The 144179-nt window shown below is 41.5% G+C and overlaps 3 protein-coding genes, 5 long non-coding RNA genes, 1 other non-coding gene and 1 pseudogene across 12 annotated transcripts; 4 read left to right on the forward strand and 6 right to left on the reverse strand.

Moving 5' to 3' along the window:
* The first annotated feature begins 16152 nt into the window (after positions 1-16152).
* LOC111560610 lies at positions 16153-20901 on the forward strand. Its single transcript, XR_006597611.1, has 3 exons — positions 16153-16982; positions 17337-17447; positions 19001-20901. It is a non-coding gene; the product is annotated as an uncharacterized LOC111560610 (long non-coding RNA).
* A 4599-nt stretch (positions 20902-25500) lies between these two features.
* On the reverse strand, positions 25501-28618 carry LOC109499597. Its single transcript, XR_002156940.3, has 3 exons — positions 28290-28618; positions 27385-27470; positions 25501-26815 (listed from the first exon to the last, which is right to left on the reverse strand). It is a non-coding gene; the product is annotated as an uncharacterized LOC109499597 (long non-coding RNA).
* Positions 28619-28681: 63 nt separating this feature from the next.
* TUBB2A (tubulin beta 2A class IIa) lies at positions 28682-32642 on the forward strand. Its single transcript, XM_023253720.2, has 4 exons — positions 28682-28839; positions 30125-30233; positions 30589-30699; positions 31386-32642. Exons 1-4 carry the CDS (start codon positions 28783-28785, stop codon positions 32444-32446), a joined length of 1338 nt encoding a protein of 445 aa, XP_023109488.1. The 5' UTR covers positions 28682-28782; the 3' UTR covers positions 32447-32642.
* Positions 32643-33304: 662 nt separating this feature from the next.
* On the reverse strand, positions 33305-71577 carry BPHL (biphenyl hydrolase like). 2 transcript variants are annotated; one of them, XM_003985848.5, is made up of 7 exons: positions 71420-71577; positions 63648-63751; positions 60457-60623; positions 58995-59148; positions 48194-48325; positions 44570-44693; positions 33305-33851 (listed from the first exon to the last, which is right to left on the reverse strand). In XM_003985848.5, the coding sequence occupies exons 1-7, from the start codon at positions 71524-71526 to the stop codon at positions 33764-33766; spliced, it is 876 nt and encodes a 291-aa protein (XP_003985897.2). In that variant the 5' UTR covers positions 71527-71577; the 3' UTR covers positions 33305-33763. The 2 variants fall into 2 exon arrangements, with proteins under 2 accessions (XP_003985897.2, XP_006931548.2); XM_006931486.4 differs by lacking the exon at positions 71420-71577 and adding an exon at positions 71090-71333.
* On the forward strand, positions 33844-38607 carry LOC109499599. The gene is made up of 2 exons (XR_002156942.2): positions 33844-34259; positions 38452-38607. It is a non-coding gene; the product is annotated as an uncharacterized LOC109499599 (long non-coding RNA).
* LOC109499598 lies at positions 51236-54647 on the reverse strand. Its single transcript, XR_002156941.2, has 2 exons — positions 53745-54647; positions 51236-51366 (listed from the first exon to the last, which is right to left on the reverse strand). It is a non-coding gene; the product is annotated as an uncharacterized LOC109499598 (long non-coding RNA).
* RIPK1 (receptor interacting serine/threonine kinase 1) lies at positions 63649-102559 on the reverse strand. Of its 3 annotated transcripts, none has more exons than XM_045057187.1 (11): positions 102409-102559; positions 101208-101364; positions 97738-97875; positions 96168-96399; positions 93987-94136; positions 83046-83122; positions 81590-81680; positions 80159-80725; positions 78593-78745; positions 76672-76985; positions 63649-63751 (listed from the first exon to the last, which is right to left on the reverse strand). In XM_045057187.1, exons 1-10 carry the CDS (start codon positions 102537-102539, stop codon positions 76699-76701), a joined length of 1983 nt encoding a protein of 660 aa, XP_044913122.1. In that variant the 5' UTR covers positions 102540-102559; the 3' UTR covers positions 63649-63751; positions 76672-76698. The 3 variants fall into 3 exon arrangements, with proteins under 3 accessions (XP_044913122.1, XP_023109490.2, XP_023109491.2); XM_023253722.2 differs by lacking the exon at positions 63649-63751 and adding an exon at positions 74937-76293; XM_023253723.2 differs by lacking the exons at positions 63649-63751; positions 97738-97875; positions 101208-101364; positions 102409-102559 and adding an exon at positions 96851-97136 and having other exon boundaries at positions 74937-76985.
* On the reverse strand, positions 67449-67555 carry LOC111560632. The gene has a single exon (XR_002742635.1). It is a non-coding gene; the product is annotated as a U6 spliceosomal RNA (small nuclear RNA).
* LOC123385317 lies at positions 94131-97439 on the forward strand. Its single transcript, XR_006597612.1, has 2 exons — positions 94131-94440; positions 97125-97439. It is a non-coding gene; the product is annotated as an uncharacterized LOC123385317 (long non-coding RNA).
* Positions 102560-111534: 8975 nt separating the features above from the next.
* Positions 111535-113559, reverse strand: LOC101085374 (annotated as a pseudogene).
* Between the last annotated feature and the right edge of the window lie 30620 nt (positions 113560-144179).

Consider the following 144179-nt stretch of genomic DNA (forward strand, 5'->3'; position numbering starts at 1 on the left):
TAGGAGGACAGTGAACAGGACACCCCTGTCTGATAAGGTCCCTGTGCCAGCATCACATCTGCCTCCTACTGCTTAGAACCAACCTCAGGGAGCAGAGGGAGAGGGTGAAAACTCTGAGTTGACTGAGGGTCTCTTAAATTGACAAGTATTAATCTACATTGACTACATTGGCATTGTCATTTCTGCCAAACAGAATAGGGGCTCTTGAGATAGAAATTAAGATCAATTTTAGGAGGACTTAAAAATTTTTGTATGCCTTTGTTTAAGCACTAAAAATTCATATTTCCAAACAATGGACATCATCAGACTCAAAGATTTTGCCAACCTGATGAAGAGAAATATCCCACTATCATTTTACTTCTTCTTTTTTTTTTTTTAGTTTATTTATTTATTTTGAGAGAGAGTGTGTGTGCAGGAGGGGCAGAGAGAGAGAGAGAGAGAGAGAGAGAGAGAGAATCCCAAGCAGGGTCTGCGCTGTCAGGGCAGAACCTGATGCGGAGCTCGAACTCACAAACCATGAGATCATGACATGAGCCAAAGTCAAGAGTCAGATGCTTAACTGGCTCAGCCACCCAGACACCCCCATTTCTATTTCTTAATTATCAGTGAGGAAAAGCACCATTCAGATGTTATTGGGGCACTATTTTTGAATCCCCCACAGTGCTTTTGAATTCAGGGCAGTTAATGTTATAGTTTAGAATCTGCAGACAAACCTATGTGCACAGAAATGGGTGCTGCTACTTTTACCTTTTTTTTTTTTTTTTTTTTTTTTTTGAGAGAAAGGGAGAGAGAGAGAATGAGGATGGGTCAGAGGGCGAGGAAGACTGAGAGAGAATTCCAAGCGGGCTCCATGCCCAGCACACAACCCAACTCGGGGCTTGATCCCATGACCCTGAGATCATGACCTGAGCCGAAATAAAAAGTTAGATGCTCAAATGACTGAGCCACCCAGGTGCCCCTACTTTTATCTTCAAAGTGAGTAGACTTAACAGTTTGTCAAGGACTAAATAGACCACTTACAAGACATATTGCTCCATTTCAAGTTGACTTTCTGCCCTTTTTGTATGTTGATGCTGTTTACCATGGAAATTCCATTTGTTTTCATATATACACTTCCCTGCTATGCCTTCCACTCAACTCTGTTGACTGGCTTCTGGAAACAAGGCCAGGGCACTAGGCTCTGCGTGATTCAGGATTTTGTTACTTCCCAAATCTCTCTTCTCTTTTGCAATATTCTAATAAAAATAATCATATACTTCTTTGAATCTACATTCCTCATGACAGGCAAGTAATTTTCCGTGTTGTGCAATTTTCTTATGTATATTAAACAGCTTTGGTTTCCTTGCCTGCAAGGGTGATATCCATCTATAAATTACTTTGATTAAAAACAAACTGGGGGGCGCCTGGGCGGCTCAGTAGGTTAAGCATCCAACTCTTGACATTGGCTCAGGTCATCATCTCAGTTTCGTGAGTTTGAGCCTCACGTCTGACCCTGCGCTGACAGTGCAGATCCTGCTTGATATTCTCCCTCTCTCTCTCTGCCCCTCCCCTGCTTGCACACTCTCTTTCTCAAAAATAAATAGTATATAAAACAACTTTTTAAAAAAATGGTACACAGGATAAAGAAGATTCCCTGAAATCCCACTTCTCTAACATAGCAGTTATTTGCTTTTTTAATATTAGCTTTAATCATTGTTTAACTACACAGATATTTTACATATTTATCATGCTGTGTCATTAAGCATTGGTTATCAGTCTGCTATATTTAGCCTACAAACATGATAAAACATAAGAACAATTGTATTATGGATTTTCACAGTCCTTGGCTGTTGTGAAATTCAAATATCATCACCTCTCTTTATTCTACATTTTAAATTAATTTATTTATTTACTCATTTATTCAAGAAATATAGGGGTTCCTAGGTGGCTTATTTGGTTAAGTGTCCAACTTCTGCTCAGGTCATGATCTCACGGTTCACAGGTGTAAGTCCCACATCAGAGCTTGGGGACTTCTTTGGATTCTGTGTCTTCCTCTCTCTCTGCTCTTCTCCTGCTCATTCTCTCTCTCTCTCTCTCTCTCTCTCTCTCTCTCTCTCTCAAAATAATGATAAATGAACATTTAAAAAAAATATTTATGGTGCTAGGCAATGCAGGTACAAATATAAATAAGAGAGACATTGTTCCTGCTCTTAAGGATATTACAGTCTAGGAAGGGAGATAGATATCATCATGTGATTTTCATGCATTTACCCATTTGAGCCTTGCATTCATGTTATATTTGCACAAGCATCAAAATAGGAATGCCCATTTTTTTTAAATGATCTCACTAATTATGAACAAGTGGACTGATATGTGGCAGCTCTGTGTGTTTTGGTTGATCGAGTTATTTCCTCAGGACTATAAAAGCAGAACCATGGCAGGGATCTGGAAGACTTTCTGTCCACTTTTGTGGTTTAATCTCCAGACAGCACTCCCTTCTACTTCCTGCCACAGGATGGGTAGTCAGATAAAATGTTCTTCTGAATGAGAAAAACAATTAAGCATTGAAAATGTGAGAACAAGAAAACACCAGATAAAAATAGAACTCACCAGTCTGCTTTATGAAACACATTTTTAACTGGTGGATTTAAAGGTAACAGTTTTAGCTTATTCTATCCTTTGTGGACTACACCGCATCTATAAAGAGGAAGTCAGCAAAACATTAAGTAACGGTACCACCTGGTATTAAAAAAAATGGTTTTATGTTTCAGGCCTAGAACTAATCATTAACCCTTAAAAAAAAAACTTTTAAAAAATTTGTTTAAGAAATATCACTTAAAACTACCAAGTTGAAAGAATGGCACAGTCAACTCTTGTATACCCTTCTTCTAATTTCAACAGTTTTTCATGTTTTGCCCATTTTCTGGCATTTGCTTGTGTATAGATATACATTTATATATATATATATATATTTTCTGAATTATTTGAAAGTAGATTATAGACATCATAACAATTCACCCTTATAAGTTTCAGTGTACCCCTCCTAAGGACAAAGATGTTCTCTCTTTTTTTTTAAATAATTTTTTTAAAAGTTTATTTTTTGAGAGAGAGAGAGAGAGCAGGGGAGGGGCAGAGAGAGAGAGGGAGACACAGAATCTGAAGCAGGCAGCACAGAGCCCAATGCGGGGTTTGAACTCATGAACTGTGAGGTCATGACCTGGGCCTAAGTCGGACGCTCAATCAACTGAGCCACTCAGGCACCCCAAAAACATTCTCTTATATAACTACAAAGCCATTACTACCACCAAGAAACTTATCATTAATTCATTAGTGTCACCTAATATCCAAATGCCAGCCACAACATCCCAGGATCGTGAGTTGGCTCAGCCCATCTTCCTGCAGGCCTTGCTGCCTGGGCACTGAGCCTTGTCCCAGCCCTGTCCCCTGCCTGTCCAAACCTAGAAGTCTGACTTGGAGCAGAGACTATGTTGGACTGCCCAGAGCCTATGTCAGTCACCTCCATCCACCAGCACAGACCTCTGGATGCTGATGCTTTCCCACACCCCTATAATTGAGCTCACTGTTCCCTATCCCTGTGGGCTAGACCTGCAGCCAGGCTGATGCCTCTTGACCTTGACCTGTGGCCATTCAGTAGCTGTCCATTGAATTTCAAATGGCAAGTGAAGATGTTAATCATATGTAATAGGACTGGCCATAGACATTTCCAACTTGTTCTTGAGCACAACGCTACTAAAACAAAACGGCTTTTAGCAGCAACACCCATGACTTAAATTTCATTAATATTTATGTCAAAAGAGAGTTGCTCATAAAAGCAAGGTGCGTTTCATCTTCTTAGTGAAAGGAATGCCTTGGACCGATGAAGACCAAATTGTTGACGGCGGTGAAGTGAACTGCTTCAACTCTCATTCCCCTTGCTTATTTAATCTCTCAGCCTAAGTCTGTCTCTTGTAGCAGGGCAGGGAGAAAAAAACTCTTCAAGTCCCAGTGGCCATCTGCAATGACCGTGACAGGACTGAACACAATTAGCAAAGATTCCGTGTGAGGATGAATGGGTCAGGTGACACATACATTTGCCAGCCCTGGCTCTTGTCCTGGTCACTTGCAGGTCCAGAGAACAGGGAGGACTCTGCAGAGCTCTTTGCCCATGGCAGAGAGATGCAGGCATTTCTCAAGGGCATGGGCTTATTTGAATAAGGAGTACTCCCTACTCCTGCCCACTAGGAAGGGGAACTTGCTGGAGGGACAAAAAGCCCAAGAGAAAAGGAAAAAGCCTAGGAGTGAATAAAAATAGAAACAGGCTCAATGCTCTGGCAGGCAAGATTCTCAGTGAATCTGGTCCTTCAGTGAGTAGAAATATCTCATTGAAGTGTAATCCCATGGGCAGGCTTTTGGGCTTTCTGTTTTCGCCACATTAACACCCTGACAAAGGGCTGCAGCATTGTTGATGCAGGAAGTGAAGGGAAGAGTAGATGGCTCCCTCCCCCCCTTTTTCCCTTTCATGCAGACAGTCCTGGAGGCTGTGTAGTGGTTACCTAGGCAACTGTGGATGTGAAACTCCAGAAAATGTGCTGTCAGGCGGCAGGAGATGCAACTGCTGAATTTTCTACTGGCATGACACGATGCCAGGCCATTTTCTTAACCCCTCTGAACAGTTTCATCCTGCACCAGGAGGAGATCATCTCTACCTCATGTGTGCATGTGCGTGTGTGTGTGTGTGTGTGTGTGTAAGTGCCTGAACTGACACTAGAACACAGAAGGAGCTCAGCGTGGATCTCCCTTCTTTCCCACTCACCTCACAAACATGTTGCACTGAATAGGCACCACTGAATAAATGGGATAGAGATCTGATATAGAAACAGTTTTGGTAACGAAGGAGACATTAATTCAGTTTCTGTAACTGGAATGATACTTAACACTTGATAAGAAAGTTTAGTTTTGGTGTTAGGTGGTAAATCTTTTGTAAATTGAAAGATCATTTGAAATGCAAATACTTCTAGTTTATTGCCTTTATTAATTTGAAAGTTTGAAAACGTAATGTTTTAGATGCTCCTTAAGCCAATACAGCTGCAATTAGTAGGGGTTTGATGAGCCTCATAAATAGCACTCCCTTTTTTTTGCTCTGCATGAATTCAGACCAAATGAGAGACGGCTGGAGGAGTTGGACATAATATCAATGGCGAAATGGCAGCATTATTACCGATAAAACCCATAGTACTGACCAAGCAACAACAATGGGCCTTTTGATGCTGCTCCTTAGAATTGGAAAGACTTCACATTCCCACCCCAGGCCGTGGCCCCTCCCCGTGTTAGCACCCCTGCCAGGGATGGGCCTCCTCGCCTCCTGGTACAGGCCGCCCACAGCACCCTCTCCTGGCAGGCAGACCACCATCCAAGCAACGCAGTGTAGAGGTTGCCGACCATGTGGGCCTTAAGGACTTCAAAGGAGTTAAAACTAGACGTTTCCAATTGAATTAAGGAAACGAATTCCCCCTTCAGGACTCCGAGGCTCCTGGAAGTTGATCACCAGTGGAAACTTAGCTGAGCCCCTGTCTTCAAGTGCCTTCAGCTAGAAAGCTGCCTCACCCACACGCATGGTCCCTTCCTCAGGGACATGTTGCATGTTGAAGAGGGCATGAAGGTTTAGCCCCCTTGCCTCAATTTGGGACATCCCTGAAGGATCATCTCCAGGGCATCCCCTGGGACTCCAATATGCTTCTTGGACAAATCTCTCCAAGTCTGTTTCCCGAGGGACCATTGGGAGACAAGTAATTTTCAAGTAACTGGATCATGTATCCAGATTGTAAGGAGGTGATAGACTCTACCATACAGAATTATATCTGGAAACTCACATTCTTCTGTCATTTTCTTCATATATTTATACGATCATATTTCTCCCCAGTTTTTTTTTTTTCTTCAGTTGCTTCTCTGTGGAGTTGCTATTCATCTGATGTTGGGCCTCTGGCTAGCCCTCTAATTTTTTTCAGCAAATTTTTTCCTATTTTCCATACCCCTACCCCTTTTAGATTTGCTTGACTTATATCTTCCAGGGTCTCAACTGAGTTTTCAATTATGTTCTTATATTTTCTAATTTTTAAGAATTTTTCTCAATTCTTTAATTTTACCTTATATGTGTTCTATTCTTATTTCATGGATACACTATATCATCCCTTCTCTAAGGAGATTCATGAAACTTTTAAAAGATGTTTTCTTTTCCCTTCGTAATTTTCTCCATGTTTCTTTCTTTCTTTTTAATCCATGTTTACTTGTTTGAGCCTCTGTCTTTCATGATAGAAGCTTTTTATAAGTATCTGGTAATCTTTCGTTGTATGCTCATTTTTTAAAAGTTTATTTAATTTTTTTTTTCATAGACAGAGAGCACAAGCAGGGGAGGGGCAGAGAGAGAGAGAGAGAGAGAGAGAGAGAGAGAGAGAATCGCAAGCAGGCTCCTCACTGTCAACACAGAGCCCAACATGAGGCTTAAGCTCATGAACAGCGAGATCATGACCTGAGCTGAAATCAAGAATTGTATGCTTAACTGACTGAGCCACCCAGGCCCCCTGTGTGCTCATTTTTAAGACAGAGTCACTAAGAAGCTAATTGGGACCTCCGAGCCCATGCGTAGAGCGTTTTGAGCATAAGATTCATTAGGTGAATTATGGGTGATCTGTCCTGTTGTTTGCTTGGAGAACTGTCAGTGGCAGTGTACAAATTGGACAATAGCTGAATATTTGCTCTTTGATGGTGAAATTTTGTGTGTCAACTTAGCTGAACTATGGAACCCAGCTGTTCAGGCAAACAATAGTCGAGATGTTGCTGTGAAGGTATTTTGTAGACATGATTCACATTTCAACCAATTTACAGTTTTATTAACAGATTACGCTTTATAATATGGATGAGCCTCATCCAATGGTTGAAGTCCTTAAGAACAAAAACTGAGGTTTCCCAGAGATGAATCCCTTCCAGACTGTCACATAGAAACCCTGCCTGAGTTTCCAGCATGTGGGCCAGCCCTGCAGATTTCAGGCTTTCTTGGTTCTGTTTCTAGAGAAACTGACTGATACACACTCCTTTACCATATGATTTTGCTACTCCACCAATCAAGAAGTGGAGTCTATTTCTCCACTTCTTGAATCTGGATTTGGCCACATGATTTGCTTTTGCCAACGGGACATTAACAAGTGTGATACAAGGAAGGGTAGGAAAAGGACTTGTGGATTGGGGCTTGCCCTCTCCTGCCACTGGGGACCATTTTGCCACCACATAAACAAGCAGGATCAACCTGATGGATGATGAAAGACACATGGTTTTTCCAGCTGACATCAAGCCAACTGCCAAACATGACAGTGAGTCCCTCACTAGACCAACAAGCCTGCCAGCCAATAGACATGTGAGTGAAGCTACCCTAGAACATCAAGCCCTAAATGAACTGGCCCATAACAAAACCACTCAGCCAACCCTCAAGCCTATAATTAGTAGTAAATATTTTGTCTTAACCCACGAAATTTGGTGGTGGATCTTTATGCAGCAAAAGATAGCATATATAATCATTATTATTACATCTTTCTTCTTAAAATGATCATATGGCTCAGATTATCCCCACCAATACCCTGCTTCTTCTGCCTGGCTTCCAGCATTCCAACTGATGAGTAGAAGGCTGGAGTTTTGAGCATTCATAATGTAAATATTCATTTAGTCCCCTGAATAAAGTATGGCCAACTATGAAGTTTTAGAGGACATAAGGTGTTCACACAGGAGACTAACTCACTTCTAACAACAAGTGCAAGTTCAAGGGGCCCCCAGAAACACACTCAGTTTTAGTAATTTGCCAGAAGGATTCACAGAACTCACTGAAAGCTGTTATGTTCATGGTTATGGTTTGTTATGGAGAAAGCATATAGGTTAAAATCAGCCTAGACAGTTTAAGTGTTTGCCTTTGGCTCAGGTCATGATCTCACGGTTCATGGTTTCAAGCCCTGCATCAAGCTATCAGGCTCTGTGCTGACAGCTCAGAGCCTGGAGCCTGCTTCAGATTCTGTGTCTCCTTCTGTCTCTGTCCCTCCCCCATTCATGCTCTGTCCGTCTCTCTCTCAAAAATAAATAAACATTAAAAAATATATTTTTTTAAATCAGCCAAGACAGGAGACACTTGGGGAAGAGTCCTAAAGGGTCCAAATGTAGAGATTCCAGTCATCTTGTCCCCATGGAATCAAGGACAATGTTAATCCCTAGGATATGTGTATGAAACACACACAACCAAGGAAGTTCACCTGAACCTGTGGGGTCCAGAGTTTTTATTGGGGCTTTTATCTCCTGCCATCAGGGACACATACTCCTCACATGGCCAACATTTAGTCTCCAGCCCCTTCTGATACCTTCAGTCTCTAGTTCCTGGGAGATCTAAACTAGTACCAAAGCCCTTATCATAAAGCACATTGACAGACTGTCTGGTGGCTAAAGCCCTCAAGCAAATAAAAACGCTCCTATTAGACATTCCAGGGCCTTAGAAATCACTTCCCAGGAGCCAAGAGCAAAGGCCAGACCTCCCTTTGGATAAGAATAAGTTTTCACTATACAGGTCACCCCCAAGCTTTTGGCCAAGACTCTGTTACAGCAAAACAATTACCTTTGTCTGGGCATCTATAATTAATATAGCATTTACTACACAAAGCAATAGTAACTCACCCTATAAAGCCATGACGTACATGTTCATATTATTGTACTGGGTTGATTACTCTTTTCCCTTCTCAATGTATGCTATTTGTACTTTATGATAATCTTGTACAGAACTGTTTAGCATAAAAATTAGGTGATGGTTAGTTAAATCCAGTTGTTCCTCAAGCCAGTCATTTTATTAATCCTGATGAGGACTTAATTCAATTTCTCAATATATTTGATTATCAATATCAGTATTACCATAAGACCTGTTTACTTAAGGTGGTTAACTCTGATCCACAAGGCCAGTGTTACACCATATCACCATATCAGGTTGCACAGCAACCTGAAAAATAAGAGTCAAAAGATCTGCCATATTACCAGAGCCCCACTGAGTCATTATCAATTAGTCCAGTCCATCATCGAATCTTGTGATTTCTCTCTGAGTCATGTCACTCAGTTTGTAGGCTTCCATTTGACTGTGTCAAGGTTTCAAAGGCAAGAGTAGTCCACCAAAGTGTATGGCTCCACCCTTTCAGGCATCTGGTGTAATTGGGCTAAGAGACAATACCATCTCTTGTCCGAGTCTCTCTCAAGGCCCCAATATAATAGTGCATTTCCTTCATTGTGTAAACCATTTATTCATTCCTTCTATCCTCACCTTTTATCCTCACCATTCCTCCTTCTCCACATTTACCATTTTAATTTTACCAAGCATTTCCACCTTCTTTTTTGGAAAGGATGTTATGTTTGGCTACTGTATTGGTCTAGATTGCCAGCAGCAATACTAGTCTAGCAAGTACCTCTCCCTCAATCCTCTCTCATTCATGTAAGATAGGGTTACATGTGTACAGAAATAGTGGACTTTCTTGACCTCTAGATAGTGTAGCTGCATTCACTGTTAACCTCAGTATTGCAAGATGAGATAAAGGCACCACCCACTCCATCAGACCCTTAGTAATTCTGACATAAGATTCAAAATTATGGTGACAGTTTCTTGCTTAGGGATCATCCCTCCTACTGGCACCTGTGGTTGTTGCTCTGTTCCCAGTACCACTGTATTAGGTAGGAAAAAAGAAAGTTGAGGTTATATGGGGAAGAATTGTAGAGTAATAGCATCCCCTCCTATCTCATTCCCCAGATCTCATAGAAAAATGGAGAAATCTACCTGATGGGTACACTTCATTGGCCCTCTTTATGTTGAGTGTGAGCACATACTCATGAAGGCATGTAAGCCAGCCCTTCATGGCTTAATCATTGACTGTTCTAGTTATCTATCAAACTATCAGGATCAAAGTATGTTTCTTGAGCTGAAGACATGTGACTTGATGGCACAACTTGGTACAATATCTTCTAGTTCAGTCCTTTCATAGTATTTTGAACATTCACCTCTATCACTAGGTATGCAAAACTCAATCCAGAGCAAGTGTCTACTATGGCAGGAACCTAGTTGTAATCTCTAGGAGCATCAGCTCGATTTGACAGCTATGTGCATGGCCTTCCCCTTGGAGACTGCCCCAGAGCCATCTGCAGCCTCTCTCTTTCTTGTGGGCAGACTGTACAGTTGGTATTTTGTGCTTCATAGGGTGCAGAAGGAATATGTCTAAATTTAGCCCATCTCTGAATTGCTATAGGACAACACAGGAGGCCACCTCAAGTGAGTGCACAAGGATTGCCACTGGCCAATTCCAGCTACTTCCTGATACCAGGAGGAGGTTCTTCTCATAGGCATTGACATGTCCTACTTTAATGTACCTCTTGTTGTGCCTGGGTGTCTCAGTTGGTTAAGTGTCTGACTCTTGATCTCAGCTCAGGTCTTGATTTCAGGGTCATGAGCTCAAGCCCTGCACTAGGCTCCACACTAGGCATGAAGGCTACTTAAACAACAAAATTAATAATAATAATTATTATTACTATAATAATTACAATAATTATAATAAAATCATAATAAATAATAAATAAATAATAATAAAGTTTTAAAATAATAAAAATTCCCATAATGATTTTCATAAGGCTGTACCCCATATGGATTTCCCTTTTTTTTTTTATATGAAATTTATTGACAAATTGGTTTCCATACAACACCCAGTGCTCATCCCAAAAGGTGCCCTCCTCAATACCCATCACCCACCCTCTCCTCCCTCCCACCCCCCATCAACCCTCAGTTTGTTCTCAGTTTTTAAGAGTCTCTTATGCTTTGGCTCTCTCCCACTCTAACCTGTTTTTTTTTTCCTTCCCCTCCCCCATGGGTTCCTGTTAATTTCTCAGGGTCCACATAAGAGTGAAACCATATGGTATCTGTCTTTCTCTGTATGACTTATTTCACTTAGCATCACACTCTCCAGTTCCATCCACGTTGCTACAAAAGGCCATATTTCATTTTTTCTCATTGCCACGTAGTACTCCATTGTGTATATAAACCACAATTTCTTTATCCATTCATCAGTTGATGGACATTTAGGCTCTTTCCATAATTTGGTTATTGTTGAGAGTGCTGCTATGAACATTGGGGTACAAGTGGCCCTATGCATCAGTACTCCTGTATCCCTTGGATAAATTCCTAGCAGTGCTATTGCTGGGTCATAGGGTAGGTCTATTTTTAATTTTCTGAGGAACCTCCACACTGCTTTCCAGAGCGGCTGCACCAATTTGCATTCCCACCAACAGTGCAAGAGGGTTCCCGTTTCTCCACATCCTCTCCAGCATCTAGAGTCTCCTGATTTGTTCATTTTGGCCACTCTGACTGGCGTGAGGTGATACCTGAGTGTGGTTTTGATTTGTATTTCCCTGATAAGGAGCGACGCTGAACATCTTTTCATGTGCCTGTTGGCCATCCGGATGTCTTCTTTAGAGAAGTGTCTATTCATGTTTTCTGCCCATTTCTTCACTGGGTTATTTGTTTTTCGGGTGTGGAGTCTGGTGAGCTCTTTATAGATTTTGGATACTAGCCCTTTGTCCGATATGTCATTTGCGAATATCTTTTCCCATTCCATTGGTTGCCTTTTAGTTTTGTTGGTTGTTTCCTTTGCTGTGCAGAAGCTTTTTATCTTCATAAGGTCCCAGTAATTCACTTTTGCTTTTAATTCCCTTGCTTTTGGGGATGTGTCGAGTAAGAGATTGCTACGGCTGAGGTCAGAGAGGTCTTTTCCTGCTTTCTCCTCTAAGGTTTTGATGGTTTCCTGTCTCACATTTAGGTCCTTTATCCATTTTGAGTTTATTTTTGTGAATGGTGTGAGAAAGTGGTCTAGTTTCAACCTTCTGCATGTTGCTGTCCAGTTCTCCCAGCACCATTTGTTAAAGAGGCTGTCTTTTTTCCATTGGATGTTCTTTCCTGCTTTGTCAAAGATGAGTTGGCCATACGTTTGTGGGTCTAGTTCTGGGGTTTCTATTCTATTCCATTGGTCTATGTGTCTGTTTTTGTGCCATGGATATCCCTTTCATAGGCCAGCTTTCCATTGTCTATCTGCCTGACCCCACAGCCCGGCCATTGGCCACCACCATGAGTCAGTAAAAACCCAAACACAGAGGCAAATAGCAGGCATTCCAGCCCACTGTGCTGAATTGTTTTTATTTTCTTCAATAAGAATGGCTTGGAACGGTTCACTTTGGAATTCTTACCCATAAACCAAGAGGCTTTTTGTTGGTCAATAGAGAGTTGGTCAATAGAGAGTGGTCAATGTCTACTCAAGTAGACATAGGGGCTAGCAGCGCCTCAGGTGGTTTCAAAGTCAGGCCCAGAGAAAAAGGAGCTCCCTGCTCAGGAATATATCTCCTTGTTTTCCCTTAGCACCATTTCCTATACAAATAATTTCTTTTTTATTATGGAACTCTTCTGAGCACTCCCCTCCCCATTATAATATTTTTAGGACATTATCCAAGACATTATAGGTATTTCAATATTATTCTATGTCTTTCAGTCATAGGAACAATTTCAACTCATGTCAAATAGCAAGCTAGTAATTGTCTTTCAAATGGGAATGTTCTGGAATTTTCAAATGGAAATGCCAGTGGTCATTGCTGGGTGGCACTCGCAGGCTTTTGCCATTAGCTCCAGTCTGCACCCAACATAGGGTTATTGTACAGATAATTTGTCTGTACCAGCACCCCAGTCGAATTAACAATCTGTGTGGGCTCAGGCAATGTTTTTGACTCCCATTTAGCTGTCTAATTAATAATGGCTGAAAGGAGGCTTTACATGACTTCTGTATGATGATACTAGGTAGGGGAAGCATGCCTCAATTAGACACAATATTCACCCCCATAATATATTCAGGTAACAGAGACACAACCACTTCTCATAGTCTGTTCAAACATTTCATCCAACTTTTCACCTGAATCCCACTATTTCATTCTCATCCACCCAATCTAACTGTAGCCACTGTCAGAACTTTACTTTCAAGCATTGGCATCATGGCGCACAGGGCTCCCATGTCAAGGAGTCCCAGAAACATCATTCTTAGACTCCTCAGCTATTTTACCCACTCATGTGCACAAACCCTTGGGCCCTTTGGCCAATCATTAACTTGATTAGGTTGTGGAACCATCAAGCAATTCTAGGGAGGTTTTCCCATTTTCATCTTTGCCATCCAACTTTTGAAATTATTTCAAACTAGGGTGAATAAAGCAGATTTGTGTAAGGCCTTTCAGTGTGGGGTCCTGCAGTGGCTCTCATCAGTCTGTCCAGTTTCTGGGATTGCTGCAGTAAGACCTTTATTTTGGTCCCTTCTATGTCTGCTTTATTTATCCAGTAACTGTTTAAAGGTTTCTATCTTCCTGGGATGGGTCTCTAGACTCTCCCTTTTGTCTTTTCCCCCCATTATCTTGCAAATCTTAACTATCTGTGGCTTCAGTTTATTTCCTTTGGTGACAGACAGAACAGACTGATTCCAAAGTTTGGCTCAGCCTCAAGATCCATCCCAACACTCTACCTTTCATTTTGGTTATTACAGATAACAACAACCAAGGGAGTGATATTTGCTTGTTTCTTGTTACTTTGCACTTCCTTATGCATCCAGTGAGACAACTCCTCCAGGAGCTGGAGCCAAATTTCTAAATTCTTTTGGTAACTTTTACCTCCAGTAACAAATTGTGGCACAGCTCCAGTTCTGTATCCTAGGTGACCCCGTGGCCACCCAGGAATCAAAACCTCACCACCCCCCACCCATTCATTCTTCTTTCTTGAACAATGTTTCCATGAGTCAGGGTCAGGCTAGTGAATCCCACTTCTGACACAAACAGGGAAGCATTTGGGCCAACTGTGAAGTCAGAGGGAACAGTCTCCAAAAACATCCTTCCTTCTGACATGAGCTGCAAGGTCAACAGTCTCCAAGATTACCCTTAGGTTTGATTATTCACTAGGAGGACTCACAGAATTCGCTGAAAGCTGTTATATGCACAGTTAGAGATTTGTTTTTAAAGGGAAAGTCTATAAAAGATACAGATTAAAATTAAGCAAGAGAAGAGCACAAAGGGAAGAGTCCAGAGGAGAACTATACACAGAGTTACTGTTGTCCTTCTATGGAATGAGGACATGTCATTCTCACTGCATTGATGTGCAACAATATGCAAGGGGTACTTCCCACTAGAGAAGTTCACCTGAGCCTCAGTGTTCAGAGTTTTTATTGTGCCTCATGTGCATGTGGATGTCCCAGCCCACACATCCAAACCCCATCATCCCCTTTTTACATGAAGTCTCCCCTTGGTCCTAGGGGTGCACACTGAAGGCATGGCCTGCCCTCAGGGAGACAAAGGGAGAGAGACTTATACATGTACTACAAGTGGGCTCAGAGCAATTTGGGCAGGAATTTCAGACATTCTGGGATTTGGGACATGATCCAAAAGAGGGGTACAAGCTTTGGGTGGATATGACCTCTTGGTTCTACAAGTGTCTCCTATGGGGAGGTGCATGGCAGAAAGGAAGAAAGGAAGAATTAAAGAGAGAAAGAAAGAAAGAAAGAAAGAAAGAAAGAAAGAAAGAAGAAATAAAGAAGAAAGAAAGAAAGAAAGAAAGAAAGAAAGAAAGAAAGAAAGAAAGAAAGAAAAAGGAAGAAAGGGAAAGGAAGAAAGAAGGGAGGGAGGAAGGAAGAAAAGAATGCCCATAATTGGAATAGATCCTGTTATTGAGCTAATCTTATTAACCCATATCAAATCTTTAGCTAGACTGTCTGCTTTCATCACCATAAAATTTTGATTTCAGTTCTTGAGGCACTAATTGATCAAAAAGGTTTACAAAAGCATGTTATATCTACGAGCCTAGATGTGGAATCCCAGTCCCAGACAAACAGGCTTTACCTTCCTTCCTTGCCAGGTTATGAAGAAGCCTTAGAACAAGAGTCTAGGGGATTGAAGGACTCTCAGAAGGCTTGACTGTCACAGCAGATCACACAGGGAAGATTTTTGCACCTGGAGCTGCAGCTGTGTGGGCCAATGACAAGTGTGCCAGAATTCCTACATGTTCCATGTTCTGCTTCAGGATATGACCAGAACTATGGACAACCTTACCAAAGACACCAACATCATCACCAGAGAACCAGGGGAAACTCCAGTGAATAGTCCTTAACAATTGTCTGGCATTGGACAGGATTCTGGCTTGCCAAAAGGGTGCCTGGGCAGTGGTCAGAAGTACTACTGGGCATGTATTCCCATAACGTCTATGCCACCACCAGAAATATTCACTGCACACCCAGAAATCCACCAAATTGCCACTGTCATCTTCCTTCTGCCATTAAGTATGCTTCAAGTCCAACATCTCAGAGCCTTCTCAGCTAACTCCCTTCAAATTTCAAATTGTGGTTGTACTCCCTAACTTAATCCTTAATAATTATTCTTTTAGTGTATTCCAAAGTATACCTCTGTGACACCCCTGATCTCAAAGACCCTCTGACACCTGTCAGTCTTAGGACATGCCCAGCAGATGGTAACAACTAGTCTTTCTGAGCCAACAAGAACATGGAAGCCAGCCCACCTCTGACAACCAACTGAACCAACACCAACCTCACAATGACTGTTATTCCATCCCCCACAGCAGATTGTATGCATGAATAAAAGGAGTAAATGACCAAGTGTTCACAATTTTCCACTTCTTACCCTCTACTTTGCTTCACCCAAACTTATGCAGGCTTTCCCCTACCTACAACCCATAAATTTGGCTTGCCCCAAGTTTAAACAAGCACACCGGTGAACACCGACCTCCTGAACAGTTCAGTGTGAGAATCTGCTGACTTTGGAGAAAAATATTCCCCACTGCACAACCTGATATTACACCTGCAGCCCCACCATCTTCCCTCCTCACCTACATAGTCCCTGTTGATCCTGCCCACCTCCCCCCTATAAAAGACAAGTCTGTTCTGACGGACATTGGATGCTTGCAACTTTCTGAGATCAGAATGTTAGATAATTTCCCTAATGTGAGCACCATCTGGACGTGATGATACATAATGTCAGAGTCTGACTTCCTGTCTGGGAGGTGGCAGGTGACCGTCCTGGGGCTGGGACTTCCCACCGCAGTGGGCGAGGCAGGAGCCAGCGTGGTGCAAGGGTGTGGGCGGGCGCCTGGACAAGGACGTGGTCTCTTTCAGAACCGCCATATTGCCCACCCCAACCTCCCCGCCCCCTTTCCTGCTGCAAATTCACAATGGAGCCTGTGCCCTCAGCGTGCCCTGCTCTGGCCACTGTCCCCAATCGGGCTCCCAGATTCCTCCTGCCTGCCCTTCCCCAACCATCCCCTGCTGGGGGCAGGGGCGACAGGCCACAGGATGTCAGTGGTAGAAAACTGTGCTGCCTGGAGGGCTGGGTGGGGTTTGCGCCAGGAGACATTGATCCCTGGAGGCAGTCTCTCAGGGCGGGGTCCAAGTGGTCCTTGGTCCTGGCTGGCAGGCAGGACCCGTCCATCAGCTGGGATGCTGTGACTTTCAGCCCTGCCTGGGGGTGATGGCCTCCCCAGCATCCATAGCTTTCCCTAGAAGGGGATCTGCTGGGCTCACCCTCCTGGTTCAGTGCCCTTCCCGGCTTTGCAGTCTGTCGCCATAATATGGCCGATGCTCTGCAGATTTCCAAGCCCCTCTGCAGCAGCTGCTGGAGGAACAGGGGCTTGTGCCTATAGGACTCCTCCACTGTCTGACCACAATGGCCACTGTTCCAAGGACATGACAGGGAGAAAAGGGCCATCCTTCTTGATATTTAGGATGCTAGGCCATCATGTGGTTTGTTTTTTTCTCCCCAGTTTTGGGAGGTCATCAGTGATGAGCATGGGATCGACCCCACTGGCAGTTACCATGGAGACAGTGACTTGCAGCTGGAGAGAATCAATGTGTACTACAATGAAGCTGCTGGTGATTATTTCAGTGTTTTTTGTTTGGTTTTGTTTTTTGCCCAGTCAACCTTGCTTTGCATACCGTGGCAGACGGAATGTGCTAGGAACATACAAATGCCAAAGACATGCTTCTTGCATTCATTTTAAATGTCAACTGGCAAAAATACACTTTATAGTTCCTTACGACTCCTGCATGTTTGCCATGACTAAGCATGCCATCATCTCTTTTAAAGCAGAAAAGCACCTCTGCTCACTTTTGCCTCAGATGCTAGAATTTTCTCTAATGATTCTGCCGTGAAAGGCACATAGAGCACAGTCTTGCCTGTGATTCCCTTGCCCACTGCAGGTCTAAGTCTGGCTCTGTTCCCCACAGGTAACAAATACGTACCTCGGGCCATCCTGGTGGATCTGGAGCCAGGCACCATGGACTCGGTCAGGTCTGGACCATTTGGCCAGATCTTCAGGCCAGGCAACTTCGTGTTCGGTATGTAGTCCTGATCCATGGCAAATGGCTCAGTGAGTCTCCTTTCTCAACACTGTGGAAATCATCGTTCTTGGTGCTGAATGCTAAGGTGGAGATTGTGTGTCCACGGACAGCCTTGGGTCCTGGCCACTTCTCTGGCCCCTCTCTGGGCAGCTCAAAGAGCTGTCAGCCGGCAGAGGGCTTCTATGGTGCTCCTACTACAGAGCAGCCCGTGGCAGTAAAGAATACTGAGCAGTGATGAACCTTCCAACAGGAAGGTTAACAGGCTGCCGGTAATGTCAGAGGGCCCGAGACAGCAGGTAACCACTTTAGGAAGCCAAAGGCCAAAGGCACAGGTTGTGACCAGAAGTGGAGACAGCAGCTTGGAGCCCATCTTCTTTTTGGATCATATTGTACCCTTGCCCTTGCTTGTTTATTGATTGTACCTACATTAAGTACATTAAATACTGAATGCAGACCTGTACAAACTGGTCATGAACATGGTGCCTTTATCAGCCCCTAATGGTGCCCAAGATCATCCACAGATGAAATGTCCTTCCCTACAATCCAAATACTAACAGCAGAGGAACAGGAAGAGTGAGATCTTAGCAACTCCGCAAAGAACCAGGACAGCTTCATATGAGTCACCAGTATGATGAGGCTGCCCAGAAGCTGATGTGGTCCGAGCTGCATTCATAGCTCATAGTCAAGAACAATCGAACTAGTTCTGAACTCAAAATCCTGTTTCATGGGGCTGCGGGGAGGGAGTCCAGGAAGAAACTTGAAATGTTTAGCCAGTGAGGCAATACCTTAGGAGTATGAAAACTGCGGGTATCTGAAAAGTGTGGAGAAGATACACATCTTTAGCTGACGAACCAAACCTGAACCAATGGCTAAATGGTATGTATCAATAGATAGGAAGGAAGTTTCTAAGGAACTTTGTAGCAGACACTGTTGGTACCAGGCCATGTTCCTGCGACCCTCATTCTTCCCAGAACCCCTACTGCATGTCCTGCCCACAATGCCCCTTTGGAAAGAGGACTGTTAAAGGACAGACTAGAGGCAAAATAGGCCAGCTTTCCTGGCTCTTGGTGTGACAATTCTGGTCCCTTACAGATCCCCCAGTATGGAGCCCTGTGCCCACCCCAGTAACCTGCTTGCAAATGCAGCTTGGGGACTTCCCTTTCCTGGTTCGGTTCCTCACTACCCTCTTGCTGCTTCCTGGAACCACCTCCCTAGTAAACTTCACTCCCTAGTAAACCTTGTCTCAGGTTGGCTTGTGGGGGACTGACCTAAGACACTCACCAAAGAGGAGATCCTGTCGTTTTTTATTGCTGTGGGATAGATTACCACACAGTGGCTTAAAGCATCATAATCATCTTATAGTTTCTGGGGGCAAGAGTCATGGGTCTCTGCTCATGTCCTCAACTGACCATCCTGGGCAGCTCCATCTAGAGCCCATGGCCCTCTTCCATGGCCTTGGGTGATTGGCAAAAGTCAGTTCCTCGCACTCATAGGTCTGAGGTTCCTGTTTGCTTGCTGGCTGTTGATCAGAGGCCATTCTCTGATCCTAGAAGCTGCCTGATGTTGCCTGCCACCTGGACATCTCCACAACGTGGTAGCAGCTCCTTCAAGCCCAGCAGGAGAGTGTCTCTACTGCTTCAAAATTCTGATGTCTTCTTCTACTACCAGCTGGAAAAAATTCTTTGCTTCAAAGGAGTTCATGTGATTAGAGGAGGCCCACCCACATAATCTCCCTATTTTAAGGTCAGCTGACTGGAATCTTAATTATATGTGCAAAATCCCTTCACAGTAGTACCTAGATTAGTGTTTGAATAACTGGGGAAAGGTTGTGTACACCCCAGGGCCAGGTGGCTCTCAGGGCTGTGTTAGAATTCTGCCCTCTCCAAATGGACAGTTTGGGGAATGGAAAGCACATTGTCTTTGAAACGTCTGGTTCTGACATTTGAATCTATGTTCACAGAGTAAATGATGTTTCTACTTACTAGTTGTATGGCCTTAGGCAAGTATTCATTCTCTCTGAGCCTTAGCTTCTTTTTCCAGAAAGTGATCATAACAGTATGTACTTCGGAGGGTTATTGTAAGGATTAAATGAAATGACATATGTATAGTACTTGTCACACAATAGTGCAACAGTTGGTGCTGCAGTGAGCATCCTACTAAGGCAGGTAGGTGTTCAAGGACAGGCTATATGACTTCTTGCTAGGAATTCGGCAAAGAGGGGGCAGAGACCAAGATAGATTTATTTTGGAATTTCTTTTAATTTTAGAAAATATGATTTTCAGATCCCCTTTGGCCACAGAAGTCTATGGATCAATGTGAATGTTCTTGGAAAAGCTAATATACTTATCAAAATAAGACCTTAATTGACTCATATTAAATGTTTTTTTGGTACAGATTTTCATAAAGGGATAGAGCTTGTGTGCTCAAATTTCAGGAAGAGTAGCAAGAGGTGATAAAAAGAATTAAAAGGGAAATTTAACCACCCTTACAATTTTACTTAGGACTGGTCCCAATTCAGTAAGTTAAATTTGCAACTACAGGTGGCTATAGTGGAAATTGCTAGCTTAGGCTGGGCTCTGAGTAGCAACATAAGATTTTTTGAGGCAGCCCTGCAGGGTTGAGGGCCCATTCTAACTTTCCTTCTACATGTACTTCCTGTTTTCCTTGTCTTGCTTTTCCATCACTTCCTTTCAATTCCAAATTAAGATTGGACAGCAGGTTCTGGTCCCAGCATCTCATCAGACTTGACAGTTCATTTATTGACTCAGCTCCTAATCTTGCTGGGCCCTTTCCCTCTCTTACTATTCCTGTACTCAGTGTATAGTGGGCTTTCCCCACTATGGAAAGCCTCAGCCTGTGCACTATGTTCAGCTTCATTTCTCCAATATCAGTATTGGCATCTCAACAGGATCCAAATGCCTCATTCATTGCAAAACTATCCAATCTTAAAAGTCATCTGTGAATCAACACAGTATTCCCTGAGTTAACAGAAATTTGACTCTGAAACACCCAGTACATAGTTGTGTCTGGTTGCACATTGCTCCTCTATCCTAAAACTCACCCAAAGGCCTAACCCTCCCCTAGTCCCCCAACACACACAGAGCAACAAAGCTGTGCTTGGCCAGTGCACCCCCTGCTGGCCAGTGAGGGGAAATGACTGGTCCAAGACCTCTCCTCCCCTTTCATTTTCACCAAGGTAGTTGTGCACACAATGTGCCCCTCCCTTTCCTCTTTCAACATTCTCAGCTCTTGTTAAATCTCTCTCAGAGGATGCCTTTCCCAACATATTTGTCCCCATACCTCCTTCTTTCTTCTGGTTATCAAAAGAATCTAATTATTTCATGTTTACACTAATTGTAATATTTTTATGTTATGATATAAAAGTTAAGTTACATGTGACTAATTGACTGCTATGTTTGGTAGGTATGCAATTAAACATTTATGAATATTACTATTGTAGTATTCTTTTTATATTTTGGAGTTTTCCTCCCCACCCCATCTCAAACATGTTCTTAGGTCTTGAAAACTAGTAAGTGCTATACTTATTGTGGTAAACTTGTAAAATGGGCAAAATTGGCTTTACTGGTAATATTAAAAGAGTGTAAATAACAAATATTCCTCATAATTAAGAAAAACAAAAGACTATTGGTAGCATGTTACCATGTTACATCAGACTATGAGTGTTCAACAAAATTTGGTATAGTTAAATAATAAATTTAACAACTTTCATCTACCACATATTTGAAATGCTGCCTATTACTATTTTTGTACTACATGACAATTAGGCATAAAGAATAACTGATTACAGGACTATACAGTGGTGAAGACAGTATAGTCCTGTAGCATGACAATAAATGGTATTGGGAAAATTGGTCAGCTACATGCAAAAGAATGAAACTGGACCATTTTCTTTCATACACAAAAATAAATTCAAAATGGATTAAAGACCTAAATGTGAGACCTGAAACCATAGAATTCCTAGAAGAGAGCACAGGCAGTAATTTCTCTGACATCAGCTGTAGCAACGTTTTTCTAGAACTGTCTCCTAAAGCAAGGGAAACAAAAGCAAAAAAAAATTATTGGGACTTCATCAAAATGAAAAGCTTCTACACAGTGAAGGAAATCATCAACTAAAAGACAACCTACTCAATGGCAGAAGATATTTGCAAATTATATATCTGATAAGGGGTTAATATCCACAATGTATAAAGAACTTACACAACTCAACACCAAAAAAAAAAACCCCACAAACAATCCAATTAAAATATGGACAGAGGACTTGAATAGACATTTTCCTAAAGAAGACATACAAATGGACAACAGGTACATGAAAAGATGAGCATCACTCATCATCAGGGAAATGCGAATCAAAACCACAATGAGATATCACCTTATACCTGTCAGAATGGCTAAAATCAACAAGATAAGATATAATGAATGTTTGCAAATATGTGGAGAAAAAGGAACCCTTGTGCATTGTTGGTGGGAATGTAAATTGGTGCAGCCACTGTGGAAAACAGTATGAAGGATGCTCAAAAAATTAAAAATAGAAATACTGTATGATTCAATAATTCCACTACCAGGTATTTACTCAAAGAAAATGAAAATACTGATTCTAAAAGATATATGCACCCCTATGTTTATTGCAGTATTATCTACTATAGCCAAGATATGGAAGTAACGCCGTGTCCATCCATAGGTGAATGAATAAGGAAGGTGTGGTACACACACACACATACATACACACACACACACACACACACACACACACACACATGAATATTATGCAGCCATAAAAAGGATGAATTCATGTAATTTGTGACAATATGGATGGACCTAGACGGTATTGTGCTAAGTGAAATAAGTCAGACTAAAAAGACAAATGCCACATGATTTCACTCATACGGAGAATCTAAAAGACAAATAAATGAAAAACGGAATCAGACCTATAAATACAGAGAACAAACTGATGGTTGTCAGAGGGTAGATGGAGAGTGGGACATACAGGCTTCCAGTAAAAATAAAACAAAACAAAACTGATTACAAAAAGGTAGTAGTATTTCTACTCAGTCATAGCAAGTATTTCTGGGAATTAGTTGGGAAATCATGATGAGAGACAGTTTAGAGTTTTCTCTGAAGACTCCTGGCTGTACAATGGAGGAGGCCCCGCGCAACTATACTATTCTGTAACTTAAATGAGCTAGGTCCAATAAAGCTTTTAAAAAATGTACCTCAATATTGTAATTAAAAACAAAAGGCACTTTGTATTTTGAGTGCATTCTCCCCCTAGGTGTTTTCTGAATGGTGGCGGTTGCTTGCAAAGACCATTCTTTACAAGTGTTTTATTTTATATATAAATGTTTTATTTATTTATCTTTTTGAGAGAGAGTGGGGGAGGGGCAGAGAAAGGGAGAGAGAGAATCCCAAGCAGGCTCCATGCCCAAGCACAGAGCCCTGTGTGGGATTTGATCTTATGACCCTGGGATCATACCCTGAGCCAAAATCAAGAGTCAGACGCTCAACCGACTGAACCACCCAAGCACCCCCAAAGACCATTCTTGAGACAGCTGTACAGCCCATGTTGGTGGTGGGCAGAGAGGGGGTGATTCCTACATTATGGGCTAAAACACTGGCAGTTTGTGTTGAGGCACTGAGAAGGCCTGGAACACCTTCCAGGACGGCAAAGCCCGGCCAGAGCTGCAGCCACTGGGCCAAGGACGCCAGGGCAACAGCTCCTGGCACTCCCCGCCTATGAGCTCTGGAAGCCTCTCCCTAGCACGCTTTCAGCAGAAGGCAGAATTATTAGGCTCTGCACAACTTAATGGCTTTCTCACCACAGGGAGGAAAATGCTGATGTCAACCTTTCCGTAATCACCATTTGCTTTGATGGTGAAACAGAACACAACTTGAGCCCTGGAGCTTCCAAGAAAATGACCAGCACCTTTTGTGCACCCGGCTTGGCCCCATGGGAGTCAGCATGGCTGGCCTCGCCCAGATTCTTTGCAACTCAGATTTTGGTGTGAAAAAAAGTCTGTATACAGAAAACAGGTGGCGAGGGAGCCAGAAAGTTGGAAATGATGAGAATAGGTTCTCTTGTGTTCCACGCCTCCTCTAGGAGCTGGTAGTGTCCTGTGGGAGTGCTCAGGCTCAGAGCTTCCTGCACGGTGTGGTAACACCCGTTGACCTGTAGGCCCTTGGGGTTTGGGAGGGGAAACAGCATTCGAATGGTGCCTCAGCTCACTGCTTGCCCAGTTCTTCTGTGTGTTTATTTCTGCAATAGTACTTTTCCTTGCTGTAATTCATCTCAGGGACTAATGGTCAAGATGATAACATGAAGGTGTGTACACAATATTATGAGGTACAAAAGAAGGAGCATCACAGAAAAAGTGACATTGGAGGTGAGCCCTGATTTATGGACAGGAGCTCCCTGGAAGGAAGGAAAGAGGGAAGGAAGGAAATAATACCAATTATAATAGCTAATATTTATATAACACTTACTATGGGGCAGGTGGTATTCTAATTGCTTTCACATATTAATTCACTTGGTCCTTATACCAACTCTAAGAAGTAGGTGCTATTATGATTACCACTTTACTGATGAAGCAATTGAAGCACAGAGAGGTTAAGTAACTTTCTCTCAGTCACACAGCTAATGAGTATTAGAGTAAGGATTTGCACCCACTCCATCCAGGGCCTGTGCTCTTAATTCCATCCAGGCAATGTGGGAGTGGGCTGAATGGGAGGAAATTCATTCCAGTCATGTAAACAGCCCTGGGTGTGTGAAGCAGAGTTTGTTTGCAGAATCTGGTATGTTCCAGATGCTCTAGATTATGGGGAAAATGGTAACAGTTGGGAGAAGGTTACATATGTTTGAAAATTTGTAAGACTGTGATTTAGGTCGTGGCATCAGAAAATATAGTATTTCTTCATTTCTAATGTCCAAGGTGAACGTAACTGAAATGATGTTAAAAAAGAACAAACAGAAACACCCGAATGACCAGGAAAAGGAAGAAGAAAAGCACATACAGAGAAGGGTAGAAAGACACTCAATGTTCTTTAGTATTTTCTAAAATTTCTAATTTTGTAGTCAGAAAATATGAATATGTAAAATAAGTTTTCCTACCATAATAAAATATATATGTGTATATAATGTATGTGTATATTATACACACACACACACACACACACACACACACACACACATATTTGTTGTTTTCTATTTTGAAAGGTCCAGATTGACAATTCTAGTAAAAGTAACACATACTGGGAATGAAACATTCTAGAAGGGGCTAAAAAACATTGCCATATATTTACTCCAAATTATTATTATCTGGTGCAAACATTTATAAACTATAACGTGGTGGAAATGACATTTTCAAAGTAAGTTAAATTGGGGCTCAGACTATTTATACTTTAAGCAGTCTTTTAATTTTTTATTTTTATTTATTTTATTTATTTTTATTTTACTAATTTTAAAAAATTTATTTATTTTGAGAGAGAGAGTGACCAGGGGAGGGACGAGAGAGAGGGAGAGAGAGAGAATCCCAAGCAGGCTCCATGCTATCAGAGCGGTGCCTGACACGGGGCTCGAACTCACAAACCGTGAGATCATAACCTGAGAGGAAACCAAGAGTCAGACGCTTAACAGACTGAGACACCCAGGTGCCCCTATTTATTTTTATTTTAGAGAGAGAGAGCACGAGCAGGGGAGAGGGGCAGGGGGAGAGAGAGAATCTTAAGTGGGCTCCACACTAGGTGCGGAGCTGGACCCCACAACCCTGGGATCATGTCCTGAGCTAAAATCAAGAGTAGGATGATCAACTGACACCTAGGTGGTCTTTATAAAGAGGAAGCACTTTAGGTGCTTTAAGTAAATTTCCTCCATCTTCATAAAGAAATGCTTTTATTCAAAAGCGTGAAGATGTGTGCTCACAGCACACATATAGCAGGCAAGGCTATTTTAGACGAGTTTCACAGGAAAGAGAAGTGGAAGTGCTTTGTCCCCTGGACCTCCTCTGAGGACACAAACAAATACACTGTGAGACTGTTCCCGAATAATTCATACAACTTTACTGCTGGAATGGCTCTTGGGTTTTCATTATTCTACTGATGCTCAAAATTTCAGAATCCCAATTAAATCTCTCTCAACCAGATCACATGCGTCGCGTTAGAGATGGCATCCACTGAGAGCAATGTTCATCATCATCCCACATCTCCAGGGTGCTTTCACAAGATTCCTCTCATGGAAGGCAGGAAATAAGAACATCCCAGCAGAGCGAAACGTGAGATCCTGAGTCCCTCTGTAAAATGCAGGCCCGGCCCAGCCTTCTACTGGGAATTCACTCCTTTCCTTTCCAGTCTGAATTTTGTCATCATCACCCCAAAGTGCCTTCAGGGCAGGGATGGCTCAAACACTCGACAGTGACATCAAGTCCAAAGCAGGAAATGACAGGTGGCAGGAGGATGTTGGCTCTCCTCCCCCACCACCCTGCCCAACAGCCAGAAGATCTGCTCCTTTTTACACGGGAGCGTAGGGGAGAAAACCACCTTTCCCCAAAGCTTGCCAAAAGCCTATTCCAGGGAAGGGGAGGATCAGTGGGCCTCGTTTCCCCTGTTATCATCTGCATGGGTGCTGTGCAGCATAGCTTTGCTGTGTGACAATGTGGTGGTGCTGGCGACGCCCACATGGAGGAGAGTTGGAGCTCACAGCCATCGGATGAGTCACCTGAGGCTGGGCAGGCATTATTTAAAAATCTGCCTGTGTGCTTCTTTGATTATATTCCAACAGACAACAGGGGCGGGGACTGGGGGAGGAGTGAGCAGAGGAGAAAGCAGGCTGGGTGCAGACTGGGTGGCGGGAGGAGGGAGCCTCGGCCAAGGACATTTGTTGCCAGTAATCCACGGGCAGTCCTCATGTGCCTGGGCCTGCTGTAATCAATGTTGTCATTTATTTATTGACTGCATGTTCACTAAACGTCCAGCTCACATTGTGTCTCACATACACAACATAACAAAAACAGATTTCCATGTTTCGGATATGGTAACAGAGGCTCAGAGAAGGTAGGTGATGTGCTTAAGGACCCAACCAAAACAAAGCAGAGGGGGCACCATCCGTGAGGGTGATCTAGCCCTCCACAGGTAGGGAAAAGCACCCCTGTCAGGGTCCCATGTCCCCAGTAAGGTCCCTATCAGGTCACATCTTCTGCTATTTGGCCCCAAGTCCCCATCTTGAAGGCAACAACAAGGCCAGAGGCAATTATCTCCAGAAAATCTTTGTGGCACTGTGCTATTGGTGAAGTTACCTGGGGCAGGGCCATTCTCTGGAGGGGACCAAGCTTGGCTGGTCATGAAGAGTCCAAGATGTCCTAGTTGGAGGCAGACATGGGGAGAAGGTAGGAGGCCAGGCCTTAGGAACCTGGGAACAGCATCAGTGGGATGGATTGTGTACTGGGGGCCCATCTGCAAGGGGAGGGAGGGGAGGAGAGAGCCTAGGAAACCCATCCCCTTCTGAGACAGGGCATCAGGCACCTGACTGGTTCTGAGAGGACCCCAAAGGACTGGCTTCTTAAAGCAGGCGTGATGAAGCCATGGCACTGCCCGCCTCTGATATATGCCCACCATTAACATGGCAAGCAGGCTTCCTACTTATAACGACAGCATCAGCTTGGTTTTATGGGGGGCAGTTTTGCTCCATAAACTTGACCTGCTTTCATATAGAGCTTCTCATTTCCTACTCACAAAGCTGGCTACAGGGCACCTATAATTATCATCATTTTATAGTTGGAGAAACTGGCCCCAGAGAGGAAAAGGAGTATGTGCAGGGAAACAAAAACAGTCCCCAGGTCCCTGCTCACCTAGCCCAATGTTCAGGATCATCTTTGAGAATAATTAAGATTGGGTGTTACGTCAACCTGACCAAGCCTTTAAAACTCACCTGGGCTTTGTCTTTGTAGAAGGAATCTAGATGTCCTCACTTACTAGCTTTGTAGCTAGTCAGCTCTTTGAGTCTCCTTTTCCGAGCTGCGAAATTGGGAGAGTCATTACATTTACTCTAGAACAGGGCTGTTCAATAGAAATACCACATGAGTCACAAAGGTAACAAATTTTTCCAGTAGTCACTACTAGTGCAGCAGTCATTTAAAAAGGTAAAGAAAAATGAGTGAAATTAATTTTAAAAATAGATTCACAATATTATTTTGATATGTAATCAATATACAAAAGTAGTAATGGAATATTTTACAGCCTTTTAACATGCCCAGTCCACGAAATCCAGTGAATACTTACACTTAAAGCGCATCTCAATTTAAACTACCTACATTTCAAGTGTTTAGTAGTCACACGTGGCTGGTGGCCTTTGAACCAGACTGGGCAGCTCTATAAGGCTGCGGTGAGCTCCAGGTGACATACTGAATGCAAGGCACACATGCCTGGGGTGATGTGTGGCTAGAATATCCTCTCTGACACACACTCTCGCACGCAGAATTTTCCACATTTAAGTGGTTTTTATGAAGAAGACCCAAAGCAGACTGACACAAATCCAGCACCCTCCCAAACCAACCACCTTCCTCACAAGTAGAAGGAAAATGCCACCCTTGCATCCTTGGTTTCCTTGAACACAGTTCCCATCTGCTCTCACCGAGAAACCCCTCACTCTTCCCCACCCTGCGCCCCCTCCCCTCGTTTAGACTAGCTGCGAATTCCCACCCTAAATAGAAAGAGAACGCGGCCGGGACTCGGGGACCCTGCCTAGAGAGGCAGGCAGGAAAGCTTAGCGAACAGACCGAGAGCCCACTATCACTTCTAGTCTCCCTACTCCAAAGGGTACTCGCTGCCTCTCACCCTTCCGAGGAGGCGAGGACCCCTTTTGGAGGCAGCCCCTCCCCCTGGTTCCGCGACCCAGGTTTCCAGCCCCTCTCGGGTATCCAGAGTGGAAAGGTGGGTGTGGATGCAGTTTACTGAAGGACCCAGTTCAAGGGTGGGGTAGCGTCCGTGGATCGAGCCGACCGCGGCTGGCTGGGCCCGATGCCGCGACACCGCCCTTGGCCGCCGGACGAAGGTGCCGGGCGCCCTCCCTGCAGTCAGCAGTCAGGCCGGAGCGCCCCCGCACCTCGCACCGCGCCCCAGCTCCCCCTCGCGGTGCCGCAGTCCCCGCGGCGCCGCCCCCATCCCCGCCCTCCATTACGTCATCGCAGGCCAGACCGGGGAGGGGACCAGTTCCCCCGTATAAAAGGCTGGGCTGGGGGGCGGCGACTGGTCTCTGCTGCGGAGTCCGCCGGTCGCGCCGTGCACAGCTCCGAGGGCCAGCGCCTCCACCCTCTCCGCAGCCGGCACCATGCGCGAGATCGTGCACATCCAGGCGGGCCAGTGCGGCAACCAGATCGGCGCCAAGGTGGGCGCACCGCCCGGCAGGGGCTGGGCAGGGGGCGGCAGGCCCCGAGGGTGCGGACCCGGGTCAGGGGCGGCGGGACCCCAGGGTGCAGGGCAGGGGCCGGGGGGAGGCGGCGGTAGCCCTCCGGCCCGGTGGCGCATTCTCGGCGCGGCCGCCGGGTGGGGCCCAGGAAGCCACACAACCTGCCACGATGCGCGCGGCGACGCAGTTGTGTGTGCCTTTAATCAAGGCCTTTTGAAATTTCCTCGGACACGGCCCTTCTGCCAGACGTAGTCGACATTACCCTGGATGTATTACTCTCTGAAATTTGGGTAGGGGCAGAGGTCTTATTAATCCAGTGGCCTCATGTGGAATTCAATTTTATTTTCCTCTATAGTTTGAATGAAAAAAATGCAATGTCATTGGGGTGACAAGCTAGAGAGACTTCTTGTCGGGTTACAAAGACGAGGATGTTAGATAATTTCCCTAATATGAGCACCATCTGGACGTGATGATACATAATGTCAGAGTCTGACTTCCTGTCTGGGAGGCGGCAGGTGACCGTCCTGGGGCTGGGACTTCCCACCGCAGTGGGCGAGGCAGGAGCCAGCGTGGTGCAAGGGTGTGGGCGGGCGCCTGGACAAGGACGTGGTCTCTTTCAGAACCGCCATATTGCCCACCCCAACCTCCCCGCCCCCTTTCCTGCTGCAAATTCACAATGGAGCCTGTGCCCTCAGCGTGCCCTGCTCTGGCCACTGTCCCCAATCGGGCTCCCAGATTCCTCCTGCCTGCCCTTCCCCAACCATCCCCTGCTGGGGGCAGGGGCGACAGGCCACAGGATGTCAGTGGTAGAAAACTGTGCTGCCTGGAGGGCTGGGTGGGGTTTGCGCCAGGAGACATTGATCCCTGGAGGCAGTCTCTCAGGGCGGGGTCCAAGTGGTCCTTGGTCCTGGCTGGCAGGCAGGACCCGTCCATCAGCTGGGATGCTGTGACTTTCAGCCCTGCCTGGGGGTGATGGCCTCCCCAGCATCCATAGCTTTCCCTAGAAGGGGATCTGCTGGGCTCACCCTCCTGGTTCAGTGCCCTTCCCGGCTTTGCAGTCTGTCGCCATAATATGGCCGATGCTCTGCAGATTTCCAAACCCCTCTGCAGCAGCTGCTGGAGGAACAGGGGCTTGTGCCTATAGGACTCCTCCACTGTCTGACCACAATGGCCACTGTTCCAAGGACATGACAGGGAGAAAAGGGCCATCCTTCTTGATATTTAGGATGCTAGGCCATCATGTGGTTTGTTTTTTTCTCCCCAGTTTTGGGAGGTCATCAGTGATGAGCATGGGATCGACCCCACTGGCAGTTACCATGGAGACAGTGACTTGCAGCTGGAGAGAATCAATGTGTACTACAACGAAGCTGCTGGTGATTATTTCAGTGTTTTTTGTTTGGTTTTGTTTTTTTGCCCAGTCAACCTTGCTTTGCATACCGTGGCAGACGGCATGTGCTAGGAACATACAAATGCCAAAGACATGCTTCTTGCATTCATTTTAAATGTCAACTGGCAAAAATACACTTTATAGTTCCTTACGACTCCTGCATGTTTGCCATGACTAAGCATGCCATCATCTCTTTTAAAGCAGAAAAGCACCTCTGCTCACTTTTGCCTCAGATGCTAGAATTTTCTCTAATGATTCTGCCGTGAAAGGCACATAGAGCACAGTCTTGCCTGTGATTCCCTTGCCCACTGCAGGTCTAAGTCTGGCTCTGTTCCCCACAGGTAACAAATACGTACCTCGGGCCATCCTGGTGGATCTGGAGCCAGGCACCATGGACTCGGTCAGGTCTGGACCATTTGGCCAGATCTTCAGGCCAGACAACTTCGTGTTCGGTATGTAGTCCTGATCCGTGGCAAATGGCTCAGTGAGTCTCCTTTCTCAACACTGTGGAAATCACCGTTCTTGGTGCTGAATGCTAAGGTGGAGATTGTGTGTCCACGGACAGCCTTGGGTCCTGGCCACTTCTCTGGCCCCTCTCTGGGCAGCTCAAAGAGCTGTCAGCCTGCAGAGGGCTTCTATGGTGCTCCTACTACAGAGCAGCCCGTGGCAGTAAAGAATACTGAGTAGTGATGAACCTTCCAACAGGAAGGTTAACAGGCTGCCGGTAATGTCAGAGGGCCCGAGGCAGCAGGTAACCATTTCAGGAAGCCAAAGGCCAAAGGCACAGGTTGTGACCAGAAGTGGAGACAGCAGCTTGGAGCCCATCTTCCTTTTGGATCATATTGTACCCTTGCCCTTGCCTGTTTACTAAACCTATTCACAGAAGCTTCCTGTTCCTAATTTTAAAACCAGTTGGGTTTTGTTAAACCGTCTTCTTGATCAGTTAATAACTCCATATGAATAAACTTGCTTATGATCTCCAGTGTTTTTGAAGATCATGGATGTATAGAAAATTTTCTGTAAGAAAGCATATCTAAAAGAGAAGAATCTGCAATTCCAAGATTAGTCTATAGTCAAAATGAAAGAATTCAGATTTCCTTATGTTTTAGTGTCTAATATTCTCCTTTCCCTCTGGCAGGCCAGAGCGGTGCTGGAAACAACTGGGCAAAGGGCCACTACACAGAGGGAGCCGAGCTGGTCGACTCGGTCCTGGACGTGGTGAGGAAGGAATCAGAAAGCTGTGACTGTCTGCAGGGCTTCCAGCTGACCCACTCGCTGGGGGGCGGCACAGGGTCAGGGATGGGCACCCTGCTCATCAGCAAGATCCGGGAGGAGTACCCCGACCGCATCATGAACACCTTCAGCGTCATGCCCTCGCCCAAGGTGTCAGACACGGTGGTCGAGCCCTACAACGCCACCCTGTCGGTGCACCAGCTAGTGGAGAACACAGATGAAACCTACTCCATTGACAACGAGGCTCTGTACGACATCTGCTTCCGTACCCTGAAACTGACCACCCCCACGTACGGCGACCTCAACCACCTGGTGTCGGCCACCATGAGCGGGGTGACCACCTGCCTGCGCTTCCCGGGCCAGCTGAACGCCGACCTGCGCAAGCTGGCCGTGAACATGGTGCCCTTCCCGCGCCTGCACTTCTTCATGCCCGGCTTCGCGCCGCTCACCAGCCGGGGCAGCCAGCAGTACCGCGCGCTGACGGTGCCCGAGCTGACCCAGCAGATGTTCGACTCCAAGAACATGATGGCCGCGTGCGACCCGCGCCACGGCCGCTACCTGACCGTGGCTGCCATCTTCCGCGGCCGCATGTCCATGAAGGAGGTGGACGAGCAGATGCTCAACGTGCAGAACAAGAACAGCAGCTACTTCGTCGAGTGGATCCCCAACAACGTGAAGACGGCCGTGTGCGACATCCCGCCGCGCGGCCTCAAGATGTCGGCCACCTTCATCGGCAACAGCACGGCCATCCAGGAGCTGTTCAAGCGCATCTCGGAGCAGTTCACGGCCATGTTCCGGCGCAAGGCCTTCCTGCACTGGTACACGGGCGAGGGCATGGATGAGATGGAGTTCACCGAGGCCGAGAGCAACATGAACGACCTGGTGTCCGAGTACCAGCAGTACCAGGACGCCACGGCCGACGAGCAGGGCGAGTTCGAGGAGGAGGAGGGCGAGGACGAGGCTTAAGGACTTCTCAAATACATCGTGCATCTTTAGTGAACTTCTGTTGTCCTCAATCAAGCATGGTCTTTCTATTTGTATACTATGGTGCTCAGTTTTGCCTCTGTCAGAAATTCACACTGTTGATGTAATAATGTGGAACTCCTAAAAATTACAGTATTGTCTAAGATATCTATACTAATAAAAAAGCATGTGTCTAAAACTTTGTGGCCTTTTTTCCTTTCAGGTAATTTTTATTCCACTAAATGCTTTTTTTGGTTTTTAACTCACTACATCTTATCTTTTTTTTTTTTTTAAATATTTATTTGAGAGAGAGTGTGCGCACAAGTGGTGGAGGGGCAGAGGGAGAGGGAGAGAGGATTCCAAGCAGGCTCTGCACTGTTAGTGCAGAACTGGATACCAGGCTCAACATCTAGAACAGTGAGCTCATGACTGAGCCACCAGGTGCCCTTCCAGTAAATGCTTCTGGGTTTAGTCATCTTAACAAAATTGGATTTTTGTTAAGTGTTTTTAAGTTAATGGCTTCTCTGCTCTTTTAATAAAGACAGATATAAAGACATATTTTTCATTTTCACTGACCCCAAGTATTAAAGTAAATGAATCCAGTAAACATGTCCAGGAGTGAATCGAGATTTAAGGACAAAGCAAACCTTCCTCCCTTACTTGCTGTAGTTCCAGCAACCCTTGTGAAAATGTAGTACGGAGGGTCGTGTTTCTCTACTTTGAACAATGTGATAAACACAAGTAAAAAGACCAGCGAAAACTTCTACCTCTCAGATAAAAAGTACAGCATAAATTCAAGATTCAAGGTATCCTGAAATAACAGTGATAAATACTCCAAATGCTTCATCTAAGATACAAAAGTAAATCACAACCAGAATTTATTTTAACTAATGGTAGAATTCACAACTTAATGTTTAAAAAATCAGATCTAATTTTTGTAGCCTTTACAGCTACAAGACTTTAAGTTTGTTTGTGTTTATTCATTTATTTAGAAGGAGTATGAGGGGAGGAGGGGCAGAGAGAAAGTATCCCAAGCAGGCTCTGAGCTGTCAGCCCAGAGCAGGATGCAGGGCTCGAACTCATGAACCACAAGATTGTGACCTGAGCTGAAATCCAGAATCACACTTAATCGACTGAGCCACCCAGACACCCCTAGAAGACGTCTTAATAGGTCATTATTTACACATGTCTGAGAGTACTTTGCAGGGAGTAGAAAGCACGGGGAGGCAGGTGAGGTGAGGTGTGATGGGTGTGTTTCACAGGTGGCAACAGGCTGAAGCCCCACACTAAGGAATGCCCAGCTCCCAGCAGTGGGCATTTTTATCGTAAGAAGTCTTCTGCTAACTTATTGAATTCATTTGCAAAACGCAGATGCAGGTTGTGTTTGCCTTCTGGCATCAAATGCAACCTAAAAAAAAAAAAAAAAAAAGCACTTATGATTAATGGCACACAATTTAATCAAACTCTTACCCTTTCTAACATTTCATGAAAATCTGAAGTGGAAAACCGCCCCTTCTTTTCGTGACTACTATTGGGGAGAAAACATAAGATACGTAATACAAACTTTCCCCGAATATAGACTTAAGGGTGAAAGCTTCTTGGGTGTTGACTTAACAGAACACACACATGGCAACTGGAATTTGGAACTGTATCCTGTAACAAAGAGTTTGACTTTAAATCTGATGAGAGTGGGGGATGTGATTTGGTCGTTACCTAGGGAGAAAAAAAAATCCATTTTAATAAGGTTGACTTTAAGAGAGAAGGTTGAGGAGATGATAAAAATACGAAATGTCCAGACTCCACTGGATTGGAACAGGTGAGCTTCTTGGGGTTTCCTACAGTGAGAGCCCAAATCAGAAATCACAGCCCCCACCAGCCTGTTGTTTAAGGCTCAAAATCACCCAGTCATTTTTGGAGGATTGACTAAGTCTGGATACAAGCCACCAGACAAAGGGCAAGTTAAGTGTTCCTTAGGATTGTGAGGGCAGCTGGAGGCGGCATCAGCAACGCTTTGTTCTGCAGCTGTCACAACATGTCTTGTGGCAAACCTCACTGTGCTCATGAGACTTCTTTCAATAAGCTTTTGGTCAAATGTGGCTGGTTGCAATTTCTTTAATAAAAGCAGTCTTCTCTGAGTTCTGCACTTATTGGCTATAAAAGCGCAGAAATAATAAAAGTTTTAAACAAAGCTTTTAGGATATAAGCAAAAGTTCAAGCTATTTTATATACAGTAACAATAGGGACATTAAAAGGGTCATACTGGGGCAAAATGCCAGTTACTACATTGCCTAATTCTCTGACCTTTCAGCAACTGGGGTTTGAGAGCTCTAAGAACTTCAGTGGGCACTAAGGAGGATTTGCAGGGAAAAAGAGCTGGGGAATAGAGCTGTCCTTGGACAATGTTGGGCCCCCTGCAACTCCACCACACTGGGCGTGAGGTAGGTGTATGTAGATACACGTGATAATCTACTTGAAAAAGGATATATTGTTGGCATCTTTCTGAGGCCCTGGGGAAAGCTAATAATGCCATTAATAGCCAGAACACTCCAAATTCAATTTTAATGTGGTTCAGGAAATAAAGGATAAGCTGCACCAACCCCAAAGACAGGACCCCAGTTGTGCTACACAAGGAACAAGGGCTTGCAGGGATGCTCAGGGTCTCCATTTTTAGAAGGCAGAAAATAACAAACTGCAAGGATATTGAAAGGTCATAGAAGGACATGTCTAGGCTAAACTGAATGTATACTAACTGAACTCTGAAACAGAGGGACCCTGACCTGCCAAAGCTGGACGTTTTCCTTCGTGGGTAGTCAAGCTGGTTATCACATGCTCTACCCTGTTGCTACAATTTTCTCAGGATTCCCAAGGAAGGAGAGACACCTACTGTGAATCTCTTCTTTTTTTAGCCTCAGTGCTCCTGCACTATTCATTGGTAATCTCTATAGGTCTCAGGTAAAGAAAAATTAGGTTCCCTTCATTAAAAATAGTGGAGGCCTGTTTTGAGGCATCTACATTCAGAACTGCACTGGACTGTGGATAGGTGGGTGGAGGGATAGGGTTATGAAGAAAATTGCTCTTCTCCTTGATACATTTGGGAGGTCATTTCAAGGTCCTTAGTATATCCTTGGCCTTTAGGTCTGACACAGGATTCACTACACTTAACACTTACCAAGTGTACCTCTTTGGGAACAGTCACCTGGACAGGCATAAATATGTAGATGTCAAGGCAATGTAGCAGTGTACTGCTGAGGGAGCTTCTCACCCAAATAACAAAAGGAACTAATCCCATGCTCTGTGTTTTCAAACAACCACATTTTCCAGGAAAACCAGTAGCAAGTCCCCCACAATCAAACACATGGCTCAGCTGGAAATGAAGGGGCCTCCTGCTTGCTGGGGCCGGCTCCTGCCTGCATTTGGCTCCTTTAGAAAAAGAGATGTGACTCTAGATCTTCTCAGCAACAGAAATGTGTCTAATCCCACAGTGTAAATTCAGTGGTGGTTTTACCTCTGCTTGAGAACACTCCTTCCAGGATGCTCTTCACAGATGAAGTGACAAAGGAGAAACACGCTGGCCCCACTATATTACCTCTCCTTCCTCAGTCTAACCTTCTACAGCTTTCAAGTTAAGCTCGGAGAGCTACAGACAGGAACAGGCAATAAGCAATGCGCTATAGTTTTTTCCTTCACTTTGGATATGATAAACCTCTACATCATATATGAACCCATAAAGTTGTTAGTTAAGTCTGAGCATTTCTGTTTTAACCAAAAACCAAAGTAGTCGTTCTTTGTACCTGGAGCTCTTCCCCTATGAAAACTGGACAGCAATGTGATTCACCGGGAGGCCTTCTCTCTTTCAGGCATTCCTCCCCAGGCCATCCAAACCTGGCTGCCAACAACATCCCCTTTCAATTCTTTATTCTCTGCTTGCTATCTATCGATCTATCTATCCATCTATTTATTATGTTCTTTATTTTGAGAGAGACAGCGTGAGCACGGGGGGGACACAGGGAGAGAAGAACAAAGGATCCGAAGCAGGCTCTGTGCTGACAGCAGTGAACCTGATGCAGGTCTCCAACTCACAAACTATGAGATCATGACCTGAGCCGAAGTCGGAGGCTCAACCGACTGAGCCACCCAGGCGCCCTCTCTGTTCCTTTTAAAGAGCCCATCTACGAAAAGGGTGATAATGGATGGGCCATAATTCCCTTCAAGCTGGTAAAGCAGGGGTGTAGAGCATGGCCTACCAGCCTGCATCTTCCCCAGCAGGCTCTCTCCTCTCAGCCAGAGGGCGGCCAGGCCCAAGTAGATGTTTGGGAAAGGCGGAAGTAGAGATCTTGCTGCAAAGTTTCTTCTCTCAAATGCAACCTTGTCTCAAGCATTAGAAAGAAACAAAACTTCCTCAGAGGCTGTTTTTCTAGTAATGCCACAGCTAGGAACAGACCCCTCTGGGCTATCGGGGTCTACCAGATGGATGCTTGTAACTCGTGTGTGGAGACACAAGCCTTGCCAAACCTGGGGGATTACAAGGGCCAAGTAGGGGCCTTCTGACTGGACTGAGAGCTTTCTTTGGGTCATAGCTGCATGTTATTGGAGGTGATACCACAGGGTTAAAAGCATGGGCAGTATGGGGTCAGGACATGTCCAGTCTAATCAACATGGGATCTATACTAGCAAGTTACTTCATCTCCTGAAACCACAATTCCTCATCTGGAAAAGGGGGATGAGTAACAGCATCTACCCCATAGGATTATTCTGATGACAAAATGCATATGAGGCTCATAGTACGGGATCTCTGGGCACACAGTGACCAATAAATGTTTGCTATTATTTTCTTATTCTTATTGAATTGTACTTTACAAGGTGCAAAAGTCCTTACAAAGGTTCTAATTATGTATGACATATTAATGAAATGCTCTGACTTGGGAGCATAATCTATTTACATTTGGCTAACACAATCCACTCCAGTTGGAGAGATTTTACAACATGTCACGGTAAGTCTTGTCTAGAAAGGATGAGACCCCACTCTCGCTACAATGCAAAGCATTCAGCTTTGTAAGAATGAGCCTAATCCTGTTTGGAGTTAATCTTGTAACCTGACCCTAAGTGGGATCTTGAGCTGATTGCTTTCCCTTCAACCACAGCAGCAAACAGTTAGAGATGAGGCACTAGAGGGAGCACCTGCAGGAGGAAGGGATGGGGAGAGCTAGAGAGAAAGTCATCCGGAGCAGTTAGAGGGGAGGGCACATCTCCCCTCCCCTGTCACAAATTTGGGGTTGGCCTAGAAGTGGAAGCCAAGGCAGCCATCCCTGCTTACTGTCCACCTACTCCCAGTAACCTGGCTCACTTTACCACAGAGCTAAAAACAAACCTTTGTCCTCAGCATGAATCTCTGTCACCTAGGTCAATTCATCTCACCCCCGCTCATGTGCATCTCCTCCTGGCCTGCACTGGAGGTCTGGGGCCATCTGACCTCTGATGGCCAGACTTGAAGAGCCCAGGAAGCTACAGAGAGAAGTCCCTTCCTCTCTTCTTCCCTTCCATGAGTCAGAGGACAGAACCTGGCCACTGCCTAGACAACCTAATCACATGTACCCTCACTGCCAGCCTGCTGTCACATCCTCCAGTGAACCTACCACAGGCCAAGACCTCTGTGGAGAATGCCTGTACCTTTGCCCTCCCCACTGTGATGGTTGGTTTTATGTGTAAACTTGACTGAGCCATGGATGCCCAGATATTTGATCAAACATTGTTCCGGGTGTTTCTGTGAGGGTGTTTTTGGATGAGATTAACATTTAAATCATTAGAATTCAGTGAAGTAGATTGTCCTCCCTGATATAGGTGGGCCACATCCAATCAGTTGAAGGTCTGAATAGAAGAAAAAGGCTGGTCCCCCCCCCCCCCCCCCAGATAAGAGGAAATGCTTCCTGCCTGACTGCCTTCAAACTGAGACATCAACTTTTTCTTGCTTTTGGACTCAAACTGAAACACTGACTCTTTCTGGTTCTCAGGCCTTCGGTCACACTGGAACCACACCATTGGCTCTCTCAGGTCTCCAGTTTGCTAGATGTTCCAGCTTGCCCACTGAAGATCTTGGACTTCTCAGCTTCCATAATTTCACGAGCCAATTCCTATTCCGTATAGTAAATCAACCTGTGTGTGTGTTATTTTCTTTTAAAAATTTTTTAAATGTTTTTATTTATTTTTGAGAGAGAGAGAGACAGAGCATGAGCAGGGGAGGGGCAGAGAGAGAGGGGGAGACACAGAACCCGAAGCAGGCTCCTGGCTCTGAGCTGTCAGCACAGAGCCCGACACGGGGCCCGAACTCATGGACTGTGAGATCATGAGCTGAGCTGAAGTCAGACGCCCAACCAGCTGAGCCACCCAGGAGCCCCTGTGTGTGTGTGTTATGTGTATCCTTTTGGTTCTGTTTCTCTGGAGAACGCTAATACACCCACACACCTGTACTGACAATGGTGCTGAAAATCGGGTCGAGGGCAGCTTGCCACTGACCTACTCACAAGCCACACCCCAGCTGTCTCCTCGGGCCCCTGATCACCAGAACCCACAGCAGCATTCCACCCACAGAAATGGCAGCTACTGCATACTGAGCTCCTATTAAATCTTAAATGTACAAACAAATGACAGGTATCATCACCATCTTACACACAGGGAAACAGAGGTATAGAAACACATGCACACTGCTGAAGGGCACACACTTAGTGACAGAGCCAGCACTCAGACCTGGGTCCATCTCCTTCCCTGCCAGGGCATGTAACCACTGCTATGAAGGGTTCCAGGACTCCAACACACCAGTTCTGCTTTCCAGGAAAGACTCCATTTTCCACCTCTCCCCTTTCGTTGACATTGAACCCCAGCTCTTTGCACACTTTACCCATCATTCTTTCCCACCTGACCTGGCTCTCTGGCCCTGGTCTCAGAACATGCAGTTGGGACTCTGCACCACACTTTTTGGGACTGAGTCACCAGTCAATGGCCCTTGTGTGCCTCTCATGTTCTCTTTCTTTCAAAGTGTACTAAGCACTTTAAAATGCACTAGACCACATCCTGGGACTGGTGCTGACATGCTCAGCAGGAGGAATATTAAATTTACATGCTAACAGCGGTTAAAAAGGACCAGGTGATCCCAAAAAGATAAGTAATTGGAGGAGGATACATCTGAGTTGCTACCTGAGGGATGAGCACACTTGGCCAGGCCACAGAAGGGGCTGAGGGCTGGAAGGGGATTCCAGGCAAGGTGGTGGTCATCTGCAGCTGGGTCTGAAACCCAGACGCTCGTCTCCACTGGTCCTCTCATTCCCAAGATCGGAGCACCTCCACAGAAACACAGGATTATGCCCTGAACTGCATCCTCTACGAATCCATATGCTGAAGTCCTAACCCCCACGACCTCAAAGTGTGACTTATTTGGATAGAAGATCTTTAAAGAGGCAATTAATGAGATCATATGAGTGGGCCCCAATCCAATGTGACTGGTATCCTTATAAGAGGAGATGAAGGCACATACACAGAGGGAAGACCATGTAAGGATAAAGGGAGAAGAACTATCTATAAGCCAAGGAAAGAAGCATAAGAAGAAATCAACCCTGCTGATACCCTGATCTCAGATTTCCAGCCTCCAGAACTCTGACGGAATAGATTTCTACTGTTTACGCCGCCCAGTGTGATACTTGTTACAGCGGCCCCAGCTGACCAGTATACACTGTAAGCACACGTGTAGCTTACTCAGCTGTGTAGTCACATCCTCTTCTGAGCTGGCTCAGCCCCACTGCCTCCTGGGGCCCATCCACTGCAACCCCAAAGGGTTCTGATGGACGCCAACCTCTGCTCAACACAAATCCTCCGAAAGTGAGCCAGGGCTGACCTTCAGGGTGATGCCCAAGAAGAAGCTAGCTAGCCAGGGAGGTGGTGAGCGACATCAGGGCTTTTCAGTCTAGGAGGGAGGGCTGGATGAGCAGGGAATGCACAGGGGCTGAGGCAGAACAAGAAGAATCAAAGGGGCAGGTCTGCTCCCCATCGCTGCTATTATCAGAATAGCTCTTATTTATGTTTTGTATCTTGGACTCCTGCACCAGAGTTTATTAGGAGGAACGGTTCAGCTAAAAACAAATTTTAAAACCACTGAACCCGAATGATCTTTAAGGCCTTTTCGCTTCCAAGAGAGTCTACCATTGTTCCTCACATACACATACACAAAAAGAGAGACAAATTGACATAGGAAGCAGGCCTGCTGAACAACCCTGCCCTTCCTTTGGCCTCCTTTTTTTTTTTTAATGTTTATTTATGTTTGAGAGAGAGAGAGAAAGAGAGCAGGGTTGGGGGGGAAGCAGAGAGAGAGGGGGGGGACAAAGGATCTGAAGCAGGCTCTTTGCTGACAGCAGAGAGCCCAATGCGGAGCTTGAACTCACAAACTGTGAGATCATTACCTGAGCTGAAGTCAGACCCTTAACCTACTGAGCCACCCAGCGCCCTCCATTTGGCCTCCTTCTGAGAGAAAGGCATTTGTTTCATATGTAATACCTGTTGATATAATCTCTGAAGGGATAGACTGTATCCTTAAATTTAATTATAAATGTACCTAGCAAGATAATGAAATATTAAGTTCACTGGGAACCTGCCACTCTAACCTGCTTCCCTGTTGTCAAATGGCTGAATCTCAAAGGACTCTGGTGCTCAAAGAACCCATTTTCCTTTTGTGGGGTCCAAAATAAACCACCTGTGTTCCAGGTGGGTTCATATTCATGTCCAACATAAAGGGGTCTTTTAGCAGATGAAGGTAAGAGGTATAAAATGCAAACCAGTTGAAGACAATCATTGCCAATAACACTTCACCTTCAACTCACTTGTTCCAAAGAATACTGCTCTAAAAAAAATGATCTTTCACAAAATAGTCCACTGAAATAATTAACATCTGAACGGGAAGGGAAAAATTTTTTCCCATATTGATGTATTCTGTTGCTAGGAGATGGGTTTAGAACAGAATTCCTAAATTAAACTTTCTTGCAGACTGACTTTTATTGAACCTGGTTTTCTGAGGGAACACACTGCATTTACCATGAGCGTCAGTGTGCAAAACCTGTCATTTCTGAAGCTAGAAGATAATTAACCAGGTCAGCAAGTATATAATCCAGGTATCTTACCATCATATTAAAATAACAGTATGTTTATGAGAGGCAGCTGTGCTGTGGGGGAAAAGTGCTATATTAGGAGGGGGGAAAAAAATCTAGGATTTGTCATTTACTAGCTATGCAACCTTAGAAGATTGCTTAACATCTCTTAGCCTTGATTTTTCTCATCTGTAAATGGGGACAATATTTTTTCATAAGTTCGTTATGAAGAGTTATTAGATATTGTATGTAAAATGCCCTTTAAAATATATAATGCTATATGGATATAAAAATTATACAGTTTTATAATAATTATATGTTATTGTAGAATAAGAAGCATGTCCCCAACATTTAATATTCTTTAAGAAATCTGTTTGTTGAAATGTATCATGGAATAATATGATTAAGAAGCAGTGGATGGCTGTTGCACCTGGGTGGCTCAGCCATCTGAGCGTCTGACTTCAGCTCAGGTCATGGTCTTGCAGTTTGTGAGTTCAAGCCCCACATTGGGCTCTCTGCTGTCAGGGCAGAGCCCACTTCAGATCCTATGTTCCCCTCCTTCTGCCCCTACCCCACGTTCACTCTTTCAAAAATAAATAAACAGTAAAAAAAAAAAAAAAAAAAAAAAAAGAAGTAGTGGATGGCTTACACCACACACAAAGATAAATTCAAAATGGATTAAGGACCTAAATGTGAGGCCTGAAACTATAAAATCCTAGCAGAAAACACAGGCAGTAATTTCTCTGACATGGACATAGCAACTTCTTGCTAATATGTCTCCTGAGGCAAGGGAACAAAAGCAAAAATAAACTATTGGGACTACATCTAGATAAAAAGCTTCTGCACAGGGGCACCTGGGTGGCTCAGTTGGTTGGGCGACTGACTTCGGCTCAGGTCATGATCTCACAGATCATGAGTTCGAGCCCCACGTCGGGCTCTGTGCTGACAGCTCAGAACCTGGAACCTACTTCGTATTCTGTATCTCCCCCTCTCTCTACCTCTCCCCTGCTCACACTCTGTGTCTCTCTGCCTCTCAGTAATAATAAATGTTAAAAAAAAAATTAAAAAGCTTCTGCACAGCAAAGGAAATGATCAACAAAACAAAAAGACAATCTACTGAATGAGAGAAGACATTTGCAAGTGATATATCTGATAAAGGGTTAGTATCCAAAATATGTAAAGAACTTATAAACTCAGCATCCAAAAAACAAATAATCCAATTAAAAAATAAGGCAGAAGACATGAACAGATATTTCTCCAAAGAAGATATCCAGATGGCCAACAGACATGCAAAGATGCATCACTCACCATCAGGGAAATGCAAATCAAAATTACAGGGAGATATCACTTCACACCTGTCAGAATGGCTAAAATCAACAACTCAAGAAACAACAGGTGTTGGCGAGGATGTAGAGAAAGGGGAGTTCTCTTGCTCTGTTGGTGGAAATGCAAACTGATACAGCTACTCTGGAAAACAGTATGGAATTTCCTCAAAAAGTGAAAAATGGAACTACCCCACCCTAGTAATCACACTACTAGGTATTTATCCCAAAGAATACAAAAACACTCATTCAAAGAGATACATGCATTATATGTTTATAGTAGCATTATTTACAATAGCCAAATTATAGAAGCAACCCAAGAATCCATCGACTGGTGAGCGGATAAAGAAGAGGTGGTATATATACACAATGGAGTATTGTTCAGTTGTAAAAAGAACAAAATCTTGTCATTTGCAAGATGGATCTAGAGAGTATAATGCCAAGTGAAATAAGCCAGTCAGAGAAAAACAAATACCATATGGTTTCAGTCATATGTGATGTTTAAGAAACGGGTAGTGGAAAAAGAGAGACAGAGAGACAAATCAAGAAACAGACTCTTAAGTATAGAGAACAGACTGATGGTTCCCAGAGGGGAGGTGGGTAGGGAATGGGTGAAATAGGTGAACGGGATTAAGAGTACTTGTCATAATGAGCACTGAGTAATGTGTAGATTTGTTGGATCACAATATTGTACACCTGTAACTAATATTTAGCACTGTTAAATCAGTACATCTGAAACTAATATTTAACTATCCTGGAATTAAAAAAAATTAATAATTAAAAAAAGAAGTTGTGGAACTGTTTCTGAGTCTGCTTTCCCTGATGGGCTGTTGTGTGCACACAGGGCAGGGGCCAGCAAGGACCATGCCAAGCAGTGCTGGTCCACAGTAGACATCAGAAAACTGCTCATGGATGGGGAGCCTGGGTGGCTCAGTTGGTTGGGCGTCTGACTTCAGTTCAGGTCATGATCTCCCCATTCCTGAGTTCGAGCCCCGTGTTCAGCTCTGTGCTGAAAGCTCAGAGCCTGGAGCCTGTTCAGATTCTGTGTCTCCTTCTCTGTCTCTGCCCCTCCCCTGCTCATGCTGTCTCTCTCTCAAAAATAAATAAATTAAAAAACAAAAACAAAAACAAAGCTCATGGAGGGAAAGAAGAGGAGGGAGGCAAAGAGGGAGGGAGGCAAAGAGGAAGGGAGGGAGGATTTTCTCATTACTAAAGCCAATTCCAAAAGAATTCCAAAGATGTCCAGAGTAATGACAGCATCCCTGGAATTAATATAGTTTCCCTAGGGTTGATAGTACCTTTATAATGATAAACTAACCTGAAAATTCCCAAATATATAAAAGTGTTTTAATTAACAATGATTGCTATAAATCTAAACTGTCTGCAGTGTTACAGGGCTTACTACCTATTAGCAGATATGCCTTTGCAGCAACATTAAAATAATCCACCCAAGAATTTCTTTCCCTCTGGGTACTGGTTACCCACAAATCAGGGCTCCGTGTGCACCATGTTTCCCTGGAACCCTAAATAGAGCAGTACTATTTATTGACATGGGCAAAATGAGGGGGCGGGTAATACCTTAAAAAACCCCAATCTTCATGCTTCCTTTCCTTACAAGGCTTCTTCCACGCATTTCCCAAGGCAGTGAGGCAGAGCACTGAAGCAGAGACTGGACTTACCGTGACCCTCTCACATGTTTGTGTATGAAGTCGGCATGGAAACGTGGGACCAGAGGATCCTTCTCCCCATGCACAATTAAGGTGGGGCACTGAACCAGGGGCAGCAAGTGCCGACAGATATTCCCTGAAAGACAAATAGCAAGGATAATCTGCTTCAACGGGACCATCCCAGGAGGTGAGTCAGAAAAGCAGAGAACTGAGACAAATCATGCCTCTCTCTGGACCTCAGTGTCCCTGTCTATAGAAGAGGTGGTTTGCCTTAGATGGGGTCTGAGGTGGGGGCCCTGGATGGCCCAGTCAGTTAAGCCTCAGATTTCAGCTCAGGTCATGATTTCACTGTTCGTGGGTTTGAGCCCCACATCGGGCTCTGTGCTGAGAGCTCAGAGCCTGGAGCCTGCTTTGGTTTCTGTGTCTCCCTCTCCTGCTTCCACTCTGTTTCTCTCTCTCAAAAAAAAAATAAACATTAACAAAATTAAAAAAATAAAAAAAGATGGGGTCTGAGGTGTCTTCCTGTTTCTCTATTTTTTTCCCCTCTGCTTTGGAAGCTCTATTAGTAAACAAGAAGTTCACTTGATTTATAGTCATAATTCATGTAAAATAGGAAAAATAAACAAAAAACCCCACAATTCTTTATATTATATAGAGCAGTCCCCAATTTGCAAAGTGATGGTAGATGCTTGGCATGTGAAAGCTTTTCCCTTGAAATAATGTCTTAAATGGTTCTTGGGCTTCCAGCTAGCCCTTAAAGCTTACATACCTTACTGTGAGGTTAAAATTTACACATGGCAGGGGCACCTGGGTGGCGCAGTCGGTTAAGCGTCCGACTTCAGCCAGGTCACGATCTCGCGGTCCCTGAGTTCGAGCCCCACGTCGGGCTCTGGGCTGATGGCTCAGAGCCTGGAGTCTGTTTCCGATTATGTGTCTCCCTCTCTCTCTGCCCCTCCCCCGTTCATGCTCTGTCTCTCTCCGTCCCAAAAATAAATAAACGTTGAAAAAAAAAATTTTTTAAATTTACACATGGCAAACCAGCTTCTCTTCATCCCTCCTGCTTCCATGACATTCCTGACTGACATACTTCGGAGATTATGAGGTCCTCACCCCCATTTGTAACAACATTTCTAAGGTGAATGTGGAACAACCTGGTTCTGGTCCTGTCCTGCTGTTTCCTGCCTGTGAAATCTTGGTAGTTCCTTAGTTATGAGTTTTAGCCTCCTCCTTGGTCAAACAGGGATAGTTACAGTTCTCTGGGGTTAACCACGAGGCTAAAAAGAGATGTCATATTGAAGGTTCTAGGCACCCAGCAGGTACTCCATAAAGCGAGCTCCTTCCTCTCCTGCCTCCTCCCTGCCTCTGCCTGCGTTGAGAAGAAAGTGCTGGGGCCCTGAGAAAGCTGTCCAGGCACCTGGCCTGTCCCTCCCCCTCACTTGGGGGTCACTGCCTGCTAAATGAGAAGGTGGTGGGTTGGCCAGGGAAGTATTTCCCTAGGTCTCAGAAGCTTCCCTCTCCTACCCCTGAAATGACACACACCCACCAATAGTATAATCACTTATTATTGAGCACTATGTGCCAGAAACTGTTCAAGTGGTTTGATGCCCATGGAACACTTCGTCACGTGTTTTAACTCATTTAGTATGTACAATTATTTGTAAACCAAGCACTTTTCTAACGATAGTAATAATAATCTTTTATTAAGCACTTACTCTGTATTTGGTACCGCACCAAAGCTGAACGTACAGAACCTGGTTGGATCCTCACAACAACCTTATGAGGTAGTTGTTAGTATCTCCAGTTCCCAGATAGGAAACTGCAGCTTTGAGAGAAGCTCAAATGAATGAATCTGCCCAATTCATTCTAACAGCAAGCCAAGTAGCAAGGCCACCGTCTGACTCCAAATATGTGCAGTTAACTCCTCTGCTAAACTGAGCGTCCATAAACATGAGGATACAAGTTGGAAGAAAAGGGCTCCTGTCAAATTAGTGAGTGTGGAAGGGAGATACGTGGTTTGTTAACAGTCTTGCTATAAGATCATTTACATACTGCTAGCTCCTCTATATTTTGGCATTTCCCCTCCCTTCTCTTTCATTTTTTTAAAAACTATATTTAATTTTTTTTAATTTTAGGTTTACAGCGAAATTGAGTGGAAGGTACAGGGATTTCCCTTGTCCCCCTGCCCCCCCACATGCACAGCTTCCCCTACTATCAACATCCCCACCATAGAGTCCAGAGTTTACATTAGGGGCCACTCCTGTTGTTGTACGTTCTGTGGGTCTGAACAAATGTATAACGACATGCATCCATCGTTATGGTGTCACAGAGTATTTTCACTGCCCTCAACATCCTGTTCTGGCCATTCTAATAGGTGAGCAGTGGGATCCTGTTATTTGGCTCATCTTTTTAATCAGGTTGTTTGTTTTCTTATTGTTCAGTTGTAAGAGTTCTTGGCACATTTGGATAACAGTGCTTGATCACATGTGTCTTTTGCAAATGTTTTCTCCAGGTCTGTGGCTTGTCTTTTCATTCTCTTGATGGTGTTTTTCGCAGAGTGGAAGGTTTAAATTTTAACAAACACAGGGCATAGTTTTGAACTGCTGATTTAATTCTGCTTCTACCTTCGAATCTTCCTACCCCTTCAACTCTCTTGTCAGGAAAGCAAAAAAGTTTACATTTCAGAAGTTTGCCTTCTTTAATGGAGAACTGTCTTAGACATCTTTTATGGCATTTTTAGGAGCTGAGGGAAACACATTTCCAAGACCTATTTCTATGGGTGGGTACTTCATTTGAACAGGATATATTTACTGTTTTGAACTTAAACCAAAAAAGTAACATTTTCAAATGCCCTTTTCATTGTGAAAGTTTTGATAGGTGACTCAGTCTGGAAATGATTACCTAATAGATAAACTGGCCCTTCAACTGCAGCCATTCTGTAACTGAATTGTGCTCCCAGATTAGATCTTAGCTACCCTCTATTCTTTTACAGTTAAAATAGAAGAGTGAGAGAGTATAAATGTAAATAGCTACTTAAAAACAGACTTTAACTCAGAATTTTCTTAAAGAGATCAATTCTTACTGTTATTGGAAATCGTGTTAAATTTTCAGATAAAGACAGGGAGCTATAGTCATTTAACTAAGTTCTGAAGGTGGGAAGTGAACTGAACACTCTTCCTCATGCTCACTGGGCTGAAGGTCATGACAAAAAGGTCCTTCTTTTTTGTCTTAGTAACAGAGTATGTAGCAGGTAACACATGAAAAAGAAAAAAATACGCTCTGTGTGGTGGCTTGTTTTCTGATTGTCCATTCCAGAATTAGAACATATATACTATCTGAGGCTTCTAGAGAATTATTTTGTCATCATACACACAAGGATTAGAAGGAGAAAGGAACAGTCTTCTATTAAAGACTTAACTATGTGAACCTTGATCAACTATATATTTAGTACAGTTTAAGGCAGATGTATTATACAAGGGCTTGTACTGTGTACAGTCACTAGCATCCTCTGTTCACACATCAGCATGAAAACAGTGGGTGAATGTGCTAATCACCAGGGAATTCTGGAACACCAGGGGAGGAACTCAAGCAGCCTCTCTGATCAGCAAAGGAACAGCTAAAACAGTTCACACAACCTACCATCTGAAAGATGTTTAAATTGTTTTATGCCATCCACCCACTTCTCACAGGTTTTGGTAAAGTAGTCATACCCATATAAGGTTTCTAGAGGTTTTCTTGTTCTCTCACTCCATTTAGAAACATCTCTGATACCTGAAAAACAGAAGTAGTGACAAGAATAAGTCTAGTCTAATGTTAAGGCTTATCTTCAAATATTGCAAACATAGTCCACCCCAGAGTCATCCTGCTTGCTCTTCTGTCTGCCTGAAATGTTTCTCCAACTTTCCACCTGGCTTACTCCTCACTTTGTCCAGGGCAGTGGGGCCTTCCCCAACCATCCTCTTAGAGCACCCTCCCCTCCATCTACTCTGTTTTGCATCTTTCAGTGCTTTGTAGCATTTTCTGTGTCCATGGCTGAGTGCCTGTCTCCCCAGGAAGATGAAAGCTCCAGGATAAGGGACTTGGCTTTGTTTTGTCTCCCACTTATGCCCAGAGCCTTGGCCAGAGCCTGGCACAAAAGAGGCACAACATAAATTTTTACTAAGTGAAATCAGATCTGCATTTAATGCTTTCTGTTAAAAGTATAAGATATAAGAAGATATTCCTGCAATTAGGGTTATCTGAGTAAAACTGACATGATTTCTTAAAGAGAAGGTATCTTCTACGGGCGCCTGGGTGGCTCAGTCGGTTAAGCGTCTGACTTCGGCTCAGGTCATGATCTCACAGTTTGTGAGTTTGAGCCCCGTGTCAGGCTCTGGGCTGACAGCTCAGAGCCTGGAGCCCGCTTCAGATTCTGTGCCTCCCTCTGTCGGCCCCTCCACTGCTTGCACTCTGTCTCTCGCATTGTCTCAAAAATAAATAAACATTTAAAAAAAATTTTTAAAAAGAAGATATTTTCTGAATTGCATTCAGGTACACTGAAAAACATACAAATTATTCATTCTAGTTTCTGTTACTGAAGAAATATGACTGTAAAAGGCTAACTATGAACTTGAAACAAGTACAGATGATTCACTCTTAGGAAATAATAGCTAAAAACCACTTACAAAATGCATGAACAAATTCAATTACTTAGCCCAGTTGTGTCCATATTTCTTTAAACACACTGGTAATTCTAATTTTTCTGAGCATATTACATATGGCTCATGGACAGCTTTTAACACAGTGCTTCTGGTACACAATATACCTCAAAGACAACACATTACTAATGATATGAACTCATATTGCACAATAACCCCTCCACAGTGCTCTAGACAGTGCCAGACCCCTGGCAGGCACCCAGAGTGTACTCAGGGAACAGAAATAACAGAGTGAAGGCAAAACTGCTATTTACAACTACAGCTGCCTTCTAAGGATGACAGACTGCCGGACTGGTTCAAATCTGCATAGGTAAGCCCAGAGGTGCATATGGAAGCTGAGGAGAGCTGACCTGCTCTGCACAGGAGTGAAAAGACTTCACAGAGAGGTGCAGAGAAGTCTGGAAATTAAGAGGGTGGGGAGATCTGGGAAGAAGAAAAAGAGTTGGAAGAGAGGAAAGGAGAGAGGAGCCAGTAAGATGTCATGAAGATGGTCAGTAAAAAAATCCCCTGTAGATATTTTTACTTTGGGCACTATTGTAGACAGCACCCTCTGCGAGGTGCCCTTGCAGTGGAAGGACTAGACCTTTCATAAAACATATGATTTGTTGCATTGCTGGAGTTGCAGCAATTAATGCAAACTAGGGTGTGTGTGTGTGTAAGATGGAAGAGAACCAGAAAACAGAGCAAAGGGTGGTAAGACTACTCAAAAGGCAGGGTTGCTTTTGGGGGAAATGTAACTACTAGCTGGGGGCAGTGGGTAGAGCTGAACCTGAGATTCCTAGATTAAACTGAGATTAAAATGGCCCCAGGCTGTGATTATCCCATGGCTCCCAGGCTCCCAAGAATAGCAAATGTAAATCCTCTCTGAAGGAAAACAGTATCAATTTGTGTTCACGGTCTTTTTTTGTGGGTTTTCAGATTGAGAGTAAGCAAATTTCACTCCTAATCAAAGATCACAAAACGACCAGAATCTTTATAAAGCTAATGAAAAAGCTAGAACATTGGAAGAGAAAGCTTAACATATGATGCAGACCACCACACAGAGAGACAAGATGAACAAGAGACAGAGCAGAATGAAAGACAAGGCCCACAAAGTCCAATCAGTCCCCGAAGGAGAGGAGGAGGAGGAGAATGGAGAAGAAGAAATATGGGAAGAGGGAAACCGCTGAGAAAGGTTTTCAGAACTGATCAAAGAAAAGTCCACAGACAAAACTCAAGTGTAACCCAAACTGGATAAATAAAAAGGAATTTGCATCTAGACAGAGAAGAGCAAAATAGCAGTAAATCAAAGAGAAAGCAAAAACCTGAAAAGCAGCCAGAGGTAAGACACAACTCTCCAAAGGGAGGAAAGCTCGCTGGCAAAAGTTCACAGCAGTGGTTAAGGAATGCAGACAGTGCGCAGTGGAGAAAAGAATTTCCCATTTATATTTCTGTACTTAGCCAAACAATCTTTCAAGAATGAGAGTGAAATAAAAACTGAGTTGACTCTTAACAGATCTCCCCTTAAAGAACTTCCAGGAGCATCTGGGCGGTTCAGTCGGTCAAGTGTCTGACTCTTGATTTCAGCTCAGGTCATGATCTCACGGTTGGTGAGATTCCAGCCCTGCATCCGGCTCTGTGCTCACCGCATGGAGCCTGATTGGAATTCTCTCTCTCCCTATCTCTTTCTCTGCCCCTCCTGCTCACGCTTTCTCTCTCAAAATAAATAAATAAACTTAAAAAAAAAAAAAAAGAACTCATAAAAAATAACTTGAGGAGAAAGAGAAGTGATCCTAGAGGGAATATCTGAGACGAAAGAAGGAAAGGTGAGTAAAGAAACTGAGGAATGTGTTTGTAAATGCAAAAACCAACAAAACTTTCCAAGTGAGAAAATAAAACACTGTAACATTTTCTTACATTAAATTTAGTTCTGTCTATAGAGAAAGCAAAAGGACAAGCAACAAGCTGTGTACCACGACTGACACAATTACTAACCACAAGGGGATAGTCATCATATTATTAAACAACAAAAACCTTGCAAATCAATAATGTCATAATAACACTGAAGTGTTCTAGTCTTGAGTGGGTGGAGAGTCCTTGGGTGTTTGCTTTGTTGCTAGACTTCATAAGGTATCCCTGTTAAACACAAGGTTTTATATTTATCAAATATTACATAAAAGTTTTAAAACAAAAAGAAATGAAAAGACATGAATAGGTACAATACAGAAAAAGAAACCCCAATGATGCATAAGTACATAAAAAAAGATTCTCAATCTTACTAGTAATAGGAAAAGGAAAATTAAGTCCCCCAGTAAGATACCATTTCTTGCCCATTTGACTGGTGAAAGATTAAGAAGTCTGATGATTTCAAGTTTTCGTTGAGGATACAAGTTAAGGAATCTTATACACTCGTGATGGAAACGCAAATTTATTTAGTTGGAAAATAATTGGTCACCTGTCACATGGTGTATTTGCATACCACAATGTTTAGCAAATTTCACATTTGGGCATATACCCCTAGAGAGACACTGTTGCCCAGATGCCCCAGGAGACATGTATAAGAATGTTCACGGCAACAGTGAAAACAGACCTACAGTTTATTGATAAAAGAGAGGAAAAATAAAATACATTTGCCCAATGGAATATAATACAGAAATATCATGAATGAATCTTAGAAATTCAACGTTCACTGAAAAAAAGTGAGTCACAGAAGATGATGTATACAGTATAAAGTCACTTTGTACAGCTCAAAACCAAATAGAATTAAATTATATACTGTTTAGGAATATAAACATATGTGACAGGCGTGTTTTCAAAAAGGCATAAGGATAATTGTAGGACTCAGGCTAGAGGTAGGGGAGGCCTGGGGAGGAAGCACATGCATACAGTGAGGGTACAAACAGTGATCAGTCTTATGTTCCATGGTGGGCTCATGGGTGTCTATAATTCACAGTGTCACATGTATTGCATTATATGTATCAAATATTATACAATTAAATAAATTTGAATTAAAAATTTAAATATATAATTACAGAATAAAATTTAAATATATATTATATACTTTAGTATATAGTATATATTATTCATGATATTTATGTTACATATTTATAAGATATATAAATATACTTAAATATTTAATGTTTAATTTGAAGATGTGATATATTATTAGTACTTTATTATTACTATATTTTTACTATGTTATTAATATATAATCTAAATGTAATGTTTTAAAGTTATATATTTTATAAAATTATCTATATTTTTATAAAATAAAAAAAAAATTCCTCTGTGATAGGAAGGACAAGATCTTTTAAGAACCAAGTTGGCTAATGTTTAATGTGTAGACGTTTTTCTTGCTAAAATGTAAATTCCTCCTCTTGGGATAGTGAGAGATTCTCAAAGTGAGTTAACTCAGTGAAACCAGGCATTTGAAGAGGCATCTATGAGCATGTAAAATCTGGGGCAAGGCTTTAGACTCTAATGGGAAATATTACCGAAATATCGAGGGACAGGGGTATCCAGCTAAGCTGGGGCAAGCCAGATGTTCACATCAAACACTGTGGTTAAACACACAGGCTCAGAAGTCAAGCTGGCTGGGTCTGAATGCCAGCACTTGCACCTGCTAGCCGTGTCACCCTGAGCAAGTTCCTTAACCTCTGTGCTAGTTTCCTAATCTGAAAAATGAGAATTATAACAACACTCCGAGATAAAGAGTAAATAAGTCAGACATGGAATGTGCTAGCAACAGTACCCAGCATGTAACAAACATTCAAAAATATTCTGTATATTTACTTACTTCTGTTAATTTTTTTCCAAGAGGAAGCCAGTTTTTCCCCAAAGCATAATTTCCACCAAAAAAAAATTTAAAAGCAGCAATTATGTTTTAGTTCCTTAAAAAACCATTTGAACCAAACTGTTTGCTGATACAAAACAGATATGATTTGTATTCCCCCCAAAACTGATACATTTCTCTTTCTGAGCATATAATTTGTGCTAAGCACCAGAAGAAAACTCATTCGCTCGCCACTAATTAGTGAATTATTCTGGTAAGCATTATCTGAAGCCTGTTGAGTGCCAGTCACAGCAGATACAAACCTGAATGAGATAAGGCCTCTGCCCTCAAGGGCCTTATGGTCTAGAGAGTTGTAACTGACCTCTGACCTCTGTAGAGGAGTGGAATAGAATAAATGTCCCAAGAGAAGCTGGGGGAGGACGGGGGGTGGGGGTCAATGAGCGGGAGTGGCAGTGGTGGGGGGCTTCCCGGAGGATGCACTGCAGGATCTGAGTCCGTGAGAACACAAGCCAGCAAGCGAGTATGGGAGCAGCACGCTGGCAGAGACAGCGAGCCGTGCCCCCTACTGCTGGAACTTCAGGGGTTTTCAGGTACCTGAAGAAAACGATGGGTGTGTGGGGGTAGAGGAGACAAAAGTGGCAGGAGATGGACCCAGAAAGGCCCGGGGTCCTGGTTTCCTCAAACTTTGTAGGCAAAGCAGAGGAGTTTGAACTCTACTTACCTAGAAAGCTATGGGAGACCTTGAAGGGCTTCAAAGTAAGAGACGATGAGATTTACATCTTAGCAAACTCCTATCTAAGCAGTCTGGAAAGCACACTGAAAGGAGGCTGAGACAGAGGACAGGTTGGAAAGTGCTGGTCAATCTAAGTGGGGACAGATGGAGGCCTGGCAGGAGGAATGGAAAAGCTGGGAGGGATTCCAGGCACAGCAAAGGCAGAGCGCAGGCAGAACACGGGGCTGGATCACTAGACTGCAGAGGGGAACAGCCACCACACGTCTGTACCATCAGGACAGGCTTCTTCACTTCTCTGTGCCCTGGATTGAAGTCATACAGGGCTATGTCAGTGTTAGCTCACAGTAGGTGTTCAATAAATCATAACTATCGGTTCACTTATCACAAATTATTTTGTGGAAGAAATAGCATATTTCTGAGCATCAGTTACCAAAATGAGAAATGTAGCAGGAAGAAGGGGTGTAGAGGAAAGATTATGAGCTACACTTTAGGCATAGTGAACATAAGGTGCACGTGGGGCAACCAGGTAAGAAGCTGAATATCTGGAATTTGGGAGTCTGGTGAAGCCAAGACATGTGAGAAGTTCCTCAAGTGTAAGAAAGAGAAGAGGAACAGAGAGAGAGCTAAGGATGGCGTCTGGAGGAGCCCAACATCACAGGGCCCAGCAGAGTGGGGATGTGTCTAAGCCACAGAACAAGCAGAGATAGGAGGGCAAGCTGAGAACATGGGGGCAAGAACTTCAAGGCAGAGAAAGCTTCAAGAAGAGGGGTGTGATTGATCTTACATCATGTGTACATTTTCTTTCTTTTTATGTTTACTTATTTATTTAAAATTACAAAAAAAAATTTTTTAAGTTTACTTATTTATTTTGAGAGAGAGCATGCATGTGGGAAGGTCAGAGAGAGATGGAGAGAGACAATCCCAAGCAGGCTCCACGTTATCAGCACAGAGCCAGACAGCAGGGCTCAACTCATGAACCATGAGACCATGACCTGAGCAGAAATCTAGAGTCCGACATTTAACCAACTGAGCCACCCAGGCATCCCTTCAAATATTTTTTTAAGCTTATTTATTTCAGTTTATTTGTTGTTTGTTTGTTTGTTTGTTTGTTTGTTTTTGAGAGAAAGAACAGGGGAGGGGCACAGAGAGGGAAAGAGAGAATTCCAACCAGGCTCCACACTGTCTGTGCGGAGCCCCACGTGGGGCTTGATCCCACGAATTGGGAGATCATGAACTGAGCCAAAATCAAGAGGCTGAGCCACCCAGGTGCCCCACGTGTGTATTTTCACATTCTGCAGCATGACCAAGGAATACAAAGGGCAATAAAGCATCCGACGGGCTTGGCAGGAACAAGACACTGCTTTCATGGGGTTCATGGGTTGGAAGCCACCTTGACACAAGTTAGGGAGAGAGTGGGGCATGAGGACGTGGGACTGATGGCTGGGAAATGGAGCCGAGACATAGCAGACAGTAAGTAAAGGGGAGTGTGGGGTTAAGAGGGAGACTTTTTGGTGTGTCTACAAAAGGAAGGGAAGTCAGAGTCACCAAACATGGTGAGTTCACACAGTATTGACTGAGGTGAGCTGTGAAAGGTGGCATTGCCCAGAACACACGGCCATCGTGAAAGTGTGTGCAAAGTGTTCTAGCACCAAACCCCAGCCCCAAGGACTCAGGGACCTCCGACAAAGGCAGTGCTGTGGGAGCTGGGAATGGCGGATGAAGATGAGTTTGGTGAGGAAACTGGGCTAGAAGGGGGGCCAGTGCAGGCGAGCACATCAGCAGATGCCAAGGCAGAGAGGCACAAAGGAGGAAGCTTGCTTCAGGAATGGCAGCTATTCAATGTGGGGGACACACAGAAAGGCTGAGGGGAAAGGAGGGGCTGGCTACGAGGACTGGCTAGGGCCAGGCTGCCCGGGCCAGCCCAGGTGCTTGAACATCACTGTGAGGTTACTGATGGATTTTAAGTAGCAGAATTAAATGACCAGGTTCTTGCCTTAGCAAGGAAACTCATATGGAAGACAAATTGTCCTAAGAGGCCAAGGGTCTGAAGCAGGAAAAGAGTGGGCAGGAAGAGAGGAGGAGGGGTTACCTTTTAAAGGTCTTAGGAATGTGGTATTATCAGAGTCCACTCACAGCTAAATGAAGAGGGCAGAGAGGAGGGCTTAGTCCTCCAGGGATGACCTGGTAGACCGTGGACCACTGCATGAGACAGAGATTGTGAGCTGGGGTGTGGGAAGAGTCATGAGGCAATGAGTTCAATGTAGACACACTAGTTATGACTAACTTCCAGGCTATCAAGAGGAAGGTGCTCAGCAAGTAGATAGAAATATGGCTCTAGGCCTCAGGGGGAGTCTGGCTGAATAGGAGTTTAGAACATATCACCCCCTAGTCATAGCAGAAGCCCGAAGACATCTGCTCAAGTGAGTACCGATCTCTTGGGCTTTGGTGCTGGCTCAGCTGGAGCAGCTCCTCTCTCACTGATTACAACTAGACTCCAGGTAGAATACACCACAAGCAGCTACCTGAGGACTGTGCCAAGGTGTAAGAGTAAGAGATTGAACAGAGCCAAAACTTGAATAATAACCCATAAAAGGGATGAGTTTCATTTTCCTTTTCTTCCTTTGAGTCCCGATTTTGAAATATGGGGTACGGGGTGAATCACACAACTGCATGGCAGGCATTAAAAACAGAAACTGGAGAAGACCCTTAGAGGTAGCCAGAGGACAAGGACCAGGTTTCCCTGCATGAGGGAGACTGCTTTTTCTTTCTCTCTTTCTTCTCACCCTAGTCCAAGCTGTGAAAGTACACAGCCAGGGGCCTGCACTCCTAGTACAGTGTCGGGGCAGCTACCTAAAACCCCAAGACAAGGCTGGCTCTGTGACCAAAGGTACCAGAAAAAGGGGCCCCTTGTATCTGAAGACTGTAGGTGAAATCCCTATTATTTTGTCCATCTCTTTTTTCTGGCCGCTTTGCCCTAAAGACGGTTCCAGATGCACAGAACTGTACAACAGAGGAGGGGGTTACTAAAACCTGTCTTTATGAGAGAAATCTTTCTTTCTGGTCATAGGAGCTTTGAAGGGGGTTTCTAAGTCTGCATATGAACTGATGAAGTGATTCACCCCTAGGCTCTGCATGCATGGGGAAGATGCAAAAAAAAAAAAAAAAAAAGCATACAGCATAAGCTTCAAGAACTAAACTACCATATAAACCACCGCCTAAGTCCCAGCATAGCCTGAGTGGGGCTTGTGTGGGGCAGACATGAAGAGGCTTTGAGAACTGACCTGATGCTGGAACTACCACCCGCAGAAGGCTAAACAGAATTTGTAGTATGAACCTAACCAGGTTGACTGCATGCCAAGGAAAAACAAAACGGGCAAAACAAACAAACAATATTTCTCAGAGTTCTAACAGGATGATACCGAAAAGACAGCCAACAAATGCCGACCCCCAAAATGACCCAGATATTGGAATTATCACACAAACACCTCAGGGCAGGCATTATCACATGCATTTCATTCAGTTTAAAATATTTTCCGCTCCTCTGAACCCAGTAGGGGTAAAACAAGGACAGGCAAGAGTGTCAATTAGGATGGGTCACTACATCAGACTCATCACTTAAGAGTTTCATAGTTCTGGGGCACCTGGGTGGCTCAGTTGGTTAAGTGTCCAACTTTGGCTCAGGTCAGGTTCGTGAGTTTTAGAGACCCGCATCAGGCTGTCTGCTGTCAGCACAGAGCCTGCTTTGGATCCTCTGTTCCCCTCTCTCTCTGTTCCTCCCCTCTGGTGTTCGCACGTTCTCTCTCTCTCTCTCTCTCTCTCTCTCTCTCTCTCTGTCTCTCTCTCAAAAATAAGTAAACATTAAAAAAAAAGTTTCATAGTTCATTACCAAACGGCGTAAGGGCTAAGATTCTACAACAGAGCACTGCCATGAAGTAGCTTCCTTAAATCATGTGAATTGCAGAACAGCTGAATAAAAGCAGACTTGTGATATTCCAGGGCTTGTGTCTGCAAATGCTCTCTGTCAAGGGCCAGAGAGTAACTTATTTTAGCTTTGCAAGCTAAGAGGTAAAATCACAGTTACCAGGTAGGTAGGTTAAAGGTGAGAAACCTCTGACCTGCTTGACCCTGACTGCCTGGGGTGGGCCATCTGGGATCCAATGGAAACACACCCAGGATAAAAAGCTACCAGACTGAAGAGGGTCCTGGTGGGTCAGGCAGACGTTGGTGGGGACCAGGTCACTTTTGCTTTTTGCCTCAGATACCCCCAGATCCCAATGTGCCCTTCTGAGAGCTAAGCAGTTTCAGTTTGGTCAGCTTGCTGGAGGCTAGGCTCCTGAGTCGCTGACTGAAATTCCACAACAGAGTGCCTGGTAATAGCCAACAGTCACCAGTGTGTAAGTGGCCACCAGCACAGGCCCTGGGCAGCAACACTGGGAGCGGAGGAGGAAACAGGGATGGAGGGGACACCCCAGATTGATCTCCAGGTCTTAAAGCGCTAGCCTTCTCGATCAGTGCCCGGCCTTACGAAAACAGATGGTGGGCCGGATTTGGCCCACAGGCTACCAGGTTTGCTGGCCCCCATTCTTCTGCCACTAAAAACTTCAAAGATAAGCTTGAAGGACAACCTAATGAAATGTGAATCGCAAAAAATTTCTTTATCAAAATATAAGGTTTCATATTTGAATACAATGTGCGTTTTTACACTCACATTATTTTAAATGAGACTTTACATCAACCCCTTCCTCCTTGAAGTTCACTATCAGGTGCAGGAAATGTGAACACTGAGTTTTATAAAACCTTTTCCGGAGTCATGAAAGTGTTACTTTTGGAAATAGAAAGCATTGAAAGACAGACTGGTTAGGGGTGCCTGGGTGGCTCAGTTGGTTAAGTGTCCAACTTCGGCTCCAGTCATGATCTCACAGTTTGTGAGTTCGAGCCCCATATTGGCCTTTGTGCTGACAGCTCAGAGCCTGGAGCCTGCTTTGGATTCTGTGTCTCCCTCTCTCTCTGCCCTCCCCTGCTCACACTCTGTCTCTCAAAAGTAAACAACCTTAAAAAAAATTCAAAACACAGACTGGTTAAACCATATTACTTCCAAGAATTTGTTACTCTTCCTACTGCAGAGCTGAGAAGTGGAAGCAGATGAGATAGTCCTTGTTAGTACACGTCATAGTAAGACATGAGAGGGGGAGGGCAAAGATGCTACTTGTCACGACATTGCCCGCTTGTGAAACCTACCCTGATAAATGGTTTCATCTTCCTCAGTCACGTAGGCATTGGCTCCCCAGATCACCATCTTATTGATGTAAGATGGATATCTTGCAGCTGCTATGAGTGCTGTAATACCACCATCGCTCCACCCCAACAAGGACACCTTCTTAAACTTCAGTGTCTGTGATAAATACAGAGAAATGCACAGCACAGGTGATTGCTCCTCTCTGCTAGAAGAATCTGATCATTAACAATCATCCAAATCAATACAGTGTGGGGTTTGGAGCATCACTTGATAATTAAAGAAAAGTCCTAGAGGCCAGCATTTGATGACAGAAATGTTTTTTTTTTCTCATTTAGTTCTGGTGTAAATGTAAGTATCATAAAAACCCAAGTACACAGTATTGTTTTGAATTATGAGGGAACGACATCTTCTGTTTGGATAAAATCTCTGGAAACAGTGGAGATCAGCTGTCCTTAGAAAGGACAAATCATATGTGCATGCACACCCACACCTGAGCAAAGACTTTGAGACTAGTAATGTAGATTACACAGGGGAACTTGATATTTACTGGATGAAATGAAGTCACTGCATCTGATAAAACCACTGAGGGCAACTGTGGGAAGAAGTGTCTGGAGACTGGCTGGAGGAGAATGGTGTCACAGGAGGTTATGCTAGTCCTTATATCAACCAGGCTCTGAAAATGTGTTTGACAAGGAAACTGAACAAAGATTACATCTGACAGATGTTGCCTAGGAGTAAAACTAGAATGACTTGGAAAATTAAAGATGTAACAAATATCAGTCCAAGATACTGATGGGACTATAAATTGCTAGAAGTCGCATGGATAATAATTTGGCACTATCTTGTCCAACGAACATTTGCATCTTCTATAACCCGGCATCATCCCCTAGATACGTATGGAACTTTTGCACATGTGTACCAGGAGACAGGTGTAGGGTGTCCACACCAACGGTGTTTATAAAGGAACTAAAACGTCCATGGACAAAACAATGTTCACTGCCCTGCTGCTCATAACCACAAATAAAAAGGAACTTAAAAATTAAGTTATTTATCTACCATTAGAGATATATGAAATAAGACAGTACATCCCTACAATGGACTACTATATGACTATTATAATATTTATGTAAATTTATATTTATTAACATGAAAGTATTTCCTCGACAAACTGTTCTAAGAGTAAGTTGGAAAAACATTAGATATAGTATGATGCCATCAATACAATCCTGTGTATTTATATGTGTCAGAAGATTGGCTGGAAAGGGAGTCTCAAAGTCATAACAGTGATATCTCTAGTTGGATTGTGGGATATTTCTACTTCCTTATTCACACCTATTTGATTGAACTTGAATTTTCTATAAGAATCACATGGCATCACCCTTGTAGAAATAAAAACAAAAACAAAATAGATGAAGACAGGCCTAGTCATCCTCCCTCCTCTGGGCTCTTCCCTGAGAGACCCACCTTCATCAAATCAACTGCATCTTTTGCATCCCTTTCAAAAAAGTCCAATGGGAAATCTCGATCTGGGGGTCTGGAATGTCCATATCCTCGAGGATCCCAGGCAACCACTGTGAAGAGCTTTTTATTGAGGTTCTTAATCTGAGGTCCAAAATCAGTCTCTCCACTTCCTAAAAACAGCCACTTGGTTACCCTCAGGTGAAGGATTTCATTATTTCAAACACATTACAGTGAAAGCAGAAACAACTACAATCTTAAAACAAAGTAACTAGTTTCTACTCAAAGTTAGACAGTGGGATGCAGTCAGCAAAATAGTCTTGTGATGATAAAATCCATTTACTGGAAGGCTGACTTCCTTTCCTGGTAGAGTTCAGACCTGCCTTTTGTCTCCTCCCAGTGGCTACTTTGAGGACAGAGGCTCCAATACATTTGGCCCTGTATTATTTCAGCATTTTTGGTATTTTTTCAATTAATCTTCCTTAAAAAAAAAAAGGAATTCATGAAATTGCATAGAAATTGACTTATTGATATGATATGTTTCTGGGTTATTTTTTCTTTCCTTTTAAAAAACTGGCTGTTATAGGGGCACCTGGGTGGCTCAGGCAGTTAAGCATCCAACTTCGGCTCAGGTCATGATCTCACGATATGTGGGTTCGAGCCCTGTATCAGGTTCTGTGCTGACAGCTCAGAGCTTGCTTCAGATTCTGCGTCTTCCTTGCTTTCTGCCCTTCCCCCACTTGTGCGAGCACGTGCTCTCTCTCTCTCTCTCTCTCTCAAAAAAATAAACATTAAAAAAAAAATGACTTATAAATGAGAGAGATCCCAATATTATCTGTCAACAAATGTATGAGATTTGGTACAAGTTATTCAAAGGAGAATTCTAAATTCCCAGGTGTTTTTTACTAAGCAAATGTGAACAGCCCTGAAGATTTTATTTTCTGGTTATAAATAAATACCAGAAAACTCAACGAAAACACTGAAACCAGGGGGAGGGCAGGATGTGGAGGGAGGAAATCAAATTAATTATTTCATTAAAACACCAGCAAACGTTAACCAGCAGAACTATGTTCTTGAGCCTGTGCTGGACCTGACTGGCAATTCCCAGCCCACCTGCGAGGTCACGTCCACTGTGTGCACACACCTACTGCATGTGGCCCAGAAGGCCAGACTCTCAAGGAGCCCAGTCTAGGGACCAGTCAGCATTTCATTTTTATTTTTATTTATTTTTTTTAAAATTTTTTTAATGTTTATTTATTTTTGAGACAGAGAGAGACAGAGTATGAACGGGGGAGGGTCAGAGAGAGAGGGAGACACAGAATCCGAAGCAGGCTCCAGGCTCTGAGCCGTCAGCACAGAGCCCCGTCGGGCTCGAACTCACGGGCTGTGAGATCATGACCTGAGCCGAAGTCGGACACTTAACCGACTGAGCCACCCAGGCACCCCAGCATTTCATTTTTAAAGTCTGCTTACTTTCTAAGAACTTGTAGCTCAGGCCACACATGGATACTGAACATCTTGCTTGATAAACAAGCTACTATTAGAAAATGTCTTTCAAGATGTTACAGGATTCTGTTACAGGATAATGTTAATTATTACAGGACTACCATTCTTCCTGGAAAGATCTATCTTTCTCAACATCAGGTAAATAAATCATTCAGGAAACCTAAGGCAAAAATATAAATGGATTTCAAGCGCATGTCTACTGCTCTGACACACGAAGCATCTCTTGTGGTCCCTGGGCTGAAGAGACTTCCACATGGGAACCACCCTGAAGGAGGTGCAGGAGGTGAGAAGGTGGGAAAAGGGAACAGTTTATCTCAAGACCAATTTCAGAAATGATGAGACGCTTCCTTTCTGGCACACAGGAATACATCTGAATACCAAATACTAAATACTGAAGAATACTAAAACCTTTAAAAAGTTATTTTAAGGAATAGTTACCAGTATATGATACCTGAGAAGGAAACACAATACTGGTTGCCTGTGGGGAAGGGTACTGGGTACTAGGTGACAGAGGACTGGAAGAGAGAATCTCACTGTTCTTAATTTGGGGATCAGGTTAACGTTTTACATAAAGAAATTAAGTTAAGAAAAGTTTTTTATACCTGGATCACGATCACAATACTGAAATAATGGAAATTTAAGCCGGTAACTTGTTCACTACTTTACAGATACCTTTAGACCTACACCAGTCAATGGAGTAAATCTCCTCCTTTGTTACAAAAGCTTAGGAGTAAAAAAAAAATACTAAATACTATCTAGACAAAGATGCTTCAATAGCTACAATAGTACCACAATCAGCTAAGGCTCAGTCAAGTGGAACCATCAAGTAATTGAAAATTTTAGCATTTTATTTTAGAAGAAAAAAGTCATAAGGAAATAGTATATATTGGGATTATTTAACTAAGTCAAAACAATATTAAAGCCCTTAAAACCAAATCTGAGATGTCCTGGGATTGCTGGAAATTATCCCCCTAAACTGTCTACATGTAAATTACTTATCTGGAAAATGAGACAGATTCAGTTGGCTTCGCCATGCTCCATTCATGCCAATTTAATTTTGATTTACAAAAAGGCTTTAAACTAAGCTTGTTCTTAGATCTTATTTTAATTGAGCATATAATCAACTGCAACAGGGCAATCCATGTTTTAGCACTGGAAGTCTTGTATCCTGGAACCCCTCAATTCCAGGCACACTGGGATGGTTAGTCACTAGCTCATCTTCTAGCTTCATCTATCCCTTCTTCCCACACCCCTTTCCTCGACTCCTATCATCTTTCCAAATTGTAGGCAACTACACAGTATGTCTGTAGGAGAAAAAAAACCGGGTATTTAAAATAAAGACTACATAGAGTAAAAGGTTGCCTTTCTTTTCTGAGTCACTTAAATTTGTAGCAAATATCAAAGCATTTAAGGGGTGCCTGGGGGGCTCATCAGTTGAGCGTTTGGCTTTGGTTCGGGTCATGATCTCATGGTTCATGGGTTCAAACCCCGTGTTGGGCTCTGCACCGACAGCTCATAGCCTGGAGCCTACTTCAGATTCTGTGTCTCCCTCCCTCTCTCACAAATAAATAAATAAAACACTTAAAGCATTTCAGCAAAACACTAAAGTTAATAATTAACATTTGGCATCTACTATTGTGAATGCATCCTAGACTACACAGCATGCAAATTCCATGAAAAAACTTCCAGACCCAACATTCCAGGAAGCAGCAGGACCGCATGCTCTCCCTCTCCAGTCCGCTGATAATGCAAGTGGACACCATTCACAGCCACTTTGGCAGAGGTTACTGAGGTGCTGGAAGAGAAAAATCCCATCCCCAAAGAAAAATTACTTAGCACAAATGTTAATATGACAAAATCGTCCTTTTACATACCCGCGTCAGCTCCAGGACCCTCCTCAGGCTTCTTGGATTACTCTGATGTGTGCTTAAGTTTTTCCAACCTGAAAAGGGACCTTTCTAGACTGCAGATCTGAACTGTGCCTTCATATGTGAATATCCTACAACACCAGCCCAGGACTTACCCTACAAAAGTACTGACATGTTGCTGCAACCAGTGGCCACACAGGTCCCATGGGCACATGCCTGGTGAGCTGGAAGCCAGGGGGCCAGTGTGCAGGCTGACACAGGAGCTCCACACAATGGAACATTAGGGTCAGCAACAACAGGGCAGACCTTGGAACAGATCTAAAGGGATTACCTGAACTTCAGCTGCATCGACAGAGTTCCTAAAGGTGAGATGGTCTCAGGGGTCCCCAGGCAGTCCTTTAGGAGTATGGCCTCTCATGTTCGCTAGCCAGCCACAGAAGCATTCTTAGCAGGAATGCCTGTCTGCACTGCTATGGCCAGACCGGTTTTTAACATGTTGAAATATTTGTGTTGTTAAACAGCCAGGTCCATAAGCTTCCATCCCAAGAGCCCTCCCCTGTACCGTGGACCCTCCTTGGCCCAAAACCTCCGACACAGGATCTAACTGGACACGTTGGCACAGGAGTGCACCTTGGGCCAGAATCAAGGCCAGGGTCTGCTCTGACTCACATGTGTACCTTACCAAGGGTCCTTCTCTGAAGAAACTGTCTTCTCCTGCTCTTCCAGAAGCTCTAAAACGGCTATGCAGGGATATATAGCAATAGAACACATACATGGCTCCTGCATCAGGCCCTAACAGCCTCCCCACCAATTTCCCAGACAGCTGAGTGACACACGGAAGGGACATTTTGGTATGCCAAGACAGATGAGAGAAGGAGGTGCTCCTCTTCTCCACACAGAATATTAAGGAATTTAAATTAACCGCTGCCTCTCTTTTTCTTTTATATACTCTTTATCCCTATTTCTGCAGTTAGTTAAAATGCTTATTGAAATGAAGCACTTTTTACAAAATGAGGTGCTCTTTCCTCTTTGGGTTTCATGTCATCGCCCATTTCAAATGAGCATGCAGAAACGGATGTGCTGAATGTAGGTACACCAAGTCTTAACACAACTTCTGCAAATATGACAGAATTGGGTGGTAATAAAGCCGGGACATAACCATAAGCTCATTACCTATAGGAAAATTATGAGGAGCAGTAACAAAGCCACTGAACAAGCGTGGTGGCATACTGGCACTGCCATGTTACTTATCAATGTCCTATTCTTTTGAGTCATTCATTTTTACTGTTCAGATGGCTCTAGGATCCAGATAAAAGCAAATAACACTCTAGTAATAAAGATTCATTTCCACAAACATTTATTGACACATCTGTTTTGCCCACAATCTAGTAGGAGAGAAGATAAAAGACACAAGAGATTTGCTCTGCAATCGGTCGGGGAGGCGTAGGTTATGACTAAGAAGCATGAGGAGCCCGGTTGGAACAAGTTATTAGTGTTTCCTATATTCACCACATAGGAATGAGGCAGCTCCCTAACTAGAGGTGACTAGCATTTGCATGGCTCATGTTAGTGATAACATGTACATTTATTACACCTCGTGCCCTAAAGATCTTTGAGGGTCTCCCTTCCTTGGCGGTATTCAAGAATGCTTGTAAGAATCATCTTGTGCCGTGAGGAGGTTATGCACAATATCTTTCTCAACGTCCAAGTTTTCATGGCTGGGTGTGCTCTCACTAGGTGCATCTGTTCAGGGGCCCCCACAAGGGCACTGCCTTCCAGGGGCTTCCTTTCCTTCAGCTTTCGTGATCATTCTGAAGTCTCTTCTGCAAAAAACCTCTATATTCCCTTTGCATTTTGCTATACCTGTGTTTGGATTCCCTGTTCCAAACTTTTCCTCTCAATTAACCCCATCCCATCTTTTGGTTGCCTAAAATGAATGTAAAAACCATGTAGTCTAGATTTGGCATAATGGAACTCAATGTCAGGGAAGGGTTTACTAAGGCAGAAGATGGTTTTAGAAGGGAGACAGGGGCACCTGGGTGGCTCAGTTGGTTGAGCGTCTGACTTCGGCTCAGGTCATGATCTCGCTGTTCATGGGTTCAAGCCCCGCGTCGGGCTCTGTGCTGACAGCTCAGAGCCTGCAGCCTGTTTCAGATTCTGTCTCTCCTCTCTCTCTGCCTCTCCCCTGCTCATGCTCTGTCTCTCTCTCAAAAATAAACAAACATTAAAAAAATATTAAAAAAAAAAAGAAGGGAGACAGAGACCATTATCAGGGTTGAGTAGAGGTATCTGAAGAGGAGTGAAAAAGTAGCATTTGAATTAACTTCCAAGAGGAGTAAAATTTTGAAAAAAAGAATGTGGTGGGAGGGTGCTCCTAGAAGAAGAAATAGCATGATCAAAGGCCCGGAAGCAAGAGACGTATGTCGGGGGAAAGGCAGTGTTCAGTCTGGCAGGGGTACGGGGGCAAAGAGTGAGCAAAGTTTGGGGCCAAATGCCAAGGGGGCTTGAAGCTAGGCTGAGGGGAAAGAAAATGCCCCTAGTGCCTTGTCATCAACATCCTGTATGTCACCACACCAGAGGTACATGCCACTATCATATCAGCCCACCCACTGCGGTTAATGGAGGCTGCCAAAAACCTTTCATCAATCTCCAGGTGGAGGAAACAGGGCAGAGAACTGTTTATGAATGAAAGTAAATCAAAGCAAATCAATTACAAATACAAGAAAAAGCATTTTATTAAAAAAAAAATTATTGAATGATTTATTTTCACATAAATATAAGACCAATGAAATGAGTAAAGCATTTTTTCTCCAGCTTATCAAGGGGCTCTTGGACAGTAATTCAGGCCTCACGTTATGTGTGTTAAAAGAAAAATCAGGCTGCAGAGACCAGGCCTTTGATGGCCCTGAAATGTGCTTATTACTTGAACCACAATCAAACTCTCACATAGGAAAAAGGATACAAAACTTCAGAAAATTTATAAAGACCAAAAATGAATCTTTCAGGTGTCAATCCATCTTTACCACCACTTTCTCCCTAATAATCACGTTGCTTCTCTAACCCAGGTGTTCTTAAGCAGGTGTGCTCATTAGAATCACCTGTGGAGAGTTAAAACCATTAACTGGCTAGTGGGTGTCTTGGGTGGCTCAGTCGGCTGAACCTCTGACTTAGGCTCAGGTCATGATCTCACAGTTCAGGAATTCAAGCCCCACATCAGGCTCGCTGCTGTCAATGCAGAGCTGACTCTGGATCCTCTCTGCCCCTCACCTGCTTGCACTCTCTCAAAAAAATAAATCAAACATTCAAAATATATATATAAACTGCCTAGGACAATCCTGGGAGAGACTATCACTCAATGACTGGGGCAGAACCCTGACAGGTGCTTCCTTTTTCTATTATTTTTTATTTTTTTTAATGTTTATTTTTGAGACAGAGAGAGACAGAGCATGAACAGGGGAAGGTCAGAGAGAGAGGGAGACACAGCATCCAAAACAGGCTCCAGGCTCTGAGCTGTCAGCACAGAGCCCGACGCGGGGCTCGAACTTACGGACCGTGAGATCATGACCTGAGCCGATGTCGGACGCTTAACCGACTGAGCCACCCAGGCACCCCTCTATTATTTTTTTAAATATGAGAGGTTTCACAAATTTGCGTGTCATCGTTGCACAGGGGCCATGCTAATCTTCTGTGTATCAGTCCAATTTTAGTATGTGTGCTGCTGCAGTGAGCACACTGACATGTGCTTTCAATAACACCAAAACTCTACTGTACTATTTATTCATTCATTCATGTACTTCCTAAACTCCTATTGCTTTGGGCCCTCCATGTAGTTTAGAGGCTGGCAGGAAAGACAGATAATTAAATCTGCAACTAGCAGGTACTATGCAGTTTGCCTAGTATTATGACAGAGAAGTTGGGGGATACAGGAGATCCTGAGGGTGCAGACATCAGACACTAGGTTCCCTACACCTTAACCAACATCTACACAGCTGCTAATCAGCCCCTTTTTATGAGAATATTTCCAACTTCCCACTATATCAGTGAGGGTCAAACTTAGATTTGCATCATCTGGCAAATTTAAATCTCCAGATGCCCAGACTGTACTAAATCAAAATCTCTGGTGGGATACAAGCATCTGTGTTTTTTTTTAAATTTCCCAAGAGATTCCAATAAGCAACCAAGGTGGAGAACAACTATACTGAGTTAATTTCTTGTAGAAGGAAAAAAAAATTCCTATCTCCCTATTGAAAACAGCCTATATAGGAAGGCACGCTCACCTAGATAAGCCTATATCTTACCTCATATTTGTCCTTGACTCTCTTTTTCTGGGTGGCTGGATAGGCAATTTTGTGAAAGGGTTAGAAGGGGTCAGGAGCAATACAACACAATATCTTCCAGACTGAGGGGGCTTGAGCTGCTCCCTTCAAAGAAGGAAAGTTTACTGTGGTGGAAAGCAAGAATTTAACAGCTTGCGGAAAATAAACTAAAACTCACATTTAGTTTCATTATTAAGCTAAATAATGAACTCTACTAAGAGCTTACATTATATTTACCCTAATTTTACCTTTGAGGAACCTGAAGATTGGAGTGTTTAGACAACTTGCCCCAGTCACATTACTAGTTATTTATACCTGAGTGTATGACATCAGAGCCTTTGGCATTTTGCCCTTCGCTTAGAAATAAAAATGGGGTAGGGAGACCTGGGTGGCTCAATCGGCTAAACATCTGACTTCAGCTCAAGTCATGATCTCACAGTTTGTGAGTCTGAGCCCCACATCAGGCTCTGTGCTGACAGCTTGGAGCCTGGAGCTTACTTAGGATTCTGTGTCTCCCTCTCTCTCTGCCCCCGCCCTCCGTCTCTCAAAAAAATAAATAAATGTTATAAAAATTAAAAAAAAAAAAGAAAAATGGGGTCAATTAATAAAACACATCCTCACTTTGAAAGTCCTACACATTCTCTGTATCTCTTATGTTCGGCTATTTCTGTTGTATATTTTTTCCAAAGTAACCATTAGCTCTAATAAAGTATTAGCTACCCCCTAGGGCTTGGAATTAAATGAATTTTGAGGACTTATTTTGCATCTTTTACACACTGCATTATTAGATATTCTTATCTGTATCATTACTAATTGCAGCTACTAATTAGTGAATTATTATTATATCCCAGGACTTGTACATTTATTGTCTCAAATCCTCAGAAGTGCAAGGCACTTGGGTCGGAGAGGTTAAGTAACTTGCTTACATTTGTGCAGCTAGGAAGTAGCAATGCAGCCTCGTAAACACCAGAGGCCTTGTTTTTTCTGTGTCCTGGAAGCTGAACAAAGTCCCCAACAGGGCTCTAGCCCTGGGGCCACTCACCCGGACTGCCAGACAGAAGGAACAAGGCAGTGCCAGGGAAAGGAGGGTCTTTGATTCTCAGGCAGATCATCCCAAGGTTGAACTCAGAAAACAGTTTTCTTCCGACAGCTTGTTAGGTTCTATAAATTACTAATACTGTAACTGTGCGTGACATACAACTGCAGGTAGAAAAGCCTTCTTACCCGGTCCTGGAACAAACCACTTTACAGACTACAAAATAAAAAAGAGAGTTCCAAACAACAGACTTACAAAAACAAGCTTTTGGAACACAACTCAAGTGTAGGCTGGGCACCGGCTGTTCTGAGGCAAAGGTTTTATAAGCAGCGCTTTCACCTGCTTACTTTGGGCAGCAGCCTCATTTCAGGATTAACGAATACCACTGCTGGTTTTCTCTGATTACATGTAATGTCAACTTGCAAATGCATTTATGAAATGGCAGTTTGAAATCCAGAGAAACCGGTTTTTCAGAGATGTTTTAGGAAGAACGATTTACATTAAATGGATGGGGCCTTCCTGCAACCATGAAATAACCTATCTTAACTTGGGTACTGGCATATAGTAACCTTATTTCAATCTCTTTCTGCAAATTGGAAACTGGATAAATTTCCATTTTTCCATGTAGATTTATACAGCTGTGAACATTGACATATTTTTCCATCTGTATTAAAATAGTCCCAAAAGTCTTCTAAAAGTTCTAAAATATTTAAAAAGAATTTAAATAAATCAAATATGAAACTCAAGAACTAGTTAATCACAACATAAAAATTTAAAGCTGGTCAGATTTTTCCCTTCTCCTTCCAAATCAAACTTTCAAATGAGAAGTTTCCACATTAGATCAACTCAAATTCTAAATTTTTTTTTAACCTTTATTCATTTTTGAGAGACAGGGTGCAAGCAGAGGTGGGGCAGAGACAGATGGAGACACAGAATCCAAAGCAGGCTCCAGGCTCTGAGCTGTCAGCACAGAGCCCAATGTGGGGCTCGAACTCACAAACCGTGAGATCATAACCTGAGCCTAAGTCAGTTGCTTAACCGTCTGAACCACCCAGGCGCCCCAGATCAACTCAAATTCTGAATGCCAGGTACCCATCTAGCATTTGACTTTTCCTATAAATGGAACTGATCCATCAGCAGTTAATTGCATATATATCCTGTGTACATTTGTGTACAGGTAGAGAGAATAAAGTAAAGCAAGTTTCATGCTGTTCTAACTACATTTTCTGCTTAGTATCTCTTGGGGCCAAGGGCACCCATTTTTAAGACAGGTCAGACATTTAAAAAAGGGGGAGGGCGCCTGGATAGCTCAGTTCGTTAAGCCTGGGGCTCTTGGTTTTGGCTCAAGTCATGATCTCATGGTTGTGGGGTCCAGCCCCAAGTGGGGCTCTGCACTGAGCGTGGAGCCTGCTTGGGATTCCCTCTCCCCCTTAAAATAAATAAATAAAATAAATAAATAAACATTAAAAAAAAAGACGGTAGGTCAGAGATTAATCTAGCTGTTTTTGTTGTTTTATCTCGAAATATGCATGAGGGATAGGGAGGGTCAGAAAAGAAAAAGGCAGATTCTTGGCTTTCTCAACCTACACCATAAGCTCTGAGAGTCAGGCCAAGGATTGTGAATTTTCCCAGGTTCCCAAGGTGGTTTTTTTGCACATTACAGTTCAAAATAAGGGGGAAAAAAGAAAAAAGAAGGAGAACAAGAAGGTGACAACGATGACTCAGGGGCTTGTGCCTGACCAACAGCTCATAGGTTAAGGAGATTCTCAGGCTGGTTTTTGATATAAGAAGCAGGAGACACTGGAGCCCTGAGGGTGTGAAGACACAGCGCAGAGCAGCCAACTAAGAATGAAGGGTTTGAGATTCTAATCTCGGTCATGAGTGTGTCTGTAACTATGGGCAAATTACGTTACCTCCCTGGGTCTCTCGTCTCCACAATGAGGGGCTTGGACTCCATCACCCAAGTCCTTTAGGGCTCTCCAGTCACAGAACTGAAGCCGACGCACGGCTGCAGTGCCAAGGCCAGGAGCAGCAGAAGTGGTTACTTCCACCGCCTCCCGCGCACCCACGTGGGACAGGCTCGGGTCTTGGAGCAAAGGGCGAGAGGGCAGCGAGGCTGCGCCCACGGCAGCAACCCGCACCGCCCTGCCCGCCCGCCTCCTGGCTGGCGCGTTGCCCTCCCACTGCCCCCCAGCACGCAACCCTGGCCGCAGGGGCCCCCGGAGGGAAGCGGGCATCATTACCCGAATGCGGCTGCAGGCCCAGCATACGGGACGTGGTTCCCTGGCTTCAGCACCGACAGGAGTAGCCGCACCTGCCGCACTGCGCCGCCGCCCAGCACTTCAGCCATGGTCACAGGTTCCGCTGAGCCCCGGAGCGCGCATGCGCCGGCTCCACCGACCGCCCCGCGTCCACCCCGCGCCCACCCCCCCGCACCGCCTGAGAACAAGCCTGCGCCCCGCCCCACTACGTCCCGCTACGCCCCGTCGCCAGGAAACATGCTAGCGCCAAGGTCTAGCGGCCGCCCTCAACACCCCCCGCCTTGCCCCGACAGAACCCCGCTGCTCCTGAACTTCCGGCCAGAGCCTATCGCCCGCTTCGGCTTGTCACGCCGGGATGCTAGGAGCCGTAGCCCGCCGGGTGACCCTTGTCAGAAACGGGGCTCGAAGTCCCAGTGGTACCGCAACACAGATCGTCTGCTCTCGGGGTGCCAGCTCTGGCTCACGAGGGGTACGTCCCAGTCGGCTTTGCCCTCCCACCGCCGCGGTGACCAGTCCCTCCAGAGAGGCGAAGCTGCACCCCTCCCCCATCCCGCCCTTCTCAGGGAGTAGATGGTGAGGAGGGACCTGTGGACGGAGAAGGAGGCTTCAAGGCTGGCTGCCGTCGGCGGAGTGAAATGCATTTGCTTCAAGGAATGATGGCATTATTTTTTTTTCCCTTCATATTATCTCATACTCATTGTTTGGTATGGCTATTGTAAAAAAAAAAAAAAAGTGTTGGTGAGTATGTGGAGAAATTGGAACCCTGTACGCTGCTGGTGGGAATACAAAATAGTGCAGTGGTGGTGGAAAATAGCATGGCGGGTGCTCAAAAAAATTAAACGTACAATTATATGATCTAGCAATTCCACCTGTCGGTATATACCCCCAAAGAATTGATAAGTGTCTCAAAGATATTTATGGTCATAGCATTATTCACAATAGCCAAAATGGAAAATTGGAAAGCAACCCATATGTCAATGGAGGGATGAAGGTTTAAACCTGTGTATACGTGTAATGGAATGTTGTTCTTTAAAGAAGATGGAGGGACGCCTGGGTGGCTCAGTTGGGTAAGCCACCAACTGTGGCTCAGGTCCCCATCTCAGGGTTTGTGAGTTCCAGCCCCACACGGGCTCTGTGCTGTCACGTCAGAACCTGGAGCCTGCTTCAGATTCTGTCTCCTTCCCTCTCTGCCCTCCCCTCCCCCTTTCAAAAATAAACGTTCAAAGATTTAAAAAAAAAAAAAAAAGATGGAAATTCTGACACATGCCATAATATGAACTTTGAGACATTATGTAACATGTTACAGCCATGGGGGTTCTGATACCTGCAGTATCCTCACTGGCCCATTTGAGTTTCTTGGGCAAAAATTTTCTTTCAACATAAATCTACATCAATTTCCTGCATAGAAGGAAAGAGAAATACAGTTCAGCTGTTATCATCTGACTTTCAGAAATCTTTGGTGGGTCAACGTTTCCTTACTTTTTCCTGAGAGGTTGACTGGGATTTATCAGAGATCATGAGAGTTAAAAATAGTTGTCTGTACAATTTTTAATACGTTATCCCACTGATAAATCAGCAAAAATGGTAGCACTGTGAAAAATGGTAGATTTAAGTTATTGGTTACAATTTATTTTTAAGTGTACACTTCAGAACTAGTCCTTTATGTATAACACTATTGTGCAGTTTTGATTAAAGAGTAACTTTGTGCCAGGCACCTTATGATGCATTATTTTAATCCTCACATCAACCTTAGTGGCCTATTTATAAAATGAGGAAACTGAGATTAAGAGAGGTTAGGAAGCAGGCCCTGAGTACATAGCTAGAGTACAGAGGAGAATTTAAGCCTGCTTGGTTTCAGAACCTGTATTTGGATTGTTATGTGTTGTGGAATTCACTGTAACAGCATTAGGCCTTCAATGATTTCTTTGTAACCAGATGCTTCTTTGGGGGTGCCTGGCTAGCTCAGTGGGTAGAGCCTGAGACTCTTGGTCTCTTGATCTAGGAGTCAGGAGTTCAAGACCCAGGTTGGATTACTTTAAAAATAATAATACAAAAAGTAAAAATAAAATATAAAAACACTTTCAGATGCTTCTAAGATCTTGAACATATAAATACCTAGTGTTTTGTTTTGTTTCCCTTCAGTCCTTTTCAGTGAAATTGCACTTTAACCCTAGCTGATTGCAATGGGCAAAACCATCAGTATTTCACTTCTTACTCCTCATTTTGTTCTGTTTTGTTTTGTTTTGTTTCACTTTAGTCCTTTTTAGCGAAACTGCACATTAACCCTGGCTGATTGCAATGGGCAAAAACCATCAATATTTCACTTCTTACTCCTCCTAAAAAATTAAAACCCAATGGGCTAAATAAAGTAAATTTAAAAATTAAACCATGATTTTGTATTAAATTCAGTTTTGGCGGTTAGTAGATATTTTTTATCCTACAACAGATGTGACAAAAAGAATTGATCTCATTGACATGGCTACCCTTGTATCGAGAGAAATTAGAATTAATATCATCTACTTTTGCACATTGTGGCAAGGAAATTCTTACCATTCATAAAGTCAGCTTGAGCTTGTTTTCCACTGTAGTGTCAAAGCCCACTTTTTTTTTTTCATGTTTATTCATTTTTGAGAGAGAGAGAGCATAAACAGGGGAGGGGCAGAGAGTGAGACACAGAATCCGAAGCAGGCTCCAGGCTCTGAGCTGTCAGCACAGAGTGCGACGCAGGGCTGGAACTGGCAGACCGTGAGATCATGACCTGAGTCAAAGTCGGATGCTCAACCGACTGAGCCACCCAGGTGCCCCGTCACAGCCCACTTCTGATGGAAAACACTTTTATCTGAAATTGGCTAAGCCATTTATCTTAGTAAACACCTAGTTTTATTTATATTATTATTAAAAAAAAACTTTTAGAAGTAGTGCACATTAAAATGTACATCAAAATACTATTTAAACCATTTTCTGAGAAAGAAAGAACTATTCCTGAAGACCTAATTTCATTTTATGGAGCCAAAACAAATACTGAAACCACAGCAACAAGTGGAAAATATACTGATATCACAAAGCTGTGAGAGCTGGAGGTGTTATTTACCAGTAGTAACCTTAGGGTCTGAATATCTTTTTTGGAACAAAGGTATGGATAGGCTTCTCTCTCATCTTGTAGTCTGTGTCATCTCAATTGATTTTCTACCCAATTGATTTTCTTGTATTGAAACTCCTTAGATACAAATTTGGCTCTTTTCAGCCCAGTTTTGACAGAGTGGGGGCTGGAGGAAGGACTTCTGAATCATGTTTGAAGGACAGCAATGCTGCAGGCTCTCAAGGCAGCAAGTTTTCATCCTGAGAGACAAATAGCGCTGTCCAGAAGCTTCCCCTTTATACCATCACTTCCTCTTGCCTGCTAATAGCGGGAGGGTGAAAAGGAGAGTTCATACAGGAAATGTCAACCTACGTGGAGAAGCCCAAACAGTTTTGTTTACAAACACATCATTTCAATGACTTATATTTGAGGTACAAAATTTTATTTTTAGAAGGCCATTAAAAATACATTCCATTTTTGCCTCTTAAAACATTAATCATTAAATCTCTTGGGAATTTAGAGAATTTAAATACTGTTAGAGGACAGAGGTACAAGGGATACATTTAGAAAAGCAATGATCCACCCCCACCCCCACCCCCACCCCAGCAAAGCCTGGGACTCTTTCCCCGTTCAATTTTCCTTTTGGTCTATGTGATCGAATGCTATGTGGCAACTAATAGTGAGCCTGGATATCTGTGGATAAGGGGCTGAGGTTCATTACTTTATGGCACTGCTCTTCTCAACCAGGCGCAGTTTTGCACTTCCAGGGAACATGTATGTGGCAGTGTCTTGTCACAACTGAAGATAAAGTAGGGGAGAACAGCACTATTGGCTTCTAGCAGGTAGAGGGCACTTTCAAACATCCAAATCCTCCAATGCACAGGGCAGCCCCCACAAGAAAGAATTACCTGGCCCAAGATCCCAATAGTGCAGAAGTTGAGAAATCCTGTTTTACAGTCCCACCTCAGGGGCGTGTGTGTGTATGTATATCATTTAGGGCCAGAGGGGATTTAGAACCAGAACCACAATACTGTTATCAATCACCAGTTCCTAGAATCTGTTCTGACAGCCGGAGTCACCATGCTGCATCCTTCTCTCCCTCCTGGAAGGGCTAAGCACAATGACATACCCTCTCTGTTTATCAAAGTGCAGACAGTGATACTGGATGGCCTGGTTGGCTTCAGTCTTCTGGTCTTCTGGTTCCTTCACTCATTCCTGATTTTCAGGAGGACTTTGAATGATGCTAGCTAAAGGCACAGTGACCAAGCTTTGAAGCAGTCCTTTTTTGACATCACAGTTCACACACACACAAAAAGAAGAAATTTCTACAGAATCCTGGGGTCAACTGAGGAAGCTGCTCAACAGTGATCAGCCCCAAAGCTCCAGTCAGAGCATACATGCTCCCTCTTCAGGACAGAGGTTGGGAAAATACATAAGGTATCAGAATGCTAGGAAAGAACTTAAAAACTTAGTAAAAAATTTTTGTAGTTAACCACAATTAGTAGCAATTCCTTGCAACAAATGGAAAATTCTGGTATTTTTGTTCTCTATTTTTTTTTCTCCTTACTCCTTAAAATCCATTCAGCTAATTTATGGAGTGGTGATTGCATGTAATTTTTAAAGCCTGTAGTGACTTTTTTTAAAGCCTGTAGATACAACATTTGATACTGAAGTTAACAGACCTTATAGCTTTGGAATGAACTGTAGTTTTAATAAAAAAAAAAAAACTACTTGAAGAGAACTCGCAATTTCACTGTACTCTGGTTATAATTGGAGCCTACATGGAGAAGAGAGCATAAGGTAAGAAAGTTGACTTAGTTTACATTTCTCTGAATTTGCTTTTCCTTCTCAAACAAAACTCCAGGAAATGAAATGAATAGCATCACTGAAGGTTATGGAACATACTGAAACAAAATTATCTTCCTCAAATACCTCCCCTCTCCCTTTCAAAACCCAATTAGGCTTTTTTTTGGGGGGGCGGGGGCTTGACCATTAATAGGTCTTCCTGGTTAGTGGGTTGCTGTAGATTTCTTTCCCATGCTCCAGCTATGGGATGCAGGAGAATTTTATGCAGACATAGAACCTCTATCAGGAAGGAAAGAATTCTGAACATTCTGAGGCAGCACATTTTCAGTGTGTTACTAAGTGAGATTACCTTATGCTGCCAAAGCCTTTTCTGGAATTAGCTCTGGCTGATGTGTATCAAATAATTCAGAAGGTCTATTCTTGAACACTGGTAGAGTGCATAGGCCAGCTTTCCTACTGTGGCTCCCTTACTGCCTTCTCTCATCAGCCACTTTTGGAGCATCTGGTAAACCTTTTCTTTTAGTCCATCTCGCTCATAGTCATGGTCAATTTCATCAATCTGAGATTCAGTGAAGCCCAGCTTACGTGCACAGTTTTTCCATTGCCTTCCCAGATTTTCCCTGACTGGGTCCAGATGTTTATCAGTCAGACTAGTGATATTATCTGCCAAACAGAAAAGAGAAGAAGACATAAAGCTTTGACCCATTTGGAACATTCTAGCTTCAAAAACCTGTAGAAAGAGTCCCAGGAGACAGTAAAAAAAAAGATAACTTCTAAATTATATAGTTATTGACTCATTGGGTGATGCTTTCCATGTCTGGAAGCCTATTTGGAGTGTTGATATGAATACAATAGAGAACCCCTTCCTCATTGCACATGTAACACTGAGCCACAGCTGATGGCTTTGGGAATGAAACCCCTGCTTGGCTACCAGGCTATAATATACAACTTTAGCCAGTGGCCATATTAATATCAGACCTTCCTGATGTAATGAGGGAAAACAGCACTTTTGTTCCTTTTGGCATTTTCCACTTACATTTGGCCAGAATTAAGGTCATTCAACTCCTAATCCCCTGTACCCAACAGTTAACTTTTCTCTTATTAAGGAGACAGACCATCAAGTGTGAATTCGTTCAATTACAGTGACTTCCCTGGTCTTTTAAGGAATGAGGGATCTACTTTTTAAGGTCTATTTTGGGACTCATTTCTCCTCTACCCTAAGTCTGTCTTCTCTTCTACAGCCACAACCTCTCTTTCTACTCATTCTTTCCCCTTGTCCTTCATAAAAATAACAAAAGGAGGCTAAAATATAAAATAACCACCACACACATTTTCCTTGATCCACACCCTACCTCAAAAAGCTGAACATAAGGGAAAAGACATCTCATTTTTTTACCCCTCAACTCCCGTTCTTTCCTCAGCTTCCCACAATGCAGCTTCTGTCATCATCCCTGGACATCAGCAGTCCAAAACCTCCCAAGATATTTGTCAAATTTTGTCAACACCTCTCTGGGAGAGGGATCCTGGGTTTCATCAGATTCTCAAAGGTACCTCTGTCAGCCCAAAAGTTAGGAACCTCCTATTATTAGAGCACAGCCATACCTGTTCATGTACATACTATCTGTGGCTGCTATTGTACTACAGTATCACTTGAGTAGTTGCAAAAGAGACCTCAGGACCAGTGAAGCCTAAAATATTTACTATCTATCCCTTGATAGAAAAGTTTTGCCAATCCTAGAGTTAATCATTAAGCTAGGTTCTTAAATCCCATTGTTTTAGCCTTGTGACTCCTTTTCCCAGGTTGTGTTTTGGGATTAATATTATGAGCCTGCATAGTGGAAAGCTGTAAGAGAAAGCCCTATTATTTTTATTACAGAGGTGCTATTGAAGGCATAGTCTTCTTTCTTTTACAGAATCCCTCTTGATGAAGACCTGAAGGAGCTATCTCTCCTAGGTCTGAGTAGTAATATTGATGATGATGTATTTAACACTTGACCTAACTATGTGCCAGGCAGTGTTCTAAGCTATTTATCCATATTGACTCATTTAATTTTCATATCCATGAGTTAACAAATCCATGAGTTAGATATTGTAATCATCCCCATATTAAATATAAATAAATCACAAAGGAATTATATGGAAATTACAGAGAAAACACGGGGCAATTTTCAGAGAGAATAATCAGAGAAATTTCCGGATTCCATTAGATCCTTCTAAACAAGGAAGAAAGTTCAAGGTTGCTAGGCAATGGATCCTTAAGGGCATCTTACCAAAGATATCTTGGTACTTAGAAGCTGGCTCTTCTTTCAAGTTCACGTGTGTGCTTTCCAGTAGTGCTGAATTCAATCCCCCAATCTCCATATAATTATGGTCTCCAACCTGAATGCCAGCGCTGTTGTATATGTTACATTTTATAGACTCATCTGAATAGAGAGGAATATACAGGTAAGTATATCTAGATTGAAAGCAAGAGAGGGGCACCTGAGTGGTTGGTTGGTTAAGTGTCCGACTTCAGCTTTGATTGTGATCTCACAGTTCATGAGTTCAAGCCCTGCATTGGGCTCTCTACAGTCAGAGCCCACTTCAGATCCTCTGCCCCACCCCTCTCTCTGCCCCTCCCCCACTCAGGTGCACGCACGCTCTCTCTCTCTCTCTCTCCCTCTCTCAAAAATAAACATTAAAAAAAAAAGCAAGCAAGAGAAATAGATATAATATGGTAAGAGGGCAGGGCTTTACTCCAGATGTGTAAGTTATTTATCCTATGCCACTCTTTGAAATTTTCTTCTTTAAAATGTAGCTGAACCAACCTCACATCCATCAGAATGGCTACTATTAACAAAAACAAAAAATAGAAAATAACAAGTGTTTGTAAGGATGTGGATGAACTGGAACCCTGGTGTACTGCTGGTGGGAATATAAAATGGTGTAGCCACTGTGGTAAACAGTATGGAGGTTCTTCAAAAATTAAAAAACAGAATTACTCTATGATCCAGCAATTTCACTTCTGGGAGTATACCCAAAGGAATCGAAAGCAGGGCCTCAAACAGATGTTTGCACACTCATGTTTATAGCAGCCACTCAAGTGTCTGTCAACAGATGAACAAATAAACAAAATGTGTTATATACAGACAATGGAATATTATTCAGCCTTAAAAAGGAAGGAAGTTGTGTCACAGGTTACAACATGGATGAACCTTTAGGACATTGTGCTAAGTGAAGTAAGGCAGTCACAAAAGGACAAATACTGTATGATTCCATTTATATGAAGTACCTAGAGTGGTTAAGTTCATAGAGAAAGAAAGTAGAATGGTGGGTGCCAGAGTCTGGGTGGGAGGGAATGGGGAGTTAGTGCCTGATGAGTACAGAGTTTCAGTTTGGGAAGATGAAAAGAGTTGTGGAGATAAATGGTGGTGATGGTAGCCCAACACTATGGTTTTCACCACAAATGGTTGTCTTTGGCCTATATAAGATAAGAAATAAAAATATCTAAGACTTCTTACCTTCAGAAAACAGCAAGCAAGAAAAAGAACACAAGCAGTGACCTTCACTTCCATCAGGGATTAGGATAATGGGACCACTGTGATGAACGTTAGCGCAGAAGATGCCTACCAGTTATCAGGACCTGTAACCCAACACCTGTGGGCAGGTGCAATGAATTCTACCCAGACTGAGGTCAAGTGGTCTGATGGAGACAATTCCATGGCTACAAACTGCATCTGGCAACTGAAGACTGCAAACAACTCACCCTTGTTACCTGGTAGTCTACAACAGAGCTAATGGCTGCTTTATTTTCAGAAATTTTAATTGTTTAGATTGTAACTGAAAAAACTGTTTACCTCTTGATGGCAAAGAGCTGAATGGGATGGTGGGTGTGTTTCCCAGTAGGTTGGTCTCAGGCACCGGAGTTTTATGCACACTTGGCATATGGCTTGGATTTGGTCCATACCAAACTCTTGGACTTGGTGTTCCCAGATCCAACGGTCTTGCTCCCAAACCATACAGATTGTACAACCCATTGTTCCAGTATAGTACTTGAGGTTGGCTGGTTAACCCTGTTGGTTGGTGTACTGCATTACCATGACCGGTTGCACTGGAATAAGGAATGCCTTTTACTCCTGGGTTCTGAACATTCTCATAGGGTTTCTGCTGTGCAAACGGGTCATGGGAGACCCTTCGTCTCCTTTCCTCCTCTCTATTATAAACCATATTCTGTCTGAGTGGCTTTGTCTGCCTGTCCATGCGGCTGCCATAAAGATGGTAGTTGGCTTCTTCCTGGAGTTTACTCCGCAAGCTGAGCTCATTCTCCTCCTGCTGGTACTCTACGGAGGGAGCAAACCAGGATTCCTCCACAGGGCCCATCCCAAGTCCTTGTGAACTGTGCAGAGAACTGGGCTGTTCTGGGGCTGAGAACAAAAGATCAACATTGGAAAGAGTTTCATAAAGCAGTAAGAAGTAAAATAAAACCTGAGCACCATCATAAATATGTACCTCAGAACATACTGAAAACTTTGAGAACAAATCAAAAAGCATTTACTTGATGGTCCTCTTCCTACAAGTTATATAGGTAATAAAGTGAAGCCCCTGCCTGGTGGTGAGAGAGCACTAGAGAAATTTTAACACGCAACAGAAATATGAGTGTCACAGGAATGACCAAGGAAGAAAGGGACTTGTATTGCAACAGAGAAGGTGGGTGTCTCCTTGGTATGAGGCAGGGCTGGACAAAAGGAATAGTAACGGCTTGGTGCTAAGCACTTTCCATGAATTCTTTTATTCTTTAAAAGCCCTGTAAGAATAGGAGCAATTATTATCATGATTTGATGGATGAAGTTTACAAGAGGTTAACTTGCCCCAGAATAGATAGCAATTAAGTGGTTTCAATATCCTATTGTCTGTTTTCCCTTTTGTTATAATGGAAAAAAGTACCCTCCTTGAATCTGAGACCAACCTCTCTGCTTGTTCTCTGAATCCATCATCCCTGACCTTCTCAAGGACTATGCTTCCACATATGTCCTCTCTTTGTCCTGATGTCACTTTCTCCCTATCAGATATATGTTCAAGATGCTTTATGATTTTGGTGAACGCAAGGTTGCTTACTATTTCAAATATATGTATTTTCCCTCCCAAATATATTATAAATTCCCTTATGGCAGGGGTTAAATATTATAGCGTCTTCTGTTTCTTATACGGTCATGAATAGTTACTTTAGAAAATAGAGTGAATGAATGAATGAATGACTGAATAAAGTACTTTCAATCATAGTATGTTACCTGAATTTGACCTGCTTGGAGGTATTGCTATACAGTCAATCTGGAGAGAATGCATTCTCTTCACAAATGAATTTTGGTCTGGATACTCTTTCTATAATTAAGAGCGTAAATGCACACTTTAGTAAACAGTAGAAAATAGTTCCAGAAAATTATTATAAGAAAAATGAGTCTTTTCAAAAGGTAGAAATTTCATATAGCTCTTACAAGGAATAAATATTTTTTAAAAATAAGCTTTTTTCCCAAATAGCCATAAAATCTTAAAAAAAAAAGAAGAACAAATTTGGAAGGTTCACACTTCCTGATTTCAAAACTCACTACAAGACTACAGGAATCAAAACAATGTGGTATTCGAGACACCTGGATGGCTCAGTCGGTTAAGCATCCAACTTCAGCTCAGGTCATGATCCCACTGTCCGTGGGTTCAAGCCCCGCATTGGGCTCTGTGCTAACAGCCCAGAGCCTGGTACCTGCTTCAGATTGTGTCTCCCTCTCTCTCTCTCTGCCCCTCCCCTGCTCACGCTGTCTCTCTCTCAAAAATAAACATTAAAATTTTTTTTAATAAAAAAAATGTGGTATTAGCCTAAGGATAAGCATAGACCAATGGAATATAACAGAGAGCCCAGAAATAAACCCTTGTATGAGCAATTGATTTTCACAAAGGGTGCTAAGACCATTCAATGGGGGAACACTGGATACTGACTCTCTTAATTTATCTTTATCTTAAAACCTCCTTATGCCTGCCTATTTTCTTTACTGTAGTCTTGCCTTCATGATTATAGTATGTTGCTGTAAGACTTATGCTAGTAGCTTATTTCCTGAGGGTGTGTATGTAGGGAAGGTCTTTGTTTCCCTTGGTTACTTGTTGGTAACAATCCTTGTCATAGCCCAGACACCAAATTCATTGCTTCAGGTTGAAGTGGATGCTGCTCCTTTGCTTAGCACAAGATTATCAGGGGGAGGAGCCAACTTTTGAAACTGCAACAACCTGGTTCCCAAGTAAAGATCTCATCGTTGATGTCCCAGGTGACTGTGCTGTTTCTTCAGTACGTTGACACAAGGCTCGCTCCTCCACTACTTTTTCAGCATTATGTTTAGGGGTAGTGGTTTTTTTTTTTTTTCTGTTGTATGTCTTAGCAAATTTAATTCTGTTGGCTTTCTATCTTTCAAGAATTCCTCAGAACGACTGATCCACCTGTGTGGTACTTTCCATTCTATTCCAGTGATGCTGTGCTTTTGTTTTCATATTGCTATATATAATTTATCTCATTTCATTAGTTTCGATGGAGGAATGGGTCCAGTATGCCAACTTGATGATATCTGTATAAAATTGCTAATTTTGTTTCATGTGATTACTAAGCTAGCCTACTTCAAATCTTAGTAACAAGTTATATTGCTTTGGATTTCAAGATTGATAATATATATGCTTTGATAGGTTAATGTTTTGAGCATTACCTACCTTTAAACTTGTCACATCCTCTTCTACATTTTCTTCTAATTGATCTACATAAAAAGGTCTAAATTTTTCTTCAATACCTATATAAAGAAATAATACTATAAATTTCTTAAGTATTTTCTAAAGTAATAACCATATGCGAAATAACCGCTTGAGCTAACGCCAACCCTAAAGTAAAATTTGAGTATTAGTAATCTATTATCTTTCAATTACTTATCTTAATCTGTGGACAAAGCAGTAAAATAAAAATTTAAATGCCAAATCTCTGACTTACCCAAAAAGACTAGCAAGACTAATAACTAGGTGGAAGAAGAAGGAACAGGGTAACACGAGAAACCAAGGGCTATTGGGGTGCCTGGGTGGCTCAGTTGGTTGAGCGTCTGACTTCAGCTCAGTCATGATCTCACAGTTTGTGAGTTTGAGCCCCACATCAGGCTCTGTACTAACAGCACAGAACCTGGAGCCTGCTTTTGATTCTGTGTCTCCCTCTCTCTCTGTCCCTCCCCTTCTCATGCTCTGTCGCTCCCATCTCAAAAATAAATAAACATTAAAAAAAATTTTTTTAAATAAACAAAAAAAAAAGAAACCAAGGGCTATTGCCTAATAGCACGTTTCTCTCACTGCAGCACAAAGCCCTATCTAGTATAAATTAATCTCCAAGTGAACAAGGATGGGTGGACTCCTTGTTTCTGTCTCCCTGGTATCAGAATTTTAGGATAAGGGCACCTGGGTGGCTCAGTCAGTTAAGCATTCGATTCATGATTTCAGCTCAGGTCACAATCTCATGGTTCATGGATCTGAGCCCCACATCAGGCTCCACACTGACGGCATGGAACCTGCTTGAGATTCTCTCTCCCTCTGTCTCTGCCTCTCCCCTGCTGACATTCTCTCTCTCAAAATAAATACACTTAAAAAAATTATTATAGGATAGAATACTCAGAATAGTGATTTGATATAAAAAGATAAAGGCTGTCAGCCTTAAAAGAAAAAGGCAACTTTCACTTCCAGGAAGATGGAGTAGGCATACTTTTCCTTATTTCTCCCTCTAAGCACAAGAACCCCTAGACATCACATATAAAACAAACATAAAAAGAGTCTGAAAGAAGGAAAGACAAAGGCTGACAAACTAGGGACTTTGGGATCTGAGGAAAGACATGACAATGTGCTCATTTAGGATTTCTTTTTGCCTCTTAGATCCCAGACTTGGGCTTAAAGAAGCTGACAACCCAATGGGAAAAAAAAATCCTAATTAAATAAAGCCTGATCCTTTGAGCCAAAGGACTAAGCAAAGAGCATCCTAGAAAGACAAAAGACCTTTAGTCAATAACCACTCTCCAGGCAAACATCACAGAAAATACTGTAGCTCCATTCCCAACCTCACCAGCAAAGGCCAGGTAGGTAGCTGAGACTTCCAACCTCATGAGACAGTAACAGGGTATACCAACACCCCTACCGGGGTGATGTCAGAGAAGGCCAAAAAGGAAGCCAGGACTTTCCTTCTTGCCAGATGGTAATGAGCACTCCACTCAGTGGTGTCAATGGACTACCAGGGCAGACTGGACTTGCACCCTTACTTTGTAGTTGTAAGGTGCCCCTATTCATTCCAATGGAGAAGTGTCAGAAAAGGGCTAGTGGGAGTCAGAACTTTCACTTCCATTGCAGTGTCCATGGAGACCAGGTGGACTCCATTGGAACTTCCACCCTCACCAGTAAAAAGAAGCCCCACCCCCACCCCAGGTGTCAACAGGGCTCAATAGAAAACCTGGACTTCCCTCTACCGGTCACAAAAAGGTAACAGTCAACCTTCCACTGCCAAAGCCATGTTAGAAAAGGCTAGCTGAAACAGAAGGCTTAAGGAAGATCCAGAATCTCATAACATTGTAAGAAAATGTTTAAGTTTCAATAGAAAAATGACTCATCACACTAAGAACCAGGAATATCTCAAACTGAAGGAAAAAACATAATCAATAGATGCCAACACGAAGATATTAGAGATACTAGAATTACCTGCTTAAAGATTTTTAAACAGCCATGATAAAAATGCTTCAATAAGCAATTACAAACAAGCTTAAAACAAATGAAAAAACAGCCTCAACAAAGAAAGAGAAGATATAAAATAAATTTCAATGAAATTTTTGAACTGAAAAATATAATAAACCAAAATGGATAAATTCAACAGCAGAATAAAAGGGACAGAGGAAAGTCAGTGAACTGAAAGACCAGAATGATAGAAATATACTAATCTGAGCAAGAGGGAGAAAATAAACTGAGAAAAAAGTGTACAAAACCTCAGTGACAAGTGGAACTCTAACAAAAGTTCTAGTATTTCTATTAACAGAATCTCAGAAAGAAAGGAAAAAGAGAGCATGGCTGAAAAAAGTACTCTAAGAGATAATGGCTGAAAGCCTCTCCGATTTGGCAAGGGACATATGACCTAACAGATTCAAAAATCAAAACAAAACTCAAACAGAATAAACCCAGAGAAATTCATACCAAAATGAATAATAATTAAACCTCTGAAAGATAAAGAAAAAGTCATGAAAGCAGTCATAAAATACCTTACCTGTAAGTTAAAAAAAGAAAAAAAAGAAAAGAAAAAAGGATTTCTTAACTGAAACCATAGAGGCCAGAAGAAGTGGCACAGTATTTATTAGGTCCTGAAAGAGAAGAACTGTCCACCTAGAATCCTACACCCACCAAAAATATCCTTCAGAAATGAAGGGAAGATCAAGACATTCTCAAATGAAGAAAAACTGCAGTAATTTGTCCCTAGCAGACACACTCTAAAAGAATGGCTAAAGAAACTTCCTAAACAAGAAGGAAATGATTAAAAAAAAAAAAAAAGATACTTGGTATATCAGGAAGAAAGAACACATATGGTATAACTAAAAAATAAATAGGCGTTCTTTTTCCCAGTTTCAGCCGGTTCATGGCAGGGAACTTCCCCAAATCCTTAAGATCTTCTAGGCAGTAAGAATTCTATGTTAATGAGATGGCTTCAGGCTGGAGGCATGGGGAGGAGAAGATAGATAGCTTCAGGATGGGAGCTGGTCACCAGAAAGACCTAGCTATGACTACAGGATTGGAGCTTTCATTACAGCTCCCTGACCTACAGTGAGCGGACAGAGACTGGAGATTGAGCCCACCAGTGATTTAATCAATAATGCCCACCTAATTAAGCCTCCATGAAAACCTGTTAACAACAAGGTTTGGAGAGCTTCCAGGTTAGTGAATACATTGAGTGGGTACATTTTTGGGAAAGTGGCATGCCCAAAGAGGGCATGAGAGCTTCATGGCACATCACTCCCACCACCAATAACTTGCTTAATGAAATCTCTTCCCTTGGCTGTTCCTGAGTTGTATCCTTTATTATAACCCAGTAAATGTAAGCAAAATGTTTCCTGAGTTTTATGAGCTGTTCTAGTGAATTACCGAACCTCAGGGGGTAGTAAGAGGACCTTCAGATTTGTATTTGATAGGGCAGAAATGTGGGTAGCCTGGGCACCCTATCTGCATCTGGTATATAAAGTGGGGACAATCTTACAGCAGGACTAAGCCCTTAAACCTGTGGAATCTGACAATATCTCCAGGTAGTCAATGTCAGAATTTAATTGAATTCTAGAGTACCCAGTTGTGACCCATTTGGTGTCAGAAGTAGTATTACAAAAAATACCCCACAACACAGTAATAAAAAATATGGCTAAATACAATAGGCTTTCCTTCTCCTTTTGAATCTTCTAGACTATGATTGACAGTTGAAGAAGAACTGTAACAATGTCAAAGTATTATAAATGTATGTAGAGGAAATATTTAAGGCAATTATATACAGAGGAAAGTAAAGAGAAGTAAAGGAAGTAAAGTGTTTATACTTCATTTAAACTGGTAAAATAACATTAGTAGACTGTAATAAATTATGTACAGATGGTATAACACCTAGAGTATCCATTAGGAAAACTATGCTCAAAAATATTGTCAGTAAATTCAAATGGGATTCTAAAAATGTTTAAGAATGCACAGAAACGCAGCAAAAAGAAAACAGAGAAATGAAAAACAGAAAGAACAGAAAACAAGACAAAATGGCAAACATGAGCTCTAACATAACAACAATTACATTAAATGTATATGGTCTAAAAACACCAATCAAAAGACAGACATTGGCAGAATAAAGAAATGACCCAAGTATATGCTGTCACAAAAAACTCACTTCATATATAATTGATTATAGGTAGTTGAAAGTAAAAAGATGGAAAAAGATGTATCATGTTAACATTAATAAAAGGAAAGAAGGGTAGCTATATTAATATCCAAAAAAGTAGACATCAGAGCACAGATGACTACTGGAGACAAAAAGGGACATTTATATAATGATAAAGGATCAATCCATCAAGACACAGCGATCCTAAATATACATGTGCCAAACAACAGAGATGTGAAATCTATAAAGCAAAAGATGATAAAATGAAAAGCAGAAATAGACAAATTCACAATTCTAGTTGGAGATTTGAACATTTCTCTCAATGATTTAAAGTACTAGAAAAAACATCAGCCAAGGTATAAAAGAACTCAACATTATCAACAGGATCTAATTGAGATTTACAGAATACCCTACCCAACAACAGAATAACCCATTTCTTTCAAGTGTCCACAGAACATATACCAAGATACACCATATCCTGGACATAAAATAAGCCTCAATAAATTTTAAGGGTTGAAATACACAGAATGTGTTCTCTGACTACAATGAAATCAAGCCGAAGATCAATAACTGAAAGATAACAGGACAATCTCCAAACTCTTGGAAACTAAACAATATACTTCTTTTTTTTTTTTTTTAAATCTTTATTTTTGAGTGAGAGACAGACAGAGTGTGAGCAGGGGAGGGGTAGAGAGAGAAGGAGACACAGTATCTGAAGCAGGCTCCAGGCTCTGCGCTGTCAGCACAGAGCCCAATGTGGGGCTCGAATGCACAAACCATGAGATCATGACCTCAGCCAAAGTTGGACGCTTAACCAACTGAGCCATCCAGGCTCCCCAACAACATACTTCTAAATAATGCATAGATCAAAGAGAAAGTCTCGAGGAAAAATTTTAAATGCAATTAAATAAATGAAAGTAAAAAAGAACTTATCAAAACTTGTGGGGACATAACTAAAGCAGTGCTGAGAAGGAAATTTATGGCATTACATACATATTAGAAAAAAGAAAAGGTCTCAAATCCAAATCAATAATTTAACTTCCCATCTCAAGAACCTAGAAAAAGAAGAACAAAACAAACAAAAAGTAGGAGAAAGGAAATGATAAGGAACAGGGGTCTGTTAGAAAACATAAAAACAATAGAGAAAATCAATGAAACACAAAGCTGGTTGTTTGAAAAGATCAATAAATTGATAAACCTCTAGGAAGACTGACAAAGGAAAACAGAAGACATAAATAACCAGTACCAGGAATGAAACAGGGCATATCACTACAAACACTGCAGATATCTAAATACTAATAAGGGATACTACAAACAACTTTACATATGTAAATTTGACAGCTTAAATGAAATATATAATTTCCTCAAAAAATACAGAGTATCACAACTAGAACTACCAAGCTACTTGGTATTCTACTCTGATATAAAACATACTACTCTGATGTAAAACAGATCTGGATAGCTCCTATACTTTTAAAGAAATTAACTTCACAATTTTAAACTCTCAAAAAAGAGGGGTGCCTGGGTGGCTCAGTCAGTTGGGCGTCCACTTCGGCTCAGGCCATGATCTCACGGTTCATGTGTTTGAGTCCCACATCGGGCTCTGTGCTGACAGCTCAGAGCCTGGAGCCTGCTTCAGATTCTGTGTCTCCCTCTCTCTCTGTCCCTCCCCCACGCATGCACGTGCAGACTCTCTTTCTCTTTCTCTCTCTCAAAAAAGGAATAAACATTAAAAAAATTTTTTTTAACTCCCAAAAAAGAAATTTCCAGGCCCAGATGGTTTCATGGGAGAATTCTATCAAACTTTTAAAGAATTGACATCAATTACATCCATTCTCTTCCAGAAAATAGGAGGAAAAACTTGTCAGTTTATTTTATGAAGCCAATATTGACCCTGATAGCAAAACCAGACAAAGGGGGGCACCTGGGTAGCATAGTCAGTTAAGCGTCTGACTCTTGATCTCAGCTCAGGTCATGATCTCATAGTTCATGAGTTCAAGACCCATACTGGGCTCTGTGCTGATGGTGCGGAGCCTGCTTGGGATTCTGTCTCCCCTTCTTTCTGCCCTCCTCCACTTGTGCTTTCTTTCTCAAAATAAATAGACTTTAAAAATTAAAAAAAAAAAAGACAATATAAAAACCAGAAAGGTATAGACCGATATCCTCATGAATATACATGCAAAAGTCTTAAAAAATACTAGCGAATGGAATTTAGCAATAAATAAAAAGAATCATATACCACTACTGAATAGGTTTTATTCCTGAGATGCAAGGCTGGTTTGGTACTCAAAAATCAATCAGTGTTAATTCCCCATCCTAACAGTTTAAAGAAGCGAAATAATGACCATATCAATCAATGTAGAAAAAGTAGTTGACAAAATTCAAAACCCATTCATGATAAATTCTCAGAAAAATAAGAACAAATATGGTGAACTTCCTCAACTGATAAAAGAGTATCTACTAAATACCCATAACTAACATCATACTTCATAGTGAAAGTCCAAATGCTGAGTCCCCAAATACTGAGAAAAGATGAGGATATCTGATTTCACTGCTCTTATTTAAGATAATGCTAGAAATTCTAGCCAATATGATAAAGTAAGAAAAGGAGATAAAAGTCATATAGATCAGAAAGGAAGAAATAAAACTGTCCCTATTTGGAGATGACATGAAAATCTAAAAAAAGATCTCCTAAAAAACTCCTGGAATTAATAAGTGAGTTCAACAGAGTCATAAGATACAAGATTAACATACAAAAAAAAAAAAAATCAACTATATTTCTATATTCTAGCAATGAGCAAATGGACACCTAAATTTAAAATACAAACTATTTAGGGGCGCCTGGGTGGCTCAGTCAGTTGAGTGTCCAACTTCAAGTCAGGTCATGATCTCGCGGTCCGTGAGTTCGAGCCCCGCATCCGGCTCTAGGCTGATGGCTCAGAGCCTGGAGCCTGCTTCCGATTCTGTGTCTCCCTCTCTCTGCCCCTCCCCTGTTCATGCTCTGTCTCTGTCTCAAAAATAAATAAACGTTAAAAAAAATTTAAAAAAATAAAATACAAACTATTTATAATTTGTCAAAAAAGAGAAATATATAGAACTCGCATGCTGAAAACTATACAACCCTGATAAAATAAATCAAAGAAGATATAAATAAATGAAGAGACATATTGTGTTTGTGGATTTGAAGGCTTGATATAGTGAAGACCTCAGTTCTCCCCAAATGGATATACTGATTTGACACAATTTCTATCAAAATTCTAGTAATATTTTTTTTTTGGTAGGTACAGACAAGATTTTTCTAAATTTTATATGGAAAGACAAAGGAACTAGAGGAGCTGAAAGAATTTTTTAAATAAAGAATTTATTTAATTCTACTCAATTTTAAGACTTATATCACTATATTAATTAAGACTGTGGGTACTGACAGAGGGGAGATGCATGGAATAGAGATACACCAGAATACAGAACCCAGAAATATACCCATACAAACATCCCAACTGATTTCTGCCAAAGAAGAAAAAGCCATTCAATGGAGGAAAGATAGACTTTCAAACAAATGGTGCCTGAACAAGTGGATATTCATAAGCAAAAAATGAACTTCAAACTAAGCCATGTACCTTATACAAAAATTAATTCAATACCTTATACAAAATTATACAAAATAATACCTTATACAAAAATTAATTCAATACCTTATACAAAATTATACAAAATAATACCTTATACAAAAATTAATTCAATACCTTATACAAAATTATACAAAATAATACCTTATACAAAAATTAATTCAATACCTTATACAAAATTATACAAAATAATACCTTATACAAAAATTAATTCAAAACGGATGTGGTATTTTTCCAATAAAATATAAACTGAAAACTGGCAAGAAGGACAACCAAATATTTAGTTCTGTGCTACTGTTCTTTGGTTAGCAATTAAAAATTTTCCTGGACAATTAGAAAAAAATATATAGAAAAAAAATACTTAACACAGAATTAAATGTAAAACTGTAAGAATTTTAGAACAAAACACATGAGAAAATCTTTGAGATCTAACACTGACAGTGTTCTTAGGCTTGACATCAAAGTACAATCCATAAAAAGGAAAAATCAATAAACTAGACTTCAAAAACTTTTACTCTATGAAAGATGCTGCTAAGAGGATAAAGAAACCCTTATATGTTGGAAGAAAATATTTGCAAACCACATATCCAATGAAGAAATACATATAAGTATATATATAATAAATATAAATAATATAATATAAATATATATATATATAAATAAATATATATATAATATATAAAGAGCACTCAAAATTCAACAGTAAAAAACAAAGCAATCAAATGAGAAAATGGGCAAAAGACATAAAGCAGCATTTCACCAAAGCACATAAAAAAATATTCAATGTCCTTAGCCATCAGAGAACCCACAAAAAAGCAATCATGAAACTACCATACAACCTAGCTATCTCATTCCTAGGTATTATTCCAGAGAAATAAAGACATATACCCACACAAAAACATGTAACAATGAATATTTACAGCACTGTTAGTTATAACAGCCAAAAACTAGGAGCAAACCAGATTTCCTTTGAGGAGTGAATAAATGAACTGTTGTACATCCACACCATGGAATGCTACTCAGCAACAAAAAGGAACAAATCATTGATTCAAACAACCACTTGGATGAATCTCTAGGGAATTATGGTGAGTGGCAAAAAGCCAATCCAAAGGGATCCCAAAAAGTAGTTTATGATTCTATTCATGTAATATTTGTGAAATGACCAAAATGATAGCGAACAGATTTGTGATCACCAGAATGTGAAGGAGAGGGGTGGGGCTGGGGAGGAGAGTAGGGTTGGCTATAAGAGGGCAACATAAGGGACCCTCATGGTGATGGAGATGTTCCATATCTGACCATATCAATGTCAGTATCCTAGTTGTGATACTATACTATATATAGTTTGGCCAGATGCTATCATTGGGTTAAACTAGGTAAAAGGTATAAGGGATGTTTCTGTGTTCTTCCTTTTTTTTTTTTTTTAAGATTGTTAAGTAGGGGTACCTGGGTGGCTCAGTAGGTTGAGCATCTGACTTCAGCTCATATCATGATCTCATGGTTCAGTTCATGAGTTCAAGCCGCACATCAGGTTCATTCCTGTCAAAACCAGAGCCCATTTCAGATCCTCTGTTCCCCTCTCTCTGCCCCTCCCCCGCTTGTGTGATTTTTTTTTTTTCTTTCTCTCTCTAAAAACTAAACATTAAAAAAAGAAGAGATTTTTAAGTAATCTCTACACCCAACCTGGGGCTTGAACTTATAACCCCGAGATCAAGAGTCACACACTCTACCAACTGAGAAAGCCAGACTCCCCTCTGTCTTTTTCTTACAACTACACATAAATCTATAATTATCTCAAAACAAGAAATTTAATTTAATTTTCATTTTTTAAAGTTTATTCAATTATTTTAAGGGGGGGGGGCAGAGAGAGAGAGAGGGGGGAGGGGGAGAATCCCAAGCAGGCTCCACACTGTCAATGCAGAGACCAATGCAGGGCTCAAACCCATAAACCGTGAGATCACAACCTGAGCTGAAGTCAAGAGTTGGATGCTTAAAAGAATGAGCTGCCTCAAGAAATTTAATTTAAAAAAAAACGAAAAAGGCATGGAAGAAGAGAAGAGACCAAGCCAGGAGAAAATTCAGGCTAAGAGAATAAGAAAACAAGCAAGTAAATTAAAGTACCACTCTAATCCTTGGTAGTAGTGGTAGATGAGGCTTTAATTCTGTTTCTTCATAGCAGAAATATGAAAGTAAAATGCTTTGTAGGCTCCTAAGTGACTTCCTACTATTTATTTTGTCCTCACCTGATTTTCTTTCCTCTGATTTCCATTTTTCCTCTGCCTCTAGGATCTTAGCAAGATCCTAGGTAACCTAGGGTTATGAGAGGAGGTACAAGATGTGGCAAACATCCATATCCCTTGCCCTCTCCCTCCACTACAGGCCCAATCAAAATGACAACATACATCTTCAAATATGTCAGCTACACAAGGGGAGGGAGAAGAAAGAAAAGAAGCTACGAAATAAGAAGGCCAGTGGAAGCAAACCAGGTATCCACCAACAGATGAATGGATAAATAAATGTGGTATATACATACCATTCAGCAAAAAAGAGGAAGGAGATTCTGACATGTGCTACAACATGGAGGAACCTTAAAGACATTATGCTGAAAGAAGCCAGGTACAAAAAGATACTGTATGATTCCACTTATATGAGGTACCCAGAGAGGTCAAATTCCTAGAGATGGAAAGTGAGAATGGTTGGTTGCCAAGGGCTGGGGGAAGGGGAATGGGGAGTTGGTATGTAATAGGTACAGAGCTTTGGTTTGGGAAGACAAAAAAGTTTTGGAGATGGACGGTGGTGATGGCTGCACAACACTGTGAGTGTACTTAATTCCACTGAACTGTACACTTAGAGAAGGCTGAAATGGTAAATTATGTGTTATGTATATTTTAACATAATTTTTTAAAAAGTTCTATGAAAAAAAAAGAAATGAGGGCCTTATATGCCTTCATGCTTTTGAGAGGGATAGTATCTTTTTAATTGAACAAAATGTTTGAAATCTAGAAAAGCAATCTGAAATCACAAGTAGAGCTCAGTGTTTCAAAAACTTAGAGCAACTTTTTGATAACGTCTTACTAAGAAAATGGCCTCATAGGCGATGTATATAGCCACAAAAGCTGCTCTTACCAGCAAATGTTGGCCGAACTTCTGGATCCGCCTCCCAGCATTGCTTCATGATGCTGATAATCTCCTCTGGGCAGTATTCAGTGATGTCTTCCACATTTGGTCTGTTCCCAGATTTAATGCAGATTATCAACTGCTGCTCACAGATAGCATCTATAAAGCAAAGAGGGATTTAAGTTGACTTTTTCTCAGGTCCTAAATGTCTCAGGCAGGAAGATCGCAGGGTTTGGACAAGGCTGGATGTCTCTCTGCCTGGAGTGTGTTTTCAGTAGGGCTGTCTCATTCCTTAGGGGCAGAATGACCCTCTGACATGGTCCACCGCCCAGATGATCAAACAACATCTTAACCTCTGAGATGAAAGACAGAATTCACACCAAAGAGGTCTCCTGGTAGAACAAATAGAATATGTGACTAAAACCAATGGCATACTTCAGATTTTACTATAAAGACAAATAAGGTACGGCTCTTACCTGTAAGGAGCTCAGTTTATTGAGAGTAACATAAAATATAGAGTGATAATTGCTATTTAAAAAGTAAGCACAAAGGTTTCTGCTAACACAACCATGACTAGAGGGTCAGAGAAGGATTTGCTGGGTCTAGAAACCTAAGTGGGATTTATCCATGTAAAGAATCAGGAAGGAGGACTCAGAGAGGAGGATTCTGGGCTAGGGAAGCAGGATATGAATAGACTGGAAGTCCCCCAAATCATAATGTAGCCCAGGAATTATGAGTAGCTCACCATAACTGGGCAAAATGACTAAAGAAAGACAGGTAAGGAATGAGGCTAGAGAAAGATGGAAAAGCTAAATCAGAGAGCGCTTTGTATTCCATACTGAAGAATTTGAACTTTATCCTGAAGGCCCAGTGAGCCTTGGAAAGATTTCAAAAATATGAGTGAGATGGTCATACTTGCCTTTTAGGACAACCAGCGTGGCTGAAGTGTGAATGGGGGATGGCATGAGCAGCCATCAGCAGAAATACGGAGGGTCTGAACTACATAGAGTCTGGTGGGGATAGAGAGAAGTGGATGGATTCAAGATGTAGCCTGAATCATATATAATCTTAAGTTCATAGGTTTAAATGTGTGATTGCATGTGGGAGACAAGAGGCAAAGCTAAGACATGAAATGCTTCTGGCCCAACAACTAGGTAGGGTACAGGGGGTGGGAGGAGAGAGGGTGATGCCATTTTCTGAACATGAGAAGAGCAGAGCCAAGTGGACTACACGGAGAACATGTAGATGAATCTGTTTGAGGGCATGTTGCTTTGGGGTTCCTCTGGTATGTGTAATAGATACAACAGATAAGTGGATATCCAGGCCAGGGCTCTAGATAAGAGATTTGAGAGGCCTTGGCAAAGTAGTGATCATTAAACCAGAGGAGCCAATAATCACCCAAGAAAAAGGGACCAGGAAATGTCCAGTAATTTAGGCACTTAACAAACTGAGGAATGAGTACTGTATCTTCTCCTGCATGAATCATGTCTTTCTCATCTTTTTATTCTTAATTCCAATTAAAGTGCCCATAGTAAGTACTGAAAAGATATAATTCTTATCTATTTGTTTGTTTGTCTATTTATTTATTTAGAGTGTGAGTGCACACAGGGGAGGGGCAGAGAGAGAAGGGACAGAGAGAATCCCAATCAGGGATCCCTAACAGCACAGAGCCCCAACACAGGGCTGGATCTCACGAATCATGAGATCATGACCTGAGATGTAGAACCTCCAGAGTAAGAAGCTTAACCAACTGGGCCACCCAGGTGCCCCGAAAAGGAGTAATTCTTGAGTGAAGGAGCAAGAGAATGAATGAAAGTATGAGGCATATGTCTCCTAAGCAGAAGCAAGCGAGCTTTCCTGTCCAGGAAAAATCCTGGAATTCTACAATACCTCCCAAGCTCAGATACATCATCAAGGCTCCTATTTTGTCCTGTGATCCCTGATTCCTAAACTGAGATTAATCATTCATTCACCACAAATGTACTGAACACCAACTGTGTTCCAGGCACTGTGTGTGTAGAGACTGGGGAAATAGCACTGACTCAGTCAGATACCGTCCCAGCCCTGGTGTAGCTTATGGTCTAGTAGGTAAAAAGACGTTATAAATCTTAACTGATGTCATTGAAGGCCACTATTTCACTCAGCAGTTTTGATTAACACATAGATTCTACTCCTCTATAAACATCTTACTTTCATATGGCTCCTTATTCGCAAATATTGCCCAAAGTACTATGCCAAAGCTGTATACATCTGACTTCTCTGACGGTTTTGCGTTGATGTCATTCAGATGCTCAGGGGCCATGTAGCAGAGGGTTCCACCATTTTTCTTAGGGGCGCTATTATTCATTTTTCTCTGCTCATTATTTTCTTCTTTAGTCAGTTTACTCCACGTCTTAAAGGAAGCCACGCCAAGATCAGCTATCTGCAAGAGATCAAGCCAATGGGAGTGTTCTGTGAAAGCTATAAGCAAATCAGACTTGTCTTTAACTCTGGGGCTTATCTAATAGATGCAAGGTATAGTGAATTTCCTGAAGTGGTTACACTAGATAGGTTTAAAACAGCTACTTCTGAACAGACTCACAGAAATTTTGTGTCTCTTCAGCCATCTAAGAAAATCTCCCCTAAGAAATGTTCATGTGAAATTCTGGTATCTCAATTCTTATGCAATAAACCCAGGGAATTTGCTAGTAGGGTTGGGGGAGGGGGAGGAAAGAGGAAAAGCAGAAGTATTTCTGACATGAACTACAGTAAAACATGTTTATTCTAATTCCTCATTTACTCTGCATATTTTTTTCAACTACTTCTGGGGCTAGAAATACAAGGTATTTTCTTCTCAGCAGATTTGTAGAGCAGATGGTGAGTAGGTACTGCACCTTCAATTTTCCCCAACGGTGTTCCAAAGCCCATGGATGCGAGAGTCTAAGGATTCCAAAGACACTGAGGAAAAGGATGGTAGTGTTACTTGTTTTGAGTTGGTAGCCTGAACCTAAGAGATGACAGGATGGGAAGGAGGAGAAAAACAGACAAGAAAGCAAAGAGAAAAATACAAAGGTCAGACACAGAACGAAGAGGGAGATGGCCGGATAAAATTACAGAACCACACGGTTAAGAAGAAATCAAAGGTGACAGTTTTACTTTTGCCTCTAGGAATCCAAGCATATAGGTATGAATTCCAGCACGTGATTATCTAAAATCCAGAGATTCTAACATAAGAGATACATTAGAGGTAAGTTATTATTGTAAAGAAGGAACCTTCCTTTAAAGTCGTAGGATTAAAAATCTGTCCAAGATTAGAAGGAAGTGTTAGAAACACAATCTTGTAGTAGAAGGATGCCTGCATAAGCAGTTCCTGAGTTCTCCCCCAAAAGCTGCTTCCCCTTTCAGATTCTCGCGCTTGGATTCCTGTTGCCAAAGCCAATTAGACGTGATGTTCCACCTAGTTAAATCTTGCTCTTGAGTGAACAAAAGGAAAATCCTTTCCCTTTGTTCCCTTTACTACAATGGAAAAAGTTAGAATTAAAAAAAAAACAAACCGATACAAAATATAGATTAAAGTCAGTAAATAAATAAATAATATGGACTCCATCAAGTCCGTATCTTTCTTTTCAATCCTTGGCAGAACCTTCCAGCACCACCACCACCAGTTATAAGCTGAGTGAGGTCTTCTTTTAAGGTCTACCATGTGAAAAAATGGATCTATAGTGGAGAATTAAAACTAAAATCACCCCAATCTTCTAGAAACCTTTAGATTATGATTTACCTTAATGTGAAAGTCATCATCAACGAGGATATTTTCAGGCTTTAGGTCCTTGTGTATTACTCCTTCTCCATGTAAGTAGCACATTCCTTCAATGGTTTCCATAATTATCCTTCCTTTTACAGAAAGGGGGATACTGATCTAAAACAGTGATAGTTAAGTTTATGAAATGGAAAGGTAATCAAACAGGCCAAACCGACTGTTTTATTCAAGAGTACTGGGGTCTGAACCTTAGAACAGACAGATCTTCCTTGATATATAATGGGGTTACATCCCAAACCCATCATAAGTTAAAAATATCGTTAAATTGAATATGTGTTTAAACTAACCTAGTGAACATCATAGCTTAGCCTAGCCTATCTTAAAAATGCTCAAGAACACTTATATTAGCCCTCGTTGGGCAAAATCTTGACCACAAAGCCCATCTTATAATAAAACATTGAACATCTCATGTAACTGACTGAATACGAAATGGCAAGTGAGAAACAGAATCGCTGTGTGACTAACCAAATGGTTGTGAGCATATCGGCTGTTTACCTGTGATCGCATAGCTGACTGGGAGGTGCGGCTCATGGCCACTGCCCACTATCATAAGACAGGCTGGTACTGTGCGTCACTAGCCCAGGAAAAGATCCAAATTCAAAATTCAAAGTATCATTTCCAATGAATGCCTATTGCTCTTGACTGTCATAAAGTCAAAAAATTGGTAAGTCCAACTGTCATAAGTTGGGGACCATCTGCAGTTACCAGGATTCCTTCTATTATGCTGTTCAGCACTGCTGTCATTTTAAAAGAAGTCCCCTTTTAAAGAAAGATTTCATCCCAGGTGCTAAGGGTACTAATGTTGTGCTCTGTCATGTAAAAATAAAACTTTCATGCCAATATGGCAATATACTAAAATGCTGTAAAATTAAGCTCCTTGAGAGCAAAACATCACCACCACCACCACCATCATCATCATCATTCTAGAATGCATCCTGACTATCTGGCATGGTGCCTGGAATGTTTGTTGAATGATGGATAAATAAATAAACAAAAAACAAGTATTTTTCTATAGTACATTATATGTGCTACTATATATTAAATAGGTGAACAGTGTCACAGAAATGTGTAGATGAACATTGAGAAAAAAAGAATACAAGAGAACATGCTCACACTTATTACAAATATGTGAAGACTAATCTATAGGATAACATTGTTAAAACAATGCTGAAGTGGGTTTAATATCTATTTGGTGATTTGGTATCATCTATTTTAGATCTTTGTAAATTCTCAAGTCACTCTTACTTACGGCTGTATTCTAGTTGTATAAATATCAACATTAATACAGACAACTCCAATTTCTATTATAGCAGCTAAACATTAGTTTTGCTTAACAATGAAAAACGCAAACTGTTTGTATGTGTGTGTACGTGTGTATGTGCACAGTCTCTAGTTTACAAACAAGGCTGTTTAGGCTGATTCCTAAAAATTTAGATATATGTTGGTTGTTGGTAAACAGGAAAAAAATTTAAATGATGGAAGTTAGATTCCCAAGTCAACCCCCCAAATCATATTTAAAACCCACAATGGAGATGCATTAGTCACCTGATCACCAGCATACAAAAAATAGCCAGAGATTTTCCTTTCTTCCTTGATATACCTTTGGACTTAGGAAAAAGTTCTGACCAAGCAAAGGAAAGACCTTCTCATTCCCCTTCCTGATTTTCTCCCTCATGTCCTCTTGAGTTCCCTCTGGAGCCCAAACTAGTCTACTTTATCTTTGCCTGATCCGGGAGAATGCCCCCTTGTCCCAAAAGATTTACCTCCCAATCAAAATGACTATTTACTTCATGCAGCAGCTGATCTTACCTAGTTTTGGGGAGAAGAGCAATCTGATCAAATTACAACACCTCTCTTACCCCTTCCCACAGGTATCTGTGAGAGATGTCTGGGACTTAAAAGAATTGAAGAACAGACATAATTTTGGGCAGATGTAGAGTCGGGGGGAGAAGACAGGAAAAGGGGGAATATCTGCCCTAAAGAAAGCCACATCCCACCACTGTCTCATGCAATCTACGCTTTGGCCAAATCCAGTTACTTGTAAGTTTCCCAGATATGGCATATTCTCATTCCTTTGCACATGCCATTGTCTCTGCCTGGAACCCTTATTCCCTAATTATCTGCTTGTCATTCGGGCTTTGGCCCAAGCATCCTCCTTCTGGAATCCCTTCCTATTTATCACACACTAAAGTGACTGCTGCTCCTTTGTGTTCCCACAGCACACTAGGAGGATGTCTATCAAAACACAATTGCACCATACTGTTCACTTCCTTATCTGTCCCTTTTATGTGTGTCATATTTGCTATTGCTTCTTGATTAACTAACACAAGGCCTTGCTCTTACTAGGTAGATAAACTCAGGGCACCTGGGTGGCTCAGTCGGTTAAGTGTCTGACTCTTGTTTTCGCCTCAGGTCATGATCTGATGGTCGTGAGATCAAGTTCAGCGTGAAGACTGCTTGGGATTCATTCTCTCTCTCTCTCTCTCTCTCTGTCTCTCTCCCTGTCTCTCTCTCTCCTTCCCTCCCTCCCTCCCTCCCTCCCTCTTCCACTGCCCTTCTCCCCTGAGCTCTCTCTCAAAATAAACAAAAACAAAACAAAATGAAATGAAATACCTTTAGAAAAATAAACTCTATGGGGTGCCTGGATGGTTCAGTTGGTTAAGCACAGGATTTGGACTCAGGTCATGATCTCATGGCTTGTGGATTTGAGTTCCATGTCAGGCTCTGTGCTGACAGTGTGGATGAAGCCTGTTTCGGATTCTGTGTCTGCCTGTCTCTCTGCCCCTCCCCTGCTAGTGTTCTGTGTCTCTCTCTCTCAAAAATAAATAAACATTAAAAAAATTTTTTTAACAGATAAACTCTACAAAATGTTTTATCAACGTGATTTGGTTTTCATAAATCAATTTTTATTTTCCTATTTTAAGTCTTACTTATCCAGTGTTGTTGCCTCTAGTGTTCTATATTTGGCCTGTAAGTTTCTTAAATGGTATCAAAGGGCAATCATCAATATTCTATCTCCACACACAGTTATTGAGAGTGTACATCCTTTAACCAGTCAGTGTTTACTGTTACCTATTAGGCATATACTTCACATCATGAAGACAGTGCTTGTCCCTGAACAGTGGATGCTGGGGTGGCTGACAAAAGCCTACTATAAGACTAAGACATGGGGGGTGGGGACCTCCCCAGGTGAGGGGTACAGACAGCTGTCTGCAAGGATTGACGGGAAGGCAAGACCACCTTCTGGGGCAGGGAAAGTCCAGGATGCTTTAACAAGGGGACTGACTTCAGAAAATCCAAAGTATCTAGCCACTCACACAAGGGTTATTTGACACCAACAAGCTACAAAAGAACACAGTGGCAATAACCATCACAGACAGGCAGCCCCCGAGCCGCTGTGCCCATACGGTGCACAGCAAAGCCCTCTTTACCTCCGCTTTCAGAACGTGCATCAGGTTGCCCTTTTCCATGTACTCCATCACCAGGGAGTAGTTTCCTTCTTCTAAGATGACACCCAGGAGCTTCACCACCCGATTATGTCTCAGCCTGTGCATCATCCTGCCCTCCTCAAGGAGGGACTCGTTGTACCTGCGGGAGAGAAAGGTGCTGTTAAGATGGGCACAGTTAGTGCCCTTGTCCTTGTTCCCCCAAGAAACACAGCATATGGCTCCAATGCATCACATCACATGGGCTTGTGTTGGTACTTGTGCATGTACTGATCCCTTCTGGGTCCAGGCTACAAGCTTCCAGAGGTAGAGGCGTTTCCTGCTCATCTTCATATTCCTCCTTCCCAGTTACAGGCAGTGAGTGCTCAAGAAACAGTAGGTCAGTAACGAATGAATGCGGAGGAAATGAAGAGCAGCCAGGAGAAGCAGCCTGAGAAAAGGGCTGCGTTGGACAGGATAATTAAAAATGCAGCCTCTCTTGGGGCGCCTGGGTGGCTCAGTTAAGCGTCTGACTTGGGCTCAGGTCATGATCTCATGGTTCATGAGAGCCCCGCGTCAGGCTCCGTGCTGATAGCTCAGAGCCTGGAACCTGCTTCGGATTCTGTGTCTCCATCTCTCTTTCTGTCTCCCCCCCACTCACGTTCTGTCTCTCTCTCTCTCTCAAAAATAAACATTAAAAAAAAAAGGCAGCCTCTCTTGGTAACCACTCTGGCAGGAACAAAGGGAGGTAAAACAAGTCCACCAGCTGCTTTAAAGAGAGGGCTTCTGGAACTTCTAATTAATACGCTACTTCCCCCACCCCCAGACTTAGGGCTGGTCCTTACCAAAATGGTGAATGAAGTATTTAAGTCTATCTCAAGGACCCCTCCCCATTTTCTTCTCATTGCCTCCCTCATTACCCTTAATCTCCTTCCCCTTCTTTATTTCCTTCTCTTTGTCTTTCATCATTTATTACTGCAAGCTTTTTGCTAACCAGCCTCAGAATCCTCATCAGCGGAACAGGGAGAATAATAATAACCAGCTTTCAGGGTTATCTGACATAAAGCCCACACGTTGATATGCCACAGTCTGTCTCATTCTAAAGCCTGGGCCATGGGCATATCCACTGCCTTGCCCTGCTCCTCCACAGTAACTCTTCCCATGGCCAGCCTGTAATTTGGCCCACCCACCTCTGATCCCAACTCACTCAGTACACTTGGGGCCTGTGTACACCTTTTTCAGGATTACGAGTCCATGGGATCTGTGTAAACACAAAGACACCTTTCCAAAGCCCCCGCTGTCAAGATGCTCCTTCTCCAAAAAGTCACTAGATTTCATCTTAATGTCATCCAAGGACATGTCTGGTTTCCTTGTGAATCCTCAGAATGTCCAAAAATGCACCACTTTTTCCCCCTTCGGAGATGTGCCCTGTAAGAAAGACAAAAGGACATCTTAGTGCACAAAATCATTATTCAAAAAACATATGAAATTCTACCATATGTTCGGTGGAATCACAGAAAACCACATTTTATTTTTACTTTAAAAGATTGTTTTATTGACCAATATTGGAACAAAAAATGATGAGTGATGACAAAGTCTTTATATTATAGGTTATCTTTTTGTAAAGGGAGAAACATGGTGTTTTGCCATTAAAAGACAAGAGACATACATACGGACAGACATGTGTATCCGTAGCCTCCTAATGGGTCTCCCTGATTCTATCCCTATTCCTCTAGAGACTACTCTCAGCACAGCAGCCAGAAGGATCCTTTTACAAATGTAAACTAAATTGTGTTACTTCTAAAACCCTCCATACACTCAGGGTAAGACCAAACTCCTTACCATGACCTACAGAACCCTCCAAGAGCCTGCCCCTGCCTACCTCTCTTCCTCTTGCTTATTCGACTCTGGCCACACTGGCTTTGTTTCTGTGTCTTGAACTTGCCATGTTCTTTCTCTTCTGAGGACCTTGGCATTTACTCTTTCCTCTGGTTGAAGTGCTCTTCCCTGGATATTTTGCATGATTTGCTCTCTCCTCAAAAAGTCCATCACTGGCCTCCTGGCCTAAAGTAAGCCCCTTCTGTCAATATATATTTACTTTTTAACCTAGTTCCACTTTTGTGGCAATTATCATTATCTGAAATAACCTCATTTATACGTTTACTTTCAAGGGGTCAGTCTCCTCTACTGTAATACAACTTCCATGAAGGTAGAAATTTTTGTCTGTTTTGCTCATTGTTGTATTTTCACCACTTAGAACAGAGCTGGAACAAGTACACACTCATTACACAATATGCATCTTTATATTTATATTAATATTGAATCAATAACTAATTTATTATTATATTTCAAAACACTATTGCTTTTAGGAGCAGGAACCACGCCTATTTTCCTTCAGAATTTTAGCCCCAGTGCCTTGAAGGCTGCTTAGGATACAACAGATGCTCGATAAACATGTTTGAACTGAACAAGGTCATACGCATAGATACATGGATTAAATGGACCCCCAACTTATTTTAAACATTGCTGAGCCCTTTCTGAAATGATAAACACTCCAAAAAGCACCCAGAAATTAAAATAAACTTTATCTACAAAGGTTAAATCTTTAGCTAATGTACAAATGTGATCTGTTCCTCCACTCTACCTTTGGCTACCTCTTTGATTTTTCCAACCTAAAACTAATCATTTACCAAGTCAGACAGTTCGTATTTTTGGATTCACCCACTCCTTTCCATGCCCACAGACATTCTCCTAATAAAGACTTTCATTGCCTCTTGTCCAGACTTTTACAGAAAACGCCTAACAAGTGTCCTTCTCTCCTAGCCAACCAACATACAGGATGCCAGATTAATCTTATGAGAGTTCATATTTAGTCCTATAATTCAAAAACTCTAGACCTACAAGGTTTGTGTGGCCCTGTATAACTGGACCCTGTCTACCAAATTAAGCATAGAATTCTCACCCTCACATTTAAAGCTCTTACTGGTATTCTACCGATCTCATTTTCCAGCTTTACTTTTTTTTTTTTTTTTTTTTTTAGTTCTAGTTAACATATAGTGTAGTATTGGTTTCAGAGTTTACACATAACATATGTACACACCCAGTGCTCATCCCAACAAGTGCCCTCTTTAATGCCCATCATCCATTTAGCCCAGCCCCCCAACCACCTACCCTCCTGCTCCTCAGTTTGTTCTCTATATTTAAGAGTCTCCTGGGGCACCTGGGTGGCTCAGTTGGCTAAGCGTCTGACTTCAGCTCAGGTCATGATTTCAAGGTTCGTGGGTTCGAGCCCTGAGTCAGGCTCTGTGCTGACAGCTCAGAGCCTGGAGCCTGCTTCGGTTCTGCCTCCCTCTCTTTCTGCCCCCACCCCCTCATTCATGCTCTATCTCTCAAAAACTGAATAAACATTAAAAATATGGGGGAGAAAAGAGTCTCTTATGGTTTGCCTCCCTCTCTGTATCTTATTTTCTTTTCTTTCCCTTCCCCTATGTTCATCTGTTTTGTTTCTTAAATTCCACATGAGTGAAATCATATATTTTTTTCTGATGGACTTAGTTCACTTAGCATAATACACTCTAGTTCCATCCATGTTGTTGTAAATGGCAAGATTTCATTCTTTTTGATGGCCAAGTAATATACCATTGTGTGTGTGTGTGTGTGTGTATATATATATATACATATATATATATATATATATATATGTATATGTATATATGTATATATATATACACCACATCTTCTTTATCCATTCATCAGTCGATGGACATTTGGGCTTTTTCCATAATTAGGCTATTGTTGATAGTGCTGCTATAAACACTGGGATGCATGCATGTTCCCCTTCGAATCTGTATTTTATCCTCTGGACAAATACCTAGTAGTGCAATTGCTGGCTCATAGGGTAGTTCTATTTTTAACTTTTTGAGGAACCTCTGTACTGTTTTCCAGCATGGCTGTACCAGTTTGCATTCCCATCAGCAGTACAAAAGGGTTCCCCTTTCTCTGCATCCCTGCCAACATCTGTTGTTTCCTGAGTTGTTAATTTTAGCCATTCTGACAGGTGTGAGGTGGTATCTCATTGTAGTTTTTATTTGCATTTCCCTGAGGATGAGTGATGTTGAGCATCTTTTCATGTGAAAACCACAATTTGTGTTCCTTTAGACTTCCATTTCTGGCAACATGGAGGACTAGAAAAATTTTAAAACCCTCCTGCTGCAAAAGACCTATGTATGTTGGGATAGCATAACACAAATATCCACTCAAATGCATAGGTAGGCCAATGGAAAGGAAAATAACTCCAGGGACTAAAAAAAGAACAAGGCACTGGCCGCAGGGCAATGACCCACATGGTGGCTGCTACAGACTGAATGTTTGTGTCTGCCCCAAACTTCATTTGTTGAAGCTCTAACTCCATTGTGATAATATTAGGAGATGGGGTCTTTGGGAGGTAATTGGGTCATTAAAGTGGAGGCCTCATGAATGAGATCAGGGTCCTTATAAAAAATATGAGAGTTCTCACTCTCTCTCTCCACTACATGAAGATGCGTCCTATGTCCCCAAAGACTAGTATGATGTTCACAGCAGCTTTATTCATGTTATCCCCAAACTGGAAACGGTTATGCATCAATAGGAAATGGATTTTTAAAAAAGGATTGTAGGGGTGCCTGGATGGCTCAGTCAGTTGAGCGTCCAACTTTGGCTCAGGTCATGATCTTGTGGTTTGTGAGTTCGAACCCTGCGTCAGCTCTGTGCTGACAGCTCAGAGCCTGGAGCCTGCTTCAGATTCCGTGTCTCCCTCTCTCTCTGCTCCTCCCCAGCTCACACTCTGTCTGTCTCTCTCTCTCAAAAATAAATAAAGGTAAAAAAAATTTTTTTAAGGATTGTATATTCATACTATGGATTACTACTCAGTAATAAAAAGCAATGAACTACTAATACACACAGCAATGTGAATGGGTCACAAAACATGGTAAGTATAAGGAGCCTTGTACAAAAGAATACATACTGTATAATTCCATCTATATTAAGTTCTGGAACAAGGTAATCTACACTGGAAAAGGAACACTGGTTGCCCACGGGCAGGGTGAGGACTGAATGGTTTGGGGCATGAGGAAACTTTCTGGGTGATGGTAATGTTCTGCCATCTCATTGGGGGTTAGGGTTACACACGCATAAGCATTTGTCAATACTCAGTAAATATACTCTAGGTAAATCTTACAACAAAAGAAAAATCTGTAAACATACTGAAGTCTATCTTGTTAATGAAGTGCATGCTGAAAAAAGTGTACTGGTATCTGCAATTTACTTTGCAGACAAACTGGTGGGTAGAAAGAGTGGTAAATAGCTGGTCTGTGATAGCGCAGGCAGAATAAAATAATATTCATGGTAGACACACGAAAGTTCAGTGTAAAATTTTTTTTAATTTGTTTCTACATTTCTATTTTTACTAATTTTTCCCATATATTCCTCACCCAGTTTCTAATAGTACAGATAAAAAAAACTAAGAAACCAACTTTGTACGTTACTATTAACTAAACACCCTACTTGATTAACTCATTTTTTTTTTTTTAACTAATGACATTTTTCTGTTCCAGGATCCAATCCAGAATACCACATTGCCTTTTGTAGCTCTTGATTTTTTAATTTTTTAAAAATCTTTTGACCCCCTTCACCCATTTCTCCCAGCCCCTGCCTTTGGCAACCCCAATCTGTTCTCTGTATCTATGATCTTCTTTTCCTTCTTTTTTTTTTTTTTAAGATTCCACATATAAGTGAGATCATACGGTATTTGTGTTGCTGACACTTCACTTAGCATAATGCCCTCAAGGTCCATCCATGTTGTTACAAAGGGCAGGATTTCCTTCTTTTTTATGACTGAATAATGATGAGAATAATAAGAAGAAAAAGATATATATATGTATATATGTCACATCTTATTTATCCATTCATCTATTGATGGACTTTTAGGCTATTTCCATACCTTGGCTATTGCGATTGATGCTGCTATGAACACGGGACTGCATATGTCTTTTTGAGTTAGTGTTTTTGTTTTCTTTTATTTTTTAATTTTTTTAATGTTTATTTTTGAGAAACAGAGAGAGAAACAGAGTGTGAGTGGGGGAGGAGTAGAGAGAAAGGGAGACACAGGATCTGAAGCAGGCTCCAGGGTCTCAGCTGTCAGCACAGAGCCCAACGTGGGGCTCAAACCCACAAACCATGAGATCATGACCTGAGCCAAAGTCAGACATTTAACCAACTGAGCCACCCTGGTGTCCTTGTTTTTGTTTTGAGTAAATACCCAGAAGTGGAATTACTGGATCAAATGGTAGTTCTGTTTTTAATTTTTTGAGAAAGCTCCATACTGTTTTCCATAATGACTACACGTCACATTCACACCAACAGTCCACAAGGGTTCCCTTTTCTCCACATCCTTGTCAACACTTGTTATCTTGTCTGTATGGTAACAGCAGTTCTAACAGGTATGAGGTGATATTCCTTTGTGGTTTTAACTTGCATTTCCCTGATGATGAGTGATGCTGATCTTTCATTTACTGGTTGTCTGTCTGTATGTCTTCTTTGGAAAAATGTCTATTCAGATCTTCTGCCCATGTTTTAGTGGAATTTTTTTTTTTTTCTATGAAGTTGCTATGCATTCTTTATATATTTGGGATATCAAGCTCTTAAGATACATGATTTGCAAATATTGATTTCCATTCTGTAGGTTGCCTTTTCATTTTGTTGACAGTTTTCCTTTGCTGTGAAGAAGGCTTCTAGTTTGATGTAGTCCAAATTGTTTATTTTTGCTTTTGTTGCTTTTACTTGTGTTAGATTCAAAAAGTCACTGCCAGGACCTATGTCAAGGAGCTTATTGCCTATGGTTTCTTCTATAAGTTGTATGGTTTCAGATGTTATGTTCAAGTCTTTAATCCACTTCAAGTTAATTTTTTTGTATGGTATAAGATAGTGGTCAGTTTCATTCTTTTGTATTTGGCTATACAATTTTCCCAGCATGATTTATTGAGGAGATTGTCCTTTTCCCATTGTATATTCTTGGCTCATTTGTTGCAGATTAATTGGCCACACAGGTGTGAGTTTATTTCTGGGTTTTCTATTCTGTTCCATTGATCAGTCTCTTTTTATGCCAATGCCACACTATTTTAATTACTATGGCTTTGTAATAGAGTCTGAAATCAGAAGCACGATGCCTCCAGCTTTATTTTTTTTGGAGATTGCTTTGCTGATTCAGGGTCTTTTGTGATTCAATATATTTTAGGGTTGCCTGTTCTATTTCTGTGAAAACTAACATTGGAATTTTAATAGAGATTGAATTAAATCTGTATATTACTTTGGGTAGTACAGAAATTTTAACGTTATTAGTTCTTCCAATGAGCATGGAACATCTCTCCACTTATATCTTCTTCATTTTCTTTCCAAAATATCTTACAGTTTTCAGTACACAGATTTTTCAGTTCCTCAGTTAAATTTATTCCTAGGCATTTTTTCTTTAATTTTTTTTAACATCTATTCATTTTTGAGAAACAGAGCGCAAGTAGGGGTGGGGCAGAGAGAGAGGGAGACACAGAATCTGAAGCAGGCTCCAGGCTTTAAGCTGTCAACACAGAACTTGATGTGGATCTCGAACTCACAAACCGCAAGATCATAAACTGAGTGGAAGTGGAACACTTAACTGAGCCACCCAGGTGACCCCCCTAGGCACTTTTTTTTCTTTTTGATGCAATTGAAAAACAGAACTGTTTTCTTAATTACTCTTTGATAGCTCATTATTAGTGTCTAGAAATGCAACAGATTTTTTTATATTGATTTTGTATCCTACAACATTACCTAATTCATTTATTACTTCTAACAGTTTTTTTATGGAATCCTCATGGTTTCCCATAGATAATATCATGTCTTCTGTAAATAGTGACAGCTTTGCTTTTTCCTTTCCAATTTGGATGCTTTTATTTCTTTTTCTTGCCTAATTGCTGTGGCTAGTGCTTCCAATATCATGTTGAATAAAAGTGGCAAGTTTCGGCATCCTTGTCCTATTCCTGATCTTAGACAAAAAGCTTTCAGCTTTTCACCATTGAATATTATGTTAACTGTGGGTGTAAAATCTTTTTAACTTTACACTTTGAAATTTTTCATAACAGAATATTGTGAGGCAGAGAATTTTTTAAAAAATTACCTCAGGTGTTTCTGAAAATGCCTAGGCTGATAGTGGTCTTGTGTAGTGGCCTGTGGTCATCTGCCTCAGGTTACCATCTACACCTTGTACAAAGGCTGTGGGTAGACCATGCCACCCCCAGAAAGCTCACATAGCAGCACAGTAGACAACACTATTTCTATAACATAAGACATCCCCAAACAAGAGGAAGCACCCTCTGGAAAGATGCACATCTATCAGGTAGACAGGGAGTGGGGGAGGCTACCTAAATAACAGGCATGAAGACCAGGGGTAGAGGGTGGTGATGGAGCTGGGGCAGGCATAGAAGGAGAGGTAGCAGAGCCATAAATGCTGTGGAAAGAGCACAGACCTTTCTCTTGTGAGTATGAACTCTAGCTGTAAAATTTGTTAGTCCCGTGACTTGGGTAACTTACATAAGCCTCAATTTCCTCATTTCTGAAAGGAAAACACATTTCCTACTTTATGATTTTGGCTATGATTGGCCCAGCCGCCCACATTTATCCATATTTAACCCGTTTCAGTGGGTTTTGAGAATGCCAGGGTGCAGGTGAGATCCTCTGCTCAGCAGTGCTCTACTGATCCATCCCTGTAAGAATGGTAGAGTGGGAGGAGACAGAGTAATTTGTTCCACTCTCCCCTATAAACCTCTTAGGGCGTATTCTTCTCCTGGCTCATCCTATTCATCCTTCATGTCTCAGTGAAATGTCATTTCCTCAAGGAAACCATCCTAGGTCTTCCCATTAGACATTTTCACAGTACCTTTTACTTCTCCCTTGAAACAGTTAAGACAGCTCTAATTTGAGAATTATTTCTAATTAATTTCACAGAAGGCAGGAAACTACCTTGCACACCGTCTGCAATGTCTAGGACAAAACCTAGCATATGGCAGTTGATCATTAAATGGATGATTATTTTTTTAAAAAGAACTATTTGGGGGCGCCTGGGTGGCGCAGTCGGTTAAGCGTCCGACTTCAGCCAGGTCACGATCTCGCGGTCCGTGAGTTCAAGCCCCGTGTCGGGCTCTGGGCTGATGGCTCGGAGCCTGGAGCCTGTTTCCGATTCTGTGTCTTCTTCTCTCTCTGCCCCTCCCCTGTTCATGCTCTGTCTCTCTCTGTCCCAAAAATAAAAATAAAAATAAAAATAAAAATAAAAATAAAAATAAAAATAAATAAAAAAAATAAAAAGAACTATTTGTCCAAAAATAAAAGATACAGTTAAATGAATTACAGGACATTCATAAGATGGACTATTATATAATCATTCAAAATTACAGGTAAAAATAAAAAAATCTATACATACAGGTAGATGTCTAGATAGATACACATACAGAAAAAAAAGACAACAAAAGACATCAACATGTTAGCAAGGATTATATCTGGATAGAACGGTGATTTTTACTTTCTTCTGTACACTTTTACATTTTCCAAATTTCCTTCAATAAACATGAAATACATTTATAACAACATGTATTTCTTTTAATTTTTTAGTGTTTATTTATTTTTGAGAGAGAGGGCGTGAGCAGGGGAGGGGCAGAAAGAGAGACACACACACATATCCAAAGCAAGCTCCAGACTCTGAGCTGTCAGCACAGAACCCGACGTGGGGCTCGAACTCATGGGCTGTAAAATCATGACCTGAGCAGAAGTCAGACACTCAACCAACTGAGCCACCCAGACGCCCCCAATAAAATGTATTTCTTAAAGAGAATAATTCCTTCACTCAGTATTTCTTTAATTAAATCAGAGCTGCTGAGATAGATTATTTACAAGGATGTTCCTGGCAACATTACATAGAACATCAAAAGCATACAAAACAATTTACACACACAGAAGACAGAAGAAATTATGGCACATCCATACTCTGAAATATATCTAGCAGTTTTCAAAAATAATGTTGTATATGGATATTTAATAACCTTTTAAAAAAAAAAAAGGCTCAGGGTGCCTGGGTGGCTCAGTCATTTGAGCATCTGACTTCAGCTCAGGTCATGATCTCATGGTGAGTTCAAGCCCCACATCGGGCTCTGTACTGACAGCTCAAAGCCTGGAGCCTGCTTTGGATTCTGTGTGCCCCTGCCTGCCCCCCACCCCCCACCCCGCACCCCTCCCCTACTTTGTGCTCTGTCTTGCTCTCTCTGAAAAACAAATGTTAAAAAAAATTTTTTTAATAAAATTTTTTTTTTAAAAGGCTCACAGAGTAAAGAAACAGGAAGGAATTATTAACCCTGAAATATGCCATTTGGGTATAAGATTTCAATTTCTTTTGAGTTCTACTAGCTCTCTCTCCTTCAGCCAAGATCTTGTCTCCTCAAATTTGCCAGAACCAACTAGGATTTGCAGTGCCTCCTGTAAGCATGATGAATCTTAGGGGAAGGAGGCCTCCAGGTGATTCCACCGCCCTTTGTGAGGCCGGCTCCGGACCCAAGTCAGTTCTCCTTCCAGTCTTGCAGTTTGTTGGTTTGGTCTGGTCTTACTTAATCCTGTGCACCTCTTGCATGGTTTCCAGTGATTTCTTTTGTTTTCACTGTTGTTGGTTTTTTTCCCTCCCTTTTTTCCATGGAACAATTCAACTTTATAAGCACTGAGTATCTTAGAAAGGTCTTGTGAGTAGTTTAGATACCCAAGAGTCACAAAAACACTGAATGGAGGCAGGTAGAAAACCACATTATAAGGCCATGTTACAGAGTAACTAATGAAAGCACACTGCCCTCTTACATCACCTGATGATAACTAATTTCAACTAATAATGTAATTATGTCCATTTTAATGGAATTTCTTACTGTTTTTTTCATAAACTGATGTTAATTCATGGACTCAGGAAAGCAAATTTTGTCCACTGAGATTAACTGAAAATTTCAAGGAATTTCACAAATTTCTAAAATTTCTCCTAAAGCAAAATAAATCTATATATATTTATATGAAAATACTCATATTCTGTACTCAATTTTATCAGTTAAACCTCACTAAAACTGGGGGAAATACAAATAAATAATAAATAATAATGCCAAAAACAAAGCCAGAATTAATTCATGATATTAACAGGCAGGACAGTGATCACTATGACAGAAGATAGGAGACAGTGAACCTCTTACTTCAGAATCATGGCAATGTTCTTTTTTTTTTCTTTTCTTTTTTTTTTTTTTTTTTTTTTTGGTTTGATGTCTGATCTTATTTATTTGTTCCTCTTATAACAATCTCATTTTTTACTAGACTCAGGCTTTGAGGTAGAAGCTCTCAGAGAAGTCAGCCTCCGTCTCTTGGCAATCTGTTCCTGGTGTTTTTCTTTGGCCTCCTTCATTCTCTTGGCCAAAAGTTTAGCATATTCTGCAGCCTCTTCCTTGTTTTTCTGCATGCACTCTTTCTTAAAGCAATGCGCCGACGTTTGTGTTGGAGGACACGTGAAGTAACAAGACACTGAACCTTGGGTGTTTGGTTCGAAGTTTCTTACCTTCTTTGTTTAGGGGCTTTCTCACAACATACTGGCAGACATCATCTTCCTTTGAGAGATTGAAAAGCTTGCGGATTCTGCTAGCTCTCTTGGGCCCCAGGGGATGAGGCACAGTAGTATCAGTAAGTCCAGGAATATCCTTCTCCCCTTTTTTCACAATGTTCAAGTTGAGAACACTGAGATTGGCATCCACAATGCAACCCCGAACAGATTTGTGCTTTCTTTCTCCAGTCCTCCATGGTCGGTAGCAGGAATGCCCCTTACTCAGTAGCAGGCAACACGGCCAAGGGTCAAAACACCCTGCTTCATGGGGAAGCCTTGTTTGTCATTGCCACCACTGATCTGGACCATGTAACCCTTCCATTCTTCCCCTAAAGCCTCAGCAGCAACTTCTGTGGCCATTCGCTTCTCATAAAAGGTACGAAGTCTGTGTTCATCGTCCACCTCAATGAGTTTCTGGCAGCCAATAGCTGGGAAAGAGATGTTTAGCTTCATCTTGAGGGTGCCTTGGCAATGTTCTTTTTCTTAACCTGTGTAATGTTCACTTTGTGATACTTCATAGAGCTGTTCAGTTATGAAATGTTCACTTCACATTTAATGTTACACTTTAATAAAAAAGTTTTAAAAAGAGGCGCCTGGTGGATCAGTTGGTTGAGCATCAGACTTCGGCTTAGGTCATGATCTGGCGATTCATGAGTTTAAGCCCTGCATTGGGCTGTATGCTGACAGCTCAGAGTTCAGAGCCTGGAGCCTGCTTCAGATTCTGTGTCTCCCTTTCTTTCTGCTTCTTCCCCCGCTCATTCTCTGTCTCTCAGAAATAAATAAAAAACGTTAAAATTTTTTTTTAAGTTTTAAAAAGACTTAAAAATATTCATATTTACCTTTCAGTGGTAGAAGACTATTTTTTAAAAATTTTTCAATGATGACCATACATAAAGAGTCAGAAAATGTCAGCTGCCTACCTATCATTGCCCCCCTCTTCCCTGCTAATAGAACTCTGATTTTACTCAAGTATCCAACATGGACTTCTCTAACGTTCTTATAATTGTAACAGCTTAATGTCTTGCCCCAGATAAACAAGAGCCCTGAGTAAGGAAGAACCAAATGAAAAGCAAAGGACAAGACTGAAAGTGTTTAACCAAGTATTATCATGTACATTAGCACATTATGACCCCATGAGTACGTTTTATTCTTATCATTCCAATTTAGAAATTAACAAACTAAAATCTGGAGTTAAATGATTCACCTAAAGTGGCAGATCCTGGAACTGAACTTTTGTTTCTTCATTCAAACCTCCACCATCAATTCACTAACACATGCTACTTCTCTAGATAGTAAACTATACTCTTTCTTAAAATTCCATGCAAAAACCTAATATTGTAGCCTTGTTCACCTATATTAAATGAGTATGTTACAGTCAGAAATAGGGAAAACACAGATTAAATTTTTAGAACATAAAATATGTGATTCAAAATCAATACTCTACAAGCTGATGGAATCATTTTTGCCAGAGTACAACATCCAACCAAAGCACAGGAATCCACATATATTTTTTCAAATTCCAGATCATATTTGTGGTATTGATATATTATGGATTAATAAGCACCACATAATAGTTTGCCATTTTGGAAGTTGATATTTAAGGCGTTTTTCTTAACCTCATTAATATTCACATTCTTAAAAGTGTAACATATCTCTGGTGCTCAATATAGTACAGACAGAGGAAAATGAAAATCAAAGTTAATCACTATTGCTGTTTTATTAGCAATAATAATGACACATCCTAAATTTTAAATAAACCTGGTCTTCACTTTTTGTGTTTAGAAGAGCTGCGGTTTTCAACATTAAAAAAAATTTTTTTTAATTTATTTTCAGAGAGGGAGAGCAGGAGCAGAAAGAGGGGCAGAAAGAGAGGGACAGAGAAAATCCCAAGCAGGCTCCACACTGTCACTGCAGAGTCGGATAGCCGAAGGCAAGAGGAGCTTGATCTGGATCTCACCAACTCTTAGATCATGACCTGAGCAGAAATGAAGAGTTGGATGCTTAACCCACTGCGCCACCCAGGCTCCCCCATTTTTCACTTTTTTTTAAAAAAAACGTTTTTTAATGTTTATTACTTATTTTTGAGAGAGAGAGACAGAGAAAGCACAAGCAGGGGAGGGGTAGAGAGAGAGGGAAACACAGAATCTGAAGAAGGCTCCAAGGCTCTGAGCTGTCAACACAGAACCCAATGCGGGACTCACACCCACATACTGTGAGATCATGATCTGAGCAGAAGTCGGATGCTTAACCCACTGAGCCACCCAGGCGCCCCTCTACATTTTTACTTGATCACAATTTCCTCGTTACTCTGTCACCTATCTATTTACCAAAGGACTTCAGAAGAGTGGTTGAATGTAACAGCCTCAGGTTTTGCCCAAGATAAACAGGAGCTCTGGACAAGGAAGAGCCAAAGATCAGCAAGAAATAAAGAAATAACTGCTCCTCCTCCAATCCCTGAGGTTTTGTCAAATGCTTAGGAAATTCGGAGGTTGTAGCTTAACCTCTTCAAAATCCTGAAGAGATTCTGCAGTACATCGTAAAAGCAAACTTGCCATGACTACCTAAGAGGTCTCCTAGGGTTATGATATTCGCCCCTTTTGTCGCTATGGCAGTTGGCCCTTCTTTTCCATTTACCAGCTCACGTCTAAGATTATCCGGAAATGCTTTTGATGATCTCTGCAACCAGCGCAGCCCCAAGGGCAAGAGTAAAAGGCCCTTTCAAAGGGTTGGTAAGCAGTCCCACCCTGGAACAGCTACGTAATCCTATAGTGACCAGAGCATGCACCACTGTACCTTAAGGATACTGCAATAAAAACCCATCAACGCTACAAAATGATAGCAACAACGCAACGCCACACCGTCATCCTGGCCCGAGGGCAGGTTTCCGCCTTTGTACCGAGTTACACCTGGTGAGAAACATCTGATGAAAAGGAGCGCAGCCCAGGGCCTTTGACAATTCTGCACAGGACCCCAGAAAATTCCGCGGGCCCTGCCACCACCCAATTTCAGGGAATACGGAAGGCTTGCAAACAGCTCTACTTCCTCGACAGCCGCGAGCTCCGCCCACCACCCGACAGGCCCACTCACAGTTCGACTTCCTGTGCACGCCGTCCCCGCCCGCCGCCCGCCGGCCTAATCAGGAAGCCCCGCCCCCGCCTGCAAGCCTCTCTCCAAAGAACCTGGATGTGGCAGCAGCTCCTTCCGCGCAGACGCACCCAGACTTAATTTACTTTCGTTTCCGCGGCAAATTTCCCGAGGCCTGGGTAAGGGAAGAAGCGGCGGTGGGAGACTCCGGAATTACTCCGACGTCGCGACAGTCTAGCCGGGGCGAGCAGGGGGCCGACGCCCGAGCCTGACAGAGGTGGTCACCGGGGACAGAGCCCGTCAGACTCGGGGAGGCCGGGCCGCGGAGTGGCTCGCCGCGCCCGGCGCCGTGGGCCCCGCTGGTCAGCGCGCGTCTTGCCGCGCGGCCCCGGCTCCCTCTCCCCACCGGGACAGCGGGCTCGCGCACCTGGAGATGTAGCCCCGGCAGGACCGCCGTGCTCCTGCAGGCTAGGCTAGGTCCGGTGTCCGCGCCCTCTGCGTGTCACTTAAGTGCGCTGGGACCGGCGAGAGGGCGTGGACTGCTCGCTCCGCCTCCGCGGGCTCCAAAGCCGTGTAGGAGGAGCGCGCCCGCCCCGCAGCCAACTGGCCTTGCCCCCAGATTTTAAATCCCGGAGTTGTCACCCTGAGAATCTTGGCTTTTAAAGTCGGTGGGAGGCCAAAAGAGGAAATGTTACCTAGTCATAGAAACCTCTGCGGTCGGGGAGGGGCAGCTTGGCCTAGGGGTAAGCACTACACCGCTCCTTCCAACTCCCACTCTGAGCTCTGCGGGTTATCGGCGCTACAGCCTTAGGCAAATTACCATTCTCTTATCTCCCTTCACACGTGAAGTGAGGGTAATAAAATCCTCTCTCTGGTGGAAGAAATGTGATACTTACCTTGCAGCCTTTTAGAATGGTGATCACGCAAAATGGGAAGTGCTATAGTGCTATATTAAAAAGCAATTATTCATAGCATGATTACATGTTGTAAAAAGATACACAGTTGACCGTTGAAGAACAGGAGTTTGAACTATGGGGGTACCGCTTATAGGTGGATTTTTTTTCCCCAATAAATACAATAGAGTACTGTAAATATTTTCCTCATATTTTGAACATTTACATTTACCTAGAATATTGTAAGAATACAATATATAACACGTAAAATATATGTTAAATAGACTGTTAGTAAGGCGTCTAGTCAAAAGTAGGTTGTTAGTGGGGCGCCTGGGTGGCGCAGTCGGTTAAGCGTCCGACTTCAGCCAGGTCACGATCTCGCGGTCCGTGGGTTCGAGCCCCGCGTCGGGCTCTGGGCTGATGGCTCAGAGCCTGGAGCCTGTTTCCGATTCTGTGTCTCCCTCTCTCTCTGCCCCTCCCCCGTTCATGCTCTGTCTCTCTCTGTGCCAAAAATAAATAAATAAAACGTTGAAAAAAAAAAAAGGTTGTTAGTAAAGTTTTGGGGGGAGTCAAAAGTTAATATGTGGATTTTCAACTGTGGGGTTAGGGGTGCCCCTAACCTCTGCATTCAAGTGTCAAATGCATTCTTCAAGAGAACGGGAAGGCACAGATTGGGAGAAAGTATTTGCAAAGAACATCTGATAAAGGATTGTTATCCAAAATATCCTGAAAACTCAACAATAAAAGGAGTAACCCCATTAAAAAATGGGCAAAAGATCTGAACAGACACCTCACCATACAGATGGCAAATAAGCACATGAAAAGGTCCTCAACATTGTAGGTCATTAGAGAATTGCAAATTTAAAACAACAATGAAATACCACTGCATACCTATTGGAATGGCTAAAATCTAAAACACTGAGAATACATGTGGATGAGGATGTGGTGCAACAGGAATCCTCATTCATTGTTGCCGTGAGCACAAATTGGTAGAGCCACTTAGGAAGAAAGTTGGGCATTAGAAAACTGAAAATAATCCTATTATATGATCCAGAAACCCCATACCTTAATATTTGCCAAAAAAAGTTGAATGCTTACATTTACACAAAAATCTGACATGAATGTTTATAGCACATTTATTCCTAATTGCTAAAACTTGAAGGCAACCAAGATGTTCTTCTTGGTATGTGAATGTACAAAAACACTGGTCCATCTATACAATGAAATGTTACTCAGCACTAAAAAAAAAAAAAAAAAAAAAAAAAAAGGCAAAAAGCCATCAAGCCATGAAAAGGAATGGAAGAACCTTAAATGCTTATTTATTTCTAAGTGAAAGCCAATCTGAAAAAGCTACATCTGATTCCAACTATATGACATTCTGGAGACGGCAAAAGTATGGAGTCAGTGGAAAAAAAAATCAGTGGTTGTCAGATTTGTAGGGAGGTGGAGCACAGAGGATTTTTAGGGCAGGGAAACTATTCTGTATAATGCTGTAATGATGAATACATTATACATTGTCAAAACCCACAAATGTGCAACACAAAGAGTGAGACCAGATGTGAATGGGACTTTGCTTGATAATGTGTCAGTGTTGGTTGATTGATTGTAACAAATGTACGGCACTGGTGCAGGATGTTCATAGTGGGAAAGGCTGTGTGTTTGGGGTTGGGAGGCAGGTAGGATATGTGAGAGTATTCTCTTTCCACTCAATTTTGCTTTGAAACTAAAACTGTTAAAAAATTTTCTTTATTTTAAAAATATGTATATATACGGGGTACCTGTTTATTCACAAACATTTCTGACTAATGTATGCTAAGCAGGTACCAGCTACAAAAATATCTGATGGTAGATACAAGTGATACAAAAAGGCACTCATTCATTCAATAAATACTTGCACAGCACCTGTTCCAGACACTAAAGACTCAGTTGTGAATAAATCAAAAATACCTACCCTTGTGGAGCTTACATGCTAGTGAGGAAGATGAATGAATGAATGAGGAAACTATGTAGTATGTTAGTGGGTGGTAAGTGCTAAGAGAAAAAAGCACCGATGTTGGATAGGAGATGTGCATGTATGTAGGGGGAGTGTATCACAGTATTAGATGGATGGCTGGTTGTAAAGGTAATATTTGAGTGACTAACTAAAGGAAGTGAGGGATGAAGCCATGAGGATATTTTGGGGAGAGGAAGCAATGAGGTATTTTGGGGAAAAGCAAACAAAGGCTCAGAGATGGGGGCACGGCAAGGAGGTGCCTGTGGAAGGAGCAAGAAAGTAGTAATAGAGGATGAGGTCAGAAAAGTTAGGCGGGAGCAGGGAGATCATGTGAGGCTTTGTAGGTGATTTAGAGAAGTTTGCCTCTTACTCCGAATTAGGGAGTCATTGAAAGATTTTGTGCAGAAGAGAAGCATGTTCTAAATTATCTTATAATGGGATCATTTTGGATGCTGAGTTGAAAATACACTAAAAGGAGCAAGAACAAAGTAGGAAGACAAGGGTGAAGGTTATTACAGTAATGTTGACAAGTAAGGATGGCTTCAATGAGAGTGATAGCAATGGATATCAAGGAATTGTCAGATTCTGGGTAAAATATGAAGGTGGAAGTGATGATTAGCTTGTAGATCAGAAACTGGATGTAAGAAATGAAGAAACCAGAAGTTTTCTGTTCTCAGTGTAATTGGAAGGACAGAGTTGCTGATGGAGAAGGGAAAGAGTAGTGTCAAAGCACATTTGTGGAAATATGAGGAGCTCTAAACATGTTAAAATTTGAGATGGTCTATTAAACATCCAGGTGAGATGTCAAGTAGGCAGGTGGATATATGAGTATGGAGTTCAGGGAAGAAGTACAGGTGGGAAATATAAATTAGAATGTTATCAACACATGGATGGTATCTAGAACTAAGGCAAGATCTTCAAGGGAGGGAATGTTGATAGAAAAGAGAAGAGATCTGAGGAATGAGCCCTGAGGTCCTACAATTTTTAGATGTTGATGAGATGAAGAGGAGCCACTAGGAAAGTAGAGGGAAACCAGGTCAGGGGGGGATCCTTAAGAGAGTGATCAGTTGTTCCAATTGCTGCTAGTAAGTCAAGTAAGATGTGGCCTGAGAATTCACCATTGGATTTGAGAACATGGAAATTGTCATTGGGCACGATAATGTAAGTTTTAGTGGTATGGTTGAGAGCAAAAGCAAGTTTGGAGTAGATTCAAGGAAAAGTTGGAGGAGATGAAGAGAAAAATGAGAGATTGAGTATAGTTCGGTCTTTAAAGAATTTTTCAGAAAAGGTAATGAACTTAATAGGGTAGTCCCTTAGAGAGACAACTGTTACATAAAAATGGGAACATTATCTAGTAAGGGTAATGATAGAGGTATGTGCCAGGTTCTATGGCAACCAGAGAAAGTTCCACTTGAGTGATAATTCTACTCTAGAGCAAAAGAATCAGGAAAAACTTCACAAAGGAAGTCACATTTAGGTTGAATCACAAAATGTGAGTACAGAACTTTGTATTCTGGTTTTTACAGAACATCCAAAATGAACCCTTCCATTGAAAACAATAATGGAAAATGGGCAAAATATATAAAATGACTTAAGGTATTAGAGAGTTAATTTCCTTCCTTTTTCACTGAGGGTATTTCTAATTTTGTGCAAAGGATAATAGAACCTAAGCAGAAAGTAGCAATCTCACTGAGGACATCAGAGTTTGGAACTTGAAGAGCAAAGTCTCAGAAAGGAGGGAACTATAAAAAAAAGTGACCCCAAAATTATCCAAAGATATTACACTCCAGTGATTGGCTGATGACTAAACCATGCATATGTAGGAACAGAATCCAAGAAACCCAGCAGGCAAGAGCAGACCAGAGGCAAAAAGCTGAGCAGGATTTTCAGCAACTTAAAACTATTAGGGAGGTGGAGGTTAGAGTTCAAGTTCTGCCAAACTGGATGGGCCTCAGAAAATACCCTAGGTATATCTCCCAGAAGGGACAGTCCCTAGGAGTCAGGCTATGCTTGCCTTAGCCTGCTCAGATTGCTATAACTAAATACTATAGACCAGGTAGCTGAAACAATGCACATTTATTTTCTCACTGTTCTGGAGGTTGGAAGTCAGATCAGGATGCCACCATGGTTAGTTTCTGGTAAAGATCTCTCTTCCTGCCTTGTTTGTGGGCATCATCTTGGCTGCGTGCTTGCATGATCTCTTCTTTGTGCACATGTGGAGAGAAAGCAAGCTCTATGGTGTCTCTTCTTATAAGGGAACACATCCCATCATGAAGATTCCATCCTCATGATCTATCTAAACCTCATTACTTCCCAAAAGCTCCACCTCTAAATACCATCAGATTGGGGGTTAAGCCTTTAATATATGAATTTGGGGTGGGGAACATACAACTCAGTCTATAGCAATGCCCTTGAAGTAAGAACATGACCCAAGAATCAGGTCAAAATTGAAATAACCCAGCTTAGGGGCTCCTGGATGGCTCAGTTGGTTAAGCATCCAACTCCTGATTTTGGCTCAGGTCATGATCTTTAAGTTTGTGAGACTGAGCCTCACATTGCTGTCAGCGCAGACCCTGCTTGGGATTTCTCTCTCTCTCTCTCTCTCTCTCTCTCTCTCTCTCTCTCTCTCAATAAATAAACTTTAAAAAAATAATAACCCAGCCCTAATAAAGCACAGCTTTAACCCACCTAAACTGGACCACAGGAATCTGCTGGTAAGCTATGTGCTTGACAGAGGAAACAACACTTTTTGAAGGTAAACAACACTATTCTGTACCTCTACACTCTTTCATAATATCTGGCATCTAATAAAAATTTATGAAACATGCTTTAAAAGTAATAGAAATTATCAAAAAAAACAGGAAAAAACACAAGAGAAATGGCATCATTGATGATTCAGATATTGAATAATCAGAGACTTAAAATAATTCTGAGGGGTGTCTGAGTGGCTCAGCCGGTTAAGTGTCTGGCTCTTGCTTTTGACTCAGGTCATGATTTTGTGGTTCATGGGTATCAAGTCCCACTTAGGGCTCTATGCTGACAATGCAGAGCCTACTTGGAATTCTCTCTCTCTCTCTCTCTCTCTCTCTCTCTCTCTCTCTCTCTTTCTGCCTTTCCTCTGCTCTCTCTCTTTCAAAATAAATTTAAAAACTTAAAAAAATGATGATGAATATTTTGAACAGAATTGATGAAAAGATGAAGAATCTCACGAAAAATCTGAAAGCTGTTTAAAGAAAGCCAAATGGAGATTCTAGAACCTAAAAAATATACTTGAAGAAATCAAATGATGGGTTTGATATTAGATAAGAGCAAAGGATTAAGGGAAGTGGAAGATAATGCAGTAACAAATATCCAGAGTAAAGAACAGAAGGAAAAATAGATAGACATAGAATTAAAAAAACAAAAAAAAAGGCAGGGGGAGGGGGCACCTGGGTGATTCAGTCAGTTAAGTGTCCGATTTAGGCTTAGGTCATGACCTCGCAGTTCATGAGTTCGAGCCCCATGTCGGGCTCTGTGCTGACAGCTCAGAGCCTGGAGCTTGCTTCAGATTGTGTCTCCCTCTCTCTCTGCCCCTCCCCTGCTCACATTCTGTCTCTCTCTCTCTCTCTCTCTCTCTCTCTCTCTCTCTCTCAGGAAATGAATAAACATATTTTTTTTTATTTTAAAAAGAGAGTACAAGAGATATATGTAACATGATGACAATGTCAAATATTTATGCTATTGAAATACCAGAGACAATGGGATAGGAGAAATATATGAAAAATTACTGGCCAAAAATTTTCCAAATTTGATACCAAGCATTAAACAACACATTCAAAGAACTTTGTAAATGGGGTGCCTGGGTGGCTCAGTCAGTTAAGCATCTAACTTCAGGTCATGATCTCATGCATGGTTCACGAGTTGGAGCCCCACATCGGGCTCTGTGCTCACAGCTCAGAACCTGGAGCCTGCTTCAGATTCTGTCTCCCTCTCTCTCTCTACCCCTCCCCCCCCTCAAAAATAAATCAACATTAAAAAAAATTTTTTAATAACAAAACAAGCAAACAAAGAACTTTGTACACCCATACGAGATAAATACAAAGAAAACCACACCTAGACACAGAAGAGTCAGCTGAAAATAAAAGAAAAAAGCAGCCAGAGAGAAAAGACATATTATGTTAAAGACAGTAACAGCTATACAGATGGCTGGTTTTTCAGCAGAAATTGAAGCCAGTGAATTGTCCTCTTAAGAGGACACATTAAATGTGCTGATAGGCACTCTCAACAATAGCCAAAAAGCCTAAATGTCCATCAATTGATGAATGGATAAAGAAATTGTGGTTTATATACACAATGGAGTACTACGTGGCAATGAGAAAGAATGAAATATGGCCCTTTGTAGCAACATGGATGGAACTGGAGAGTGTGATGCTAAGTGAAATAAGCCATACAGAGAAAGATACCATATGTTTTCACTCTTATGTGGATCCTGAGAAACTTAACAGAAACCCATGGGGGAGGGGAAGGAAAAAAACAAAAAGGAGGTTAGAGTGGGAGAAAGCCAAAGCATAAGAGACTCTTAAAAACTGAGAACAAACTGAGAGTTGATGGGGGGTGGGAGAGAGGGGAGGGTGGGTGATGGGTATTGAGGAGGGCACCTTTTGGGATGAGCACTGGGTGTTGTATGGAAACCAATTTGACAATAAATTTCAATAAATAAATGTGCTGATAGGAAAACAATATTTACATTCCAGCCTAAAATTCTGTAGCTAACTAAAGTGTCCTTCAAAAATGAAAGAAAATACACATTTTTTTCAGACAACTAAATCTTAAGAGCATTTCTTGCCAGAGAACTGCATTACAAGAAATACTAAAGGAATTTCTATAGGAAGGAAAATGATCTCAGAGGGAGCATAGAATGATACAAAGGAAAAAAGCACACTGGAAAGGGTAAATAACTGTGCATAAATATAAATAAATATTGAATGTTAAAAACAATTATGATGATTACTTGTGGGCTTTAAAATCTGTGTAGAGGGGTGCCTGGTGGCTCATTCAGTTAAGAGTCCTACTCTTGATTTTGACTCAGGTCAACATCTCACAGTTGTGAGACTGAGCCCCGAGTCAGGCTCTGTGCTGACAGTTCACAGCCTGTTTAGGATTCTGTCCCTCCATCTCCCTCTGTCCCTCTCTTGCTTGTGCTCTCTCTCTTAAAATTAATTAATTAAAAAATTTTAAATCTATGTAGAGATAAAATATGTGACAATTAGTACAAAAGGGCAAGACTTCAGAAAATATAATTAAACTTTTTTTAATTTATTTTTTTAGTTTTAAAAATTTACATCCAAATTAGCATACAGTGAAACGATTTCAGGAGTAGACTCCTTAGTTTCTAGCATTGTTTGTGAAGTGGTAAAAATCTAATTTCTGGAAGACATACCCTAAAATAAATAGTTTAATTCCTACAAGATTAATATAAGAATGCATAAGTAAAGGGGTGCCTAGGTGTATCAGTCAGTTGAGCATCCAGCTTCAGCTCAGGTCAAGATCTCACAGTCCATGAATTCAAGCCCCGTGTCAGGCTCTGTGCTGAGAGCTCAGAGCCTGTAACCCTCTTCAAATTCTGTGTCTCCCTCTCTCTCTGCCCCTCCCTGCTCACACTCTATCTCTCTCTCTCTCTCTCAAAAATAAATAAACATAATAAAAAAAAAGAATGCATAAGTAAAAAGCTAATATGGTGGAGGGGTGCCTGGCTAGCTCAGTCAGAAGAGCATGTGACTTTTGATCTCAATGTTGTGAGTTCAAGCCCCATGTTGGGTGTAGAGATTACTTAAAAATAAAATCTTAAAAAAAATTACTATGGTGGAAATACAATAATATAAAACTTTTGACTAATCCAAAATGAGGCAAGGAAGGAGAAATAAAGGAACAAAGACAGATGGGACAAATAGATGGCTGATAACAATGTAAAAGACTTATATTCAATTATGTCAATAATAGTATTATGTGTAAACAGAGCACTGGAATTAAAAGACATGCCATGTGAAGAAAAATACAAAACCCAATTATACATTGTTTAAAAGACCCACATTTTAAATATATGGAATGAAAGTCTGAAAGTAGAATAATGGAGAAGATATGTAGTGTAAATACCAACTAGAAAAAAGTTGGCCTAACTATTCTAATACCAAGCAAAGTAGAATTTAAGGCAAGAGATATTGTATAACAATAAAATGGTCAATTCCATGAGATTATATCACAATTCTAAATCTGTGCCTAACAAACATAAGAAGATATTAACAGAACAAAAATAAGAAATGGACCCACATTAATAGTTGGTTATTTTAACAAACTTGTCAGTAATAGATAGAAAAAGCAGACCAAAAGATCAGTAAAGATCTAGAACTGTGTAAATAACCCAAACAAACTGACCCAATTGACATATAGAAAACTAAACAACCTCAGAATATCCATTCTTTTAAGTGCACATGAAACATTTACCAAAACAGACAATACCCTGCATGATAAATCAAGTCCCAACAAATTACTAAGGATTGAAGTCATATAGAATATATTTGCTGGCCACAGTAAAATTTAAACTAGATATCAATAACAGAAAGATAACTAGAAAATCCCCAAATATTCAGAAATTAAGGATCACAATTCTAAATCACTAATGAACCAAGAAAATATTAAAATAACAATTAGAAAATGTTTTGAACTAAATAATAATAAAAATATATACAACAAATTTTTGTATGTATGTGATGAAGATAAATCAGTGCTAAGAGGACTATTTGGCCTCTAAATGTGTGCATTATAAAATAAGAAAGGTTAAAAATCAATTACTTGAGTTTCATCTCAAAAAGCTGAAAAATACAACAGCAAATTAAAGAAAATATAGTAAGGTTCTAATATGTATAAAAGAATAAATAATTGAAATAAAAAACCGACAAAAGAGGAAATCAAGAAAAAAGTTGATCCCTTATAAAGATTAAAATCAATAATCCCTGAGCAAGATTGACCCAGTGGAGACAGAGAGAGAGAGAGACAGAGAGAGAGAGAGAGAGAGATTAGAAATGAAAAAAGATGACATCAATACAGAATTTTAAAGCATTAAAAAGAAAATAATGGATTATTATTAACCACCATATGCCATTAATTCAACAGTGTAGATGAAATGCACAAATTTCTTGAAAAACACAACTTGCCAAAACTGATCTAAGAAGAAATAGAACATTGACATAGTCCTATATCTGTTGAATAAGTTGAATGCATCTTTAAAAATCAAAGAAAACACCACACCCAAATGACTTCACTGGTGAATTTGAGATGGAATACTCAGGGAAACCCAAAATCAATAGAAGAAAGGAAAAAAGGAAACTAGAGGAAGCTGAAGCCTCTCGAACTTAACAGCTAGAGCAAGCATTAAATATGGCCCAATTTATAGATTAACATAAAACCTCTTACTAATGACCTGATTCCATAATTTACTCTTGTCCATAATTTATGCCTGGTCCATCATGTGCACTGTGAATAAAAAATTGTAAGGCATGCTACAAGTCAAAAATAAAGACAGTCCAAAGAGATAAAACAAACAGCAGGACCAGAGTCAGATATGAAAACGTTTTGGAATTATCGGTCAGGGAATTTAAAATAACTATGCTTAATATGTTACAAGATCTAATGGGTAAAGTAGACAACTTGCAAGAACAGATGAGTAATTTAAGTAGTGAAATGGAAACTTTATGAAAAAAATCAAAGACAAATGTTAGAAATCAAAACACTAACAAGTGAAGAATGCCTTTGATAGGCTCATCAGTAGAATGAACATGACCAAGGAAAGTGAGCTTGAAGATCTATCAATAGAAACTTTCCAAACTGAAATGCAAAGAGGGAGAAAAAAAAAAAAAGGATGAAAAAAAAATCTAAGAATTGTGGAACAATGATAAAGTTGTAATATATATGTAATTGGAACACCAGAAGGAAAAGAGAGAAAAAATCAGAAGGAATATTTTCACTAATAATGACAGAAATATTTCCAAAGTTAATTGTATACACCATACCACATATCCAGGAAGCTCAGAGAATTCCAAAAATTACACATACATATATAATATTCAAATGTAAAAAGCAAAGACAAAATGAAAACCTTGAAAGGTTCAAACTTAAGTGACCATTGACTAAGTATAAAGTGCTACATATTTACAATGTTATATATGAACCTCATGGTAACCACAAATCTAAAACCTATAATACATGCACAAAATATAAAGAGAAAGAAAGCCACACCTAACACTACAGAAAGCCATCAATCATAAAGAAAAAGAGCAAGAGAAGAAGAAAGGAACAGAAAACTACCCAAACAACCAGAAAACAATTAACAAAATGAAGTTAAATTTCAGATAAAAGTGTTTTCCATCAGGAGTGGGCTGCGACGGGGCACCTGGGTGGCTCAGTCAGTTAAGCATCGACTTCAGCTCAGATCATGATCTCACAGTCTGTGAGTTCGAGCCCCACGTCGGGCTCTGTGCTGACAGCTCAGAGCCTGGAGCCTGCTTTGGAGTCTGTGTCTCCCTCTCTGTCTGCCTGCACTCTGTCTCTCTGAAATAAATATTTTTTTTAATTTTTTTTACACTTATTTATTTTTGAGAGACAGACAGAGCACAAGTGGGGAGGGGCAGAGAGACAAGGAGACAGAATCTGAAGCAGGCTCCAGGCTCTGAGCTGTCAGCAGAGAGCCCAACGCAGGGCTTGAACTCACAAACCGTGAGATCATGACCTGAGCTGAAGCTGGACGCTCAACCAACTGAGCCACTCAGGCGCCCCTAAATAAATATTTTTTTAAAAAGAAGAAGAAAAGAGAATGCAATGGTCCAAAATCTTTGGCACAAAGCAAAACGGTTCTAAGGGGAAATTTATATTAATATAGGCTTACCTCAAGAAATAAGAAAAATCTGAAACAGTCTAACGTTATATCAAAAGGAACCAGAAAAAAAAAAGAAGAAATAAAACCTAAGGTTAGTAGAAGGAACAAAATAGTAAAGAGCAGAGCATAAATAAATGAAATAGACTTAAAAAATGATAGAAGGGGCGCCTGGGTGGTGCAGTCGTTGGGCGTCTGACTTCAGCCAGGTCACGATCTCGCGGTCCGTGAGTTTGAGCCCCGCATCAGGCTCTGGGCTGATGGCTCGGAGCCTGGAGCCTGTTTCCGATTCTGTGTCTCCCTCTCTCTGCCCCTCCCCCGTTCATGCTCTGTCTCTCTCTGTCCCAAAAATAAATAAACGTTGAAAAAAAAATGATAGAAAAGATTAATGAGGGACAGCTAAGATGGTGGCATAGTAGGAGGACCCTAGGTGTGTCTTGTCACTTAAACAGCTAGATCACTATCAAATCATTCTAAATACTCAAGAAATCAACCTGAGGACTGACAGAACAAACTCTACAACTAGAGGGAGAGAAGAGGCCACATTGAGGGAAGTAAGAAATGTGGATATATGGTCTGGGAGAGAAAGAGATCTTGAGTGCTATGGAGGGGAGGGAGACATGATCTTGGAGAAAGGTGAGAGATAGTGGAGTGCACAGAGATATGCACAAGGAGAACATTGGCTTTGGAAGATGAGAGGGGCTGATTTTCATGAGTTTTTGCAATGAGCAGGACTCAAAGCCTGGAATTTTAGAGGATGGTGGGCTTGGCTAGAATAGTGAACTGAGGGCACTGCCCTACTCCTGGAGAGAGGGCATACAGACAAATCTGGGGCAGACAGCACGATCTGAGGATCACCTAGGCTGCATGAAGAGAGACTGTTCACTCTTCTTGGATCACATCTATTAGAGATGGCTTTCACAGAGTTGCCTCTCCAGGGACAGAAGAGCCAGTGAACTCCATTTCCATCCCCCATTCCTCAGCATAGGTGTAGAGACACCTTTTGAGGGTCGCTAACCAGCATATTGGCTGTTTAGCCTGCTTTGCTCAAAATTCCATGCTCCAAGTCCCACGCCCCTGTGCTCTGGTGCAATTGCCTTTCTGGGTCAAACCTGCATGGCAAGACTCTCCCCCAGAAGACCAGTGCAAGTCCACACCACATCAAGTCCCTAAAATTTGGAGTTTTAAAAGTCAGCAAGTTTGGTTGGGATAGAGCCCAAAGAGCACTGCACTGCTCCAGGCAGGCAAGCAACCTGGAGACAGCATGAAAACAGTGATCTGAAAAACGCTGGGATGCATGAGGGGAAATGATTCCCTCTTCTGAGAGTGGATCCTTGAGAGCAGCAAGCATGGAGTCCCCTCTCTGGGGACAAGGGAGCTGGCTGGTGCCATGTCTCTTCCCCACCCTGCAGTATAAGCCCACTTCAGTAAATAGCACGCTGGCTTCCTAACCTGCTTACACCAAGTCCCATCCCCTTGCACTCTGCTTGTACTTCTTTTCTTAGGCAAATGTGCCTAAGACCAAGTGAAGTAGTGAGTCCCTTCCCCAGAAAACCAGCAAAAAACCCTGCATGCACCACATCCACCGACCATAGAGTTCTGCAAGGCTTCAGTTCTAGTGGAAGTAGCATCAAGTCTCATTTAACAAGTAGACCAGAGCACACCTAATTAAAACTCACCATACTCTGGCCTAGGTCTAAACACTGTCCACTGCAGGCAGGAAGAGCCTCTGTGGATGACTGACCTGAGGGATAGAGCTGCCAAAACACAACAGCAGAGTACATGCAGCACACATGAGACACTCCCTGAAATGCCAGACCCTAGAGACTATATGACCTCTTCATAAAGCCATTACTCTTAGGAGCAGGAGACATAACAGGCTTTTCTAACACATAGACCTAGACAAAATCCAAGATGGAGGAATTCATCCCAAAAGAAACAAGAAAAGATCACAGCCAAAGATCTACTTGAAACAGATATAAATAATAAAGCAACAATCATAAGGATACTTTCTGGGTTTGAGAAAAGCAATGAAGACATCAGGGAGACCCTTACCACAGACAGAAAGAAGTAAAAAAAAAAAACAGGCAGAAATAAACAGTGCAATAACTGAGATTCGAAACAGACTGAATGTTATGATCACAAGGATGGAAGAATCAGAGGAATGAATAAGTGTTATAGAAGATAGAATAATGGAAAATAATGAAGCTGAACAAAAGAGAGAAAGAAGAATTATGGGTCACAAGAGTAGGTTTAGAGAACTCAGTTACACCATCAAAAGTAATAACATTCATATCATGGGAGTTGCAGAAGAAGAGAGAGCAAAGAGGGAAGGAGGTTTATTTGAGGAAATAACAGCTGAGAACTTCCCTAATCTGGGGTAAGAAACAGACATCCATATCCATTGGGCACAGAGAGCTCCCATGAAAATCAACAAAAACAGGCCAACCGGAAGACATACTGTAGTTAAAAGTACAAAATATAGTGATAAAGAAAAAAATTCTATAAGCAATAAGACAAAAGAAGTCCCTAACTTACAAGGGAAGACCTATAAAGTTACTGCAGATCTCTCCACAGAAACTTGTCAAGCCAGAAAGGAGTGACATGATATATTCAACATGCTGAATGGGAAAAATATGCAGCCAAGAATACTCTATCCAGCAAGGATACCATTCAGAATAAAGGAGAGATAGTTTCCCAGAGAAACAAAAATTAAAGGAGTTTGTGACCACTAAGCCAGCCCTGCAAGATATGTTAAAGGGGACACTTTGCATGGGAAGGAAAGACAAAAACTGACAAAGACTAGAAAGGAACAGAGTAAAACTCCAGAAATGGTGACAACATAAGTAATAAAGTGGCACTACATAATATCTATCAATAATTGCTCTGAATGTAAATGGGCTTAACGCTTCAATAAAAAGACATGGGGTGTCAGAAAGGATAAACAAATAAGACCCATCTGTATGCTCCCTACAGGAGATTCATTTTAGACTTAAAGACACCTGCAGATAGAAAGTGAGGGGATGGAGAAACATTTATCATGCAAATGGATGTCAAAAGAAAGCTGGAGTAACAATACTTATATCAGACAAACTAGATTTTAGACCAAAGAGATGAAGAAGGGCACTATATCATAATAAAGAGGATTATCCCAACAAGATTGAACAATTGTAAATATTTATGTCCCCAACTTAGAAGAACCCAAATATATAAAACAACTAATAACAAACATAAAATCACTTATTGATAATAATACAATAGTAAGGGACTGTAACACACCAATGGACAGATCATCTAAGTAGAAAATCAACAAGGAAACAATGGCTTTTAATGACACATTGGACCAGATATATTTAAAACATTTCATCCTAGGTGGCTCAGTCAGTTGAGCGTCCAACCTCAGCTCAGGTCATCATCTCACATCCATGAGTTCGAGCCCCACATCAGGCTCTGTGCTGACAGCTCAGAGCCTGGAGCCTGCTACGGATTCTGTGTCTCCCTCTCTCTCTGCCCCTCCCCTGCTCATGCTCTGTCTCTCCCTGTCTCAAAAATAACTAAAAACATTAAAAAAATTTTTTTTAAACATTTCATCCTAAAGCAGTAAAATACACATTCTTTGCAAGTGCACATGGGACATCCTCCAGAATAGATCACTTACTAGGTCACAAATCAGGCATCAACCAGTAGAAAAAGACTGAGATCATACCATGCATATATTATGACCACAATGCCATGAAAACTTTTATAAGAGGGAAGTATATAGCAATACAAGTCTACCTTAATAAGCAAGAAAAATCTCAAAACAAAACAAAACTAAACTAACTTTCCCTCTAAAGGAGCTAGAAAAAGAACAACAAAGACTAAAGTCAGCAGAATAAGGGAAATAATAAATGTTAGAGCAGAGATAAAAGAGACAGAAACTAGAAACTAAAAAACAAACAAGTGGTAGAACAGATCAGTGAAACCAGCTCTTTGAAAAAATTAATAAAATTGTTAAACTCCTAGCCACACTTATCAAAAAGAAAAGAGAAAGAGCCCAAATAAATAAAATCACAAATGACAGAGGAGAAATCACAACCAACATCACAGATATACAATTATGAGGGAACATTATGAAAAATTATATGCTAACAAATTGGACAATATAGAAGAAATTGATAAATTCCTAGAAACATATAAACTATCAAAATGGAAACAAGAAGAAATAGAAAACTTGAATAGACTGATAACCAGCAAAGAAATTGAATCAGCAATCAAAAATCTCCCAACAAACAAAAGTCCAGGGCCAGATGGCTTCCCAGGGGAATTCTACCAACATTTAAAGGGTTAATATCTATTTTTCTCAAACTATTCCAAAAAACAGAAATGGAAGGAAAATTTCCAAACTCATTTTATGAGGCCAAAATTACCCTGATTCCAAAACCACAGACTCCATTAAAAAAGATAACTACAGGCCAATATCCCTGATGAAGATGGATGCAAAAATTCTCCATAAAATACTAGCAAATCAAATCCAACAGTATATTAAAAAATCATCCACCATGATCAAGTGGGATGCAAGGGGTGGTTCAGTATGTGTGTGTGTGTGTGTGTGTGTGTCTATATATATATATATATATATATATAATGGAATACTACTTGGCAACAAAAAAGAATGAAATCTTGCCATTTGTAATGACGTGGATAAAGCTAGTGTATTATGCTAAGCAAAACAAGTCCATCAGAGAAAGACAAATACCATATGATTGCATTCATATGTGGAATTTAAGAAACTCAACAGATGAACATGGGGGTGGGGGGAGAGGCAAACCAGAAAATTGACTCTTATGTATCGATAACAAACTGAGGTTTCCTGGGAGGGAGGTGGGCAGGGCAATGGGTTAAATGGGTGATGGGTATTAAATATTGTGATGAACACTGAATGTTGTATGTAAGTAATGAATCAGTAAATTCTACACCTGAAGCTAATATTACACTGTATGTTAACTAAGTGGAATTTAAATAAAAACTTGAAAAAGAAAAAAAATTAAAACATATTAAAAAACACACACCAATTTTTCTCATACTCTTTCAGAAAATAGAGGAGGAAGGAACACTTTCTAACTCATTCTAGAAGGCCAGGATTACCTTGATACCAAACCAAACAAAGATATCACAAGAAAGGAAAACTATAGACCAAAATCATTATGCCTATTGATGCAGAAATCATTACCAATATTTGCAAGCCTAATGTAACAGGATGTTAAAAGGATTATACACCATGACCAAGTGGTATTTTGCCCAGAAATGCAAGCATAGTTCAATATTTTAAAAATTAATCAACAGAACACAACACATTAATAGAATGAAAGATGGGGGGAACTGACCACGTAATCATATCAATAGATGTAGAAAAGGCATTTGAAAAAGTCCAGCACCAATTCATGATAAAAACACCCAGAAATTAGAAATTGCAAGAAACTTCCTCAACATGATAAACTGTGTTTATGAAAAGCCCACATGAAAATGATACTCACTGATAAACAACTGAAATCATAGGCAGTCTCACCTATGATTCATTAATCATTCTCCTACTTATTTACCCAAATGAATTAAAAACTTATATACACACAGAAACCTTCATGGGATGTTTATAGCAGCTTTATTCATAATTACCCAAAACTGGAAGCAGGCAAGATACTCTTCAATAGGTGAAGAATAAACGATTGTATACCCATTCAATAGAATATTGTTTGGTAGCAAGAAGAAATGAGCTATCAAGTCACAGAAAGACATGGGGAGATTTTTTTTTTATCCTATAAATACTTGGTAGAACTCACCAGTAAAATAACATGGGCCTAGAGATTTCTTTTTCAGAAGACTTTTAACTATAAATTCAATTTTATTCAAGTTGTCTATTTCAGTTTGGGAACATTTTAGTAGTTTGTATTTTCAAACAATTGGGCCATTTCATCTAAAGTTTATGCGTGTAGAGATGTTTGTAGTATGTTATTGCCATACTAGTTTTTAATAGCTACAGGTTTGTAGTGATATCTCCTCTTTACTAATTATATCAGTGATTTTTCTTCTCCTTTTCTGCCTCATGAGAAGCAGTTTAATTGATTTTTCCCATTATTTTCTGTGTTCAATTTCATAGATTTCTATTCTTTATTATTTCCTTCCTTCTATTCTGTTGGGTATATTTTGTACTTCTTTTTATTATTTCTTAAGGTGGAAGCTTGGATTATTGACTGAAGACTTTTCTTAATTTTTAATATAAGAATTGAATGCTAAAAATTTCCCTCTAAGCACTTCAGTAGCTGAATCTCACACATTTTTATACGTTGTGTTTTCATTTTCACTCAGTCCAAAATAGTTTCTAATTTCTCTCAAGACTTTCTCTTTGAATCATGAATCATTTATAAACGTAATTTAATTTCAAAGCATTGATTTATTATTTTTTTCTTCTATTGATTTCTAGTTTTTTAACATTTATTTATTTTTGAAAGAGAAAGGGAGACAGATCATGAGCAGAGAAGGAGCAGAGAGAGGGAGACACAGAATCCAAAGCAGGCTCCAGGCTCTGAGCTGTCAGCACAGAGCCCAACTGGTAGCTTCAACTCACAAACCCCAAGATTATGACCTGAGCCAAAGTCAGACACTTAACTGACTGAGCCACCTAGGGACTCATTGATTTCTAGTTAATTCCATTATGGTCAGATAATATTTTGGTATGATTTCAATTATTTAAAATTAAAAAAATTTTTTTAAATGTTTATTCATTTTTTTGAGAGACAGAGACAGAGCATGAGTGGGGGAGGGGGAGAGAAAGAGGGAGACACAGAATCTGAAGCACACTCCAGGCTCCAAGCTGCCAGCACAGAGCCTGAGCCTGACTCAGATCTTGATCCCATAAACCATGAGATGATGACCTAAGCTGAAGTCAGAAGCTTAACCAACTGAGCTACCCAGGTACCCCTCAATTATTTTAAATTTGTTATGACTCAGGATATGGTCTATTTCAGTTAATGTTCCATGTATACTCAAAAAGGATATGTATTCTGCTGTTTTTGGATGGAGTGTTATATGTGTAGATTACATCTAGTTGGTTGATGTATTTTGCAGTTATTTCATCTTGCTGATTTTCAAATGCTTCCTGATGAGAAATCTACAATTATTTGAAATGGTTTTCCCTTATAGGTAATACATTTTTTTCTGTTGGCTGCTTTCAAGATTTTTTTTTCTCCTTAGTTTTTAATGGTTTCATTATGGTATATCTGGGTATGAATTGCAGTGTATGCTGTTTGGTTTTGAATTAGTTGCATTATGTCTTTCACTAAATTTGGGAAGTTTTCAGTCATTATTTCTCTAAAAAAATTTTTTTTAAGTAGGCTCCATGCCCAGCATGGAGCCCAATGTGGGGTTTGAATTCATAACCCTGAGATCAAGACCTGACCTGAGATCAAGAGTCAGATGCCTAACTGACTGAGCCACACAGGTGCCCCTCTCCAAATATTTTTTGGCAGTGCACTCATTCTCCTCTTCTTCTGGGACTCCAGTGACACCAGTCTTAGACCTTTTGTTATTGTGTCATAGGTGGTTGTGTTGCTGAGGCTGTGTTCATTTTTTTTTAATCATTTTTTCTTGGGGAAGTTAAGATGGTAGAGAAGTAGAAGGATGTGAATTTCCATCGTCCTTCAAACATAGCTGTGTTGAGGTCAGAACACTTGGAACACCCAGGAAATCAGTCTAAGGAATGATAGAAAAATCTCCACAGGTGGAGGGAAACAGCTTGGTGGGACAGAGGTGCATGTATGCAAATTGGAGGAGACAAAATGGTGGCAGAAGGCACAGAGGGGAGGAAACCCCTTCTGTGAAGAGACAAAAGGGAGAGAAAGAGAGGCTGCAGAAGTGCAGTATTGTGTTAGGACAAGAGAAAACACTTTCCGGACCATGGACTGAAAAACAAGAAATATGGAGAGTGCCAAGTTCTACTTTGCAAACAGCCTTAGGGGCCAAGATTGGAGTTTTCAAAAGTGCACAACTTTCTCCCGACCGGAGCCACCATTGTGCACATGCCTGGAAGGGAGGGGAACCAGCCCCAGGGCTCAATAACAATCTCAGGGGGGCACTGGGAGAGAACAGTCCCTTCTCTTGAGTACTGTGGGACAAGGGTATGTTGCCCCTACAAGGACAAAAGACCCTACAGGCACCAGCCCATTGTGGTCTTTTATTGGCAGGACAGAGTGGTGCTACCCCAGATCCGGGTCTGTGAGGTGTGGCATCCTTTAACACATCAGTATTGAATCCCAGCTGAGTGTCTAGGAGGCACTGGAGACTGTGGAGCAGGGCAGACTGACCGCCAGCACTATTCTGTGAGGGCGGCCTGAACAACATGGTTTGAGACACTTGTCAGGGTAGGAGAGATAGGGGTGTCGCCATTTTCTCCCCATCACCAACACAGAAGGCAGGGTTCAGGGAACAGGACAGCAGCTCCCAGTGGAGGCAGGACCGCTTACACCAACCCCTGCCCCTCTGTGCCTGGTTACTGCTTATCTACCAGAGTGGGACTGTCACTGACCCAACCAGACAGCGTCTCCTCCAGACCAGCACAGCCACCAGTCCCAGGCACCAAGAGACAACTGTCCTGTGGTTTTTTTTTGTTTTGTTTTGTTTTTATATATTAGTCTCTCTCTCTCTCTCTCTCTCTCTCTCTCTCTCTCTCTCTCTCTCTCTCTCCTTTCCTTGTCTTCTGTTTCCCCTTCTTTTTCTTTCTATCCTCCTCTTTTTTCCTTCCCCCTTTGGAATCAGGCTCATAGATTCTGATTTGATTTTTGGTATATATATATATATATATATATATTTTTTTTTTCTTTCTCTGTTTTGTTTGTTTATTGGTTTAATCAGGCATTTTTACTCTATTCTTTTTACACCTTTTCTGTATCTCCCTCTTCTTTATTTTCATTTCACTCTCTCTGTCTCTCTGGATTAATCCTTATAGTTTCTTTGATTCTCTACTTGGTCATTTTTTCCCACCCCTTTCATTTTTCTCTTTGTATGGTGTCAGGTGCCCTGCCCTTTCCTTTTTTTCCAGGGTTACTTCAACAAACAAGTCAAAGCACTCTTGGTGGAAGGTCCAAAGAATCCACCAATATGAGAAAGGAGAAGCTTTGTAGAACACTAACCAGTGGGCTAGTGCAGCCAAATATGCAACAACAGAGTGTCCACAACACACTCCAAAAAACACTTCCTGATGTGCCAGGCCCTGGACATTATATGACTGCTTTTTAGTATAGTAGTTCTTGCAGGTAAAGGACACATAACAAGCTATTAAAACACATAAAAGACAGAAACCTAGCCAAAATGATGAAATAGAAGAATTCTCCTCAAAAGAAATTCCAGAAAGAAATTACAGCCAGAGAATTGGTCAAAACAGATATAAACAATATATCTGAACACAAATTTAGAATAATAGTCATAAGACAAATAGCTGAGTTTGAAAAAAGCATAGAAGACAGCAGAGAATCTATTGCTGCAGAGATCAAAGACCTAAGAAATAGTCACAATGAATAAAGAAATGTTATAAATGAGTGCAAAATAAACTAGATACAGTGACAGTGAGGATGGAAGAAGCAGAGGAGAGAATAGGTGAAATAGAAGACAAAATTATGGAAAATGATGAAGCTGAAAAAAAGTGGGAAAGGAAATTACTAGACCACGAGGGGAGAATTAGAGACCTAAGTGATTCAATGAATCAAAATAATATCCATATCATACGAGTTCCAGAAGAAGAAGAAGGGAGAGGGGAAGAAGCTTTATTTGAACAATTATAGCTGAGAACTTCCTTAATCTGGGCAAGGAAACAGGCATCCAAGTCCAAGAGGCATAGAGAAGTCCCTTCAGAATCAACAAAAACAGATTAACACCATGACATATCATAGTGAAACCGGAAAAATACAAAGATAAAGGGAGAATTCTGAAAGCAGCTAGGGATAAACAGGCCTTAACCTACAAGGGTAGACACATAAGGGCAATAGAAGACATGTCCACTGAAACTTGGCAGGTCAGAAGGGAGAGGAAGGAAATATTCAATGGGCTGAATAGGAAAAATGTGTAGCCAAGAATCCTTTATCCAGCAAGGCTGTCATTCAGAATAGAAGGAGAGCTAAAGGCTTTCCGAGACAAACAAAAACTAAAGGAGTTAATGACCACTAAACAAGCCCTGCAGAAGATCCTAAGGGGGACTCTGAGTGGAAAGCAGCAAAGACTACAAAGGACCAAAGACATCACCACAAGCACAAAACCTACAGTTAACACAATGACACTAAATCCATATCTTTCAGTAATCACTCTGAATGTAAATGGACCAAATGCCCCAATCAAAAGACATAGGGTATCAGGATGGATAAAAAAGCAGATCCATCTGTATGCTGCCTCCAAGAGACAGCCTGAGGAAACCTTAAGATTGAAAGTGAGGGGATGGACAACCATCTATCATGCTACTAGATGTCAAAAGAAAGCTGGGTAGCCATACTTACATTAGACAAACTAGATTTTTAAACAAAGACTGTAAGAAGAGATGAAGAAGGGTATTATATAATTAGGGGTCTATCCATCAAGAAGTGCTAACAATTGTAAATGTTTATGCCCCCAATGTGGAGCACCCAAATATGTAAATGAATTAATCACAAACATAAATAAATCTATAGTTAATAATACTGTGATTGTAGGGGACTTTAATACTACACTTACTGTAGAAGTGCAGTATTGTGTTAGGACAAGAGAAAACACTCTCCAGACCATGGACTGAAAAACAAGATCATCTAGGCAGAAAATCAATAGGGAAACAATGGCTCTGAATGACACATTGGACCAGGTGGACTTAACAGATATATTCAGAACATTTCATCCAAAAGCATCAGAATACACATTCTTGAGTGCACATAGAACATTCTCCGAAATAGATCACATACTAAGTCACAAAACAGCCCTTGACAAATATAAAAGGTTTGAGATCATAGCATGCATATTTTCAGATCACAACGCTATGAATCTTGAAATCAACCACAAGAAAATATTTGGAAAGCCCCCAAATACATGGAGGTGAAAGAACATCCCACTAAAGAATAAATGGGTCAACCAGGAAATTAAAGATTAAAAAATATATTGAAGCAAATAAAAATCAAAACATGACAGTCCAAGCCCTTTGGGATGCAGCAAAGGCAGTCCTAAGAGGAAAATACATTGCAATTCAGGTCTATCTCAAGAAGCAAGAAAGATCCCAAATACACAACCTAACCCCACACCTAAAGGAACTAGAAAGGCAGCAGCAAAGAAAGCCCAAAGCCAGCAGAAGAAGAGAAATATTAATGATTAGAGCACAAATAAATAATATAGAATCCAAAAAATAGTAGAACAGAGCAACGAAACTAAGAGCTGGTTTTTGAAAGAATAAATCAAATTGATAAACCCCTAGCCAGATTTCTCAAAAATAAAAGAGAGAGGACCCAATTAGATAAAATCGCAAATGAAAGAGAGATCACAACCAACACCATAGAAATACAGAAATACAAATGATTATTAAGAATACTATGAAAAAGTGAGGCACCTGGGTTTCTCAGTCAGTTAAGCATCCAACTTTGGCTCAGGTCATGATCTTGCAGTTTTTGAGTTCAAGCCCCACGTCGGGCTCTGTGATGACAGCTCAGAGCCTGGAGGCTGCTTCAGATTCTGTGTCTCCCTCTCTCTCTGCCCCTCTCCACTTACTTATTCTGTGTCTCCCTCTCTCTCTGCCCCTCTCCACTTACTTACTGTCTCTCAAAAAAATAAATAAATATTAAAAAATTAAAAAAAGAATGCTATGAAAAATTATATGTCTACAAACTGGACAATATGGAAGAAATGGACAAATTCTTAGACACTCAGATACTACCAAAACTCAAACGGGAAGAAATAGAAAATTTGAACAGACCCATAACCAGCAAAGAAATTGAATCATTTATTAAAAATCTCTCAACAAATAAGAGTACTGGGAAAGATACTTTCCCAGGGGAATTCTACCAGACATTTAAAGCACAGTTAACATTTTTCTCAGACTGTTCCAAAAAACAGAAATGGAAGGAAAGCTTCCAGACTTATTCTATGAAGCCAGCATTACCTTGATTCCCAAACAAGACAAAGACCCCACTTAAAAGGGGAATTACAGACCAATATCCCTGATGAACATGGATGCAAAAATTATCAACAAGTTACTGGCAAATCTAACTCAACAGTGTATTAAAAGAATTACTCACCATGATCAAGGGGATTCATTCCAGAGCTGTAGGGCTGGTTCAAATCAATCAACATGATACATCACATTAGTAGAAGAAAGGATAAGAACCACATGGTCCTGTCAATGGATGCAGAAAAAGTATTTGACAAGATATAGCATCCTTTCTTAATAAAAACCCTCAAAAAAGTTGGGATAGAAGGAACATAACTTAGCATCATAAGAGCCATATTTGAAAGGCCCACACTTAATGATCATACTCAATGGGGAAAAACTGAGAGTTTTTTCCCCTGAGATCACAACAGGGATGTCCACTCTCATCACTGTTGTTTAACATGGTGTTGGAAGTCATAGCCCCAGCAATCAGAAAACAAAATGAAATAAAAGGCATCCAAATTGACAAGGAAGAAGTCAAGCTTTCACTCTTTGAAGATGGCATGATACAATACATGGAAAACCCAAAAGACTCCACCAAAAAACTACTAGAACTGACCCATGAATTCAGCAAAGTCGCAGGATATAAAATCAATGTACAGAAATCGGTTGCATATCTATACACCAATAATGAAGCAGAAAAAATAGAAATCAAGGAATTGATCCCATTTACAATTGCACCAAAAACATAAGAAATCTAGGAATACCTAACCGAAGAGGTAAAAGATCTATATGCTGAAAACTATAGAAAGCCTAAGAAAGAAATTGAAGAAGACACAAAAAATTGGAAAAACATTCCATGCTCATGGACTGGAAGAACAAATATTGTTAAAAAGTTAATACTACCTAAAGCAATCTACACATTCAGTGCAGTCCCAATCAAAATAGCGCCAGCATTCTTTATAGAGCCAGAACAAACAATCCTAAAATCTATATTTTAAGACCCTGAATAGCCAAAGTAATGTTGAAAAAGAAAACCAAAGCTGGGGACATCCCAATCCTGGACTTTAGCCTGTATTACAAAGTTGTAATCATCAGAACAGTATGGTACTGGCACAAAAACAGACACATAGACCAATAGAGTAGAATAGAGAACCCAGAAATGGACCCAAAAATATATATGGCCAACTAATTTTTGTCAAAGCAGAAAAGATTATCCAATGGAAAAAAATACAGTCTCTTTAGAAAATGGTGCAGAGAGCTGGACGGCAACATGCAGAAGAATGAAACCGGACTGCTTTTTTACACAATACACAAAAATAAATTAAAAACGGATGAAAGGCCTAAATTTAAGACAGGAAGCCATCAAAATGCTACCGGAGAAAACAGGCAGCAATCTCTTTTATCTCAGCTGCAGCAACTTCTTACTTGACCTGTCTCTGAAGGCAAGGGAAATAAAAGCAAAAATGAACTATTAGGACCTCATCAAGATAAAAAAGATTCTGCATGGCAAAAGAAACAATCAACAAAACTAAAAGGCAACTGATGGAATGGGAGAAGATATTTGCAAATGACATATCAAATAAAGGGTTAGTATCAAAAATCTATAAAGAACTTACCAAACTCAACACCCGAAAAACAAATGATCCAGTAAAAAATGGGCAGATGATATTGATGAGGGAAACAAAGGGAAGAGAAATGTAGCTTAAATTAAATCTCTTTACAGCTGCAGCCCACTGATACACACCTGAAACATGCAGAGCATGACCTTCTTCAAAAACTCATGGCTGCCTTATTCCTTAATGTTTTTGTTTCATTAAAGACTAAAAGTAACCTTATCTTAACAGTATCTAGCCCCTTAAGGTTCTAAAATCCTTGCTTTCAAATTCCTTAGAGACTTACCCTATCCCTAACCACCACTAACTTAAAAGTATATAATCAGTCACTCCTCACAACCTCAGTGCAGCTCTTTTTGCCCATGGGTCCTGTCCCCAAGTTTTAATAAAATCACCTTTTTGCACCAAAAACATCTCAAGAATTCTTTCTTAGCTGTTTGCTCAAGGACCCTGTCAACATGAATAGACACTTTTCCAAAGAAGACATCCAGATGGCCAACAGAGACATGAAAAGATGCTCAATACTGCTCATTATCAGGGAAATACAAATCAAAACCACATTGAGATACCACCTCACACCAGTCAGAATGACTAAAATTAACAACTCAGGAAACAACAGATGTTGGTGAGGATGTGGAGAAAGGGGAACCCTCTTGCACTGTTGGTGGGAATGCAAACTGGTGCAGCCACTCTGGAAAACAGTGTGGACGTTCCTCAAAAAATTAAAAATAGAATTACCCTACAACCCAGAAATAACACTAGTAGGAATTTATCCAAAGGATACATGAGTGCTGATTTGAAGGGGCACATGCACCCCCATGTTTATAGCAGCGCTATAAATAATAGCCTAATTATGGAAAGAGCCCAAATCAGTTGTCCATCAACCAATTAATGGCTAAAGAAGAACTGGTGTGTGTGTGTGTGTGTGTGTGTGTGTGTGTGTGTATATATATATATATATATATATATATATATATATATATATACTCTGATGAAAAAGAATGAAATCTTGCCATTTGCAACAATGTGGATAGAATGGAGGGTATTATGCTAAGCAAAATAAGTCAGTCAGAGAAAGATGGATATCATATGATTTCACTCTTATGTGGAATTTGAGAAACTCAACAGATGACCATAGGGGAAGGGAAGGAATAAAAAATAGAAACAGAGAGGGAGGCAAACTATAAGAGACTCTTAAGTACAGAGAACAAACTGAGGATTGATGGGGCTGGGGGATTGGTGGGTGGGGAAAATGGGTGATGGGCATTGAAGAGAGCACTTGTTGGGATGAGCAGTGGGTGTTGTATGTAAGTCATGAACCATGGGAATCTACTCCTGAAGTCAAGACTGCACTGTATGTTAGCTAACTTGACAATTAAAAAAAATCATTTTATCTTTTATTCAGATTGGATACTTTCTGTTGATCTATCTTCAAAGTCACTGACTTTTCCCCTTGTGTTTCCATTCTGATACTGAGATAGTATTTTGGCTCTTGTATTTTTCTGTTCTAAAATTTTCATTTGTTTCCTTTTTATGTCTTCCATTTATTTACTGAGACTTTTTACTTTTCCACTGCTTTCTAGAGTATTTGTGACTGGTCACTGGAGCTACTATAAAGTCATTGTCAGATCACTCCAACATCTGTGTCATCTTGGTGTTAGCATCTCTTGGGTTCCTTTTCCCACGCAAGTTGAGATTTTTCTGGTTCTTCGAATACCAAATCTTCAATTTTGGATTGTATTCTGGCTACTTTGAAGATTATGTTATGAAACTCTGGGTTTTATTTGAATTTCATCAAGAATGGTATTATTTTTGTTTTAGCAGGTAATCAACCCAATTAGGTTCGGGCCACTAGTTTCAACATGCTTTCAGTGGGTTGTGGTTTCTATGCCATTTCAGTTCTCACATCCTTTGCAACGCTGTTGGGATTTGTCTCATGTGTATGCCACCCATGGCCAATCTGTGATCTGAGCAGTTGCCTATCTTTAGTTCAGTTCCCAAAGTATTTGGTATGCTGATTGGGATCAGATCCCCAGGTCTGCAGCTTAAAGGTGAGCCCAGGAGTTCAAACACAACTTTATGGTGTGGTTTCCCTGCACTCCCTTCTCCCTCTCCATGACCTCCGCAGTATTTTCTGTTTCTATAGGACTTCTGTTTCCAGACTTCAGGCAGAAAGCTGGCACTTTAATTGCCCCATTCTGCCACATGCTTCTCCAAGTGCACCCCTGTCTGGAGCCAAGAAATGGGAGAACAGGGAGAAGAAGAACGCAACAGGATTTGGTTCCTGTTTCTTGGTACCACAGAGTCACTGATTGGACAGGAAGGGTTTATTTCTTCAGGGTTTGGGCAGTTCCAAGCTCCTTTTGTTTCCATTTCAGGATTGCTTGCAGGCTGGAATGTCAGAGAAAAAAGAAAAGAAAAAAATGGGAGATTTCACAGTTTCCCTGAACATTAACAATTCCCTATCCTTCCAATCAAGCCAGAACTAGAGGGCTTCCCCTGGAGATGTTTCTGTCTTCAACCGACAACTCAGAATGTTTGGCTGTGTTGAGTTCAGGCTGAGAGATACTGAAGGGGAAAAAAGAACAAAACATTGTCAGGTTGGTAGTACTTTGAATTCTGGTCTTCCCCATTCCACCTGCTACTGTTTACTTTTTAGACTCCTGTAATAGTTGCTTTAAGCATTTTT

The sequence above is a fragment of the Felis catus genome, chromosome B2, assembly GCF_018350175.1.
Source record: "Felis catus isolate Fca126 chromosome B2, F.catus_Fca126_mat1.0, whole genome shotgun sequence".
In the NCBI taxonomy this organism is placed as follows: Eukaryota; Metazoa; Chordata; class Mammalia; order Carnivora; family Felidae; genus Felis; species Felis catus.

Excerpts from the sequence above, each read along its gene's own strand:
- TUBB2A (XM_023253720.2), top strand. The coding sequence starts at position 28,783 with ATGCGCGAGATCGTGCACATCCAGGCGGGCCAGTGCGGCAACCAGATC. Across the intron at positions 28,840-30,124 it reads GCAACCAGATCGGCGCCAAG|TTTTGGGAGGTCATCAGTGA; the intron begins GTGGGCGCACCG and ends TTTTCTCCCCAG. Across the intron at positions 30,700-31,385 it reads GCCAGACAACTTCGTGTTCG|GCCAGAGCGGTGCTGGAAAC; the intron begins GTATGTAGTCCT and ends TCCCTCTGGCAG.
- RIPK1 (XM_045057187.1), bottom strand. The coding sequence starts at position 102,539 with ATGAAATCTAGTGACTTTTTGGAGAAGGAGCATCTTGACAGCGGGGGC. Across the intron at positions 101,365-102,408 it reads ACAGGCCCCAAGTGTACTGA|GTACAACGAGTCCCTCCTTG; the intron begins GTGAGTTGGGAT and ends TCTCTCCCGCAG. Across the intron at positions 97,876-101,207 it reads TGCACGTTCTGAAAGCGGAG|ATCAGTATCCCCCTTTCTGT; the intron begins GTAAAGAGGGCT and ends TCACTGTTTTAG.
- BPHL (XM_003985848.5), bottom strand. The coding sequence starts at position 71,526 with ATGGCTGAAGTGCTGGGCGGCGGCGCAGTGCGGCAGGTGCGGCTACTC. Across the intron at positions 60,624-63,647 it reads GCTGCTTCCTGGAATGTTGG|GAAGTGGAGAGACTGATTTT; the intron begins GTCTGGAAGTTT and ends GGCTGTTTTTAG. Across the intron at positions 44,694-48,193 it reads ATTTAAACATCTTTCAGATG|GGAATATCTGTCGGCACTTG; the intron begins GTAGGTTGTGTG and ends TTTGTCTTTCAG.